This window comes from Scardinius erythrophthalmus (assembly GCF_964197995.2).
Source record: "Scardinius erythrophthalmus genome assembly, chromosome: 25".
NCBI lineage: Eukaryota > Metazoa > Chordata > Actinopteri > Cypriniformes > Leuciscidae > Scardinius > Scardinius erythrophthalmus.
In genome coordinates this window covers 18,798,167-18,910,086 of record NC_138245.1, presented here as the reverse complement: position 1 = coordinate 18,910,086, position 111,920 = coordinate 18,798,167, and the positions used below count along the sequence as shown (strand labels likewise).

The window sequence follows — 111,920 nt, the reverse complement described above, 5'->3', positions numbered from 1 at the left end:
GTCACCAGCATAAGGTGTGTTTTGCATTGGTTGCTGGTTCCTGGTTTGCTGGTCACCAGCCTTGAGAACAGCACCAGCACTATACCAGCTCTAACCAGCCTGGACTAACCTGGAATTCATGCTGGATTTTTCAGCAGGCTATGGAGACCCTCATAAAAAAACTCCAAGCATCTGCTCTTACTTTTCTCTCTTCCTGGCTCCCAGAAGTAATTTCCTCCCTCCTTTTCTGTTCTTTTTTGTTCTCTGATGGTGTTGCCTGGCACAATCCTTAAAGAGGTCACGAAAGCAACATCACTATGTGATGCAACTCTCTCAAGCAGCCCTCTTTATCCAGCCATCATAACGTTGATCTTTAAATAGCCAGGCAAGACACATCAACACCGACTGACTCCATACTCATAGGGCAAGGTATCTTTGTCATCATGGCAACAGTCTGACCCCAGATATTCCTATGTGAAGTGTTTTTAATAATGTTATCATTATTAAATGTTGTCTATGTTATATGGAGCTTACAACAAACCAAATAAGAAGAAAGAGAAAAAAATGGTGATGGACACCAGACCTCCAGTATATGGAAAAGGGAGTATAGACACCAGCACTGGGAATGAGTTAAGTCTGACTTTTTAATGCACTTAGTGACTGCAATATACTGCTGTTTACAAAAGAGAAGGAGCTTTTGGATTACAGCCCCTGTTTTCCCAGGAAAGGTTTTGTTCTAAAGCAATTGCTGTGAGCATCACGTGAGTGGCCTACTTTCCCCCTGGGCTCTTCAGAGTGTGCTCTATAAAGTTGTAATTGGCGTACGAGTCTTGTGCGATTTATGCTGGGCCTTCACGCAAACATGATTCAATAAAACTTTCCTTTTGTTGCAAAGTACATTTAATGGAGTGCACAATGTTGGATATTGTCGGTGATATTCATGAGTCTAAAGTTGTCTGTTTGCTTGCAGATTTTGTGACGGTGTTTTCCTGAAAACAAACTAAATGACCTTTACGGCTTATTTCAAAACAGTCCAGTAATATGCAGAAACTGAGTCTATGTAGGTTTAGGATTCAACTGTGCCAAACAGACCTCAACACACAAAACACGGTAACACTTTCTTTTTTTTACCATGTCCTTGTTTCATGATATGTTACATGCAGTTACTATAAATTATGCATAATTACATGATGCAACTAACCCTAAACCAAAACCTGATCCTAATCCTACACATTAAAGATGCAGTTTGTAACTTTTGGCGCTCTAGCAGTTAATAAACAGAGCTGCATGTGTCTTGCGGAAGAACATTGTAGCCGGAGCTACTTCTCTCAGTTTATGTCTATGACGAGTCACGCAGGTACTGGGATACTTCACAGTGGTACGACCTGAACCAGTCTAAAATAGTCTGAATATAAACACTTATTATAGGTGTTTTATCATGGATGGATGCACTTTGATAGACTTAAAAACATACCCATTCACTCCCATTACAAAGCTTGGAAGAGCCAGGACATTTTTAATATAACTCAGATTGTATTTGTCTGAAAGAAGAATGTCATATACACCTATGCCTTCAGGGTGAGTAAATCATGGGCTAATTTTCATTTTTGGGTGAACTATCCCTTTAAATGTACCTATTACACAACAAAGATGCCTTAAAATAAAGTGTAACCCAAATCACAATAAGGGCAATAATCAACATCTGAATTTGAGCACTTGGTTTTTAGTAGAAAATGAATCCCAGATGTCACAAAACAAATAAATGTGGTAAATGTCAACATTTAAAACTTTGTAGTTTTAAATAAAACAAAGATGAATGCAGTATGTTTTACTTACTTTCAGTCTTTCTACTTAAAAATGTTGCTCAATTCAATGTTACTTGCAGTTTTTTTTTGTAATTATTCATGAAAGTGAATTTCTGAGTTAAAATTGTTTTTAAAGTCTACTTTTTTTCTTCTGTTGAGTCAAGCCAGAGTTTTATAGACTTATTAACCGTAGATAGATTATTATTGTAGAATAATTGTTAAATTATGCTGTATTTCACCACAACATATTTAGTGCAAGGATCTGACTGCAACAATTTATGTAAGGCAACATTGATCCATTTTATTTCATTTTATTTTTTATTCTATCCTATTTTATTATTATTTTTAGATTAGTATTGCGCATCTTTAAATTGATTTTATATGCAGTTCGGATCAAACTGACCCTAGAGCAGAACATATTGTGCATGGACATTGTCTCATTTCGCAGGAAGCTTGTTGCTTAGCATCACTGTTGCTAGGTAAACAAGTTATTTGTAGCCAGTGTCAGGTTTCAGTTGGGAGGCTGCAATGCATAAAAACCATCCTGGACAAGATTACAGGTGACTTTCAGTCCTGTCATTCCCTTCAGGGAAGAGTTATCCTCCATATGGTTCACAAATACTATGGTTCACTGAATAATAATAATACAGATCTTAGCTACTTTACCATTGTCTGTACAGGGATCAGCAGGTTTGAACTTTTAAAAAGATGCTTGGTATCACTTTATTTTTACAATCCTGTTCCTCATGTACACTGTTTACTTATTATAGTAATCACAATAAGTGGGTAATAACTATACTAACCCTGAACCTAACCTTAACCTATGTACCTATTTCCCAGTAATTTCTTAGGTAGTACACTGCAAGTACACGTACTGTAAAATAAAGTGCAACCGGATGCTTTTAAAGAGGTCAGGGCTGTTGAGGACAAAAACAGAAATGTTTGTCTGGGCCCTGTGATCATGGGGCCCCTTAAAAAGTATCAACAACAGATAATTGTTAATATATATATTAAAGATTATTTGTAGGTCTTTGCAATGCTCAGCGGCTTCACCTTTTATCAGATTCAGTATCGGGTCAGGTGTGCTATCAAAAGGGATCTTCAGTCCTCCATAACATGACCTTTGTGGTTATAAAAAGCATTTCATGACTCAAGTCATTAACTCCGCACCTATTTATAGTCTTGTTTATAAACTACAGTTCAAAAGTTTGGCGATGGTAAGAATTTTGTATGTTTTTGAATAAAAAAAAATATTTTATGCTCACCAAGGCTGCATTTATGTGAACAGTAATATTGTGAAATATTATTACAATTTAAAATAACTATTTTTTTATGTATTTTTAAATGTAATTTATTCCAGTGAAGGCAAAGCAACCATTACTCCAGTCTTCAGTGTCACATGATAAAATGATTTGATGCTCAAGAAACATTTCTTATTATCAATTTTGAAAACATTTGGGCTGCTTATTATTTTTGTGTAAACCATGACTTTTTTCAGGATTCTTTGATGAATCGAAAGTAATAATAATTTGAAATAAAAATCTTTTGTAACATTTTACAGATTCGCTGATAGACGCCTGCTTTCAAACACTCCCATGTGTATCTGTGTAAGCGTTCGGTGAAGAGCGTCAAAGATGTCTATTTACAACATGTTTTTGAAGCGTTGATCATTGTAGCCAATCACAGACATATATGTTGAGTGCGTGAACACAATAGCCAAGAGGTGTTTAAGAAACCCGTTCAACAGCGCTCAAAATGCTAGAGGATAATGCTGGTATCGTCACATTTTTAAATTTCAGTTTCTTTTGACAACACTACACCGCAATAACGAGTGTACAACTGATGTACGCTCAATGGCTAGAGAATACCCATAATGCACAGTGAGAGTCACGTGCCGAATGAATTCCCGCGTATTCCCGCTGAATTCATCCATCCATTTTCGCTGGTTCAATAAAGCTACAGCGTAATATAGGCTAATGCAGGAATACATTCCTTTTTAATTGTTTATTAAATTGTTTAATTAAGATTAATACATGCTAATTTCCATGATAGAGTTCAGAATAAATCTTTTCATTAGGCCTACTACAGGAGCTGCCAGTTCACTAAGTTTCAAATGATTGTTAAACAGCAAGCACAAACTGCAATAAGCGGCAGCCCTTCTAGTGCTCTCAGGGTCAGAATTCTCTCGCTAGTTTTCATTCACTCCTTCAAGTGGACTATATTAGTGGAGTAATGTAGGGAATAGTGATTGAGGGTACAGTTGGCGATTTCGAACACAGCCCTAGTTTCCTAGTGTGTTCCAGTTTGTTCCCTTGGTTACTGATTACGTTCACCTGTTGTTTATTTCGTTTTCTTATTAGCTCTCTTTGTGTATTGAAGCCTTTAGTTCTCCTCAGTGTTTTGTCTTGTGTTAATGTGGTATGTTTGGTTAGTGTTTCTCTTTCCTGTTCCTGTATTCTCCTGAGTGTCAGTTTATGACTATTGTATTCTCCATCGTCGTGTTTACTGACCAGCAAATTGTGACAATTTGACTCCAAAGAATGAATCATTTACAAATGCATGGCTTCATCCCTCATTAATGTCATGAATGTGTCAAGGATATGTCGGATGTCAAGAGTTTCTAAAAATCATTAGAAACACTTGTCAGGTTGGAAAAATGTAGAGCCATGTATGTGTGTATTTGTCTGAGGGAGAAATTGTCTGTGTGTGTTCAGATGTCTGTGTTTGTTTTCTTTGTTTGTTGCATGTGAGCAAGTGGTGAAAAAAAATCCCATGCTGTCTATGGCCAGGCCTCCTGCCGAGCAGCTGTTGGCATGCTGAAGGAGCAGCTCAGCTTTGTTCTCCTTCCACACTGACCGCTGAGAGCTTTCCCATGTCAGCAGGACTGGGCTCAAAGCAAGGCCTTGAAGGACCCTATATCCGTCTGCTCATGACAGGATGCTGTTCGCAAGTCTCCTTTTCCACTGGTCCAAGGTCAGTTTTGCGGCATATATTAGACTGATAATGATAATTAATTGGGTCAGCACAGCTGGTCATGGATCAGTTGGTAAAAGGAAACAAGGCAGTTGGCAGATCACGGTAAGCGAGGGAGTCCGGCTCATCCGCTCTGTTAGAGTCACAGCAATTACAGACACTTGATCAGGGATTAAACACCCGTCACAAGCAGATTGAAGGCCAAATTTACACCAAACTGCCATAGTATACTCTGTGACGTGTGATTTAAGATCAAATAAAAAAATTAACAAAAGGTTTTCGGGTAATCATTTTTGTTTTTTGGTGAGACAAAGTATCTAAACTCATATTTTGCTAAGTTACAATAAACACCAAATGTGACCCTGGAGCACAAAACAAGTCTTATGGGAATTTTGTTTAAAATTGAGATTTAGATATAATCTGAAAGCTGAATAAATAAGCTTTCCATTGATGTATGGTTTGTTAGGATAGGACAATATTTGGCTGAGATCAAGCGGCAACCTCCCTGTCTCTCTCTTGAAACCAACACGGAAGTGAATTCAACGGCAATTTATCGACTGGCCGCTTGAGGCTGGGTGCAGAAGTGAGTCAAATCTGCATCTCCCCCGTGTTAAAATACCCAACTTTACAGCAGAAAAAAACATGTTTACAGCCTGGTGCAAAAAGTGGCTTTGGTCTATACAGCTAAATTTTCCCTTCATGACAATTGTGAGGGGGGTGATTTTTTTTTTATAACTCATCCGTTTACATTATATTAAGCCTTAAAGTTCTGCATAATTAAGGGTGTCCACTTTTGAGTGACAGGTGGATTCCCGCTGCTGTGATCATTAGTCATCATTATGATGACTAATGACCACAGCAGCGGGAATCCACCTGTCACTCAAAAGTGGACACCCTTAAATTAGCCGTTTGTCTGCTGTTTGTTAGCGTCACGTTACCTCAGTTAATTGTCTGACTGTAAAAATAAATAAATTCGGGAGTGATGCGCTACCAAGATGGCGATGGTCGGCCACGCCCACTTTAGGCTTCAAAAACGGTCTTCAGAAACCTACGGGTGACGTCACGGACACTACGTCCATATTTTTTTACAGTCTATGGCCGAGATACAGCTATTTGAAAATCTGGAATCTGAGGATGCAAAAAAAATTAAATATTGAGAAAATCGCCTTTAAAGTTGTCATATCTGTTGCCGATTTTGCTGCATCCACTCACAAAAATACATTTTTGATATATTTAAGGTAGGAAATTTACAAAATATTTTCATGGATCATGATCTTTGTTTAAAGGTTGTATCAGTGATTTCAGGCCCCCCCAAAAAATTATCACCCTCATCTAATCTTTCCTAACGATCTGCTAGCTGCCCGCCCCATAAGCATGGCGTCAAAAAAACGCGTCTCTGTAGGCAGCCTAGGCTCTGAGATCTGCACACAAAAACGTACTCGGTTACTAACGTAACCTCGGTTCTCTCTAGAAGAGGGAACGAGTACTGCGTTTGAATAAACGCTGCGGGAAAAGTCTCTTTTCACGAAATACTGAAGCAAAATTATCCTTAATTTTCATATTTGTAAAACGCATTGCAGCAGTGCACAGCCATGGCGAGACGGCTCGCTCACTCATTGGCTGTTCTGCGGCAACTGCATGAGCCTATCGAGCGAGGGCTGATGCAACATCAGACCAATGAGAGCGCTTCGCGCGCTCCTCGTCACATCCCGCCGAAACGGGTGTGGCCATCCCCTATAAAAGGAGCTCGAGTAGGCTGATTCAACTGGTTTTCATCGCCGAAGCGAACCAGAGCGAACCGCGCGCACGGCAGGGAACGCAGTACTCGTTCCCTCTTCTAGAGAGAACCGAGGTTACGTTAGTAACCGAGTACGTTCTCTTACGAGAGTTCTCTCGTACTGCGTTTGAATAAACGCTGCGGGAACCACTTGTAAGACGCCGTGCGTGCTGGGATGAGAAAACACCGACCACTGGAAGCTAGTCCAGGTATACAGTGCATAATCACCCGGTAGACTCGGAGAGTCTGGAGGGGGGGGGGGGGGGGGACAACCACCCTCAGATAGCTGCGTCCTAAGACGCGATATAACATCACATAGGCAGGGGAAGGCCTGGCTAATGTGGGAAATGTGGGTCTTACGCAAATTTGCCCAGATATATGCGCCCTTAGGCGCGAAACAGCGCCACATAGGCAGGGGAAAAACCTGGCTGATGTGGGAGATGTGGGTCTTACGTAATTTCGCCCAATGGATGCGCCCTTAAGCGCGATACAACGTCACATAGGCAGGGAGAGCCTGGCTGATGTGGGAAATGTGGGACTTACACACTTTCGCCCAAATAGGTGCGTTCTAGACGCGATATAACATCACATAGGCAGGAGGGAGCCTGGCTAATGTGGGAAAAACATGGGTCTTACACAATTCTGCCCAGAGAACTTCGGCGGCGCTGTGCGTCTGCGATATCAGTGCCGTGTTTAGACAGCTGACTCGAATACACCGAAAATACTTGGCTTGCAAGTGCGGTGAAGTCTTCGGTGGCGTTGTGCGCCTGCGAAATCAGTGTCGTGGTAGACAGCTGATACGGCTAAACCGAAAACAACCTGGCCTGCAAGGCGGGAACTTCTAGGTTGTAGAACCTTATGAATGTAGACGGCGAGGCCCAGCCCGCCGCCGTACATATTTCCTGTAAGGAAATCCCGCTAGACCAGGCCCACGATGAGGCAACGCCTCTCGTGGAATGCGCTCTAATGCCCAACGGGCACTGAAGGCCCTTGGTAGTATAAGCCATTGTTATGGCGTCAACCACCCATCTGGACAGGCTCTGTTTCGAAACAGCCATTCCCTTGGAACGTCCACTGAACGAGACAAAGAGCTGCTCCGTCTGTCTGAAGGCAGCGGAGCGGGACACATAAGCTCTTAAAGCCCTAACGGGGCAAAGACAGCTCGAGTCCCCTTCCTCGTTTGACCCCGGCAGGGCAGACAGGGAAATAACCTGAGCCCTAAACGGAGTGTTGAGGGATTTCGGCACGTAGCCGTGCTTAGGTTTGAGTATGACTTTGGAGTCATTGGGCCCAAACTCCAAGCACGTTGGACTCACAGAGAGCGCGTGCAGATCGCCTATGCGCTTCACCGAAGCGAGGGCCATCAAAAACACCGTTTTGAAAGACAGATGTTTGAGGCTAACAGATTGGATAGGCTCAAAGGGGGGACCTTTCATGGCTGCCAAGACCGTAGAAAGGTCCCACACCGGGACTGAGGGAGGTCTGGGGGGATTCAGCCTCCTAGCTCCCCTGAGGAAGCGGATGACTAAATCGTTCCTTCCTAGTGACTGGCCTGGCGTTGCTGTCGAGCACGCTGCGATAGCCGCCACATAGACTTTGAGCGTGGAAGGGGATCTGCCCTTGTCCAACAGCTCTTGTAGGAAGGAGAGAACCTCCGTCACCTCACAATCGAGGGGTGACAGGCCCCGAGCTGTACACCAGCTGGAGAAAACCGACCACTTCGAGGCATAAAGCCGCCTGGTGGAAGGCGCTCTAGCTTGAGTGATGGTGTTCAGCACTCCATCCGTGAGGCTAACGGGTAACCGTTGAGCGTCCACGCATGAAGAGACCACAGCTCTGGGTGTGGGTGCCAAATCGAGCCCCTGGCCTGCGAGAGGAGATCTCTCCTCAATGGCACTGGCCATGGAGCGGAGTCTGCTAGCTGCATCAGGACTGGAAACCAGGCTTGGTTGTCCCAGAACGGTGCTATAAGCAGTACTGGGCATTTCACTTCCCTGACTCGCTCCAGCACCTGAGGTAGGAGGGAGACTGGGGGAAACGCGTATAGCGGGCAGTGCGGCCACTTGTGGGACAGCGCGCTGTCGTTCTTTGAAAAGAACACGGGGCAATGAGCGTTTTCTGGGGACGCGAATAGGTCCACCTCCGCCCTGCCGAATCTCTGCCACAACAGCCGGACTGTTTGTGGGTGTAGAGACCATTCGCCCGTGGGAACATTGTTCCTGGACAGCCTGTCTGGACCCAGGTTGAGTGTCCCGGGCACATGCACCGCTCTCAGCGAGCTCAGGTTGCGCTGAGCCCATATTAGGAGGCGCTCGGCCAGCCTGTAAAGGGAACTGGATCCGAGACCGCCCTGGCGATTTATGTAGGACACCACGGCCGTGTTGTCCGAGCGGACTACGACGTGTTGGTCTTTGATGTGGGGACAAAAGCGCGTCAGCGCGTTGTGAACTGCCAGCATTTCCAGGCAGTTGATATGATGGAGCTTTTCTCGTTCTGACCAAAGGCCAAAGAACGGCCTGCCCTCGAGCAGCGCTCCCCATCCCGAGGTGGATGCGTCCGTAGACACCACTTTCACTCTCGAGGAAGTCCCCAGGCTTACACCTGAACGGTACCAATCGCCCGCCGCCCATGGTCTCAGGGCTGCTGCGCAGTCTTGATCGACTTTGAGGCGCAATCGGCTGAGTGCCCACGCTCCGCGTGGCACTCGCGCTTTCAACCAGAACTGCAGAGGGCGCATGCGAAGCAGGCCCAGCTGGAGAACTGATGATGCTGAGGCCATGAGGCCCAGCATCCTCTGAAACCGTTTGAGCGGGATAATGGCGCCGCAGCGGAAGGACCTCGCTGCGTGCTGTATGCGCAGCGCGCGCTGTTGCGACAGCCGCGCCGTCATAGAGCAAGAGTCCAGAACGATGCCCAGAAACGATATAGTTTGGCTGGGGTTCAGGGAGCTCTTCGTCCAATTGATCGTGATACCAAGATTCTCGAGGTGATCGAGTAACATGGTTCTGTGCTCCACGAGCTGAGATCGTGATTGAGCTATGATCAGCCAGTCGTCCAAATAGTTCAGCACTCGCATGCCCCTGAGTCTGAGGGGAGCGAGCGCTGCGTCCATGCACTTCGTAAATGTACGGGGTGCCAGGGACAAGCCGAATGGCAGGACTGTATACTGGTATGCCCGACCCTCGAAGGCGAATCTCAAGAATCGCCTGTGGCGTGACGCTATCTGTATTTGGAAATACGCGTCCTTTAGATCTATCGACATAAACCAGTCTTCTCGGCGAATGTGCGCGAGGATTTTGCTGGTCGTGAGCATTTTGAAACTGCGTTTCACTAGAGCTCTGTTTAGTCGTCTTAGATCTAGTATGGGTCTGATACCACCGTCCTTTTTGGGGACTAGGAAGTATCTGCTGTATAGCCCCCCTTCGCTTTGAGCTTGGGATACATGTTGTATCGCCCCTTTGCTCAACAGTTTTGATATTTCGGCGCGAAGTAGGTGTGCTACTTCTGAATTCACCGTAGTTTCGACGCGCGCTGTGAAGCGTGGAGGGCGTCGACAAAACTGTAGCGAGAAGCCTCTCTTTATAATGTCTAGCACCCAGTCCGAAACCCCTGGAAGCGCGGCCCATGCGTCTGCATGGCCGGCTAGGGGTTGGATGCGAAGCGCGCTCTGATCGCTGTGCGACGGCGGCGCTTCGGGGCGCGCTAGCATAGGCGTTACGCCTGTGACATTTGAGGCGGGGAGCGCGCGTAATACAGCGGGCAAAACGCTCATCCTCGACCCCGCTACAGTGTTTATCTGAACGAGGGAGGTCTGAGAAGGTCTCATGGGACTCATGCAGCCTACAAGTGAACGTGGGCGGGGACCGGGCACGTTTACTGCTTTGGCCGCGCTGTCTGCTTGAACAGAGCGGGCGCGCACAGGTCCCGTTTTTACAGGGAGCCTGTGGCCTGCCAGACATAGCGTTTGTGGGCACTGGGAAGTGGGCACTTTGACTATGTTTGGGGGGCGATCGAACTGCGTCGATCTTATGAGTACGGGCCCTGTGTGCAGGGCTGTGCTTGTGTGTAGGGATGGGCACAGAGAAGTGGGCATCAACACTACATTTATAGCACCATCGGCCTTGGCCGGGACACCAGAAAATACACTCTTTTCGGGATTTATCTGGGTAGCCGTAAAAACGGCTTTTGTGTGCAGGCAAGCGGGCAGCTGTGCGGGCTTGTGCTCTGCTGAGAACGCTGAAGCAGTCGCAATTCCTGGGACTGAGACAGCGGTGCGCTTTGGTGAGGGCCCGGTCGCAACGGGGCTTACACACCTGCGCTTTCCTAGGCGTGCTAGGATTTCTTTGGGGCTTCCGGCTTCAACACAACCCTTGGTCGCGGCCCGCGGTGAGTGGGGCGGCGGCTGGTAGAGCGAGAGCGAGGGCGTGAGCTGCGCTGCTGTCGCTGTGAGGGGGCGGCCGGGGGCTGAGGCTGTGAGCTCCGAGGGGCCTGTTTCTCACGGCCCGCTGCAGAACTGGAGCGCTTCGGCAGGAAGTGCTTGAACGCCTGTGACGCTTTCTGGGCTTCGGAAAATCTCTCCACGAACTCGGAGAGAGAAGAACCAAAGAGGCCAGCGGAGGATAGCGGGGCGTCGAGGAACGCGTTGCGCTCTGCATCAGCCATCTCCGTGAGCGTCAGCCACAAATGCCTCTCGGCTACGGTAGCGGAAGCCATACAGCGTCCCATGGCTTGTGCTGCAGCCTTGGTAACGCGGAGGGAAAGATCCGACGCGCTTCTCAGGTCCGTGATGCAGATAGCTTCAGGTCCTATCTCGTCCAGTTTGCGGAGGAGATCGCCTTGGAAAACCTGAAGCGTGGCCATGGTGTGCAGCGCCGATGCCGCCTGCCCAGCGGCGGAGAAGATCCGCGCGAGCAGCGACGACGTCATGCGGCAGGCTTTTGACGGCAGCGCTGGCTTAGTCCGCCGTCCAGCAGAGGGCGGGCAAAGGTGGGCTGCTATCGCCTGTTCCACCGGCGGCAGAGTGAGGTAGCCTCGGTCCTGAGCATTATCCAGGGAGGAAAATGCTGGGGATACAGACGAACGTGTTCGTGCAGAAAAGGGAGCGTTCCAGGCCTTCGCCACTTCTTCATGAAGCTCAGGAAGAAACGGAGCGGGCTTAGACACAGGAGAAGTGCGCTCACCAGGGAGGAAGCTACCATCAAGCCGGGTGCGCGAGGGGAGTTCCGGTGCAGACCACTCGAGGCCGAGGCTCGCCGCGGCCAACGCGAGTACTCGCATGAGCTCCCCCTCGATGCTAGCTCTAGCCGACGGCTTTCGGGCAGGAGGCGTGAGATCCGCAGAGCTCGCCCAGTCCTCACTGCCTGAAGCTAGCAGAGAGCAGGAATCCTTATCGACCGACTCGACTTCAGAAACAACTTCCTCAGATGAAGCGGCGGCAGACTGCGGGCGCTGAGCATCGGGAAGTGCTTCGGGGGAAGCCGGCGAAGCTGGCGGGCGAGCCGGCGAGCTTTGTCGGGAAGAGGTGGGTTCCGGGGCCCGCTGCGAGCGGCGCTTCTTACGGCGCGGCACCGCGGCGGGGGGCGCAGGCTCGGAGAAGTGTGCCAGGCGAGTCCGCAGAGTCACCATCGGCAAAAGCTCGCAGTGAGGGCAGCCGCCGTCAGCGAGCGCGAGCGCTGCGTGATCTTCGCCCAGACAGGAGACGCAAATAACGTGGCGGTCTCCCTCGGTGAGCGGGGCTCGGCACGAGCCACAGGATGGCATCTTGAAAAAGACGCGGCTCTTTTAGGGGTGAGTGTTCGGGGAACACTGCACACACACACACAAAACAGAGCAGGTAAAGGATATGAAGCGCCGGAAAGCGCAGCAGGTACGGCAGTAGAGGCGGCGAAGGCCAGCGGCTTCAAGGGCTCGTCCCGCTGAAAAGCTTGCCTCGACGACGCTTGCTTCTTCGTGATCCAGCGATGCGTGAGCTTCGCTGAAGAGATGAAAATCAGTTGAATCAGCCTACTCGAGCTCCTTTTATAGGGGATGGCCACACCCGTTTCGGCGGGATGTGACGAGGAGCGCGCGAAGCGCTCTCATTGGTCTGATGTTGCATCAGCCCTCGCTCGATAGGCTCATGCAGTTGCCGCAGAACAGCCAATGAGTGAGCGAGCCGTCTCGCCATGGCTGTGCACTGCTGCAATGCGTTTTACAAATATGAAAATTAAGGATAATTTTGCTTCAGTATTTCGTGAAAAGAGACTTTTCCCGCAGCGTTTATTCAAACGCAGTACGAGAGAACTCTCGTAAGAGAACAAATGGTTTCACCAACCACTCAGAACCAAAACAAATAGTGTTCCAACCAATCACTGACAGGGGGAGGGTGTTGTGAAGTTTTGTGCTTGTGTACGGCTGCACGCGAAGTTGGAGCTGAAGAAGGGGCGTTTTGACGGCATGCTTATGGGGCGGGCAGCTAGCGGATCGTTAGGAAAGATTAGATGAATGTGATAATTTTTTTTTGGGCCTGAAATCACTGATACAACCTTTAATATCCTAATGGTTTTTGGCATAAAAGAAAAATTGATAATTTTGACATATACAATGGGTATGCCACAAACATACCCATGCGACTTATGACTGGTTTTGTGGTCCAGGGTCACAAATTATGTGTGAGTTGAGAATAGATGTAATCCAGTTTAGACCAAACCTAAAAGCCTAGAATGTCCGTTATGTTATATTAGTTACATTTCTCCTACATAAGTCATGACAAAAACACTGCTACAAAATAAACAACAACAAAAATTGTAGTAGCATATAACTACAACTAAAATTAAATGTAATATTACTCATAATATTCATAATATGTATGTAAAAATGATGAATTCTGTGTATGAGCAGAGAAATGAGAAAAGCCTGTAAATGTCAGAGACATTTAAATCTGTGACTTCCAAGTCTGGAAAATTCACAGTCCTGGAAATAAAATTAATTACTCTTATAACAGTTACTCTTACTCTGCACATAAACATCTAAGTAGTCTGCATTATTTTGTGCTGCATTAAAATGTTATCAGACAATGAGGACATGAGAGTGAAATCACATACTTGGTTCCACAATTCTATTCGTCTTTTGCAATAAAACAAACAATACTACAAACAACTGTGCAAGCCTCTGTAAAAGAGATTAGAGTAAACACTGAGCCATCAGTATGAGATATCTCTAAATAATTCAGCTCTTTAGTTATTTCAAGTAAATGCCATTCGGTTTTGCTATTAAGCATGGTTTATGTAAGAGCTAATAATGTTGTAGAACAAATCTGGTAAGTGTGCTTTTAGCCATCTTGTGAATAATGCAGCTTGCACTTACAGCACATCTCTATCTTTGCCATCCTGATACACTGAATTATAAGTTATCTTTGATAAAGAGTTCAGAACATTTTAAAAGTATGTATCTAGTCAAGCTACATTGTCATGTAATTCAAATGAAGCAATTCAACTGGTCTAAAGCAAATGGTTGTGTTTATTCTCATGTGAGATTAAGGAAGTTAATTTGCGGCTTTCCCTTGTGACTTCTACTGAAACAGGCTACAGTATTGCTCAGTACGCATTAGCGTTTTGCATTGTTGACCACAAAAAACAAGGTGTAAATATTTGAATTGAGGTGTAATCCAGTGCATTTCTATAGTTCAAGGTTAGACTGCATTGCATTTTGTATACTTTCCAGTCTGCCGTGGAAAACTCTGCACAGGAGACATCTGTTTGAGTTGAAGTCTTAATTGGCCAAGAGACCTTGGAAGCGGTAATTCATTTAATCCTATTAGCCAGTGAAATCTACACTGAAACGTGAGGCTTGTATTTGCAGCAATATTAGAATGTGATACGCATGCAGATGTCTGAGGCATGGCAGTTTATATATAACTATCTCCTCTGCATGACACGGAGAGGGATTAGTTTAGAGAGAGGTTACCATTCATGCAAGAATGATAAGGAAACACCTCAGATGGCCTTAGGCAAATACCCCAAGATGGCCATATTGTGTATGCATGAGCGGAGTCTCTGGGATCGCCCATTCCAGGTCTGCACAGTATACTGATGGGCCAAAACCATGCCAGATAGGAGGAATAAATGTAGCCCAGGTGGTCAGCATTCAAAATGCATGCACCGAAAAATAATAAATCTATTTTAAATCCATTTTAATGATGTAACAGTAAATTTGCAGGTTCACCTTCAGGTATCATTTCAAGAGTTAATTTAATTAATTATTTAAATTATTATTTTATTTACTATAATATGTATAATTTTAGTTTTTATTACTATTGTTCTTTTTAAGTTCCTTTTTTTGTTTATTTATTTATTTTTAATATGACTCCAGAGTTGATTATATGGAAAAAGCAGCCTTATATTTTATCTAGGGCAGTAGGCTGTGGTTTTGCAGGCCGGCGTGTCAAATGTTGAAACGTGACTCAGGACAGGTCAAGAATTAGTGAGCTACTGCACTGACATTGTCCCAGTCAATGTAAAGAAATACGGATAAGTGCCTAGACTTTGAGGCCTCTACTGGAGAAAAATGGGCAAATAATAGGAAAACTTAAATTTGGATGTGGGACAGTTAAAGGCTCTGGGTTTCAAAATCTGTGAACTACCTTGCCTGAAGTTAGATAGATTATCCACAAACATTGTAGCATATAGGGGTGGCTTATGTTTCAGGATAATCTTGCTCACAAGTGACTCTTGTAATCTAAATGCAGGATCAGAAGGATTTGGCGTCTGTGCCCAGAAGCACAGGGACCTAATGCATGAACCGATAGATCTGTAAGATGAAGCAAGTGACTCACATTTCCTCATTGCTTCAGACCAGAACTGATTAGAGATCAGCTGGAAAGAGAGAGTCGACAGCAGGTGTGTGGATCTGTTGTACGTCAGCGTTCGTTCCTCGTTAATTGGATAGACAATCTATGCTGATAGGCTGGAAAGCCTAAACGTAAGCTACTCAAACACTGCAGCAAAAATAGTGGTATGACAGATGATACTGTAATAAGATAATATGTTTTCTAATTTTACAAAGACGATATATGAAGCTATTATTTTTATAAATGTATTTTATTTTAATAATAGGTTTTATATTAATAATATATGTAGTTATGTCTGTTTTGCTCTGCCAAAAGAAAATAGTTCCAAACAAAACCACAGCAGAACCCTCAACAAATCGAGTAAATAATTCAATGACTCCTGCCAGTCACACACACACACACACACACACACACACACACACACACACACACACACACACACACACACACACACACACACACACACACACACACAAAAATAAAAAACATTTTTGAATGAGTCGGTTGAGTGAATGATTCAAATGATTCACTCTTGAAGACAGTCACTTGTCGCCACCTACTGGTGTAATAATCATTTGTACCATTATGGGCCAGATTTACTAAAAAGCCAAATTAGCATGACAGCGCTCCAAAAAAGCTCAGATGGGAGTGGAAAGTTCCAGTGATCTACTGACGACGTGCAAATTAAAGAATACAGAAGCAGCCGGATTATTTCCATAATGACCAACGCAATAAGAGCAGTGCAAATTAGCGTGTGGCTTAAGACATTTTTGGGGCGGTAAACAATGGCGCAAACACCAGTACATTGACGAGCGTAAACCTTAGTAAATCACCTTGTGTGATTCATTGAAATACTCTCCTTCCATATATTTTGTGTCTGAAAGGGAAACTCCTACAAATGCATATGCAATAAGGTCAGCAGCAAAAATAACCCTGTCCACGCCTTTTCAGCACTGATTTCTCCACTGCATCTCTTCAGTAAATCCTGACAGTATATTTTTTTAATGCCAAAAGAGGGTTTGCGCTGGTACAAGCTGTTAGTAATTATTAATAAATAATAATAATGCTGTTACACGTTTAAATAAATAATAATATTTTCATATTTCATAATACATATTATTAAATATATTGGACATCTTAAAGTTTATTTTGCAATAACATTGCATCCAACATTTTTAGCGCAATTTTCCACCGGACAAAATTGCGATTGTTAAGTTAACTCATGATTTCCGTTCTGTGTGTCTGTGAGCACCAATCTTGCACTTCTATCTACTCCTCAACCAGACCACCTAGACACTTCGGGTTTTCGGCATTATGTTAAGGAAGGTCTAATCTCGGGAACGCACAAAAAAAAATCCAGGAAAATATTTACTATCTCTTAGTGTTGTGATCCCATGAGGTGAGAAAATTGCGCTAAAACACTCACCGAGTTTTTATTACTTGTTCACTGTTACGTTTGGATTTCTGATGGGGGATTTCTGCAACAATATTTATTGTGAACAGCACTATAGAAATAAATTTGAGGGAAATGTTGGATGATTAAATAGGTCATTGTTAAATGTCACTGAAGAGATGACAAGTTTAAATCTGTTTGCTATTTTGTAGCCCATGCCAACCTGGGTTACTGGGTCTGGAGCTACAAAGATGAAGACTTGCTTGAAAGTTTATCTGAGGCCCTTTCGGGAAAAACAATCCCAAATCAGTTGTACATGACAACTGGAGCATTTTAGCCATGTCATCAGTTTGCTCCTGTGACTGACAAGTGAAGTGTAAAGTGGGGCAGTTTTTCTAGCTGAGTGAGATACAAGGAAACCTGGCACCCAGAAGTAGGCTAACAAATTTCCACCATCAGGCTCTTTGTTGTTTATGGAAATGACACAAGGGGGAGACGACAGGCATTTTCATGTGACTCAAACGTGCAAGCGCTGCAACCATCCACAAAGACCCTGTGGTGCCCTACTAACCTGCCCTTCATTGCATTTTGTAAGCACCCTTAATTGTGCACCAATAAAATCATTGTGGGACTGTTTCAAACACTCAAACACAAAGGATCTGATTGTTTAGCATTCAGTTTAGTCTTCAGATTGGAATAGCTTTCAATGAACAACCTGTGTCCACAACCCACAGAGGATAAGCAGTTTTTAAGAATGGATGGATGGATGGATGAACAACTTACGAGATCAATAAACTGTCTTTACTGGTTTTCTGTGTGAAAAACTATGGAAGTCTCTTTCTGAGTAAAATGTTATTTTATTTTCATTTTTATAGACTATATCTCTCCTATCCCACAAATGCAACTCATTTCACAATGCAACTTTTAATCTGGCAATTGCAACTGTATATTTCACAGTATCTCATAATGTGATATTACTTATTTTAAACTTTATATCAGAATTAGAATATATATATGTATATATATATATATATATATATATATATATATATATATATATATATATATATTAGTATATATATTAGTATATATATATATATATATATATATATATATTTTTTTTTTTTTTTTTTTTTTTTTTTTTGAGGTGGAGATGGGCTTCCAGAAGTGACCGTTTTAGTACATGAAGTACAATTAAATTTGTTCTGTAACTGGAGTCAATCAAAATACAAACTGTGTGCATCTCAAAAAGAGATCTTTTTAAACACTTTCGGTATGAATTTCTTTGTTGAAATAGCAAAAAATTTGAACATATGTATCTTTAGACCTTTTCTTTCCTAGTAAGCAAAAATGTCTATTAGTAGACATTAGGCCACAATAATGCAATTTGCTTTTATTTAAGCTGATAATTGTATCTAAAATTATTTCGAAGGATTATTAGAATGCATTGACATGGAAACAAAAAAAAAAAAAGAACAACTGCTGTTCAGACACATTTGCACAATGACTGAGCTCATTTGTTATTGTATTTTTATATTATATATTTATTTTGGTGAGGACATCCTTTCCTCTGACCCTTGTTCCTTTTATCTTTCTTATCAATAATCTCTTGCTCTGGCCTGAAGCCATGACGAAATGACTGTGCAAAGCGCTTCCCTTCTCAACAATGCTTTTCCTTAAGAGTATGTGGCTTTCTGAGGGGAAATTCCACAGAATCATGTGACTTACCAGATACATAGCAATTTTATGGGCAGAAAACTCTGTAGAAGTTCCTTATTAGTGTGTTTACTCTTATGCATGTTGTATTTTTCTCAGATAGTGATGCTTTTAATAGTATTTCACCTCACTTACTGTATATTAAATGCAGCATAATAAAAGCTTTTAATGGCGTACTTTGTCACATAATAAATAAATATTCACTATGGTTCTGGACTTAATAAAATAAAATAAACATGAAATACTCATGATAATGCATGAATAAAATAAATAAAATATGATGGCAAACTCCCCTTTCGTACTTTCCGTGAGATGGTGCATCACCATATAACATTCCACTTTAGCAATGACACGGTCACATGCAGACTGGAAAGTGACCAAGAAAGAGATCATGAACATTTTGCATAGCTAATAATGTTTTTTTTTTTAAATACAGTTTATTGCTGGCTAATGGTATAAAGTTTTATGACAGTAGCATTTCTAACATTCATATGAGTCTATCAACTTAATATGTTTGGCCTTAATGTTAATATAGCACCGTCTCTTAAGCTACAGCGCCTAAATTACACAGTCTCTGGATAAATTGGAACATGTCGAGCTGACTTCTGGGTTGGCGAGAGGGGGAAGACATGCTATCTACCTGGGATCTGATTGGTGTAAGCAAAAGACACTTTCAATGCACAGGCATTTTCTTGTTTCAGAACAAATCTAAAATGTCTGGGGTGAAAAATACAGTAACATGGCAGCTTTATCTGTCATATTGTGCCTGCCATTAGCAGGAGGTGGATGACATATTAAACACTGGTTGAATTGGTTGGGTGCAGAGGGTTCACACACACACATCTGTCCACACAAACAAGCCAAGTTCGTTTTCAACAGACTATGAGTGAAATCAAATCCTTCTCTCAATATAAAGTTCTCCACTGGGCTCGGTTGTTTTTAGCCTTTGGGAAGCAAGCGCGACTGGAAGCAGGTTGCCGTAAATAGACTCTGTAAATGTGCCTTGGCTCGTATATGCTCTGGACTGCAAACTTCCCTGCACATGTGAAAGGACCAGACATGAGAGTAGAAATCTGATTTTATTTCTTTCCTTTGTAAGTCGCTTTGGATAAAAGCATTTGCTAAATCATTAAATGCAATATAGATTGTAGGGAATCCTCTGTAGAATTTAGAAAGCTGTGAAATGGGAGTAATAGGCTAGACTGCAGGAGAAATAAAAGGGCCTTTGGTGAATTTAGTTATGGACACCATAAAAAATATAAATAAATAAATAAAATAAAATAATAGTTCCTCAACATTTATAATTTTCACAACCGACTAGCAATACGGTATACAACAAATAAACACTGTCTCTAACCGTAAAAAAAACCCCGGAATAACGGTTTGACCAGAGGGATTTCTGTCTCTTTCTATTTTTTGAAAAATTTGTTATCTGCTTGGTACCATGCTTGGTCCCAACCTCTATCAGAAAAAGGACTGCAAGTGTGAAATATTGCTGACTGACACACTGATAAGAGCCACAGGGCCCCTTAAAAGTGTTAAGGCGTGAGTATGTGAAAAGGAGAGCTGTATGCTCAATGAACCATGTGAAGTTTGATTAAATATTTGCCAAAATAACACCCATCTCGACCTGAACACAAAAAGTGTGTTTTACAACATGTCTACTTGTTAACGAAGGTCGCTTATGTGGATCATTTGTGTGCATATTTTAATAATCTCTTTATTGCTGTTTGACTTTTGATCATACTCAAGTGAAATAATGGTTTATTCACGTCAACAACAGACACGTGATTAAAAAAACATGTCCCAAAAGCAATCACATGAAAGCAGAATGTTTTTTTTTTTACAATTTACATGTCTGAGTTGTTTTGTTTGCTAAAAGAGCACATGCATAGCCAGAAATGAACTAAGGAGGATTTCATTCATTTCTCAATAATACCAGCTGATTTGTTAATGATTCAGATCCTTTTGCAAAATACAATTTATAAATCTGTTCTGTGCCTATTTCATAATACAAAAACAAGAGTGTTGAAATAATTTCAAATCTTCTGTGGTCAAAGGGTGAATTAATCTAAAGCGCCCTCTTGCGTCTTTTCTGATTATCTGGTTTACATTTAGTGCTAATCTTTCTTGGAAAGTAATGGAAAGATTATTACTATTATTAGATTTGTGTTCTAAGAAATTGTTATTTTAAATTAATTATGTTAATTGAATTTTAATTTTAAATAACTACCTTTGAAACGCTTGCAGACTCCGCCCTCTTGCGCCTATACCTATTCACTTCACCCTTTCCTTTCATTTTACCCAACAGCGACACCTATTGATATTTGGCGAAATTAAAAATAATAACCAACTCCACAAATGTAAAGAGATAATGAGATCAAGTGGAAAATAAAATAAATATATACAAATATTACATAAAAATAAGAAATATAATAATATACAATAATAATAATAATATACAAATATATATATATATAAAAAAAAAAAAGATAAAAAAAAAAAACGACCAGTGAATGTATTTAAAGGCGTTGGGATGGGATAGATTGGGCTTCTTGTAGGGCTACATTATTTTATGCCCTTATACATAATCTTTTAACATTTATTCATAACAAACTTCATTCGAATGCTGTCAACAAAGGCAAAGCCTACTATGGCAACAGTTGTTTTGCATCAGTACAGGACAGAGCATATATTTATAGTCGATCGTTAATATTTAATATTCACAATTTCACATATCGTCACCTTCCTAAAATAATTGCCTAAATCATTTTTTGACAAAAATGATTTTTTTTGCACAAGTCATTCTCATGATGCTGGCCACCTCTGGTAAAATCGCCCACATCCTCAGTTGAACAGATCATGCATTTCTACCCCTGTAGTATAATGGCCTATGTCAAGAGTGTGACTTAGGCTGTTTTATTTTGCCTAAGTCAAAAGACAATGAGACTTAGACAATTTTACAAGCTTTTCAAGATGGCAGTTGCATCAAGAAGAACGAAAATCTACTCGGCCTCTGAAGTTAGGTTCAGTTTTTTGTGTTTTCTGAGAAACCTGAAAAAATGACTTGGGCAATTATTTTAGGAAGGTGATTTCATATTTAAAATGACGGTGGCGGCTCCTTTAAGAAATCAGGCATTCCGAACTCCGCCATGACGTCAGAGCAGTAAGACGCTGGCTGGCCGAAAGTCGCGAAAGGCCAGTGCGCTTCTCGCTGAAGACTAGTGTTGGAGCGCATGTTATTACCGACTTTTTAACTCTACATTTGTGTTTTTAATTCGTTCGGCGGCTCTTTCAAATAGCCGGTGACATTTCGAAGTCTTTTAACCTTGAAGTGAGTTTATGTAAGTCGCCTTTTAACTATCTGAGCCCAGAATTGGTGGGTTGACCAACGACATGGATATTAGCTAGCTTAGCTAACGTTAGTCACCAAGAAACCGAAATAACGACCGCGTCAGAGGGTTTGTGTCAGTTTTATTGCTTTTAAACATAGTTTATGTTCCTGGAGTCGAGCTCTCTGAGGCAAATCTTCGCCTTGGGTGTTGCCAAAGAAGGACTGAAGTTCTGGGAGAAGTAGCTAACGTTAGTTGTTTAAGTAAAGGAAGAAAAGAGGTGGGAAATGTTGACTAACGCCAACAGTCCGCCGAAGTTTCCAAACCAGCAACAGCAGCAACAACAGAATCCAGCCCAATTCATGTTGGGTAAAGCCTCACTTCAGATCAAGAAAAATGCCATAATCGACGACTACAAGGTCACAAGTCAGGTCCTGGGACTGGGCATCAATGGCAGGGTTCTGGAGATCTTTCACAAGAGGAGTGGGGAAAAGTATGCTTTAAAGGTAAGATTGGGACATTTATAAATCTGCTGTTTAACCTTATGAACGTGTTTAGGGGTTTGTAGTTGCTTTTTAATCAATAAAACACACGTCAGAATTATTCTTTAGCTATTTAAAAGACCATCTGTCCACTCTCATAATTCATTAAACCTAAAACCAGTGTTTTGTTCTTCATTTGGAGTGTTTGTCTTTGTGTGTTATGTTTAAGGGATTTAAAAGTAATCAGGTAAGCTTTCTACAGGTGTTCTTCCAGGGTACACAGTGATTTGGGATTGAGTTAATCATTCATTTTAAGAGCACAATGGAAATTAGAAAGCCATCTGTTTTATTAAGAACCAGGTGGCAGGTTCCTGTTCCAGCTGGCCTTTGATATTAACGACAGTATTGGGCAGAATGGCTTGGAGGAGAGGGCAGAGAATGACATAAGACGTTCCACCTCCATCAGGAGTATTTATTTCATTTAGATTGACGCAAATCCACTCCTAGTTACGCAAAAACAGGAAGGTGGATCTGGTTTTGGTCTGTTGATAGAGGAATGGGTGTGTCAGTTCACTCAGTAGCATGTTGATGAAGTTGGCTGGTGACATTTTCTTTTGTGTTTATTTTTTTGGTTGTTTGTAGTGGTGGCCTGTGTTTGGTTGAATTAGATTGAGTTATTTAGTCCCACATGTTCTCCTAGTAGTACTAAAACTTATCAGGTATCATTTAGGGTACATGTGTTTGGGCATGTGGTTAAAATTGTCAGGTTGGAGCCATAGACTTGTGGTCAGTGCTCTGAAATATGGTCCTGAAATGCTTTGGGCAACCCGAGAGGTCCTTTCCACTTTTTCATCCCATTGCCGCTTCCTCCCATTTATGTAGGCAAAATTACACACACACACACACACACACACACACACACACACACACACACACACACACACACACACACACACACACACATATATATAATTTACATGCATATCAAAATGAAAAAATATTTGAGCAGACATTTTTATTTATTTATTAAGGGTCAATATTTCCCACCTTGGAATAGATTTTCAGGGATAGCCTATATTTTACCTTTTTGTGTGCATTTTTTTGTAATAATTCAAAAACACAGCGTGTTATCTCATTAATGTCATTTAAATTCAATTAATTCATTAACATAAATTATGTTTATGGCTGGTAAATTATGGTAATTATGTATAAAACTGGTTTATAACATAATACAGTTATGGCTGTTAATTATAAAATCAACATCAAATTCAAAAGTACAATGCACAGTAGCCTTAGCCTATATCATTACACAAAAAGTATTTTGCTTTAATACATGGCCCATCTCTAATTGTAGCTAGCTCTGTATTGTCGTTGCCTTTCTGCTCACCACAACCTCACATCATGATAAAATATACTTCCATATTTCCATTATATTACTCTTATGTGAAGTCTTATCAGTAGAACTGTGATGGCTGCTGCTTCTTTCAAAGTGATTGCATTTGGTATTTTATTTGTACTTAGACCTAGGGCTGCTCGATTATAGCAAAAGTCATAATCATGATTATTTTTGGTCAATATTGAAATAATGATTATTTAACATGATTATTGGTGGGTGATCACAAAATTTGTCATTTTAAATATCAGTGAAATTTCACAATATTCAATATTTCAGCAAAAACTAATAGGATAACTGATATAAGAAAAAGGCCCTTATAATAATTACGAAAGACAAGTAAACAACAGTCATTAATACAATAAGAACAAAGAAACTAATTACAAATAAAATGGACAAATAAATATAATAGAACAAAAATACAAATTAAATAAAGTTTTTCAGGAAGATGTAGGCTACTTATAGTGGCATAATATATTGAAGATCAATAATCATAATCAAATATAAAATAACACTACATTTTTACTGTACACTTTAAATATAGGCCTAGATTAATCCTTATTAAAGCTAAGTGTTATTCTGTCATGATCAGTGAGTGATTTTCCTTTGTCATTTGTTGTTTGTCGTTAATGACTGACTGCAGCAGGTTTATTAGGCATCTGTCACTTTAAGAGCTAGGCTAATGCACGGATCCAATGTACTGGTACACGTGTTTACGGTGTATGTTAACTTAAGACATAGGACCCACTGTGTTTACATGAATACTCTCCAAAAAGGCATTTTGACATTTTTTGTGTGTACTGGTTTAGGTGTGTAGCCTATACAAAGCCCATTTGCTTATCCACGTTTGGCTCTGGGCACAGAAAGAAGGGTGAACAGTCTCTTTTGCGGCTTAATGCGCTAATAACAGTGCTTAATATCAAACACGTCCCGCAGTTTAGCAACAGTAGGCGTTTTACAACACTCGTTAATTTGGCTGATTTGGGTGTTGAGTTTGGGCTTTTAGGGAGGAATGCAAGCATGCCGCTGTGAATAAAAGGAAGGTACGCTAGATGTGGCAGTGGCACAATAATCGTTTTACCTCGATTATCTTCTTTTCAAATCGAAAATTAATTACGATTAATCACAACAGCCCTACCTAGACCCATCAGTTTTTGAGTTAAAAGGCAGTCAACAAGACTTTGGGCAAAGATGTATGTCTCAAAGGTTAAAACAATCCACTTCTGTGGTTGGCCTCTTCCCACTCACTGTCTGTGCTGCTATAGCAGAAGAGTAGAAATGTGGAGGTGTTCATTCACCCCTTTGTAACATTTATTTGGCTGAGGTTTATTTTTTTTATGCCTCCCCACAATGTTGCTGTGATCATAATCACAAAGATAGATGAAGGGCACTACTGTAAGATCCAGCATTTGCTTTTTGCTTCAGCTTGGTGGGATAGGGTGATTATATGTTGAAGGAAAGCCCTGTTGATCTTCCAGGGCCACTGATGATGTCAGCACCCTGGCTGGCTTTCTGTCATCGTGCTGAATGATCTCTGTGCTCTCCGGTGACAGATCTGGCTCAGCCCCACATTCATCACCACACACGGCCTGGCTATTTGTAGCTGCAAAGGACCATTGCATACTTGTGGGAGGCAGGAAAAGAGTGGGGGACTGTGAAGCATGAGATTGCTGCTGATGGCAGTTTGGAGCGTGGAGTTTGGAGTTTATGATCTGAGTTATGGACACAGATATTCACCTAGAGCTAAAAAACTCGATTTACGATTCGATTCGATCCCCCCCCCCATTTAAAACAAAATAACTGCGAACTGTAAATATATTTTAAAAATATATTTATTGTATTTAATAAAAGTGCATCAACATAAACAATTTTGTTTGTCTGTTACGATAGTCACTACACGATTTTGACTCCTAAAAATCTTGTCATGTCGTGGACAAGAAACATGTCAGACTACACGTTGTTTTACGACCAGTCATCGCGAGCCGTCTCACACACTCATTCACTCGCACATATAGGCTACACAAGCTCACTCACATAGCCCACACACAAGCTCACTCACATAACCCACACACACACACACCCACACACTCACTCACTCGCACATACACACTCACTCACATACACGCACTCTCTCTCTCTCTCTCTCTCTCTCTCTCTCTCTCTCTATCTCTCTCTCTCTCTCTATCTCTCTCACTCACTCACTCACTCTCTCACACACACACACACACACACACACACACACTCACTCACTCACTCTCGCGCACACACACAGTCTCACTCACTCACTCGCGAACACACACTCTCTCTCACTCTCCCTCACTCACTCACTCACTCGCGCGCTGTCGTCGTGGAGGACCGTTAAAAAATTAAACATGCTAGTCTTTTTGTCGTGATGTCGTGAAGCATCGAAGGGCTGCGCCGCAGGGAGCGTTCTACGAAAACCCTGAAGGAAGATTTGGCGAATGCAAAATGTATGTATTGTACGCTATATAGAAGAGGGGGAGAAAACAAATCTAAAAAATCGATTTTTTGAAAATATGAATCGATTTGACCTACCAACTCGATTTTTAAATCAAATCGATTTTTTCCCCAGCCCTATACCCTTTGTTGTGAATTTAGTGTTTTTGTGTCAGGTTGCTTTTGATCTGTATGTTTGGGGAAAATTGAGTCATAGCTGACTTGCCTATTAGTAAAATAAGTTTGACCTGAGGAGCTGTCCAGTCCACTATTTTGTTAAGTGCATTTCTTTGTGTTTGAGAAATTGGCTTTTTTTTTTTTTTTTTTTTCTGCACTCGTGCTTGTGACCCAGTTTACCTGGAAATGAAAGCAATTCCTGATTTCAAATACCTAAATGTTCAGTTTGATCCACAGGTATCATCATTTTGTGTAATTTGATACATGAGGAAGAAACGACCGGTCTTGTTTTCAAGCCAAGGAATAATTCGCTTTGAGGACTCACTGTGATGTTTAATTCATGAATGTGCAGGTTTAAACTTGTGAAGTATCTATAAAGTCTGCGTTCAAAGCCAGTTGCACTTCTGTTCTAAAGGCAAAATTCTTTCGATGTTCTGTCAGGAGACATGTTTGCAACAAAAGCCTTTAAACATGCTTCTTTTTTAATGCTAAACCCATTCTATGTGTTTATTAGCATGTTGTGTGCAAATACACATGTTCTTAAATAAACTGACTTGCATGGAGTTCCAAGATTTTTCAGAGATAAACAGAACAAATCACTTCTGATGTTTTTCTTCAACACATTTGATTCCTCTTTGATCCCTGCATCAGACATACAAGCCTAGGTGCAACCTCTGATATATTATGCTGATTAAGTTGAGGATTAAAAGCCACATGGTGCCTGTTCTCAGGTGCTTTATTTTTCCTGTCCGTGGGATCAGTAACAGGTTCATTTGAGGATCTCCTATCTAACTGTCTCTCTTAATCAGATTGATATAATATCACTGCCGAATATCGATAGCTCAGATTCAGAAAGTAACTTTCATTGTGTTATGCTGCCTGTTTCAGTATAATAAAATTATGATTTGCAGTTTGTTTGTGGTTTTGATGAGATATAAATTATTTCAGGGATAGTATGCATGCCGTTTAAACACAATTGTTAGTAATATCAAAGCAGCCTTTGGTTTAAGTGAGCGGTATTTGTAAAGAACACCCAAACACTAAAGACAACAGGTGCAGTGTGCCCTGAGATCCTACCAGATTTGTTTTATTATTAGTGTAAAAAAAAAAAGTCAAACATTTATATGAGTTAACCCAAAGTCCATCCTGTGTCTGATTTGGGATGTGTGCCTGATTTTGAAGGAAATTCTGCATGGATGTTAGACCTAGTCTGTAGAATAGATTACAGCTAGCTTAGACAAAATTTGTTCTCTGCATTTAACCCATCCAAGTTAGTACACACACATTAGGAGCTGTGAGTAGACTTCAAACCGTGCAACCTTTGGGGTACAAGTCTGACTCTCTAACCATTAGGCCACAAATTGTTAATCTCAAGTAAAAAATATAAAGCATTTCATTATGGCTGCCCCCTAATAGTTGACTAAACAATTAAATCCAAAATGTGGGAACATTTCTAGAGATTAAAGTATGTCTGTGAAAAGGTGACGTGCAACCTCAAACTTGACTTATCATGCCTAACGTTACCCACTTTATATGGCCACTCTCTTTAACGTTAACATTAACCTAAATGTGTGCTAAAAGAAGGCGCATATCCAAGAGTTTGTGCGTAGTGTGGAAGCTAAATTAGTACCGTGCTTACTGTACAACATGTTTAACTTAATTTCCATGTCCATGCCATCTCAAAGGCCAGCTTAAAAAGCAAGACACTGAGCTCACTTCTCCCTGACAATGTGGACAAACTGCTGAGATCAGAGGGTAAAAAAATAGTGCCAGTGAGCCAGGTAAAGCCTAATTTTAGGGGTGTAACGGATCGTAGTTTATCTGTGATCCATAAAGATCAGGCTGCTGGTTATGCACATGTGATTCACTGATTGTAAAGTTTAACCATCGTATAGTGAACGTTTATCATTTGCATGTGAGTAAGTGGAATTTGCAAGTTTGTCTTGCCAATTTACACATTCAAGCGATTTTAAACAATTCCAGCTCGATAACAGGTGAAAGAGAACTCAATTCGGTACTCCATTCTGTTATGTTTTTGCACAGCCGCACACACAGAGAGATGTGTTTTAGACTGCATTCGAACACAGAATTGATTTCTCTTTTCTGTCGTCTTTCACATGAATGGACACGTACACACAAAATTGTCAAAATACCCATCTCTGCAAGTATTCTCGTAAACAGTCGATTATGTCTTAAATCAGGGCTTGACATTAACTTTTTGAGGCACTTGTCCTTCGGACAAGTAAATTTATGTTTTACTTGTCCATGCACAATAGTCATATGTCTGGGTAAAGATTTATAATTTTATCTTTTTTTTTTTTTTTTTTTGTGTTTTGCTAATGCAGAATTCGAACAAACCATTGAAAGCATCCAAACACTATCAATATTAATAAAATTCAGTTGAAACAGTAGAAAGGAACGTGTCCCAAGAACATAGTTCCCCTTCAACAAGAAATAAGGATCTCCAGACTCCATAATACAAAGTAATACTTTGCACGCTGGTGTGCAGTGTATCACCAGAGGAAGTGGTGACTCTTGTAGGTATCCTCAGTATTTGCAAGCTAGCTTGACAAGCTAGCTAGACTTACTGTATACTATATCTAAAATAATTTTGTAGACATAGAGATGCACCGATTACAATTTTCTAGGTTTTTCATTGAGTTTGACCTGCCGATTCCCATTTTTTTTTCTTACCACTTTACAGCACACACAAATATTTATTTTTGATCTTTTCTTTAACCCTTTCACGCACAAGTTTAAAATATTCTGACTGACACCCCCACCCCCAGAGTGAGTTTTTTCAAGGCGAACGTTCCCTTTAATGTTTCCATGGCGACGCGTCACGCGATACACCGCAGCCACAATAATACTGTATGACAGATGTGTCGCTTTTATTTCGCTTTTCCTTTTTTATTCAAAATATTCACAAACTTGCTTACCATGTCATCAACTAGCCTATCTGATATTCCGATTCTCAAATACGTGTAAGTGAGTGTGTTTGGTCGTTTAAAAACCTTTATAAATAATCTTGATCTATAACATGAGATGGGCGCCGCAATGTTGTCCTGTCAGTCGGATTTACAGCACGTGAATTCATAATTTTCTCCCGAAATAAATGCAAGAAAGCGGCCGGTGAACTGAGAAGAATAGAGTAAACTTTATAGTTACTTCCCACTATGTCTGATATGAATAACTCTAAGCAAATTATGTTTGAATAGATTGTTATTGCTGCTTCCACAGACATCAGTGTGTATTTTACAAACTCCAAATGTATTGTTTTCCTCGTGCTTATGTGTATTTAAATATCTGAAACCTAAAATAAACATTATGAGGTTGAAAACACTGCTTAGTTGTGATATATGACAGCGCTGAACGCGTCTGACTCTGGCTCAGCGCCAGCCAACGCGCGAAAGCACAGTTTGAATCTGGTAGTTATGCGACGTCTCAAATCGGTAAAATTAAATCTGTAAAATTATTGACGTAATGAGTGGCACATAACGTGAAGTAACAGCATTTTATTTTGTTTGAAATTTAACTTGTCCAGTGGGACAACTAATTTTCTCTTCCACTTGTCCTACAAAAAAATACACTTGTCCCGGACAAGCGGACAAGCCTTAATGTCGAGCCCTGTCTTAAATGAATGTAAACAGTTGAGAAACAAAATTGGATGTGTATCATTGGATTCGTGCATTAGGTCTTAATGTGACAGCAGCCTATAAATACCTGCTGCTGTTTGTCATTAATGTTGTCAAACAACTAAAGACAACGATAGATCTATAACAAAGATGAATCTATATTACATTTATACAGTGAACACTATACAGTGTTACTTAACATTTAATTATTACTTTTCTGTACCTGAATGCTATTGTTAGACCTTTAATTGTAACTTTGTTATATTGTATTTATTTATGATTGCAATTAGTTTTTTTATTTTTATTTTTTTTCCCTGACTGTTCACTTTATGGGTGTAACAATGTTGTTATATTAAAATCGCAATATATAAATGAGATTATATGTGTATCGGTGATGTGTGAACGATATGCATCAAGTTAGTCATATATAGTCTCTATAGCCATATAGACCTTATGTAGCCTCGCCCCTTTTCAGCGCTGCGCTCATTGGCCCTCATTTATCAAAAGTGCGTACACCAAATTTCCAGCGTACACCTGGCGTACACCCAAAACCACGGTGACTTTGAGATTTATCAATATGGACGTTGGCGTACGGCACGCTCAAATCCTACACCTGCTCAGGAGGTGGTGTACGCACGTTTTGAGTGCGGGAATGCGCAGAAAAACAATTCCTAACACCACAAAACGCATTGACATACTAAAAGATATAATATATTATGACCCACTGTAAAAAAAACAACAACATAGTAATTATAAACTTCAGTGTTTATTTTTGTGCAACATGGACTAAAATGTTTAATTTGTGTGAATTTACCAAAGCATTTGAATTGTAGGCATATGTATTCCTTCAGTTGCGAGCCTGTGCGCTTTACCTGACGATTCAAGCCTTGTTTATACTTTCGCCTGGCTCCGCAGCGCGAGTCTCCGCAGAAGGCGCGCGCACCTCCCCAAACGGACGAGGCGTTTATACTCGACGCGCTCGCTGTTGTACTATTCTTTGAAACGATGGTTAGGCCAGGGTTAGGCCCGGCAGGTGTGCACGGACTGGGTTTAGTAATGAAAGGCCCAAAAAAATAATTCAGACTGACAAAATAATAAAAATGCCATTCTTCTTATTTTAAACAATAATAATAATAATAATACAAATAATAATAATAACGACATTCTTCTTCTAAATAACAATAAGCGTCATTAATAATAAATATTATAATAAAAAATAATAATAAAAATCTAGAAATCTATTTTGTTTCTTTCCACTTCCCTGGTTTCGCTTTCTCTTTCTCAAAGAAGTTTCTCTTTAATTTGCCGTCTTCCGTGTGTCCATGGCGTAAAATGAGGGCGTGGGGGGAGCGGAGACTTGAATATATAGGGGCGTGTTATTCTAATGACGATCGATTTCAGCCGCGGCATTTATCAAGGGCAGGTATTGCGTACACCAGAATTTCAAAGGTACGCACAGCTTCATAAATCAGGCGATGAGAGGAGTGTAAGCATAATCTTACGCCAATATATACGCCTATTTCTACGCAAGATTGATAAATGAGGGCCATTGTGTTCTGTCTTTCAAGTAAGATCTTGTGGATTTCTTCAATCTCGTTCATTCATCTTTTTTGATTTGTTGAACTGCCCGTTTAAAAAGTTTCCCAGTCTAAACGTTTATGACATCTGCTTCAAACATTACAATGCTCATGATAACTTTCGTTAACTCTACAATAAGTACTCTACAATTCACCAGCTAATTACTCTCTGACAGCGATGCCATAGAAAAAACAGTGCTACCGCAAAACGGAAGTTCAAACTCAAAATTCTAAAGATGGCTTGATGCTTGTTTCTCCGCCGCAAAAGGTTTATAGAGTTTTTTTTATCCAAGACTTACTGTAGCTTACTGTATTTATAAGGTATAGTTCACGCTAAAATTATGTGCTCACCCTCACGTCGCTTTAAACCTATAAGGTTTTCGTTCCTCTTCTAAACACAAATGAATATCCCTCTATTTAAAGTCTCTTCCCCCAAAACTTAAAAGATCCAGAAAAAAGTTCATAAATCCATCATAAAAATAATAAATCAAGCAGTTAATCCAAGTCTTCTGAAGAGAAATGAGCTCTTAATATGATGAACATATTTGCAACGCTCATAGTAAACGGACGTTCATATGTATGTGTGTGATGCATGAGAACAAGATGAGAGTAAGTAAATGAAAACCAAATAAAAAAAATTGGTATTTGCGAAACCTTTAAAGTGTTGGAATAGTCATTCTGACACGCAAACATGCTGGAGCGGCACTCCTCAAAGTGAAAACAAACAAACATTTAAATCATTTTTTTAGTTTTAGCACTATAATGATTCAAAGCATTTTAGATGGTTTATTCTTATCATGTAAGTGCATTAAAGGTCCCGTTCTATGCCCCTTTTCACAAGATGTAAAATAAGTCTCTGATGTCCCCAGAGTGTGTATGTGAAGTTTGAGCTCAAAATACCCAACAGATCATTTTTTACAGCATGTTTAAATTGACATTTTTTGGGGCTCAGAAAAACGAGCCGTTTCAGTGTGTCCCCTTTAAATGCAAATGAGGTGCTGCTGGACGACACAGGGGGCGGAGCTTCATGAGCTCGTGCTCAGTCTGTCAGGAAAAATTCATCTCACGGAATGATGATAATATCAGAAACTCTCAGTAACGGCGTTCATTTCGAGTCGGACAATAATGCCTACAGAGTCAGAGTGCTGTATAGAGATGAAACAGGTATAGTTTAGTAGTTTAATTACGGTTATTATAACGTATTTGTCATCTGCTTGTAGGCTATGTATCCATTATTTATTAATAACCTACAAGTCTGCTGTCTGAATGATGATCAAACATGTACTGATGAGTTTAATAAAGTTTATTGTACATCACACAAAAGATGAAGCGTCAGTTTTACTTCAGAAAATCACCGTAAGAGCTGAGTAAACACAGTAGGCTAAGTTATAAGAAGTGTGCAAGTAGCCAGTAGAGTTGAGGGAGCATTCCTGTGGGCGGAGGTTAGTCAAGAAACGGTTCTGGTGATGTCACTAATGCAGGATGTAGAGGGGTGTAGTCCAATCGAGCCGTTTTTTGTAGTCAACTTCTGTTAAATAAAATATCTCGCTTGGCATTGAACTTTGAGCTTTATCATTTTACAGATATTATTTATGCTCTAACAGCAACATTACAAGACATGGAGAGCGCGAGTGTACTGTGTGTGAGAAAGAAAAAGAAATGTTAGAATTTCAGTGACATTACTACATTGCACAGCCTAACTACTATAATGTTGAATATGTATAATAATGCATGTGGGGGAATATTTGCGGGTCCTGATAATGCCAAATGTCTGATTTTACCAGTAAAAAAGGGCCTACATTATTTGAAATATGTAGTCAGTGACAGAGCACGCAAGCATGTGTCTAACATTATTCTGACAGCTTCAGAATCATGAATATTTCTATTCTGATGTCACCTTTGCCCTGTGCATTGTAGTGTAAACCCATTTCTCAGATCGGGTTGTTTTATTTAGTAGTATTGTAGGTCTGTTAACCGTTAGGCATTTTTTTTTTTTTTTTTTTATGTCTACTGCCGCAGTCTGCTGTACTTTCTGCATGTCTTTATTGACAGATTTTTCCTTAATCAGTGGTAAGTATTTAATTCTTAAAATATACCTACGTTTTTCCGTTTTGTCTGACTTGCGATTTTGTTTTCGGAATTGTAGTTGTGTTTTCTGAGTTGTTGTTTTGGTTTTAGCCATTGTGTTTATAATCTGTTTTGTTTTTTGGATTTGTTAATTTGTTTTCTTATTTGTTATTTGTTTTGCGCTTCTCGGCCGCTGTGCATTATCCTAGCTGGGTTCTATCTTTTGTCTAGGCCATGCCCTCTGAGCGATAGGACAGAGTCTTCTCTTTTGCATCAACATGCCCTGAATCTTATTTCTAAAATTGAACAAGAAAGATCAGTTTATGGTTCAAAAAGAAATGCTAGTTACCTTAAAGTTATCATATCTTGCGATTATGTAACTGTTTGAATTAATCTTGAATCTTAATCTTGAGTGGCTTTTTTTTGTACTTTGTTTCATAATTTCCCACAGTGTCACTATTAAAGTGTTGAACATTCACTGGTTTCCAATTGATTCCATCTAGCTTCTCACTTGCTTTTTGTATAGGCCTATAAACACAATCAGGTCAGATTTAGGCCAATGAAATCTGCTTCAACTTGCTCTTCAACAATGTCACCAAAGGGATTAGGGTATGTACATGTCAAGAGACCATGTTAGCTTGTTTACACAAGCACTTTGGAATGATCAGAAAACACAATCTGTCAGAATGGCTGAAGGCAATGACATTTTTCTGCAAAACGAAGCTTGTGATGCATTGCTTCGTGTCCTTTACAACCTCTTAAACAAGGAAGTCATGTGATTCACTCTCATTGAAGGCTGTCTGAAATTGGTTCCCCTTATGCGATCTGTTAATTGCTTGTATTGACATTCATCTGCAAAAAAAAAAAAAACGACTGTCCATTATAGTTTATTATAATTGAGTCCTTTGACTGCTGAGCAGCTATTAGTAAAATATCAATCTTTTTTTCAGATCTTCTGTTAACTCCTGTGTGTGCCATTAAAGAGCTTTCTGCTCATTCATGATTTGTGGTTATAAACCGGCAGTCTTTTTTGCATGTTGGCAGGAAGAGGAAAGATGCATGATTGCGTTACTTATAAAGAAATGTGTGTGGCCAGGATTTGTAAATCACTGAAATAGACTTGGAAGTTGTGATTTTAACTGCTGTTAATCACAAATATTTGTATCGCAATTAATCGTCAACCAAAATTTCATAATCATGAGAGGCATTTTAATCATTCCTCAGCTGTTCTGGACATGTTAAAAAAAGGCTTGTCGCATCAGCCCACCTAGGCAGAGTGTTCACACATCCGTATTGTGGCTTTGGTGAGGGTTGCTATGACATTCTGTAGCTTAAAGTAGGTTGTGGAAGAGACACCTGGTATTTTTGCGTTTGGTCTTCATGTATGAAAGTGGCTGTGGCTGACATGGTTACAAATGGCTGAATTTTTTTTTTTTTTTTTTTTTTTCCCCAGTAGTAAACCAACGCTTGAACCTCACCTGTGGGTAAACTGGCAAATACATATACAGTCAAGCTTTAATATACAAATAAATTAAATTTGAAATGTTTTTTTTTTTGGTATTGTGCTTGCTGCTGACAGACTTGTAAAATTGTATGATTATGTTATAAATTTTAGGTTGGAACATGACATGAATTAGAAACTGTTGTGGTATGACCAAATGTCATGGCCGTGGTCATTTTTTTTAACATTTTGACCTTGTTTTGTGGTAAAGGAAACCGTTACTCACGCTCTGTGTATGCTACTTCTTTTCCTTCCATATTATACTAGTCACTGATTAAAGTGACAGTTTGTGTTTTGCAGGCTTTCTATTTAGATCAGAAAGATCTCACCTCTCCACCCACAAGATCTCACATGTCCCACAGACACCAGACCAGCTTGAATACACAAAAGCGTTCTCTCTTTATTTTAGTAAAGATGGAAGGTTTTTACTCTGGAAATCCAGCTTAAAGAATATGAAATCAGCTTATTAGACTTTGACAGGAGCAATCCCATTTGTGGATCTCCCTCCATTTTCATTGAAGTTAATTGACCACATCCACTAAGGAGTTTCCCATCTCTCAACATGTGAGACAGGTGGAAAACCCCTAAGGGAAAACGGATGACTTAGCCAAGCAAACTGAGAGTCATGACTGCTGATAGGATCATTATCATTAACTCAGTGAAGGTGATTTACACTGAAATGTCATCTGATAACACAGGGAAATTACATCAGTGGAGTGTCAGATTTGGTGGCAGTTTTTCAGATCGCATTTATGAGAAGTGGGAATCAGATGGGTCTGTGTAGCGAGCTATAATGCGCTGTCAACTGGAGGAAGTGGGGGAAGGATGTTTGGCGGACTTGAAGAAGTGAAACTTCTAACCGTTGAATGCATTCTTTTACATGTATGGACACCTGGTGGAGAAATTTTGTAGTGTGAAGACAATGGCACTTCAAAGTGATATTTGTCTTTCTTTTTGTGCAAATTATTGCATTTCATTAAAACTTGACTGTAAACTACAGGTCTCTGAGTTTCTGAAATTGCTCCCTGTTCCCTTCCTAGGTCACGATTTAGGATATGAGCCATTTCATGCTGTAAAACCTGGTTAAAGTCGGCATGAAATGAAAAACAATATTTTTTCTAAATGCAACATGCATTGATCTTATTGTAATTTTTTAATTCAGTCGAAAGGTCACTGCGATGCTTGAACTCTCCTTTGGTCAAACTTTTAAGGTCAGAGTTCACTAAACTAAATGCACAGCGGAAGACAAAACTTCCTCTCATGTGCTTTTGTTTCCGGTCTCCAGTGTTTGTATGTTTGTAAATGGAAGTCAGTGGAGAGCTCTTTAACTTTTTGTTAATGTACAACTTTTAGATGACATATTACAGAGTGTTGTCTGATTTTAATATTCCCTAATTACTTTTTTTATTTTTTATGTAATGCAAAGGCCTACTTGATAAGTAGAAAAGTTTGAATTTAAACCACTGTTTGTTATTTATCCACATTAAGGCAAACAACAAATTATATTAGTTTTAGCAGTCTAGGCACAATGTTTCTCCTGGTTTCCACGTAAACGCTGCTTGATCCGTTAATAACGGATAAATTTGAATGTTTCTCACTAGATCTCGCAGCAATGTTATTACTTCTGTGGCAAATTCAAATGCTTTCTTTACTGGATCTTAGCGCTGTGTAACAGTGTCGCTTGATCAAGGTCGGCTCGCGCTGCACTGACATTGGTCCAAACTGAGCTTGAAGCACAAAATAACGAGTAGTGCAGTTTTCGTTCTGCTTTCATTACGTTTGCCATTTGATGTTGGGCAACGTTGTGCTGGTCATGCCATCTTCAACTTCGCAGTCCACTTAAGAATCACGTTCAAATGGAACGCACCTTCAGTCAACATGATGTGGAGTGCGCAGTTCATGGTTGCATAGCAACGACAGACACCATGGGAGCTTTGGAAAGGAGACAGCGGCATAGCAGCACTTTCCACGTGTTTTTAGACACGACACGTGAATGGCCCCTAAGATTTACGAGTGATGCAAATCGATTTTAATGAAAACCGAGCGCTATATCGAACATTTTTATATCGTTACCGACAATGGTGTACTGTCAATAAATACTGATACCGTTTTATCGCCCAGCCCTATTTTAGGGTTCATGTAAAAAAATAAAATAAAAAAAGTCTGAAATTAGTTTGATCCAATTAATGAATGTTAAAGTACTGAATTTAATGTTTCCTTTTATTTTACCCCAGTTTTGAATATTATGGCTGTATAAAGTTGATTCTGGACTTAACAGGCACCAGGGGGCGCATTACAGAAAGATCCTAACTTTAGAATTCTATCTAAAGTGCATAGTCTTATCTTAACTACAGATAGGAAAATGGTATTACAGAAGCATCTTAAAGGGATACTTCACCGTTTTTTCATATTAAACTATGTTATTCCCTTAACTAAGATGAGTTGATACATACCTCTCTCGTCTCAGTGCGTGCAGTCAATCGCTCTGACGTGCGGCGTCACTTTGATAGCACTTAGCTTAGCCCAGTTCATTCATTAGGGACCAAACAGAGATGAAGCTAGAACCGACCAAACACCTCAGTAAAAAGTCACGTTTGATCTAATGACAGAAAGTGAGAGGGAGAGAGGATTTTTCAAGCGTGACTTTACTGCGCCGCGTCGAAGTGCTTCCAACTTCAAGTGCTATTCCGCTATACATTATAGTTATCCTTTTTACCTGCTTAGAAAAGCGGCACGTTATATTTTGTGTCACCATACTTGGTCGTGTAACTACTCGTGTAACTGTATTTAAATGGGGAAAACGTGGAGGTGTTTGGTCGCTTCTAACTTCATCTTTGTTTGGTACCTAATGAATGAACTGAGCTGAAGCTATCAAAGTGACGCCGCGCGTCAGAGCGATTGACTGCACGCACTCAGACGAGAGAGGTATGTATCAACTCTTCTTAGTTAAGGGAATAACTTAGTTTTATATGAAAAAACGGTGAAGTATCCCTTTAACTCCACAAAAAAAAATCCTTAAAACGGTCTTAACTTTAGGACAACCCCACTGGTGTCCTAACGTCAAAAGTATTTGAAAGCCGACTATAAAAAATCACATAATAGCCTTGTCTGAGAATGACGTCACATTTTTTAATGATAGAAGATGAACAACGACGTTTGATGGTGGAAAGACCCAAATGATGTGCTGCACTTTGACAACAAAGCTCTGACAAATAATTACAGACTCCAATGAAACAAAAGAATTAGGCTTTACTTTTTCTACCAAGCTTATCAAAACTTTACTTAATGAAATGCACCACTTATTTTGTTTCTCCATTTTAATCTCAGTTATTTCTATTATCTGAGTCTTTCCGTTTTACTTCACAGCAGCTGGTTGTGCATAGTTGGTTGCTTGGTAACAGACCTGAGAGTTGATTACCAAACTCGATGGAGGGGTTTACAATTTCCTAACTACAGATAAGATGAGATTTTGTAAGGAAGGATAATAATCCTAAATCAACATAAGATTTGCTTCTTTAATACAAATTTGTGAAAAATCCTTAATTAACTTGTCAGATCTTAACTTAAGACAGAAAGTTTCTGTAATACGCCCCCAGAAGAGAATGTTTTGTGTATGCATAAAGTTATTGGCCCTCGTATAATGACATTTAGTTCAATCTTGCCCTTGACCTACAGTGGTCAATTAAATAAAAGTTTGGCACACCATATTTTAGCGGATTAGTGCAAGTAGATAAAGATGCCACTCTCAAAACATTGTGACAATCTTTTAAATAAGTAATTTCAGATAGGCTACAGTTCTTTTCTAGCAAGTACATTTGTTATCCATTTCCTGTGGTGAGTAAGTGCTGTTGTGGGTTTCCAGATGACATGTTGTTTGGCAGCAAGGGAGTAAACTCCAGACAAATTCACTTTCCACAGCTCTTCATGTGAGCTCAAGCCTGGGTGTCTGGCCCTAAACTCTTAAACAGGAAGACACAGGAAGGAGTAACGCATTAGAGCTGCAGTGACAGTAGGTATTACAAGCTGGTGGACGTGTTCTGGAATGGGATGAGACTTCATTTATGATAACAGGGAATCAGTTCTGAAAAATATGAGGATGTAATTTGTGATGTCTTTGTTATTATATGTCATAGACAAAGCTCATTTTGAGCTAAGTCAGAGGGGTCGCTGGCAGATGTCTTTAATCAGATCAAGATACTTTGACACAAACATGTTTACTCTGACACGTGGCTGGCCAGTCATCACAATGAGCAATAGTCTGTCAGCACACAAACACGCGCACACACACACACATTCTCCAAACACATCCTCAGGGACAAAGAGCATTTAATGCTAAAGTAGCTTACAGGCTGTTGTCTCCTCAGTTCCTAAACAGAAGCAGGTGGAAGATGCTGACCCTCCATCTCCAGCCCTCCCTTCCCATCCTCTAGAAACCCCTCACCCCACTCTTTTGTGTGATTGCGGTGGGGATCTTTTGTACTGGGCCTCGGGAAGGTGAATGGGCCACATCTGCTATGCTCACACTGAGCGGATGAAGGGAAAACACTGATAACAGATGGACATGATTTTCCTGCATATGTACTGGTATTAAATATAGTGGGACTTTGATGGTGCCATAGTTGTTTGATAGTGTAATTAGAGTACCGGTAGTACAAACACTATTTTGATTAACTTTTATAGGCCAACTCAGCATTTTAGCTCCATTTAAATTAACTTGTTTCTTTATAGTGTATATATACATACTTAACAGCACACAGATGTGAATGCTTGACCAGCGTATTAAAACAGAAGTTTGCTACTTTTTGATGTGCTTAACGGCGGCACAATAGCATTGCCTTACTGTAATGTTATGTTACTGTGCAGATAACAAACCTTGTTACTCAAGGGGCCAATATCACTGGTCTACTTTTTTTTTTTTTTTTTGAAGTCCTTTGCTTCAGAGATAAAATGTGTTTTTACATTTTGTGTCAGTGTATTTTGTGTAAATGGTACCGGTCACCTAAATATTAGTTTTTTAAGCAAGATCTCCATATCTCTGGGATTGAACCATATAGGGCCCTCAAAATTAAGATATCAAAATAAATGTTTGTTAAAAAACAAAATCTAAAAGAATATTAGGATATCTTACTTCTTGAGTTACAGGCATGCAAACTTGGGGCAGAAAACACAAGTGCTTTTTCCCATTTTTGAACTGTCACCATTGGCATATAATGCAACAAAGATTGCTAAAGTAAACCGATGTAACTAATATATATAACCAATCTCTGTGTAAAAATGTAACCAATCTCTGTGTAAAAATAAAATTGGATTACTCAGAAAATACATAGCCATTTAATGTTTTGGCTTTAATTCACTATTTTAGGGCTGCAACAACTAATCGATAAAATTGATAATAATCGATTATGAAAATCGTTGTCAACGAATGTCATTGTCGATTAGTTGGTCTGCTCACGTCACGGGGAGCGTTGCTGATGACGTAACTTTCATGACAACGCAGTCACGCGAAATGGCAGAGAGTAATCGGAGAGAAACATCAGCACGGCAAGCAAAAACTGTATATTCTCATTACATGAAGATGTGAAAATGGTATAGTCTAGTTGAATTCAATGCTACTGTGTAAACAGCTTTGTTTACTAACTTCGGGACAGTCACACTAGATCTATTTTGTATCGAGCATCAGGTTGCGCAATCAGTTCGCTCGCAACATAAGTGATGGATTAAAATAGCGCTACCGCAGAAATAGGTTAAATTTAATGGTGTTTACAAAGTGAAGCACTAAATATAAAGGCAGTTAAATAACAGCAGCAGTAAAATATTGTTTTTTAGTCACTGTAGTCAGTGGTTTTCAGCGAATGCTTGTGCAGTAATACATCATTTTTCCTGTACTTTTAACCAAGCCTGTTGTCAGCTGCGTACCTCCATTCCACTCTCTTTTTATAGCATTTGTCTACTATGTAAGGGATAATCCCGCTTATTACATGGCTACCCACCAAATAAATCAATTATTTTACACAAAATATTGATTTAAAAAGGAGTTTATTGATTTAAAAATGATTGTATTGCTTCCGCTAAAGAAAATAGTCCGTTCCGTCTCTACGGTTAGAATCCTGCGTCCATAGCAACGCTCTGTTTTTCTGGTGTGTTATACTTCGCAGCGGTCTGTTATCAAGAAATAACAGATCGCATTCTACATTGGAATTCAAAATCTGGGGTTTAAAATGTAAAAATTAAAGATTATATTAGTAAAACTCAATGTGTGGCTTTTGCACTTTTTAAAGTACACTTTTACACATAAATACCCTGATTTAGGGTTTTATTTAGTTATAAACAAAAATCAAATTGAATTTTTAAAAAAAAACCTATCCAATTAATCGATTAATCGAAAAAATAATCGTCCGATTAATCGATTATCAAAATAATCGTTAGTTGCAGCCCTACACTATTTATTTTTGTCTTTTTTCAGAAAAAATATTAACAAAATAAAACATTTGAGCTGGGGAAGTTGATTTGACATGGAATGACCCTACTGTTAAATAGATGTAATGTAGGCCTACCTAAAAAAACTTAAAGCACTGTTTATTTCCTTGTATCTTTTATTGTATTTGTCCTGTTGGTTGCGATTTGCCTAAAACACTGCTGTTCACTTTAAGAAGCTGTAGTGATGCTGTCTTTTCCCAGAGAGAATATGTATATATTGGTTATATAATTTTTAGTATTTAAATATAATTTAAATTTGATTTTACACACTAAATGTGATATTTGATATGCAATACGCTTATACTTTATTTAACAAGTTATCGCATATCACGTTTTTCTTCAATATCGTGCAGCCCTAGATGAGAATAAATAGAGTGGGACAAAAATTTATAATCACAATTTATCCAGAACAGGAACTCTGTGGTGTTTGTGCTGACTTCAGTGTTGCCAAATTGGGTGGTTTTGAATTTTATTGTGCGGGTACAAATTTGTTTGGGCGGGTAGACAAAATTTGGGCTGGTTTGAGGTCAGTTCGGCAGTTTTCAAACTTCTACATTTTATAGGCTAATTGGTTAATAAACAAAAACCAAGTGTGTCTGTACCCCAAGTGTGCCGCACAAGTCCACTGAAGCCAAAACATTTCGATCACCCCCAGGTGGCTGGATGCAGTATAGGTCATAAACCCCGCCCTCACCATGTAATCTAATGGGACGTGAGACAAACTAAATCAAATTACACTTCAAATATTTTTTTCCAAAGATGGTTTCTAAAGAGGATGGTTCCCGAAAGATGGTTTCAGGGGGAGATTTTTTGAGTTTTTTCTATTGTTCTATTGTTTGTTCTCCTGGCCGGAGAATTGATTCATTTTCATAATTGTATTTTGTCATTATTATTATTTAGTTTTTTGGAGGTAAATGGTACTTGTACACCTTTGTTTGTCATGACATTAGAATTCTATCACATTCTTTTGCAGGGTACCCGCGGGGTCTTAAAAGCATTGAAAAAGTCTTAAATTTGATAATCTCAAATTAAGGCCTTAAAAGCCTTGAATTTGGTATACACAGTCTTGGATTTCGTTACAAAGGTCTTAATTTTTTTTTGCCTTTTCTATGATTAAATTCATACCGTAACAAAATTAACTGTTGTAGACTAATTAAAAATTAGTCGCGTAACGTTGAGTGCACCTCGCGCTTCACGTCATAGAAGAACGCGCGAAAGCGTGCACACCCGTTACTATGGTTACTAATCAGAGCTTTTCTGTTAAAAGAACATGTTTTCTACCCGGTCTTTTCAGTAGTATCTGGCCACAGCCATCCACGCGTGCTCTCTCTACATTGTTGAAGAAGCGCGGATGATCTGAAAACACAGACAAGCTGGAGTTCAGCGATCTTCATTTGAGAAGATCTGTCATGAGCCGCTTGCGCTGATTGTGCGACTAAATCTGCGATCAAAATGCAGGCTGATATACAGCAGTGTTTTTAATGTTGATCATTATGCGAGCAAGAATGCAATGTTTCCCGACTATCCACACGATTTCAAATGTGACATTGATTTTATACAACAGTAAAAAAAAAAAAAGAAAAAAAAAAGGGGTAACATTAAGTGATGTACTACATTTTAAACAGTATTGTCAGGCTTATTGCTCTATTTTGCAACAAAATCTGTGGCTTTGACAAAGACAATGAGTTACCGCCACCTACTGGCGATTTTAATATCATACTTTTATTAATATTAAACGTTTTTTAACATTGAATATTTATTGAACATTGTTTTATTTAAAGGATTATTTATTTTTTAAAGGTATAAAGGTGAAAAATGAAATGGAAAAATCGATTAAATGGGGCAAATATTGTCCCTTAATGGAAAGATGTGACTGCAGTCGTGGAAGAGAGGGGGTACGGCACTCTAAAAAAATTGGAGAACTAAGGAAAAGGGATATGTAGAATTGCACAAGTGCTACTGCTAAAGAGTGCAATGTCAATACAGCCTGTAAGCTTAATTTTAATTTCTCATAAGCTTAATCGAATTGGCCTAGAGAGAATAATTATGACATTTTCTGTCTAAAGACTACATATAAAATAGCTTCCAAAATTAAAGTAACTGCAGTTTGACTAAAAGTAATGACTAAAAGTTGACAAAAAATGCAAACACATTTCGTCAACTAAAACTATGAAAGGCAGAATGACTCAAATGTGACTAAGACCGATAAGCATTTTCGTCTGAAGATGAAGAGTAAGACTAAATCAAAAATGGCTGCCAAAATTAACATTGGCCTACACACGTGTGCGCTACAACGCTGTTGCGTATGTATTTTATATGACTGATAATTTACATAAAATGTATTATTTAATTCAAGTAGTCTACTTGGACATAATTATTTTTTAGGGTTTAAAATGTATACGGATTTGACATTTTCCCCTCATACTTCTGTTGGAATTGGTACGAAGTTGGCATTGAATTTCATTTGAAATGGTATTAAAAAGGTCTTAAAAAGCCTTGAATTTAAGTGGGAGGATCCTGGGGGTACCCTGTTTTGGCAGTGAATGCTTTGGGTGGGTTTTTTAGAGCTTTTGGGCTGGAAATTGTCTACCCGATATGGCAACACTGGCTTGGCTGGCACACTGCAAAAGTGCGCGCACAGAAAGCTGCCACTCTCAAAAGGCGATTGTGAATTTGGGACATGTTTGATGTTAAAAAGTGTTAAGCACAATAAGCTGTGAAAAAGAACTGACTGACACGCTGCATAAGCATGTGCACAGAAAGCTGTGGAGTCTCTCACCATGCGATTGCATATTCAATTCTCTATCACGTCTCATTGCGCTTGAATGGTTGAATATACACAATTGTCAAAATGCCTATTGTGTGCCAAATTTCGGTACTTGAGAACGTATCTGGGCGCGAGAGTGAGACTATTTAAATACGAATCCTGCATGTTCTGCGTGTCTCTCTGTGAATGAGTGGCACAGACGCACGGTTTCATTTAACACACACACATTCTTGTACATCTATCTTTATGAGGACATTAATTGACTCAATGCAATCTCTAGCCGCTTACCCTAATCTAACCCATCACAACTAAGTGCCTTATCCGAACCCTTACCCTAAACCTACTCTTAACCTAATTATAACCTTATCCCTCAAACAGGCCTTTAAAGGGGTCTCAGAAAGTGAGAACCGGCCAAAATGTCCTCACTTTACTCTCTTTGTCCTCACTCCAATGGTCTGGTCCTCACAAAGATAGTTGTACAAGTGTACACAAAAACACACACACACACACACACACACACACACACACACACACACACACACACACACACACACACATTTTAACAGTATAAAGCTCAGTTGTGCTGCAAGTTTAATTTCATATAAAAGATCAATTATATTAATGTTTTATGTCTTCATTTCACTACCAGAAAATTCACAACACAGAATGTGTGGAAAACAGAACATTTCATCACTTGCCTAATGCTTATGCTACCGCTAACCCAGACGTCGAGGTCACTTCCGTGATTTGGGAAAAGCCCGTAAAAGTCCTGGCAGAAAGTGATGCATAAGGAAGTTTGGCTCGAGGTCATGGTGCAAAGGACCCTAGGTTGATTTTACTCCGAACCATCCCTTTACCAGAAATGTGTCCCTTTGCAAAATCAAACACTGACAAGTGACAACTAAAAGAGCACAACACTGTATAATAGCGGTGAAAAACTCAGTTCCTGGAGGGCCACTGCCCTGCAGAGTTTAGCTTCAACCCTTATTAAACACGCCTGATTCTGCTCAAGTCCTTCAGCCTTATTTGAAAACTACAGGTATGTGTTGGAGGGTTGGAACTAATGCAACACTTGTGCCATGTTATATCAATGTTTTGTAATTTGGTCGCCCTAATGTTCCTTTAAACCTGTATGAATTTTTCTTCTACAGAATACAAAATGAGTGACATGAGGGTGAGTAAATAGCCGCTTTCCGACCAAGAAGTTAGAGGAACTTAGTTCTAGGAACTGTCCACTTCTAAACAGTTCTATGAACTACTCTCCCCCAAACTCTGTTTTGCTGATTGCGTTTGCACTGGCCAAGTGGCCATAGGAACTGGTAGGAGGGGTAAGGGAGTGACGCAAGCACGGCGACTTTTATTTTGACGGAGCGACGGACCTTTATTTTGACGGCGCTGAGAACGCCAAAGCAAACAACGCTCGCATTCTCTGTGTGCATTAGTTAGCGATCTGTCTAACATGTTATTAGATAGAATTGTTATAGAAAGTACACAGTATATGAAAAAAAAAAGTTATTAGCCTATGCTGTGTGGTTGATGTCCAGTGTTGCTAGCTGAGCAGAAATACATAATCATGTTTGACTTGTTCCCCTCAAAGTTGCGTTGGATTTTCTCTTCAGCATAAAGGTTTAGAGGCCCACCTATCACTGTTTTCCATGTTTGTATCTAGTTTCTGGAGTAAATATATAGGCTATAATCTGTGTGTTTACATATAGCTGTTTTAAAAATGGCAGGTACTGGTGTTTTGCGTGTGTTAGGTCATCAGCGTACACTAACGTCACAGGTAGTTCCTATAGTGCTGGTTTAGACCCTACTCTGAAGTAGGAGCTGAAGTAGGAGCTAAATTAGTTCCTCCAAATGGAGTTCCTAGAACTAAAGTCGTTTCTAGTCGGCGTGTTCACACCACAGGAACATACGAGTACTTTAGCCAATAGTTCTAGGAACTGTGAAAAGGTTCCTCTGGTCGGAAAGCAGCAAATGATGACTAAGTTATAATTTTTAAGTGAACTATCAGTCTATATTTACATGCACTTTAAAATTTGATTTTAGTTGGTATAAAGCAGTGGTTCTCAGCCAGGTTGCTGGGGCCTCAACAAATTTCCAAGGGGTCTCAAGATGAAGAAAACAAGCATGAAAATAAGATAACTGAAAATCAAGATATTTTATTGGGTAGAAATTGTGAGTGAGAGGAGGGCCTTTAAATATTTTCATGAACAATGGACGTCTCTTTAAGATGCCATGTAAAAATCTATAATCTGGTTTTAGCATAGTCAGACTAACAGACCTAGATAATGCAGCTTTTATTGCTGTTATTGTAAAAATACTTTGACTTTGTATTAGTGTTGTCACGGTACCAAAATTTCAGTATTCGGTACCAATACCAGTGAAAATCCACGGTTCTCGGTACCAATTTCGGTACCAAAGCTTAATTTAGATAAAATTTACATAATTATATTAAAGTGTATATCACAGTTCAGGGCTCCAGACTAACTTTTTTTATTAGGAGCGCTGTAGCCCCTGACTTAAAATTTTAGGAGCGCAAGCAGAAAATTTAGGGGCACACCTTCACATTTTCCCCCTAAATAACTATTACAGACAAATGCTTTGATAATAAATAGATTAAGCGTACAGAAATTATGGTGCAGTTTTATTTTAAGATCACAGGGCTCCAGACTAACATCTGAGGGCCGCGGCTCTAAGTTCTACAGAAAGTATTTGGTAGCACTGTGGGATGATAAAGCACTGAGCTAAATTTGAGGTGTATAGATAAAGTTAAATTTAATTATTATCCTTCATAATGTCTTAATATTATTTCAAAAGCAAAATGAGTGACAGAATAGATATTAGGGAGTGAAAATAGCCAATAAGCACCCTCAGCAGCTGTTTACAATGGTAATTTAGTCTTCTTTTTAAAAAAAATAAGTGTGAGTTTTCCTACTTCTTGAAACTTTCAGTTTTATAAATAGAGACAATCTTTAAAGGATGAACAAAAATGTTTTGGTCGACACATAAAAAAAAAATATTTTAATAGGATATAGTTTTGAAGTGCTGTAAAAAGATGTGTAGGCTACTTTCATAACCACAGTATACCATAGTTATAGTTATGTCTGGTTCAGAATACGCAATTTTTTTGTCTGTTAATATAGTCAATGTATCAGATTACACGATTTCGAGTCTCGACTCCTAAAAATCTTGTCATGTCCTGGACAAGAAACATTGTCAGACTACACATTGCTTTACGACCAGTCATGTCGAGCCGTCTCACACACATATTCACTCGCACATGTACACACGCACGCACACACTCTCACTCTCTCTCGCTCGCTCGCTCACTCACTCACTCACTCGCGCGCGGGCGCACACACACACACACACACACACACACACACTCATTCACTCGCGCGCGCGCGCACACACACACACACACACACACACACTCATTCACTCGGAACCCTTCATGGAGGACCGTTAAAAAATTAATTGTCGTGATGTCGTAAACAAAGCATCGCAGACGCGACGTCGGTTGTCGCCCACTATGAACGAGATGAAATTTACTGGTCGCACATGTGCGACTGGATGTAAAATTTAGTCGCACACTCTCAAATTTTGGTCGCAAAATGCGACCATTTGGTCGCAGTCTGGAGCCCTGCAGTTACAAAGATGTAAACTTAAAAACACTTTACAATAAGATTCCAGAGATAACATTAGATAAAATGACCTAACAATAAACAATAGTTATATAGGCTACTGTCGCAATTATTCTGCTTTAGGGGTTAATTTAAAAAATACATTTTTAAAATCAAAAGATCAAAAAATCATTATTTCTGTTAACATTATTTAATGCACAATGAATGAAGTGAACAAACATGACCAATCAAGTGTTTGTATTAAATAACATTCACAAACATTAATTAATGTTGTAAAAATATATTGTTCACTCAATTTGTTATGTTAGGTAATGCATTAAGTAATGTTAATGAATGGTATCTTATTGTAGTGTTACCAAACTATACAGGAGATAAAACGTGTTTTATTTGACTTGACTGTACTTTTATTTAATCCAAAACTGCATTCATATTTAATTTTAAAAGGGCTTTTTAAACCTGCTAGGAGTTATCCAGCCAAGAATAAGACTAGAACTGCTTTTCTGACGGACTGATATTAATGACGGCTTTTTATTTCTCATCTCCATAAATACATCTAGTAGTAAAGCTAATGCAAGGGCTAGAAATCAATTAATTCTTTGCTAATACTTCCTCGTCATCATGAAGAGCGCAGTTCGCACAGCTTTCTCCTTTCCACAAGCGCTTGTTCTCCCGTGGCGTCTGTCGTTGCTATTCATCCATGAACATAGGCGCGCATGGAAAAACGAGCGCGCCACTTCTTTTATGAGAGCGCTTGCCGCGCGCCATTTGAAATAACGTATCTGCACGCGCAAAAACATCAGCACCACATCAGCAGCACCACCGGTCGCCATGTCTCAGCGCTTTTATGAAGAGGACGCAATGCACGCGCTTCGGACATGCACGCGCATCAACTACCAGGTTTGAGAAAACCTGGTACCGTGACGTTTAAAAAAAATTTGTACTGACTTGTGTTTGTTTATCCTGAACGTTGTACTAGTATGCCACTGTCAGTGTCTCCTTTGTTTGTGTCTGTTGAAGTCGTAGATTGTTGTTGTTGTTGTTGCGTGTTGTCAGGACATTAGCTGGATATCAAGGCTGCTTTGGGGTTTAGCAGTGAAATCGGAGCACACTCAGCCCCACCACATGTTTCATTGGAGAAAACCAAAACCTCCCAATCCTCCCAAACCCCCAACACCCCCCCCCCCCACACACACACACACACACACACACACACACACAAGACACAACACGTGACACCACACCTTCTTTCATATCCCCCTTCACATGCAAAACAAAGCTCGTACCATCTGCCATATGGTCTTTCCTCCCTGTCACTCACACTGATCCATGGAGATTTGTTAATGACATCTAATATCTTAGTCACTACAGTCTAATATAGATGTTTTAGTTGCATTCAGGTTGGACAGGTGGCTGCCCTTCAAATCTCTGTTCCTGTGACGCAAGCTACTTGCACCCAGTGCACCTTCAGACCCTTTATGACGCAGTTTTCCCTTATTTACACAGTCACAGCATGAATACTCTTTAACCTTACTCAGAATGACAGTGCTATCCAAAGTTATGGTGTAACAAATGATATAGCATTCAGATGACAAATAAAAGTCTTGATTTCACTCACTTTTTTTGCTAGCAAAGAGGTGCTTTAAAGGGCACCTATTATGCAAAATTCTTTTACACGGTGTTTGAACATAAATGTGTGTTGGCAGTGTGTGTACACAACCACCCTATAAATGATAGAAATCCACCCAGTGCTTTTTTTTAAATCCCCATTAATCATAAGCAGTGTCTCAGAACAAGCCGTTTTCAGATTCTGGGCAATGTGACATACTTTTGCACAAGCCCTGCCCACGACTGTTGACTGACATTGCCGTATTAGCATAGACCCGCCCTGAGTGAGCTGTACACAGTCCGCCATTGCTTCGACGCCGGAGCAGCTGTAGACAAGAATGTCTTCTAAGCGATTTAGGGGTTTTGTTGTTGGATGTAAGAATGAACATAGTTGTTCTCACTCACTCACTCACTCACTCACACGACCACTAAACCTACCCATCACACACAACTTTCTGCATTTTTACATTTTCAAAAAAAAAAAAAAACTCATTCTGTATGATTTATAAGCTTGTTTCCTCACTTTAGGTCCCCACAGTGACACGAGTCCCCATGAGTCTGTGTGCATTCAGGTTTAAGTCCCCACCAGAATAGAAAAACATGTACACACTGCATACTTCATTATTTAGCCTAATCACACTTGCTTCACAGCAGGTTGTGTTGGCTGTAGCCAGATGAATTGAGTTTTTTTTTTTTTTTTTTTTATAAATGTACCAGTGGTCACTCTGCTACATTGTAAAGCTGAAAAAAGTAAACTAGGCATGTTTAACAAGATTTTATCTTTAATATTAATTAGTTTGTCTGTCTTTTTCATAGTTTTTTCTTGTATACTTTTAAGTTCCATTTATTTGGTGCTTTGTTCAATCTCAAACCATTATTTTATTTTTATTATTAAGATGTCTGCACAAGAGTTAACTGTAATCTGTGCAAACATTAAACTTTGCTGAAATTAAACGTCTCGCTTTGGTCTGGAAGTGTTCTGTTTGCTCTGCTAAACTATAATTACTAATACTGAAACTGAATAAAATAAAAACTAAATAGAAATGTGTTTGTAAAATAAAAACTAAACTAAAACTAACAAAACCATTAATGAAACCAACTAAAACTAAACTGAAATTTAAAGCAAAATTGAAAACGATATTTAAATAAAAACTAATTTAAAAAAGCAAAACTATAATAACCTTGCTGGGAACATCAGAGACTTATTTTACATCTTGTAACAAAATAGGTGCCCTTTAATTTAAGTATAACATATTTCTTTATAAGCCATTTATGTTGCGAACATTATTAGGGCTTGAATTTCGGTGCGGGAGTGTGGGTGTTGCGCTTAATTTTATTAATTCCCACAGGTTTCACATTTATAAGGCTGTAAATTCCCACAAACATTTATACAATTAGCTTCTTGGTTGAATGAGCAGATTAATCCACACAGATTACCAGATCAAATTAGTAATTTGAAAACTTTCTGTGAGACATAATTTCACAAACAGCGAGAGGGATTCAGTGCTATCACGTCTCCTCTCTGCGCACATGCCTTCACATCACCACATCTTCTGTACAAGCACGTTGCGTCGTTATTTAAGTTTATCATATGCATGTGTCAAATTTCGATTTGTTTTTAAAGCATTCTGTTGTCTGAAAGATGTTTTTTTTTGTGCGCTCATGCCCAGAGCACACACATATGCAAATTGCAAATTGCTTTGCAAATTGCCATTCAGTTGGCTTGGCGTTTGAGAGATCAAACCTTGTTGTTGGTTTCTGAGGGATGTGTTTCAAGCTTTTCTTCCTGGTCTTCACAAAAAAGCAGGAATTAGACCAGTGACGGCAATAATTGGTCTATGTTGGCTTGGCAACACTTTGTTCGTCAGCTCAGCATATGATTACATGTCGCTTGAACAATAAGGTGTCTCAAGTTACCAGACTGTGCTTTATTTCAGATCTAGATACAATACCCTGAGTGTTTTCTCAGACCTGACGCAGTTCTTGTTTGTATGGATTGTGTATGGCACTCTAAAATGTTACAAGGTCTGTAGTTACTTAAAAAACAGCCACAGTGATTTCTGGTAGCTCCAAGAACTGGATCTTAACTGTCTCTGTCAGAGGACTCAGGCTTAGTCTTTTCAGACAGTAGATCTGTATAAGTGCATCTCCCCGATCACCCCTTCCTCCTTTCAAGTTTTATCAAGTAAAAAAGGTAATTTTTACATCAGTACATAACATTACATGAGGAAAAAATATCCAGTGTCCATCACGAATTAGTTGGCTACAGATTCAGAATGTAGAATCTTTTTTTTTTTTTTTTTTTTTACAGTTTATTAATGTCTTAATGTATGCTACCTGTTTTGCTCACCAAGGTTTTTGCTTTTTTTAATGGTTTCAATTGTATTATAGTAAGTCGCACTGCTTCCATTTTCATTTCGTGAATGAAATGAACACATCAGATCAGCTCTACAACAGTGTGGAATTGGACCTTGATATATTTACCGGTAGGTTATCTCATCTGTGATTTAAAATGCTATCAGATGTCAAAAACATTTAACAAACCCTATTTAGGTATTTGAAATGACAGTAAGCAAATAGGAGTGGAGTAATTCAGGTCCATCTCACTCTATAGGCTAATGAATATTCTACCAAGATGAACAAAAAACTTGTGATCTGCTGAGCATTGGTGAAATGCCACCTTGAAATTGAATATTGCAGCTATCTGTCTGTGCTTGAGAAGAGATGGCTTTGGTGAGGGAGAGGCTTTGTGACTGCTGTCATTTGTTTGTGCAGTGTCTGGGTAGCATCAGATGTGTCTGCATGTTACATATCTTTAATATTTTTCCATCTTTGTTTACGTTTGTGATACCCATCTTCTCTCATTAGTCAAGTAGGTCTGAATCACTATACTTGGTTGGCATGAAACAAATGAAAGTTCCTGAAAGCTCTGCCAAATAGGCTGTTTAGCCCCCTGTAGGCTGATGTGAGAATTAAGCGGTTTGACAGGCGTGATTTGGTGGTGTGCAAAAAGAGGAATCCTGAGACCTCTAAGCCAGCTATCTGGACATGAAGCCCCGCCCCTCAACCCAGAAGGATTCTTTCCACTGCTTGTCATACATAGCTGGTGTAGTATAGTAGCCTATCCCATAGGTCCTTTTCTTTGTGCTTTTCATTTATACTCAATCAAGTGCTTTAGTGTGAATTAACATGAATATCATTCCAGAGTTTCCTTTATGATAGGAAGCATCCTGTGTTCCTCGTCTCATAGAGGCCTAATATTAATTTGGAATTTAAAACTATCTACCTGTCATCCTAACCTATCATCCTAAAAGCAAAAATCTCAGAAACAAGAGTCTGTAAGTCTCTTTTAGTGAGTTAAACCTAGCTTTACGACTGGACCACATTCTGCTGTCAGTGACGTTTCAGTCAGGTCTTGGGATTGAGAGTCTATATTTGACATTTTCAATGCTGTCATTGCTCTTAGCATTCATAAAATACTGCTTCATTTTCCAGGGCTCTGAAATGTGAGTTGGGAGTGAAAGTGGCTGTTAACTTTACGCAACCATATAAATGTTCTGTATATTTTAAAAGGTCATCCTTTAAAAAAATATGAAGGGCATTTGGGCTAGTTGCCTACAGTAAGTTACATGCTTTATTTTTGAAAAAAAGGATGTGTGAAATTTAAATCGTTACAAATGGATTTATGAGGTCATTCATGAAACTCATTTAAAAGAGTATCACTGCATCATTTTAGTGTGAAAACTGAATAACTGAATTGTTTGTATAGTTAAAAGGCATGAACATTAAAGGTTGATTTGAATTCCCGTCTGCTGGTCATGATAATCTGTGTATGAGAGAAAAAAAAAAATTATCGTCTGGCCGGGTTCGGGCAGATAATTCATGATGATGTGTCGGGTTACATCGTGTCCGGGCTTTAAAAGCCACGGGTGGGTCGGGTCGGGTTGTAATTTTCAGGCCCATTGAGAACTCTAGACTAGAATCTGATCAGTTTTGTCAGGATTGTCTGATCATCCAGTTCCTTGACTTGCATATTACTTTGTTACCACTAGAGGGAGGCAAAACTCCAGAAATCCTCTCAACGACACCTATTCATATGTGGTTGTTCTGCACTTTTAAACTGTACACACACACTCTCACTCACTCACTCACTCACTCACTCACTCACTCACTCACTCACTCACTCACTCACTCACTCACTCACTCACTCACACACACACACACACACACAGTGTATATATACAGTGAGGAAAATAAGTATTTGAACACCCTGCTATTTTGCAAGTTCTCCCACTTGGAAATCATGGAGGGGTCTTGTCATTGTAGGTGCATGTCCACTGTGAGAGATATAATCTAAAAAAAAAAAAAAAATCCTATTCTCATAGGAGAAAGTCATGTGGTCAGATGAGACCAAAATAGAACTTTTTGGTCTAATTCCACTAAACGTGTTTGGAGGAAGAAGAATGATGAGTACCATCCCAAGAACACCATCCCTACTGTGAAGCATGGGAGTGGTAGCATCATGCTTTGGGGGTGTTTTTCTGTACATGGGACAGGGCGACTGCACTGTATTAAGGAGGGGATGACCGGGGCCATGTATTGCGAGATTTTGGGGAACAACCTCCTTCCCTCAGTTAGAGCATTGAAGATGGGTCGAGGCTGGGTCTTCCAATATGACAATGACCCGAAAAGCACACAGCCAGGATAACCAAGGAGTGGCTCTGTAAGAAGCATATCAAGGTTCTGGCGTGGCCTAGCCAGTCTCCAGACCTAAACCCAATAGAGAATCTTTGGAGGGAGCTCAAACTCCGTGTTTCTCAGCGACAGCCCAGAAACCTGACTGATCTAGAGAAGATCTGTGTGGAGGAGTGGGCCAAAATCCCTCCTGCAGTGTGTGCAAACCTGGTGAAAAACTACAGGAAACGTTTGATCTCTGTAATTGCAAACAAAGGCTACTGTACCAAATATTAACATTGATTTTCTCAGGTGTTCAAATACTTATTTGCAGCTGTATCATACAAATAAATAGTAAAAAAATCATACATTGTGATTTCTGGATTTTTTTTTTTTAGATTATGTCTCTCACAGTGGACATGCACCTACGATGACAATTTCAGACCCCTCCATGATTTCCAAGTGGGAGAACTTGAAAAGTATCAGGGTGTTCAAATACTTATTTTCCTCACTGTAATTCCTGTTATTTTTTCCCCATATGTCATATTATTTTGTGCTTTTATTTTATTATTATTAATATTAATAATATTTTTCACAAACTTTAGTTTTTAATGCTCATTTTCGTTCTCTATTGTAGATGCTTCATGACTGTCCCAAAGCTAGACGAGAGGTGGAGATGCACTGGCGGGCTTCCTCCTGTACCCATATCGTCAGAATTGTTGACGTCTATGAGAATCTCTACCAAAACAGGAAGTGCCTTCTTATTGTAATGGAGTGGTGAGTCATCATCATCATCATCATCTGCTGTCTTCAGTATAGATAACAAAATGCCCTGTTTTTTTTTGTGGTCATTTCTACATTTCACTTCCTTTGATCAACTTTCCATTCATAAGCAATTTACAATTCTGTGAATATGAATGTTCCATCTTCTTTATTCAACAGTTTACATAGAGCAACCCTAGATTATGATATTTGCTCCATGGTAAATGCTGATCAGCACTATGATCAGGCACTGTCTTTATTTCCTGGATGCTACTTGGTATTAAACCTGCAACCTTTGCTGTTGTGGTCATCAGGCTGTAAAACATGTTAAAGGGTTAGTTCACCCAAAAATGAAAATTGTCATTTAATGACTCGCCCTCATGTCATTCCAAGCCCGTAAGACCTCCGTTCATCTTCGGAACACAGTTTAAGATATTTTAGATTTAGTCCGAGAGCTTTCTGTCCCTCCATTGAAAATGTATGTACGGTATACTGTCCATGTCCAGAAAGCTAATAAAGACGTCATCAAAGTAGTTAATGTGACATTAGTGGGTTAGTTAGAACTTTTTGAAGCATCGAAAATAAATTTTGATCCAAAAATAGCAAAAACTATGACTTTATTCAGCATTGTATTCTCTTCAGGGTCTGTTGTCAATCCGCGTTCACGACTCCGCAGTGACACTGCTGACGTAGGACGCTGCTGACATGTTATCTGGTGCGCCCGAGCTTCGTTTACAGTCTGAGGGAGACGCACGCTGTATTCAAGCTATTCTACATTGTTTGTGTTTTGGTATTGCTATATTTTTAAATAGATTTTTCTGCGGAGTCGTGAACGCGGTTTGACAACAGACCCTGAAGAGAATACAATGTTGAATGAAGTCGTAGTTTTTGTTATTTTTGGTCCAAAATGTATTTTCGATGCTTCAAAAAGTTCTAACTAACCCACTAATGTCACATGGACTACTTTGATGACGTCTTTATTAGCTTTCTGGACATGGACAGTATACCGTACATACATTTTCAATAGAGGGACAGAAAGCTCTCGGACTAAATCTAAAATATCTTAAACTGTGTTCCGAAGATGAACGGAGGTCTTACGGGCTTGGAACGACATGAGGGTGAGTCATTAATGACAATTTTTATTTTTGGGTGAACTAACCCTTTAAGAAAATCATCAGGCATTTGTTTCTGCCATAAATACAAGTTAAATTATGTTTGACATTAAGAGTTTTTATATACCAGTACAGTCATTATTATGGGAACAAAACATCAAGTCAATGGCTTTAGGCTAGTCACAGTTTGAGTAAATATTTCATGAGCAATATAATGACTTGACATTTGCAATGCACTGATTATTATGTCTGTATGTCCTGAATTGCATTGTCATGAAAACCTTGATTCATTTAGTTACTTTTTTACGCAGCCCCTTAACTCATTTGTAATGTTTTGTCAAGGTTTCGTTGCCTCATCCGTGTAAAAAGTTTACCAGCAGGTGTTTGGAGGTTACTTACGGTAAACACTCATTCACCTATTTGCCCCATCATGTTTGAGTGAATTGAAAATTCCCTTGTCTGATGACGTACCTCTTTAGTTGGTGACCTCTCCATCATATAGGCTTTAAGTTGCATAACCAGATGCTGTTGTTTCCTACACTTTGCAACATTTATGCTATTGCTAACTGGTACCAAACTTCTCTGCCAACCACCATTGTGTGCTCCTGTGCAAGGCAGTTGAACCCAGATTTCTTCATTGGGACGGTCCCTGCTGTAATCAAAATGCAAGTCGCATGGATGCAAGTTTTCATATGACGACACAAAATAATAGTGATTTGGTTAAGTCTGCAATAGATTACTTAATTTGCAAACTACTGATTTGATTATTTAGAAGAGTTACAGGAAGAAAGAATGTTGGAGGAAAGAAGTGTTTTAGTAAAAAAAAAAAAAAAAAAAAAAAAATGTATACGGAACTGTTTATTTATAGATCTCTCATTAGGTCAGAGATTTGAATCAATCAACTGACCATTTTTTTCCACAGTATTTTGTGAGTAGAAAATGTTGTACATTTTAAAGCCAAATGCATCAATCTGGTGCGCTTTGACAGTTCAAAATTAAGAGCTCCAAACCATTTTCATTGTCAAAATTGAACAGAATAATTCTGACCAATTAAGTCTTTGCATTGACTTGTGCCTGGACTTTAAATAAAACTCAAATTCTTTTTAGTTTTGATAGTGTCTCTCTCAGTCTACATTACATTCACACTGGTGTTTTAGGAAGCCAAACAAGTACAATACTAATATTAATAATTATTATTATATTATATTATTAGTAGTGGTAGTAGTAATAGTAGTAGTTGTATTCCTAAGACTGTAGTTTAATAAATTTAACTTAAAGGGTTAGATCACCCAAAAATGTAAATTCTGTCAGCAATTACTCATCCCCATGTTGTTCCAATCCCGTAAGACTTTCGTTCATCTTCGGAACACAGATTAAGATATTTTTAATGAAATCTGAGAGCTGTCTCACTCCTTCATAGGCTGCAAGGTAATTGATATCTGCCAGCCCAGAAAAGTTAGTAAAGACATTGTTAAAATAGTCCAAGTGACTACAGTGGCTCAACCTTAAGTTTATCAAGCGACGAGAATACTTTTTGTGCGCAAAAAAAACAAAAATAACAACTTTATTCAACTATTCATTTTCTTCTGTGTGGGCCTCTGAGTGAGTTCACGTAGAGTAGCGCAGCGCTTCTGGGTTGTACGTCAGAACGTAGGCTCACTATAGACGAATCCGGCGAAACTACCGGAAGTAAGCGGGCGCCATTACTGAGCTGTTGCTGGGTAGCGTTGCGCCATTGCCTCCTATTGGTTTGGTTGCGTCCACTGGAATAAACAGCCCGCAATTTACGACTGTCACTAACGTTACATCTACAACTTTACTATTCTTCCTCTGCAGAGTTATTTGAACAGTATAAGTGTTGTTAATGGTCTGTGAAGATCGGACAGGTCCTTTAAGAACTATGTGTTTATCATCTGGTAGAGTGTGCATTATTTGACCAACCCATACGGAGCTCAGATAATTTTTTTGACCCTCTATCAGTGACCTGTAGTTGGCATTTTGTTGATCATCGGATGCCAGGCGAAGGAGAAAATACTCTTGAATACCTTTAAAACAACCGAAGGGGCGCGTTGGGGCAGTAACTTAGTAGCATTAACGTTACTGTATTTGCTTGACTGACTCTCACTCTGAGAACCAACAACGCTAGCAGTTAGCTGTACCTTACCCTTTCCTTTTGAAATGTGAAAATGAGATAAATAATGGTCACAAAATAAAAACATGAATTCGTTTGATTTGATATCATTAATTTATTTATTGTTGCCAAATGGACAGATCTTTTAATAGTTTCCTCGTTAGCTTGCCTAGCTAGCATAGTTATTGCCAAGCTATTTTCATAAATAATCTGTAAGATCGTTTGTACCTTCATCTGTGACTGGAGGCCACTGTCTAACATCATCAACCTAACAAGTCATACTGCCTGCCTGTAGCTGTCATCGAGGGTGCGTTTGCGTTATCACGGAGGTTTGTTTACATACTAGTAACAGCTCAGTAATGGCGTCGCCACAAGATGGCAGCCTACACAGAACGCTCGTCGGATTCGTCTATTGGTCAGCATCACACACATGACCAGCATCGGCCAATAGTGAGCCTACGTTCTGACGTACAACCCAGAAGCGCTGCACTGTTGAAATAGCCAATAGCATATGGTTTGTCACAGCTCGGCCAGAGCGGTTGAGCTCGGTAAAGCCGAAGTTTCCTCCTAATCTTTAACCATATCTCCTCCATATCGCTTTAAAATATAGCATTCTGTGCAGAATTCAAATGGGTCCGATACGTTTTGTGGAATGTGCCGACTTGTGCAAATGATCCGCTCTCTGTTGTCGTGTCTCTGGATTGGAGCAAACTGTGTGTGCTGCAGCAGTTCGTGTGACACTAACATGGAATCAGACTTCATTCACCCCAATGGAAAGCATAATTACACTGTCTGAATAGTTCCCCATTCCCTATATAATGGCGCTTTTCCATTACCAGTACCAGCTCAACTCGACTCGACTCGACTCGACTCGCTTTTCGCTCCGTTTCCCATTGCAGATAGTACCTCCACAATAGTACCTGGTCGTCATAGAGACGCCGCAGGAAACTGCTGTGACTTAATCTTCTACGCGAGACACGCCCGCTACCCACACACACAGGACAATGGAGGAAATCGAGTGTATGCTGTTTTTGGATGTTTTTGTTTTTGCTGTTTTTAATTCAGGATACTCCGTCTGGCGCGTGCAATGACGCAGTGAATAGTGATGATTCTCTCTGACCAATCAGCAGTCTACCGTATTTTCACGTCACATTTTAGTATCGCCTCAGCTCGCTTAGAACCTCGCCGGAGGTGGTACGAAACAAAGTACCTGGAAGCAGGTACAGGTACAACTTTTACACAGTGGAAAACCAAACAAAGCCGAGTCGAGTTGAGCCGAGCCGAGCTGGTACTGTGTAGTGGAAAAGCGCCATATTAGTGCATTATGTGCCATTTCATCATATTGAAAATAATGTGTGAAAAAGTGACCGATTACAGCTTCAACATCTATTTATAGTGTAGGGGGAGGAATTCTTCAGGTTCTAGACTCGAGAGAGTGCTGGATTGGACAGAAAATCTGATGAGAAACTGAAGTGCAGAGTGATGTTATTAAAATCATTGGCAGAAATGAGAGACTAAGTTTTGAATGCTTATGTCTTCTAAATTCACATTTTTTTGTTGTTTTGAAACATACTAGCTTATAAATAATAGTAAGGCTAACATATTCATACTAAAATTTTATTTCATGGGGACTTTAACTTTATATTGCCTGCTACCTCATTGTGGATATATTGTAAATAGGTGTATACCTAAAATAAAAAAAGGTACAAAAACTTGAAATTTTTAATATACGGTTTGGACAAAGTTAATGTGATTGCCCTAAATGCAGTATAACATCAAAACATGCTAATTTTTAGCAAATAAAAAAAATGACCATATCGTTCAAAATTGGAATATACTGTATGTGCCCAAACGTTGCACTGAATGCATAATATTTGCCTGGTGGAGATCTTTAGTATTAGATTCTTTATTATTGCTTTTATGCTGATTATTATCTTCTTGTATGTAAATTCATGACACCATTTTGTCTGGTTTCAACATGATTTGGCTAGCAGAACTGCATGCTTTTATTGAAAAGATCAAAGTGATGTGCTTGTGCTCACCTTTATTGTATCAGATATGATGATGTGAGGATCAGAAATCACACCTCCCAGTTTCAATTTATTTGATTTGTGCATGCTGACTAGGACATTTTCTTTACTGCCTGTCTTGTTGTAGGAAGTCAGAAACTGCATCTGTCACCACTGTTCACCAGCAGATGTTAATTTTGTTAACAATAAACAGTTTGTTAATAAAACTTTAGGCTTTTTGGGAAAATTATTCGTAGAGGTTAGAAATATTTAAGTTAGTTATATTTTCTTTTAGTCATCAGAGATGATGGGGATGGGCCAGGATAATCTTCACTAGACTTTTAATGGGTGGTTGGTGTCTTGTTTTGTGAGTGCAATATTCTTAGCAGTCATTTTCTAACAAGAGGCAATGCAAAACAACTTCCAGAGGAGTGTTTTAAACTCGTAATGCACTTTTGACCCTCTGTCGATCCTATTGACCATGGCCGGGAATACAAAGCTGTCAAAATTCTGTCGGATGATGCTTGCATGTAAATTTACTGTTAATTCATAATATCAGAATTCAAATTGGCTACTGTAAGTAATATTCCTTGTATGATACTAATCTATAGGTTTATTTGTAAGGTCTTTTGGAGAGACAGTGTTTTCTGGTGTCTTTATGATGTGGATCACTGCATCCTGACAAATGGCTTCTGATGACCGACAACTGGAGCATCTCTTGACTAATATTGTGCAATAAATGTTACAGATATTTAGCGGAGAGTAATTTTAGCGGACCATTTTGTGGAAGGTCGACTATGTGCGTAGTCTGGAGGTTGGTCACTCCCTTGTGTTCTCCAGAAATGTTGAGTTTATAAAGTTTCTTCATCTAAATGCACTAAGGAACAGAGGAGGCAGTTCTGTTTTTTGTTGACCTCTGCCTGCTGTACATTTTTACACAATAAAATCTTATGTACATGTTTTTTTATATATATATTCCTTTTTTGACATAGTTTATTGGATATTTTTCCAATAACTTTTTTTTTTTTTTATGTTCTAAACCTGTGTGAGTTGGTTTCTTCTGTTGAACTAAAAAAAAGAAGATAATTAGAAGAATGTTGGTAACCAGACAGACCGGCTATCGTCAGCTGTTTGATTACTGACATTCTCCTAAATATCTTGTGTTTAGCAGAAGAAATAGATTCATACAGGTTTGGAACAACATAAGGGTGTGTAAATGATGACAGGATTTTTATTTTTGGGTGAACTATCCCTTTAAATTCCACAAATGCTAATTTAATAGGTACAATAATGAATCAATATGTTCCTTTGCTTCTGTTTACAGTCCATTTTATTTTTGCCAGTCTTATAAATAGTATTTTATTAATAGTAATATCGTTTAATGGATGATGCAAGATTTCATACATCATTTTAATGTGAGAGACTCATAGGGAAGTGTAGTATTTCTTTAGAAACCGTTGAATCTTTCCCTAATTGTATGACAGAAATGAGTGAGTGAGTAGCTTCCTGACATGAGTGATAGTGTGGTATTTGTGGCTCATAGGATATCATCTTATAGAATCATCAATATATCACTGCTGTTAGTCATAGCACGAATATTAAGATAAGCTGGTTGAAGGTAGACTATATCGTAGACTACAGAAGATCATGAATGGATTACAAGAAATCAAGCTATAGGCATCTCAGCTCGCAGGAAACTGAATCTACAGGTCATCAGAACTGAGTGTGCCGCAAGTGATGGAAATGGAAAATGCCAACACTGTTGTTCAGCTTCAAATATGGCTTTTCTAAGAAAAATTACACAGAAATTATTTTGCAACCCAACCCTATAGTGGGGCTTTAGTGGTTTGTAACATAAATCACATGCCTTTCAATATTCAGCGCTTAACACGTTTTTTTTTTTTTTTTTTATACTTTCAGCTATAGTGTAGTGTGTATATATATCGACTGTCTGAGATGCTCAACGTCTGGGGATTAGTAAGATTGAAAGTGGTGAAACGTGTTGTGGTTGTGTTCATAGCCCCTTCTCACAGTGAGCTTTCTCAGTCAAACTCATAGTGCGTTTTTCTATCTCTGTCAGGCGTTTGATGATTTCACGTGAAACTGACTGCAGTTCTAGGTGAGCTGTAGAAATGAAACTCGTCTTGCACGGCGTGACCCTTAGTTGGGATATGAGAACAGTATGATTCTTCGTATTTGCATAGATGTACAGTTATCAGCACAGTGTGTACTCCTTTCAATTGTATTATCATGCTTTATTGCAATAATGGATGTGCAAGAACCAAGTAGAATAAATATGGGTTTTTGAGTCATTGTCCCATTAACAAAATCATAGTCATGCAGTCTTATGCTGATCCCTCTCCTTTGTATCCCTTTTATCTCTCTTCCCCCATCTTCCTCTCTTTTCTGTTGAGAGAAAGTCTTTCTAAGCCCAGTGACCCAATTTCTCGCAACTGGCAAGTTTTCAAGAAATGGAGCTCACCTGACTTGCGCATCTAACAGCGGTTTGCGTGTAATCGGAAATGATAACCACAATGATTACATGGGGACAAAGGTGAAAAGATCCCCCCTTCATGTGGTTTTTATATGTGTTTGAACAAAGTAATTTGTATGTGAGTTTCAGAGGTAGGTCAGTACTTGTATCTGGCAGTTTAAAATAATAAATGGCTCTTTTGAAGAAACATTGCCCCAGCTACTATTTCTATTTCAAATCCACTTTGGCTGAATTTACTGCTACTTAATTTTCAAATGTTGTTAATAATAGTAATAGTATTAATAATAATAATAATAATTATAATAATAATAATAAAAAATATCTCCACCAATATAAAGTTACTTGTATTTTGTAATATGCCTGCTGATTTTTGCTTTTAATGTGTTTTGAAGCATGGATGGGGGTGAGCTGTTCAGTCGGATTCAGGACAGAGGGGACCAGGCATTCACTGAGAGAGGCAAGTTGTCTACTCTTACTTTGCTAAGTTTTTTTTCTTATTTTGCTCTTAAGTTTGTGCAAACAACTGTCTGATTTCTTATTCTGTTGTCTTTTCAGAGGCTTCTGATATCATGAAGAGTATAGGAGAGGCCATTCAGTATTTACATGCGATAAACATCGCACACCGAGATGTCAAGGTAAGAGTCTTATGATGACCACTATTGAAGTGATGGAAAATTGTTTGACTTCCTCATTTTCTTAACTGAATATGCCTGTAAATCCACTTTGCAGCCAGAGAACCTCTTATATACCTCTAAAAGGCCCAATGCCCTTCTCAAACTGACAGACTTTGGGTTTGCAAAGGAGACAACCACACACAACTCTCTGGCGACCCCTTGCTATACTCCTTATTATGTTGGTAAGAATATCATGATCATCAGTACTTGGATGTTGATAATAAGATATGTTCCCACTCGTGAAACCTTTCCATTTTTTCAACATTTTCATGTTATAGCCCCAGAGGTTCTTGGTCCAGAAAAGTATGACAAGTCCTGTGACATGTGGTCTTTGGGTGTCATCATGTATATTCTGTAAGTGAATCTGTCTTGTATGTTGTGCATACACCATTTTTCTCTGTCTAGGCCTCTATATAAATGGGTTTTGTGACTCCTGACCTTTTAAAGTGTGTCTGATATAGTGCAATTCTTACTTTATTCAACTTCCAGGCTCTGTGGTTACCCACCTTTCTATTCCAATCATGGATTGGCTATATCCCCTGGTATGAAGAAACGAATCCGTATGGGACAATATGAGTTTCCAAATCCTGAGTGGTCGGAAGTCTCAGAGGAAGGTATCTGTCAAGTTCCTGTTTTGTGAAAGCGACTTGAGAAACCGTTCCTAGAATACTGTTATCTTCAAGTCATTTGTTTTGCACATTTCTAAGAATGATTATAGATTTGAGTGACTCAGCCTTCCTATTTTAGCTAAACAGCTCATCAGAACATTACTGAAAACCGAGCCAACACAGAGGATGACCATCACCGAGTTCATGAACCACCCCTGGATCAATGTGAGTGAATATTAGCATTGTTATATGGATACTGTGTTGATTCAGACAAAAGGATTTCCTTTGTACATTATATTTGGCTTACTATGTTATTTGGTGCTTTGCGTGGCTATAGCAATCAATGGAGGTTCCACAGACGCCCCTGCACACCAGCCGTGTTCTGAAAGAAGAGAAAGACACATGGGAGGATGTCAAGGTGAGGCCTCCCTCAACAAAAAAGGCTTTTCAGAACATCTGAACATTTTTGCAATCACTGCACTTCAGATCCATATCTTCATTCTAATTCGTGTTAATATGTCTGTATACCACAGGAGGAAATGACTAGTGCCTTGGCAACAATGAGAGTCGACTATGAGCAAATTAAAATCAAGAGGATTGAAGACTCGTCCAATCCGCTGCTGATGAAGAGGAGAAAGAAAGCTAATAATATGGCTTCTGAAAATGAGACGCCTGCTTGCTAAGGACACGTTCACTCTGTCGCACATGCACACACACATTTTACACTCATATATTAGTTGAAATGTTTGATTTAAGGAAGCAATAACTGAGTTAAAACGAGTTTTTTTTATATATATATTTCTTTTTAATCACTCAACATTTGTAACTAATACACCACTTTGCTACCAAAAGAGAGGGGCTGTACAATTATGAAACAAGACTATACATATTGGAGTTGTGAAGCAGCAGACATCCACTAATTTGCTCCTTACAGTGTTCACGAGTTCTGTTTTTCACATGGTGTTTAGTGGGGTAATCAGAATGCTAACTTAGTTACCTTTCTTTTACATTTTATTTTTCCTTTTTCTCTCTTTATTATTTTTTTTTTTTTATCAAAAGCCATTGGTACATGAGTTCATGAGTTATACACGCATTTACCACTGTTTGTTTTAATGATGTTCCATTCTGAGTTACGGGACCGCTTGTAAATCAAGTTGCCCCTTAATAGCATGATTATTCAGTTTCCTTTGTACTGTTCATGTTCTGAGGAGCTTATGCATAAGTGCTAGCTTTCCTGTTCGTTCTTCATTACGTTTGTCATTCATGTCTGCACTTGAATGCTCTTTTACAGTAAGACTAGTTCCAAGAGACACTATCAGTGTCCGGATGAAAATGTATTTCTGAAATGACTCTTTGAATGTAAACACACTCTGTTCTTTACTGTGAAATTGTCTGTCAGTATTGTTCAGGGTCCTCTCTAGTAAAATACAAGATCTTTTTTGAGCTTTAGATCCAATTAGCCTTATGTTGGTTATTAGATTGAGAGGAAAAAAATCATATTGCTTGCTTCGCTTTCACATTGGTATTTGATCAAGCTTACCATGGAAAGCCAGTCTAGTACATTTTTTCAGCCCTTTCCTTAATTCATGCTCGGAAATACTTTTATTGCACACTGCTTTGATTTGCCTTGAATCAATCCTATGCATTTACCAGCTAGTTTTCCCTCAGAGATTTGCAAAGAATGTTAACCTATACTGGCATTTCATTTCACAAATACCTACTGGAATAATCAGTAGACATATATAGTCTACTGGTTTTTCATCCACCACCCTGAAACGCAAAGCCCGTTTGTATTTTTTTAAGTGTATAATGAATGAATTATGAAACGGGATCTTTGTGAGAGTGATCAAGATGGTTGTTCTTTTGGCTGGAGAATGAAAGTGTGATAACCGTTGACTGTATTCTTCGTTATGCCAGTGCATTTTTGTTTGTTTTGTGTGCTTTCTATGCCTACCATGCAGTAAGTGTTTGAATGTGAGCAGCTTTTAGGTACCAGATGTTTTATAAAGGAACAAAGAAATGCCCTCTATGCCCTCTAGGTCTCATGTTCTGGAAATGTTTAAGGGAATCTTACGCATCCAACGGATTGATTTTAGATGCACTGATTGATGTACTCTGAAAGGTTGTGTATTGTTTTATTTTTCCTATATAGTTTTTTTTTTTTTTAAAGAAAACAACAACTGTATACTTCATATTTGTCATGTGATTGATCCTCTTTTTTTTAAGGACATGATTTACTGCTCACAATGTTGAACATGCAGCGTATACTCTCAAACAGCAGATATCTCTCAAACGATTTCAGTGCCCCTCTTACAAATAATGCGTCTTTTTAGTCAGTCTGGGAATTTGATGTTTGCAGTTTCTTTGATTCCCTCATGCATTAATTTTTCAAAGCAAAGACTACAGTATCAGACAAGTTGAAAAACAGACTAGAATTCCCACAGAACTTTATACTAACAGGGAAAGGCAGATATATGTCTTGTTTTTAGTATCTGACTGCTGTACGTATGTCTTGGTCTGCTTCAACTTTGGATTAAAACGCCCAAAAACCCAACTGCCTGTGTCTTATTTAAACATGTAGATTTATGTAAATACCAATCCTAGTATGAACAGTTTCTGATCTGTATTTTCACAAGTCTTTTTATTTCTTTATATTCTCATAATAACTTGGTTCTTAAAACCTCTCATTCACTCTACGAAATTGACCATACAAATCTTGTAATCATTATCTCCCGCAAACCAATGAATAAATTGCTGATATCTTAATTCATAACTAATTTCACATTTTCTCATCCTCTGTTAACCTTTCCAGCCTTACTGTGATTTTTAAATGGCCTAAGATGGCCTTTTTTCTTTTTTACTACTTCTTTTTTTTTTTTTTTTTATAAATGCAGCATTTTCCTTAAAGGGATAGTTCCCCCCCCAAAATGAAAATTTGTTATCAATTATTCACCCTGAAGTTGTTTCAAACCTGTATGAATTTGGACAGTTGATGGGCCCCATTGACGTCTGTAGTATGGGGGGAAATGGGCCCCATCAAATGTTTGGTTACATATTCTTCAAAATATATTTTGTGTTCAGCAGAAAAAAATTATTAAATACAGGTTTGGAACAACTTAAGAGTAAATAATCTCAAAATTTTTATTTTGGGGTGAACTATCCTTTCAAGCTAAGGAGATTAACATTAAGTTAAGAATAGGCCTGCATTCTTGCTATGCTTCTGAATCCAGGTTGTGAAAGCTAAAGGCCAACATCTTGAGTGTTTTTTTTTCTGAAAACGGGTCTTGCTGTTTAGTGTTTACTATAGTCCAGTCATTTTATGAAAAAAGTTGAACAAAATGCAACAGAAGCAAACTCAACTGATTACTATTTCCATGTCCTGAGTAAGGAAAAAAAAGCCCCTAAGAATCCCATTAAGGGAAAGTTTTGAAAAAGACCCAAATATAGCCTATTCATACGCCTATTCTTTTTTTTTCTTACGTGAATAGGGTAAAAATAGGAGTTGATTACTTGCATCAATACAAACAAAAATTGTATTACAAGTTTTTTTTTCAATTGTTTGTTAACATGGAAAAAACGGTGCATAATCTAATTATGCATGTGCTAATTTGCATAAATACCACTACAGATCTAAACATTGGGTATAGCCAGGTGAAATGTCTTGTTGAATCTAGTTGACACATAACAGTAAAATACTTAATGTTAAGGTCTGAATGGAACCCATTTAGGCTACCCATGAGCATTAATACATAGAGGCAGGAAGAAGTACTATAGAAACCAGCCTTTATTCATTTTTAAGAGATTAGGTTTGGGGCTGGGTCCGTGGGACTGTTTCTGGGGGACGAGTCTGAGGGAAGAACAGGAGACAATGGTAAGGAGAATGTAGAAGACAAAAGGTAAGTAAAATAAAAAGTGAATCCCCAGAAATAGTCCTACATCCCAATGTTAACAAACAATTTAAAAAAAAACTTGTAATACATTTCTTTTGTTTGTCTTGATGTAAGTAATCAACTCAGTAATTTTCATGGTGATATCTAAAGGTAATTTTTTTTACCCTATTCACGTATAAGAAAAAGAAAGAATAGGCGCTTGAATAGGCTATATTTGGGTCTTTTTTAAAACTTTCCTCTAATGGGATTCTTCGGGACTTTTTTTTTTCCTTACTCAGGACATAATGAGGATACAAAATCAGTTGAGTTTGCTTCTGTTGCAATTTGTTCAAGGTTGACCCCCATTTTGGCTTAAAATGACTGGACTACTAGTCTAGTAATTTTAAAGGGATCCATCATAAAAGTGTTCCACACGGCTCTGGGGGGTTAATAAAGGCCTTCTGAAGTGAAGCGTTGTGTTGGTGTAAGAAAAATGTCCATATTTAAAGCATAATCGACTAAAATAACTAGCTTCCGGCAGACGGATACGCAAGTCGACTCACTCCAAAAGAGTAACATTTGCATAAGCTTTGACGTCTCTCGCGGTTCAAACAATAGGGCTGGGCAACAAACTCAAGCTCCTCTGACATTTCTCTTTAAAAATTCTTGTTTTAGACTTCTAATAGGGCTTGGGCGTCGTGACGTCATACTTGGCGTGGCGGCCATGTTGATGGCCTCGCGAATGTAAACATACAGCAAGTCAACGAGGAGAAGCAGAGTTGGGAGAAAGAAAAAAAGATGTTAAAATCCCGAAAAGGATGTGGAATTTACGGGGATACGTTAAATAGGGAAGCAAGGGACAAAATCGGCAAAAAAAGTGTAGTTAGTAGCTGTCAACCCTCCCGTTTTTTCCGGGTTTCTCGCGTATTTGAGCTCTTTTCCGCTGTCTTCCCGTTTTAGTATTTACCTATAAAATATCCCGAAAAATTACAATTTCAACATTCATCTTTCTGTTGCTATCCCTCTGCAAAACTGCAGCATTAACTAAGCGAGTTGTGAAGCTAGGTCTAACGTGACTTTGCTTACAGATTGGCGTGAAATCGTGCTCTCACAACAACCACGCTGTTATCTAAAAAAAGGCCAATATCACGCTAAGGTTGCCTTCAAGTAAGCATAACGATGCTTTGAAAACATCTGTTTTTCTGCAAGGGCAAGGGGGTAGCAACAGGACAACAGTACAGAGACTGACAGGTCCGATGGAAGGGCTAACATTAATGTTATGATAGTAAGTTATTAAAATACGGGATATTTTACAGGAAAATTTGTCCACATAACTTACTGGTCCCTGGTTTCCCTATTTAACGTATCCCCGTAAATTCCACATCCTTTTCGGGATTTTAACATCTTTTTTTCTTTCTCCCAACTCTGCTTCTCCTCGTTCGACTTGCTGTATGTTTACATTCGCGAGGCCATCAACATGGCCGCCACGCCAAGTATGACGTCACGACGCCCAAGCCCTATTCGTGACTGCTGTTTTGTTTCGCTCTATCCTCTGCGCTTCCGCGTTCGTCAATCCATCATGCATCAGGTCAAGGGTTACTTTTTTGCCATAAATCGATGCATATTTTAGTTGATAAAGTTTTAAAGATGGATATTTTTCTAACACAGACGCATCGCTTTGCTTCAAAAGGCCTTTATTTACCCCCGGAGGTGTGGAGCACTTTTATGATGGATAGATTAACTTTTATGGACTTCACTGCCATTATAAAGCTTCAAAGAGCCAGGACATTTTTTAATATAACTCCGATTGTATTCGTCTGAAAGAATAATGTCATATACACCTAGGATGGCTTGAGGGTGAGTAAATTATGTGGTAATTTTCATTTTTGGGTGAACTATCCCTTTAAGTGCACACTTCCACTATCCTTTCTGAGCTATAATTGTTTCTAATACTTAATATTCTATTAATTGTTATTCTCTCTGTGGCCTCTTCAATTTCACTCAGCTCTTTGAATTTTCGCTGGTTCTCCTTTTTCGCTTTTAAATTGATCCAGTGGCAGAGCTTGTTTGTACAGTTGGGCGGTTCCTTCAAACGGGCAGAGACATTTTCGCGCGCAATTAGCCAGTTGTAGCCTACGTTACTGTCTAGAAGCCTACTTCTCGCAGCCTAGTTCATCCTCACGCTTCACCACTTTCTCAGGAGTTGTTTGAGATTAACAGAAATAATTAAAAGTATTTATGTTTAGTGTGCAGTCCGAAGATAAAGCCAAATCTTAAATCCTTACCACGTCGAAGACTTTCAGGTGAGGTGTCAAGGGGTTAGGCTACTGCTAACTAGTAGATAAAGCATTCTATTGAGTTAATATGAATGCGCTGCACCTCAAAAAAATAAATAAAAAATTTGTGTAACGTTAGGCCTACTGTCCGTAGTTTGGAGATGGTAATTGGTCATGAATTCCTGGTAAGTTAGGTTTTTGTCTTAGTGCATGGTGATAATACTACAATATTACTTTCCTCTACAAACACGCACCGGCTATATAATGTTTTTTATGTTTTATAAAGATATCTTAAAATTTTTAAAAAGTTACAGCTTACTGTTTACGTTACACGTAATGTAAATTAAACTAGGCAATTTTTTACTGTAGTGTACTACTAGTTTCTTTAAATGTTAGCTTTTAGCTTATATGGGTCAAATTAAAGTAACTAATTTACTTGAAAGGTTTTTGGGCGGGACTTTAAATTTTCTCAATTTTCTAAAATCTCTACATTTTTCAACACCTCGTATGTGAGTTATTGTGAGTATAATTTATTGAATAGTCATGCCATTAATGCTTCCTATTCTGATTCTGATTCTGTGTGTTCTAAAACTTGTATTCTAGCTATCTGAGACTGAGTCATGCCAATGATAAGAAATTGTTCATCTTCATGTTCTTAGAATACCACAACTAAAGGGTAATCTCCCTTCCTGAATCTCACTCCCACGTTGCTCCCTGTTCACCCCCTAAACAGGAAATTAATGACAGAAAAAAAAAGAGAGAAAAAAAAAACCTTTGTTAAAAGGCACAGTTTACACAAAAATGAAACCATGTCCATCATTTACTCACCCTGTCATTACAAACCTATATGACTTACTTTCTTCTGTGGAACACAAAATAAGATATTTTGAAAAACATCTCCCCATGGACATTCATTGTATGAACATAACATTTTTAAAATTTTATACATAACATTAGTATAAAAAAATCATTAAACAACAATTAACAAATCAATCTGTTTACAGACTACGCAGATTTAACCCACCAATTCCATTTGGCAGTTTTGGGTGATTAAGGATGGCTATACGTATACGCTATACGCCTATACGCTATACGCCTATACGTATAGAAAATAGCTTTAATATATTAAAACTGATTTAACAAAGGTGAATTTTAAATCTTTGGCAAGTAGCGTGGGGAAAATAGAGGCTTTGCACATGGTTTTCTTTGGACTATCAATTCAATTTATGGAACAGTTTATAGTAGGGCTGTCACTAACGATTATTATAGTATTTTAGATTATTTTTTGGTCGATTGTTTTAACAATTATTTAAGTAATCTAATATTTCTTTCTGGTAATAATCAACAAAATAATCCCTCTGAGACGCACATTAACTACACACATGCAAATAATTAAAGTGCATGTATATTAACAGGGCATATATTTATTTAATTGAATCGCAGCCTTGGTGAATTCACAATAGCACCATGCTATTGTATGCTTTATAAATAGCATTTTTCCAGAGCTGATTTGATACAAAAAATTCTGAGTATCGACCTGTACCGATCCAATACCAGCGCAGTTTTTTTTTTTTAATCAATGTAATTTCTATACCTCTGTGTGTTGAACTGATAATTACTCTTTTGTGTGTTAAACACAATCTACAACCCCAAATCAGAAAAAGTTGGGACACTGTACAAATTGTGAGTAAAAAAGGAATGGAATAATTTACAAATCTCATAAACTTATATTTTATTCACAATAGAATATAGATAACATATCAAATGTTGAAAGTGAGACATGTCATGCCAAATATTGGCTCATTTTGGATTTCATGAGAGCTACACATTCCAAAAAAGTTGGGACAGGTAGCAATAAGAGGCCGGAAAAGTTAAATGTACATATAAGGAACAGCTGGAGGACCAATTTGCAACTTATTAGGTCAATTGGCAACATGATTGGGTATAAAAAGAGCCTCTCAGAGTAGCAGTGTTTCTCAGATGTCAAGATGGGCAGAGGATCACCAATTCCCCCAATGCTGCGGCGAAAAATAGTGGAGCAATATCAGAAAGGAGTTTCTCAGAGAAAAATTGCAAAGAGTTTGAAGTTATCATCATCTACAGTGCATAATATCATCCAAAGATTCAGAGAATCTGGAACAATCTCTGTGCGTAAGGGTCAAGGCCGGAAAACCATACTGGATGCCCGTGATCTTCGGGCCCTTAGACGGCACTGCATCGCTACTGTAATGGAAATCACAACATGGGCTCAGGAATACTTCCAGAAAACATTGTCGGTGAACACAATCCACCGTGCTATTCGCCGTTGCCAGCTAAAACTCTATAGGTCAAAAAATAAGCCATATCTAAACAGGATCTGGAAGCGCAGGCGTCTGGGCCAAAGCTCATTAAAAATGGACTGTGGCAAAGTGGAAAACTGTTCTTTGGTCAGACGAATCAAAATTTGAAGTTCTTTTTGGAAAGCTGGGACGCCATGTCATCCAGACTAAAGAGGACAAGGACAACCCAAGTTGTTATCAGCGCTCCGTTCAGAAGCCTGCATCTCTGATGGTATGGGGTTGCATGAGTGCGTGTGGCATGGGCAGCTTACACATCTGGAAAGGCACCATCAATGCTGAAAGGTATATCCAAGTTCTAGAACAACATATGCTCCCATCCAGACGTCGTCTCTTTCAGGGAAGACCTTGCATTTTCCAACATGACAATGCCAGACCATATACTGCATCAATTACAATATCATGGCTGCGTAGAAGAAGGATCTGGGCACTGAAATGGCCAGCCTGCAGTCCAGATCTTTCACCCATAGAAAACAGTTGGTGCATCATAAAGAGGAAGATGCAACAAAGAAGACCTAAGAAAGTTGAGCAACTAGAAGCCTGTATTAGACAAGAATGGGACAACATTCCTATTCCTAAACTTGAGCAACTTGTCTCCTCAGTCCCCAGACTGTTATAAAAATGAGAGGGGATGCCACACAGTGGTAAACATGGCCTTGTCCCAACTTTTTTGAGATGTGTTGATGCCATGAAATTTAAAATCAACTTATTTTTCCCTTAAAATGATACATTTTCTCAGTTTAAACATTTGATATGTCATCTATGTTGTATTTTGAATAAAATATTGAAATTTGAAACTTCCACATCATTGCATTCTGTTTTTATTCACAATTTGTACAGTGTCCCATCTTTCTCTGATTTGGGGTTGTACTAAATACAGAAAACGTCATTATAAAGAAAAACAATAAATGAAAAATATATAATCATAATCTATGACAAAAATACTATTATAAACTAGGTTAGTGCATAATTCAGCTGCCAAAGTTACTCTAGAAAACTCATGAGTGCACAATCATTTTATAAAATCTAAACATTTAGTAAAAAGTGTAGCACTAAATCTGGTAAAATGTTACACGTTGCTCTGTATTTTTAAAAAATACATTCATAAAAAAGTAAATATATTTATATATAAATATATACTATAAAATTAAAAGACATTTCTTTTAAATGTATAGCGCCGTTTTTCAATGAGGCAGCAACAAATGATAGATAGGACGGAACAAAAAAGGCTATGGCTATTAATAATCTTTCATTGCACAAAAGTATTATACAGTATATGAAAGGCTCCAATACAGAACAGCACAAAGTGCTTATGCGCAGGCGCTTGAAACAACATGGAGTCACAGCGCACAGTGCCCCGCTCTGAAAAGTTCAAAGCAAAAGGGAAGAGATATTGATGCGTTGTGTATTGTATCTTTGTTTTTTACAATTTTAAATTTTAGTTACTGTGCTCATGAAGAACAATTCATAGTACTCTCTACCCCAGTGTTGTGATCTACCAGACACCGGTAGAAAATAACATAGAAACAGCAATAAACTCCAGCAAGATAAAGTCCTTAAATGCAAAACCCATAAACCTTTATCTACAGATCAAGTATAACAATAGGAACATTGAATCATCTTAGAGAGAGTTCTATCGTGTTGACTGTCGTAACTGAACGCGACACACAGTTTGAATTCTGAATGGAGAATGACTGAAAATGGCATCAGAGGGAAGCATTTACATGAACTCAAATATTCATCTGTACCTCACATTAAACTCTGGAATGGCTTCAGAACACTTGGAATATAGTGCATCAAAGCTTTATGGTGCTTTATAATGTTTTAGTGCTTTTTGTGGGGCTTAACAGTAACACAGAATAGTATCGGATTTGGATCGGTCTCGTCTGACCGATACAGTATGGCAGTATCGGAGCCGATACCAAGGATCGGATCGTCGCATCCCTAGTTTTAATACATGACACAGCCTTAGAAAACAGTCTAAAATGCGGTTCATGGATTCTTATTCGTGGACTGAACCCTAGTTTATAGTAGTTAAACGTACAGTATGGCATTTTTCGCCACTAGGGGTCGCTAACCTATTTACAATAACAAAGGCCTAGATTGATGACGCAACATTTGCTAAGAATTATGGATCTTGTCGTCAACGTCAAGCCGACCGATCTAATAATGTTTATGGATGACTGAATACATCGATGTTTTTATCATGACTGTGATATGAAGCAGTTCGGGATTGCTAAGTGACAGCTATCAGCTCCAAACGCGACGTGAGTCCCACGGATATAAAAGGAATATGGACATTTCATTCTACCGAACTACACGCAAGTGCAGAATTACAACTCACAGGTCAGTTTATTAGACAAATTAAACTTGTGAGGTAACGCAGCGCTGTTTCACTTGGTCTAACATTACACTAGCACAATAAACTGCATTTGAATGTGTTGAAATGTATGTGTTAGTCTGTGTATGAGACTAGCAGTAAGCTAGATCAACATTAGAATAATATACAGATCATATTCTGACATTTTATCATTGTTGAACTATAAAACATTGATTAGTTTTATGTAAATGTGCTCACCTGTTTAATAAGTACATGTAGGAGCGGTCGAAGTCTCGGACGTGGAGCTCTCGTTTATATAGTTGTCTATGGGAGCTCTCGGCATCTCGAAAACACCGCGCGGCGCGCTGATATTGATTCTCGTTTTAGTTCTCCTTTTTTTATCCAAAGTCTGCTTGCCATGGTCCATAATGTTTGAACGAAATAACAACAGCGTGCAAATAGACATAGCGAACTACAAAGTTGTCCATATCTGTCGCTTTGGTTACTATCAGACGGCTCTGGTTCATAGCTCTGGTTGCCATGGCAGCACGAGCGGAAACCAGGGACAATGTGGATATGACGCCATTGGCGGCGACAAAAGGGAAATAAAGAAACGGGACGTTTCTCGAATTAAATTACAAATTTCTCCTGGTTTGAAAGTTGTTGGAAACAGTCGGGATAATGTAAGTACACAACTAAAAAAAATATATAACTTAGATATAGTGATTTTTGCTATTTTTAAAGCAAAAAAGTTACATATTGTGCCTTTAATGTTAAATCTGTGGTAAAATCTTAATTTGCATATTTGGCAGATGCCTTTCTCCCAATGAACGTGCAGTAAATTCAGGGTATTTACATATTGCCAGTATGTTCATTCTTTGGGAATTGAACCCACAACCTTTCGTGGCTCGATTAGTCGAGACTGTTTTCCAAGATGGATCCTGCATGTCAACGCGTAATGTACTGTCTTTATAAAGTATCTTCTTATTAAACTGTCTGTACACTTACAAAGTTCTCAATGCTTCGGTTTGTATGTAAGGACCCTCATTATGTTACCGTGTTAGTGTGAGGCTATTTTGAGCCTTGTTAGTGTTATTAACTAGCGATTTATTTTTACTTACTCTGTGCCCCATATACTACTGTTATGAGCTAATCTGTTTTTAAAGATAAAACTCTATACATTCGATTTTCATGAAAACGCATCGCAGGGAACGATCGACTCGGTAACCATGTGTTAATTAACCCCAGGTTAATTTTTCACTGGATTTGTCCTTTAAACGCGATAAAAAGTATTTATCTGTCAGTCAGCAACAGTATCTGTCAGAGCATCTGACAGGTCAAGCTGCTTTAAACTAGTTAACTATATCTTACCATTTATTTTGAAGCCCTTAAGACAAGCTTGTGTCATGTTTAGGACAAATTGTACTATGTACTTTCACTGCAGCAGCTCACACTGCGTCCTTCGCTATTTTTCAGAAGTGCTCGTATCAAACTTACTGTATCGATATAAATGGTATCGCCTCATTAAAAAATATATCAATATATTGTACAAACTCGATATACCCCTTGATGATGAAGATGCTTTTCAGAGTATCTTACTTCCCAATACAGATAGTGCACCTGCTTTCAGTAGAACGGTTTAAGATGTGGGTGATGGTGTCGATTGTTATCAGCCTGGGCAAACTGCATTTGAAACCATTGCGTCTTAAATGTAGTTTCATTGTTGGTAAACTAACTCAAAATGTTTTTTTCATGTGCGTCAAACATTCTTACAGAGAGCACTGAGCAGGCATATGGCCAATTGAGAGGAAATGACTGCCAGCCTACCAAACAGAAACTTGAACAAGATTAAGCTGTCTTTCAGAATATTATTCAAGTCTCAGACGTTTGTGATTTCCATCATGATCTCTCTGTGTTCGGTACTTGCGCTAAATTGTCCAGATCAATATAGTTACACATTTTCTTAAACATTTTACTTTCTTCTGTTTAGTGTAAAGCATTCAATTTCTCTGAATGTACAATGTGGACAATGATTTGACACTTTTAAGCGCTCTATCCTCAAGTAGCATTTCTAAGAAGTTGAAGTGTGTAATGCTGCTTCAAGACTGTTTCCGAATGTTTTAAATGTCAAACAGAAAAATTGGGTGTACTGCACAAAAGGAACCAGGACATTCTCTCCTTAATGAATCAATGGTAACATGACCATCCCTATCCTCAACAACTTGGTAAGATCACACTGTGGTTTGGTGGCTGATTGTTGCGGAAACAGCAGTTTTGGTTCTCCCATGTTACGGATAGAAACAATGTGGTGCAGAATGAAAAGCAAAATCTCTCAGTACAGCATTCGCCCATTTCATCATGAGTTTCTGGGAAAATTTCAGAGGCATCAGTTTGAAGATAGCAAGACTTAGTCACACAGATTTTTTTTTGTTGCGCTTCCTGCTACCTGTGTTTCCGAGACAATGATAGTATAGTGTAAGATGTTGCAAGAACTGACCCGTTAAGATTATTCCTTTGGTTGTTAATATCCTGTTTCCATTTGCATCCTAATTTGAGTATGCTTTACTGTGCATATATTGGCTGTCTAGTGTCAGTGGAGAGTTTTTGCCATATCGTCTTTTTCTTGGGCTGAAAATGAATTCAGTTGTTAAAATTCCAATGGTCAACTAACTTTAATTGTGTTTTTTTAATGTTGGCAATCAATACAGTGTTGTTATTTTCTGCACAGTGGCTCCTGGACAAACTGCATTTAATCACCTAACATGTAGCAATGTTGTGCATGTTATTGGGAGAGCATGACTGCATCTAAACCTGAAAAATTCTTGACTTTGCAGGCAGTAAACAGAAGTAAAAAGGGATCAAGGCATGTCGAAGTAAGCTAAATGCCTATGACATCCCACTATCCTGTGTGTGCACTGTGCATTTAAAAAACAAGACTTATTCAGTTTGCAATTCCAGAATTGAGAAATAAGCATTGCATTTGCAGTCACTACATATTTGCTTTGTTATCACTAAATCTCACTGAATATGTTTTAGATTCAAAGACCTGATGTTTTGGGTTTTTTGAAGATTTTGCAACCAGTTTCCTTAGGAGGTACCTTCATACAAAAACCCTGCAAGGTTTCATACACAGACTATGATAGTTTGGTGTTGGTAAATGCACAAGTGTATCAATGTACTCTGTTGTTTCAATTTCAAATGCAACACCACCCAGGCTAACCACCCCAAGCGTTGCTTAGCGCTCTGTCACAACCGAAACTCTCGTCTTGTTCCCATACTGTTTTGCTTACTCAGTAGCTCACAGCACGACTAGTTTAAAGCTTCATGTTAGCTGTTACATAGTTAATCTCATTAGGGTGAGACATGCATCACTGCAATTACAGTAAAGGCTGATGCTGTGCTGCTGGTAACTGCCCTATTTAGGTCAGTTCTGAGGTTAGCACAGTCATGTTTTAAGCCTTACTCGCTCATTTTGACACACCCTGTAAATGATAGTGTTAAATGGTAAGTCACAAGGAGCACTTTTTTAATGCTTTGTCATTTTGGAACGTAGATACTGCTTGTCCCCCTCCCCAAAAAATTACATATAGTCTTGGAAGTAAACAGATCAGTATGAACTCATTTCAATGTGAGGAAGACAACTAAACCACATTAACCACAAAAGGAAATGTTTGCATTATTCAGTTGCAATAATTTATTGATAACACATTTTTTTAACAAATTAAATATAAGCATTAGAAATGTGAACAATACAGTTAACTTATAAGCTCATAAATTATAAAAAAATAAATAAACCTCACAAAAATACATAAATATCAGTATATACACACAATACTTTCAGGATACTTAAGCAAGTTGGCAAAATTCAACTAAATAAAAATGTGACTTAAACGTCAGAACTTAAGAACTTCAGAAACTGAAGGTAAAGAGGCTGGTTTTGCAGTGCATCAGAAAGTAGTGTGATGGAATGGTGATGTGCAAGTGATAAGTTAAAGTCCATTTGTGCCATATCCTACAGTATGTGGTTGATCTGTCCATTGTCCTTTCTTTGGTTTCAGAGAATTCAGACTTGACTCAGTTCATCATGGCCACCATCCAATCCACAGCGACATCCTATGAGTGCTTGCCTTTCTTTGATGCCAGATACTGTTCTATGTACTTAAAGAGAATATCAAGCTCTCCCATTGCTTTATAAACGCCTTTTTCCTTCATCTAAAGTGAAAAAGATGTTGTCATTTAAAAACATAATTTGATCATTTCGAGCAATTTTAGAGTAGAAGTTAGTTTTGATAATTTAACATGTTACTCTTATTCGCATTAAATTGCAGTATAAGACTTACCTTTTCATATGAGTTCTTTATGCTGGCAAACTCAAAGGGATTTTGGCAAGATAAGTAGTTCCTCTGTAAAAGAGACGTGTGTTATTTTATGTAGTTTGCAATGTTAAAGACACCTCGTTTGCCTCACCATAACATTTCACAACAAGCTTTAAAAACGCCAATAAAAATCCACACATGCTTTCTTCATATGTGCACTATTACGACATCCTGAATATGCCCAAACTGCGTTGTTCAAAAAACAATGGTCACCATCCTAATATTCACCTCAGCTCACATCCTAACTTTAGCAACATAATTTTAATGAGGTATTGACCATCATTAGCAGAGTTCCATGCTTAAAAACAACTTCAAATCAGCCTAATATGATTTGCTTGTCTACCAGAAGGTTTTAGGGGTTGTGGTTGGTTTTAGCTGTGTTTGTCACCAGGATGGACAGATTTACTCTGAATGTACAAGTAATTACATCAATAAGATCAAATCTATCATCCTTTAAACTAATTTAATATGTTAATGACGAAAAGATGGGCTTACACATTTCACCATATCCCGCTGGAGATTTTGAAATATGCTTCCAATGGAGTCTATGGGCGTTTTGGAGTGCAAGTGGTTCTTCTGGACAGCTGTTGGCAGAATGGTGTCCAAGTAGAAGCGCAGGATCTCGTTCATGACGTGACATCCATAAGGACTCTATGAAGAAAATATATGAGGTTTATCCTTTATGAGCTGTTTCAGACACCCACAGTTATCACACTTTGGTACTGCCGTAGCAAAGTGCAGATGCAAGATTTTACTTTGGCTTGCACACATCTTGCACATAACCTTCAGTTTCAGTATGAATCTGCTGTTGCTAATTCTAAGTTTGAATATTTGCTAGTATGGTGCTGTGGGAGTAAATGTATGGAGATTGGTTGGCACTTACATTGATGTTCTGTTGCACGTTCTCGGTTAAGAATGGTTCTAAGTCGTCATTGGACTCCTAAGCAGAACAAATGTAAACAAATGAATTAGAGAGAACCTCAAATCTCAGTATAGCACAAAGCAGAAATGCCTTGCAGATTGGTATTTGTAAAGCTCAGACTTAATGCAATGAGTTTAAATATACTTACATAAAACCTCTGTATTTCTCTGTATGCAGAACGGAGCTCCTTTAGCCTCACAGGAAAGCCCTCCACGAATGAGCAACACTCAGACTTGCAGTCGACTCTTCTGCACTGAGCACTTTCAGAAAGCAGAAGCATGACCAGAGCAGAAAAGATGACTCCAGAGAAAATCATTCTTCAGTTCTCTTTCTTTGTTTTTGGCACTTTCTTGATATTCAGCCAACAAAAGAGGAGATGTACAGATGTGCTTTGGGGTGCCGTTATTTTATACCAGAAAATTCCTACCTAGCTTCCTGTGGTGGTGAGATGGGGGGGTGGGGGTGGGGGGGGGAGTTGACTTACTGGCAATCATATTTCTCTTTGTCATCACCTTGTACACAGCAGCTTTTTCTGTTTTTGGATTGCAGAAGTTATGTAGGAAATTGAACTTTGATGGAAGTCATAAAATGTTTGTTTTCTAGAAACTTGTTTTCTCATTATCATGAGTTTTCTATCCACAAATTAGATCTATCTATCTATCTATCTATCTATCTATCTATCTATCTATCTATCTATCTATCTATCTATCTATCTATCTATCTATCTATCTATCTATCTATCTATCGTTCTATCGTTCTATCGTTCTATCGTTCTATCTATCGTTCTATCGTTCTATCGTTCTATCTATCTATCGTTCTATCGTTCTATCTATCATTCTATTGTTCTATCGTTCTATCTGTCTATTGTTCTATCGTTCTGTCTATTGATCTGTCATTCTATCATTTTCTAACCACAATTTGGATCTATCTATCTATCGTTCATTTGTTCTCCCTGTCTTATCGTTAAATCTGTCTATTGTTTGATCTATCATTCTATCTACCTAAATATATAAAACAATGGATACATTTCTAGTTAATCTGTGTAAATGAATTCTGAAAAAAAATAATAATAATAATTTTAAAGTAATTACATTTTTTATTGGCCTTATATGTTTTTACCTTATACTTTTTTTCCCCAGCAGTTGCGGGAATCTTCTGTAAGCTTCTCAGATAAAAGCAGTGAACTGAATAGACATCTCATCTCTGACATTTCTTTTTACGCAGATGGTGGAATCGCTATATGTGCATTGAGCCAACTCTCACAGGTGAGCGTAAACTCACACATACAGAGATGACTGTAAGGGGTCCTGTGTGGTTTTTAGGTTGCAATTAACTACTATATGTTCTAAACCGCAGACGTCTTTCACATTTACCAATGGCTCCATTAATTCTAAAATAATGCATGCAAGCCTTTCTCCTGAAATAATAATATAATAATAATAATTTTTACTTTTATATAGCGCTTTTCAGGGTCCTCAAAAGCGCTTCACATATGGAAGGGGGGAATCTCCTCAACCACCACTAATGTGCAGCATCCACCTGGATGATGCGACAGCAGCCATATTGCACCAGAACGCCCAGCACACACCAGCTTACTGGTGGAGAGAAGACAGTGATGAAGTCAGTCAGTATATATGAGGATGATTAGGAGACCATGATGGACAGGGGCCAATGGGCAAATTTAGTTTAATGTCTCATCCGAAGGACGGTGCTTTTTGAAAGTATAGTGTCCCTGTCACTACACTGCGGCGTTAGGACCCACACAGACCACAGGGTGAGCACCCCCTACTGGCCTCATTAACACCTCTTCCAGTAGCAACCTGTTTTTTTTTCTCAGGAGGTCTCCCATCCAGGTACTAACCAGTCTCAGCCCTGCTTAGCTTCAGTGGGAAACCAGTCTTGGGCTACAGGATGATATGGCTGCTGGCTTCTAAACTCAAGTTGTTTGCCTCTTACAACTACTATGAAAACAGACACCTATTTTGGGGACAGTATTGGTCCTGCTACATAGCCCCTTAACCCTCTCTATTTGACTCTTTTTCTTAGAATGGTTTAACTTGAAGTCCTGTAAAAAAAAAAAAAAAAAAAAAATTCGACAAAATATTATTTTAAGGTACTTTATGATATGTTGCCATCCGGCAACAACGTAAAATAATGGACATTTAAAAGAAAAAAAAAAGCCATTTAAATTAGATTTTATTGCATAATACAAATGCCTTGGCACTCCTTAACATATGACTCATCAACATTATATCACTAGCATTAATGTTGTTATTGTTACAGCCTAACAGGTTGCTGCTGACCTTTCTAGCTAGCTGAAGTATTGCAATAATGTCATTCCAAAATTGCACAGACATTTGATCGATTTACCAAAAACTAATTTCATAAAAACTTTTTTGAGTGGTCGTGAATATGTCATCTTAACTTACCTGAGGTAATGTTTCCGATTTTTTTGTGTATGTGATATGGGCTGGTCTTTGTTTGTTCCTGATGTTTTAGTTTGCTTTCATTAACTACCGACAAAAGATGACAATCTGTCAGAAATAATGTCATGTGACTTAACCAAAGCACATCATTGGCTAAACTAAGGTCTTCTCATTCCAACAAAAAACACGAGAATGTTTTCTTCAGAGACAGTGGCAAGGAAATGAACACAAAGAGTATGTTGCCATATGGCCACACCATGCGGTAGAGGGTTAAATTTGAATAATAAATATGAACTATTGTTGCAATTATTATCTTACCTGTATATTATCTTAAACTTTCACTAAGAAATTGGCCTATCAACAAGACAAACACTGCAGCAGTGTAAAGAATCCTTTTAGAATGCGATTTTAACCGAAGGGGACCCCCCAAAACATAGGATGTAGCCATGTAACACATTCCAGCACTCTTTAAATATGATGATATGATGTGCACAATTTGTAAAAGCCAAGTGTGAAAGTCAATACTTGCTGCAATATTATATATTTACAATCAAAATCAAGCTGACTAAGCAAGTACTTGACCATTAAACTGGGCACACGGGGCCCATTTTCTATATGCTATATTTTTGGCGTATAAATGCTATATTAGGTCAAGCTGCTTCCTCTCTGAAATAGATCTCGCGAAATTAAGTTCCACTTAAAAGTTATTTCACCAAAATCCTTTCACACCTGACCACAGGCTGGCCACATTAAGATGAAAATGTCGCAAACACCCACAATCAGTGAAACTACATTTTGAGCTTGTTGTTTCATAGACATTGCACAATCAATTCTTTCCATTGAGATATACAATATGAGGTAAAGAATGGCTACTTCTTATTTTGCTAATGCAATACAACAGTAATTGTAATGATGAAAAATGCTTCTTTACATTGACTTCCTTTGTTGAATTTTACCTCAGTGCTGGTTATTACAAGAAACAAGTGAGCACTATGGAATTTCATTAGTTAGGTCATTAAGTGAGTAATGTAAGCATGATTAAGCTAACCTGTTCCATGACTTTCTGTTCTATTATACCGTCTGTGCAAGCATTTCTGGATGTACCTCACACTTCATACTTTAGAGTGAAGACTAGTGGGGTAAACCAAACCCGTGATGCAAAACTGGTGGTTTTTTCTCTCTGCGTGTAACAGATAGGCACAGATTACTGAACGTTAGTGAACGTAATGGAGGGCCTTTGCCTAAAAATACAAAGGAACTTATAATATGCTGCTTGTACACATTTGAGCAGTGAAACTTGTGGAAATCTTGTGGAAAGCCTGAAACTCTGAGATATTTGACCATCATGACCTCAGATCACATATCCTCATAGATTTTATGTGTGTTTGTGTACTGGTTTTGACCTACATTATGAGGAATCAAGAACTGACTTTTTAATTAGGCTAAATTCAGCTATATTGCATGAAGAAAAAAAGAAAACATTATTAAAGGGATAGTTCAATGAAAATGTTGTCATTTACTTTCTTTTTTTTTCTGTGGAACAAAAATATTTTTTCAATGTTTTTTGTCAATGGTCACCAAAAATGTTAGGTTACCAACATTCTTCTTTTGTGTTCACATGTTCTTCAAAATATAATCTTTTGTGTTCTGCAGAAAAGAAAGATAATTACAGTTATGGAATTTTCAAGAATTAACAGCTAAATGAAACCTGTTTTAGTAGACTGATAACAGTCACAGCTTATGATGTTTGTTATGGATGTTTCAAGGTAGATATTTTTCAAATATTTCCCAATTTTTTTTATATTTATTGATGGGCTTTTTTAAAAACATTTTTACAGGAAAGTCAAGAGAAACATGGAGTTGAAGATCTGGCTGCAGTCATTATTACTTTCCCATGAGCACGACTGCGCTTACGTGTTGTGAGTACACATACTACCCATTTTTATTTATTTTTTTTTAATCTGAAGGTTATTAAGACATGCATCGCCTAACATATTATTGAAACTTTTCTTTCAGTTATGTATATATTTTACATTAGTTACATAAGTTTTAGGTAAATGTAGCATGTCCTTTTGATTTCCTTTTGAAGTCCCAAATTGCAAAGAGAGTTTCTGTCAGTTTCTGTTAAGCAATTGGCAGTTTCGGTGGTCATCGCTGTCTGAGCCCAATTCAGCAAAAATAACGCACCACATATCGACTCATTGACCATTTCATGGACTTGTAATATTGGGAAGTTATGAAGACTGTTCATTTAAGGGATGTAACATATTTATTCACATGATTTTATTGATCATACGATTGTGTTGATGTACTGATGCCATACTTCCTTATTAATCAGCCATCTTGCATCATGAAAACATGAATAATTTCTGTTTCTGGCCATTTCGTTACTACAAATATCTGTTTTAGACCAAGTTTTAATCTGTTTTTGAACAGATCAGAATGGTTGCAAATATAACTTGTGTGAAGTAGCCTAGTTCTTTGTTTGCAGGGGGTCACTGCCAAACACTTGCCCCACTAAGACCGAACACAGCGTCTTGTCTTTAGAGGAAATCCTTTTCTCAAACAGTAAGGGCTCACCACATAATCCTGCAGCGGTTTCAGTTTCACAATTTTTTCTTTAGCTTAACTGTTTAAGTTAAGGTGTCAAAGCCGCTGTTCTCATGGGTGTTCTGAAGTGACGCATATGAGAGCTCGGCGGCAGCGTGCTCGTGCCTTGCGGGCTTTGGTACCCACATGACAGGCTTGGTTTCAAAACAAAACAGTATGCATCTGCTGAAGCGTACCTATGGATGTTTTGCTGCATAATAGCTCCTCCCTTCCTGTCGCTGGAACACTGCGAGCATAAGTTGTTTCATCTATTACACAACATCTATTATCTTGTATGAAATCTTAGTATGCTTGGTCGCATGTTTGTTCTGATTGGTACAAAATGGAAAAGGGTGTTAAATGCAAATAACCACATACATCACCATTTAAGTTTGGTTTTGGTAAGATCTTTTCAAATGTTTTTGAAAGAAGTCTCTTATAATCAATATGGCTTTATTGGATCAAAAATGACATAAAAAACAAACGCTGAGAAATAAGTATTAATTTCTTTCCAAAGAAAGAAAAAGCGTACTGACCCCAAACTTTTCAAAAGTAGTGTAATTTAGTTATGTGGTGGCTTCACATAACTTTGTTGTTGAAGTCAAATATGTTGTCAAACTGATATTTTGGCCCAAATTCATCTGTTGGGATAAAAAGGCAATTGTGATGTGTAGGGAAAAAATTATAACCCAGAATACATTAAATACACTCCCAATGAGGATAAATATTTGTGGATGGGTTTGTCCATTCACAAAGAGCTTTGTGAGGCCAATTGTTGGCTGCGGAACACAGGAAACCATTAAAATAGAGGCCTTTAGAAACTAAACTCTCAATAATTTTACACATTGTGGGGTTCATCATAGGTGTAGCTTGACATTTGAGCAAGGGGGGGCATATAACTCATATAATCTATACCAGAAGACAGTAACAGAGGCATAATTTTTTTTTAAGAAATATAAAGTATGTAACGTGGGAATACATAATTTCTCCAAATCTCACAAATAACCATCAGGCGACGTGACTGAATATGTGCGTGTCATTATTTAATTATAAAACATTTTGTTTTATTCATTTGTGGGTGGGATGGCACTTTTTGAAAGCCACTGAAAATTAGCTTGTGCTATGCTTATAATGCAAAGAAAAGCATGCAGCGCCAACACACTCTGGACCTCTTATACTGTGTGATCGAAGAGATGAAGAAAACGGATAAAAACACAGCATCAAGCTGTGTATATGTATGTATAAATATGTATGCATCACATAGTAAATATACATATACAAATATACAGTAACAAAACAGCAGAACACTACATTTACATTTAGTCATTTAGCAGACGCTTTTATCCAAAGCGACTTACAAATTAGGACTAAATTAAGCGAGTCATCATGAGGAGGAAAAACAACGCAAGAAGTGCTCGAGATACAAAGTTCAGGCATTATTCAGAGTAGCATGAGCCAGATAAGTGAGGTTTTAAAGGGAAAGGGAAAGTTCTCACGGAAGAGATGGGTTTTCAGCTGTCTTTTGAATGTTGTCAGGGATTCTGCATTCCGGATGAGGGTGGGGAGCGCGTTCCACCAGCATGGAACTGTGAATGAGAATGTTCTGGAAAGTGATTTTGTGGCTCTCTGTGATGGTACCACGAGACGTCGCTCTTTGACTGATCGTAGGCTTCTGGTAGGGATGTAGACTCGTAGGAGTGAGTGAAAGTAGGAGGGAGCTGAGCCTGTGATAGATCTGTAAGCAAGCGTCAGTGCCTTGAACTTGATGCGAGCAGCGAGAGGTAGCCAGTGCAGAGAGATGAACAGAGGAGTGACGTGGGCCCTTTTGAGAATTACAGACCTATCTCGTTGAAGACGAGACGAGCTGAAGCATTCTGAATCATTTGTAGAGGTTTATTTGCACATGATGGAAGTCCAGCCAGAAGAGCATTGCAGTAGTCAAGCCTAGAAATGACCAGGGCCTGGACGAGAAGTTGTGTTGCATGCTCAGTTAGCAAAAGCCTGATCTTCCTGATGTTGTGCAGTGCAAACCTGCATGATCGAGCTGTCTTTGATATGTGATCTGTGAAGGTCAGCTGGTCATCAAACGTTACTCCAAGATTTCTGACCAACCTTGATGGGGTGATTGATGATGATTCTAGCTGGATAGTGAAGTCGTGCTGTAGAGATGGATTGGCAGGGAGGACGAGAAGCTCAGTCTTTGCCAGGTTGAGCTGCAGGTGATGTTCCTTCATCCATGTCGAGATGTCCGCCAGACAGCTTGAGATCCGTGCAGCTACTGTGGGACCATCTGGTTGAAATGAGAGGAAGAGCTGTGTGTCATCAGCATAGCAGTGGTAGGAGAAACCATGTGTCTGTATGATGTGTCCCAGTGATGTGGTTTAGATGGAGAAGAGCAAGGGTCCAAGAACTGAACCCTGAGGGACCCCTGTGGTCAGTTGATGTGCTCTGGATACTTCTCCTCTCCCTGCGACCCTGAAGGACCTACCTGTGAGATAGGACTCAAACCAGTGGAGAGGAGTTCCTGCGATGCCCAGTGATGAGAGGCTGGACATAAGGATCTGATGATTCACAGTGTCGAAGGCAGCAGACAGATCCAGGAGAATGAGGACTGAAGATTTGGAAGCAGCTTTTTGCGATCCGTAGGGCTTCTGTGACCGACAGTAATGCAGTCTCAGTAGAATCCCCTTTCTTGAAGCCAGATTGGTTGACATCCAGCTGGTTGTTCAGAGACAAGAAGGATGTTACTTGGTTGAAAACAGCTCTTTCAAGTGTTTTCACAATGAATGGTAGGAGAGAGATAGGTCTGTAATTCTCTACAGATGATGTGTTTAGTGTTGCTTTTTTAAGCAGTGGAGTAACCCGAGCCTGCTTGAATGCAGTAGGGAAAGTGCCAGTATGGAGGGATGAGTTGATGATGTGTGTGAGTGCTGGTAGAAGTGTGGGAGAGATGGCTTGTAGAAGGTGTGAGGGGATGGGGTCTAGAGGGCAGGTGGTAGGATGACTGGAGAGGAGAAGTGTAGATACTTCTTCCTCGGTTAGCGGAGAGAAGGAGGAGAGAGGGTGATTGGCTGTGGAAGGGGTCGGTGGAAGTTAGCCTACACTAAACAGAGTAGGGTTATAAATGCTGTAAGAAAAGATGGGTTTTTAGTTGAGATTTGTGTCACAAAGAGTTAAAGGAAGATAATTCCAGAGTTTCGGAGCCACGGCACTGAATGAATTACTCAAATACAGTGACAAGACTGTCAACCACTGCTGTGTGAACGTGGCCTGTTTGCAATCTGTTCAGAATGCTTTGCAGTCAGTTGACTTTTTAAAAATACTGAATATCCATTTTGACGAGTCAGGTAGCATAGGCTACAGTAAATTCCAATTGCTATGTAAAAAAGTTTGATTGGATTTATTCATTCATTTATTTACAAAGTAATATTTTAAAATATACAATAACCTGAATTAATATATTTAGCCGAGAATATGATTTATTAAAAAAATAAATGTTTAGTAAAAATTTTTAGGCAAAAAGGAAGGGGCTGGGGCAAGATCCGCCAATGGGGTTGATGGTATTGTTTAATTTTATGTTTTATTTCAAGGATATTTTTGTTCAATAAACAATTTTGGTGCTGTTGGGTTGCAGTTTGAAGTCTTATGTAAAATATGGGTCCTGAAGAACCGCTGCTATAACAGAACATGTAGGTTTATTAAAATAATCACACAGTTGTGCACCCTGTGCATTTCATTATGTAAATATGTATAAATTAATATGTAAAACAGTGAATGGCTCAACAGCTGCTCTGCTAGTTTCATGAGCTTGATTTTAAGGAAGTGGTATAATCAAGCATCAGAGACGTGTACCATATAATGTGTACAGTTGCTGGTATAATAGAATGACACAAATCTCATTGACAAATAGTATAGCAGAGTTACTATTCTGGGTTTGAAAGGTCATTCGATTTAGTGCTGCAGTGCAATCGTGAGCTACCACAAGTGCTTAGCTTTGCTCATAGTCCTGGGAAGTTTTAGAGGAAGTGTACTGTGTATGTTCTTTCCCATTTGGTTAAGACCTTTCTGTATTGAACATTTAGTTTTGACCATGCAAATCAGATGTTTTGAAACTGTAGAAATTTTAAAACATGTTGAGTATTTTTAAATTTTGTGTTTTGGATGACCCTGGCTGTGTTTTTAAGACATGCTGGTCATACTGTCTGCAGTGCTTTGCCTAGCGTGCTTTGCATGCCTTCTTTCTTTTTTTTTTCTTTTTTTGTATAATTTTAAGTGTTAATTGATCAGCAAGAACTAAAACGCAAGAAATTTCCTGTTATGCTGAGCTGGTTTCAGTAAATTCACTAATTCATTTTTTTTAGCGGTTATGAAAGTGAATCACGAAATTCAAGCCAAGTCAGCGATGTATCGCACGTTTCTAGTACCGTCATCAGAATGGAATCATTTATCTGTTTCACTGTCACTGGAAGACTTTGAAATATTTGAATGTTGTGCATGTATTAATGTTTCTCCATGACGTTAAGATGCCTCCTCTACTACAAAGCACATCTCTTAATTTGACAAGACTTTGTATCATTTACTCTAACATTGTATCATTTATTTACCTTAGCATAGGAGATTACAGTATCAACATTAACAGGTTATGAATGAGGTATTTATTTTTTAATGTTGCTCTATGAATAGTAAATCTACCAAATCATAGTACAGTGCAAAGTTGTTGACTTTATAGCAACTAAACTACTTTTGGTTTGTTGTTTTGTTTTAGTGTTTGTTACACAGATATACTATTCTGACAATTACATTTCATATCTGAAGGTCACAAAGAAGTCTACAGACCTTATTGGCACTTCCTGTTATATTAATCTAACATTTATTTAGATATTTAATTTATTCAGTATTGTTGTATTTAAGTTGTACTGCCCTTTTTAAAGCAGAATTTTGAATTGTGATTGATCGCTTCACATTTTGGTGGAATATTGTATTATTATCATTAGTACGCAGTTTGCACAAGTAAATATAGAAGTGCTATATTAAATTGGCTTTTCTCCATCCTCATCCTCTCATGTAAAGATATTCATTAATCTAATATCTCATATCCTATGCCTGCAAAACTCCTCCAGTTTTTTAAACTTTAACACCATCATTGGCCATTAGAGGTCACTAATGAGGCTTGTTGAAAGTATTTAAAATGCTAGACTGAATAAGGAATTACATAGTAAGGGGTGTGCAGCAGAGTAAATATCTGTAACAATCTCAAATTTATTCATATCTGTATTTGTATTCGGATAAAAATGGAAGTGCGCCCTGCAAGTTTAATACAATTAATTGGAAGTTCATAAAATTACATCAGATTTTTTTCACCTTCATAGTTCAACATGCCTTGTATAACTCAAAATAATTCTTTATTATAATTGTAACATTTCTTTAAATATTTATTTATTTTAATTTTATTCATTTAATCAGGGACAATACACATTAATAATACATAATATGTCAAATGCGCCAGATTTAGTCAACACTGTCTAATTTTCATCCGTAGTCACTTACCTTCTAATTGTCGGAACCAATAGCCTCCTATGCAGTGCTCCAACATAGCGTGCTTTGAGGATGTTAAAGTTTGCAATGTGTGCCCTCATGCTGCTCATGTCACGTGTATGTGACCTGCTATCCATAAATGGAGATATGCTAATAAGAGGTTCCTGTCCAGTGATGTCTGTGTTTTTTCTCCGTATAGTTTATTAAAATAACCGGTTATAATTCACGAAACAGAGGACCTTTCCCGATCCTGATCAATAAATATTTAAATTTCGAATTAATACAATAATATAAAATGTTAATAAAAAGGGGGGAATGTTTTCTTAGAGAAACAGTTATACCTGGACAATCATCCACAACCTCAAATAAGAGGGGACAGAGAAACACATAGGCCTATCGCGTAGCCTATCACATCATACAAGTTTTAAAACATTTAAATTTAAATATCAGGTAGTAGAAAATGTGTATGATTTTGTATCTTATTAGTTGATTTTAGCACTCAGGAAATTTCTGGGATTCGGTAATATTTCAGTCCCTAGATTTTCTGAAGTGATGGTTCACTAAAATGAAATGTTAAAAGCTATGCTTTGGTATGTGTCAGGAAACAGACTGGAGAGATCAGTAAGTGTAAACAATCTTCCATCCTCTTTACCTGGCTGCAGGTGGGGTTTGTCACCATCACCAGGCTCTGTGAAAGAAAGTGACACAGGTGAGTGATAGGGCCTGAGTTGATACTCATGGAAAACTGAGTGAATGCTGTAGTGCTATGGTTGAAAGGAAACAGGAATAATCTCCTTAATGATCTCAAAGGGGCCAATGTACCTGTGACTTTTTGCATGGTAGGCATAACCTGATGTCCTGAAAGCCATACCTTTTGTTCTGGTTGGTAAGTGGGGACCGCAGATCGGCGGACATCTGCTTGGTTCTTCTGCCTCCGGATGGCTCCTTGCAAATGGTGATGAGCTGAGTCCCAGACCCTCTCACTCTCCTGGAACCAGTGATCAACTGATAGAAAATCCAAGAGTGCTCCAGACCAGGGAAACAACAGTGGTTGATAGCGGAGTACGCACTGGAAAGGGGTAAGGCCAGTGCTTCTTTGGCGCAAAGAGTTTTGCGTGTACTCGGCCCAGTTGAGATACTGGCTCCAAGAGTTCTGGTGGTTATGGCAGAAGGTTCGGAGGAAGCGTCCAATTTCCTGAATCTTCCGTTCCAACTGCCCGTTGGATTGAGAATGGAACCCCGAAGACAGACTAACGGTCACATTCATAAAGGCCTTCCTGACTCTGGAGATGTATTGGGGAACTCTGTCTGACACAATGTCCTCAGGAATACCAAAGTAGCTAAACACTTTGTTGAAAAGAAGCTCCACAGTCTCCATGGACGTTGGTAGTCCCTTGAGAGGAAGCAGTTGGCAGGACTTGTAACTGGTCAACAATTACAAGGATAAAGGTATCCGTAATAAAATCCACCCCTAGATGTGACCAGGGGCGATTGGAAACGGGCAAAGGAAGGAGCTTGCATGATAGAGATTTGGAAATGTGCAGTCAGTACATCCACTCACAAACCTTCTTACATCTCTTTCCATGCTGGGCCACCAGTTACAATTAAGTGAATTTAGAAGGTTTGATTGGCCCCTGGGTGACCAGTACCCACAGAGAAGTGAACGGTATGGATGAGTTTATTACTGTCGATCTGAAGGGCAACCCGGCTGAGGATTTTCAGGAGCATTGGCTTGGTTCTCCATAGGGGTCGACTGAATGGGGTTGACAAAGATCTTGGAATCAACAATGCAACAACCGGGGCAATAAGCAATCTAGTAGTTGAATCGTGTAAAGAATAATGCCCAGAGTGCTTTACGGTATTGAGAGGTACTGAAAGTTTTTGTGATTTGGTTTTTGAGGAGTGCCTCCACTCTTTCAATGCCAGCTTGATGGCTAGGAATTCCCAGTTACCAATGTCATAATTTTTCTTTGCCGTGTTGAACTTACAAGAGAAGAAAGCACATGGAGTCTGGGAGGCATCCCCTGCTGCTGGGAAAACTGCTCCGACACCGGTGGTGAAGGCATCTACTTCTACAATAAAGGGCTTGTTCCATATACATATAAACTGGACACAGCGACCCCATAGACTTCAACGGAGAAAAGTGAAGCAAATTAAAAGCCCTCATTTCCTGCGCAGACTCAAACTGAGCTTGACGAAGTGGATGTGACGTGAGACCCTGCCTGACAGTTGTAAGTTTTCTAGTAGCTGTGCCGAGCGAAATCTGACCCATTCCCTTCCGAATCTTGCAGAGACGGAGAGCGTGAGTAGGAGCTGTCCATGAGCTAGGATCAGGAGCAACGTCATGACTCTCTATGGGCTTCTCCCTAGACTTTATCGGACATTATGCCTCCACGTCCCCCCGATTGACTGCGAGCTTCTCTTCCTGTCTCTACGGTAATTTCCAGAGAGTCGCGTGGTTATGACGCAATCGTTAGCCTACTTTTACAAAAACAGCTTCTACGGGGCCATAACGTAAGATACAAGGTAATGGAGCCTTTTATACATTGTCATGTTTCTTGAGAAATAAACAATGGACAAATTGAGTCTTTAAACGCCTCAGCTGTAAAGTTATTTGCTGTCAAAGTGACGCCAAAATGAATAGGAGTCAATGGGATGCTAACAGCAGGTGAAGGCTTGTTAGCCAATGGCAGCTCCCGGGGGTGGTACGGAAATAGAGCGCTCAATTACCCCCCTGGCTTGTTCGGGTCAGGACAAATTAGGATCAATGACTCATGGCTGAAAACAACAGGCAGCAATAGCGGTGAATGATGACGAGAGATATGCAGGTGAGGAACCACACACACACACACACACACACACACATGCACACACACACTCTTTAACAGTCACTGATAAGCAAAGTTAACTTCCTTTTGTTTTTGCAGGTTTGGAAACTTGGGAATGAGGATACGTGATTAGGGAACAGGAGCAAGGAGCAGGACACAAAGGAGAGTACACTTCAGGCAAGTAGTAATCCAACAGATAGCAGTCTTAGCCATAGACAAGACCAGACATTGTGTGTGTGTGTGTGTGTGTGTGTGTGTGTGTGTGTGTGGAGTGTCCTTTTATCTGGTGCTGGGGAGATGAGGTGATTGGAGACAGCTGGTGATGATTAGTATTCTGGAGATGGTGATTGGCGGGACTGAGTGAGGGTGGAGGCTGGGGTGGCACTTCACTCAATTTATACTTTATATTTAACAAAATGTGCACATTGTCTATAATTTTCTAGCAATATTGAAATTATTTATTTGTACTACTTTCTTGTGAAAAATATATTAAAAAAAAAGCAAGATATTTAAAAAAACAGACTATAAAGTAACAGCCTGAGCTCGACCCATTCTCTGCCTAATAGTTTAGGCTCCCCCCATATGTGACATAATTTACCAGAAATGACATCATTCAGGTCTCTTTAACAGTGATGCAGAAGATGGTAAGTAGTATCCTACTTTTCATTAATATTTTCAAGGTAATTATTAACAACTCAAATCCATCACATAAAATTAAGATGGAAAATTTTTCAAATTTTTATTTTAATCCTAATGTATTTACAGTTTACTCAGTTCAGTGCTGCCATATATGGTCTACTCTCTACACAAGGAGCAATGGCCATTTTGAGCAAAAAACCTCAACCCCATCACACTCAACTCTGTCACATATCTGTATATTTCTCATTGTTTCGGGGTTGTAAACATGTGACAGGTTGAATTTTTCACTTAATTTATGAATAATTTTATTTAAAAAATATAAGATAGTAATGATTTCAGTAAAGATGTACTTACTTAAATCAAGACAACTCATAATTTTGTTTTAAATAGAAGATTTGATGTAATGTGTCCACTTAAACATTGCAAGCATCCTTTGTTAGAAATGGCAGCCACGTCAGCAGCAGAAAGACAGTGTTGTGCAAGCAGATATGTTGACCCAGAAAGAAGGGCTCAATATGAGAAAGAGACCAAGTTGAAAATAAAACATTGAAGGCAATGTCTCTCTTCAAACCTGTTACAGTCTTCAACCAAGTGACACTATTCTCAACTATTCTTTTGTAAAAAATAGAGAAGACGATAAAAAATTAAGTCATTTCTAGCTGATTACCACCTGACATGTTAAGGACTAACACAATAAAATTGGGGTTTTAGTTAAACATCTAAATTGAATTATTTTTTTTACAAAAAGAGACCACAGACACACAATTTGTCTTTTTAACTTCAGTCCCATAAAAATGTGACAATGATCATAAATGTTACATTTTAATGTAATTATTAAATTCTTATGAGGGACACATGAGCAGCAACATGAGATGTTGGTTTTATAAAAAGTTTTGTGTAAAATCCTTTTTAAACCAATTCCATTTTGTCCGTTAATGGTTAAAAAATAAAAGGTGTTTTAATCTGAAAATAATAAAAGGTCTTTAATGCCTGAAGTGGGAAAATACAATTTGTTGGACGTTTTATATGTGCCTAATGATGTGGGGTATTCAGAAAATGAATTATATGTAGTTTAAAAAAAGTTGAAATATTACTGAATCTCAGGATTGACCAACTCTTGACGAAGCTCTGCTTACTGAGAGATGCACAGTGACGGCAATGTGGCAAATTGCGATCACCCTGCGCTTTAATTCATAAAGTTTACACTCATTTGTGTATCATATCGTAGAATTTTTAAAACATTTAAATAGATGTATCTATTTGTAAAAAATGTGTATGTTGATATTTCTCTTGGCAAGAACTGATTTCTGAGAGACGTGCAGAGACAGCACGCTATTTGCGATTTCACTGCTCTCATTTTATTCATAGTTTACACTCATTTATGGCTGTCACTACGATTATTTTGGTAATCAAGTAATCGGTTGATTATTTTGATGTTTAATCGAGTAATCTGATATTTTTGGGGGGTGATAAAATAAACCTAAGCAAAGACCTAAGCCTTAAAAATGACTTAAAATACATATAGCATATAATAACAATGAGGCAATAATATTTGGTTCAAATCAAAAGCAAATAATATGGTTTTATAGAACAACACTATTAAAATACATAATATCAACAATTATCATATGTATATTATGTACTAAATGCCAGCAAAGGGTGCCAATGGCCTGGTCTTGTTACACTTTAAAGCAGATCAAATCCTTGTTTAATATTGGCCAAATTACATTTAATTCCAATGTTTACTTAATCTTTTATATTTGGCCACTTCTTTGCGACAGAAATACTATAGCCACTGTAATTTCTGAAACAACATGTGGACATCAAAACGTGTAACCACAGAGCTAGGGTTTAAACTTTTATTTTGAAATTGCGATGAACAGTTTGCATATTTAGAAACATGTTGATGTATTCTGTGTTGGTGTAGCACTATGTCATAGTGTGTTTTTATACATCGTTATAAATGGTTTTAATACATCGTTCAGCCTTAGAAAATTGTCTAATAAAGCGATTCACGGATTTAATTTCGTCCATGGAATGTCCCACTTCCGGTATTTTGCCGGTAGTTTGAGACGGGTCAATCGCAAAGAATCATGACAGCCCTAGACTCATTCCCTTCACACACTCATTATAGCGTTATTGATTTTAGAGGTTTATGTAGGTTATAATATTGTTCTATGCTATCCCCTGGCTCACCTGTTATCCAGCAAACATGAGGAGTGACTGTGTCTGCCGAATATTTTTCCTATTATTTGTTAGAATTCATTATTTGTTTATTCACGCTTTTTTATTATTCAGCCATATCCCTAATAGTAAGCACATAGCATAATAGCCGTACCCTACTATTTTCTTCTGCTATTTCTAATTATGGTCGAATGTTATTCTGAATTCAGCTATACAGCAACATTTAACAGAAGTGTTGTGTGATTCACTTTTTTCCCCCTTTCTTGCACTGGTTGTGCTGTGAGGACTCTCTATTAAGAATTAAGTCAGAATTTGACGTGGTATGACCTTAATATCTTCTTGTCTGATATGAGTAGTTGTGAACCTGGTAGCTAAATTGAAAGTCAGTGATAAATGCTGTTTGTGTTTTGTAGACAGCTGCTAAAGCGTTCTGTCTGAAAACACTGAGTGATGACGTGCTAAAACTTTAGACTGCAGCGTTTTAGCATAAACATGACAAGATTATGGTTACTTATGTTTTCTCTGACGTGTGGAAACTGCAGATATGAAACAAGTTTTAGAGCGATTTCTTATAATGTGTCTCAATTAATCTGAATAGATTTTGTGGTATAACAGGAGATGCACAATCTTTATTTTATACATTATTTTTATAAGACATAAATACAACAAAAACAAATATATTCAAAATGCAGATCACAAACTGACCTTACAGGTCTACTTTGCAGCATGACACTTATACATCATGCAAATATGCTTAGAAATATGGCCCATAAACAAATACTGAAAAGGCATATATTTTCCAGAATGGAATTCCATGTTTTTAAAATCAAGTACAGTAGTAAATATTCTTTATTCTTGAATCTATGCTGTTTATGCTTTAGAAATATAATAAATATTGAGCTTCACTTAAGTTTGGTCTTGGTCTATCATCATTGGTGTTGGAAACTTTCTAGCCATTCAAGCAGCGAATCCAGCTCTCCGATAGCCTTCGTGGCTCCTGCTGCCTGATCAAGCTGAGATACAAAAAGAAAGTTTCATTTTCTGTGCTGATTGTGGGGGAAAAGTTAGTAGACTTATTGTCAGATTAAAAAAATATATTTTATAATCATAATTAAAGAGTGTTAAATGTCTGAAGAAATCTGTGAAGCTTTTTATTGTCTGTGTTTGCAGGCCTAGTTATTATGTCTCCTGTTGGTGAATAATGTCTCTTACCTTGTCATATGTGGTTTGAATGCCTGTGAATTTTAGTGTTGCATCTACACTGCACTCACAGTGTGCATTAGCATGCTTTGGATAGACAGAAAAAAATGGTTAAGTTAATCTGCTAAAAGCTTTCTAAGAACATCTCTATTTGTATTCTTGTGCTCTGTAAAACCCAACAAGTTACGGCAAACTATGTAAAACCCAACAAGTTGCGGCAAACCATGTAAGTTTAAAAATAAATACATATGAGTATTGTGAACTTATATATATTGAGTCATCACAATACTCATTATGTATTTATCTTTAAACTTACATGGTTTGCTGCAATCAGTTTCCTCAATCGGTTTGAGTTGAGTTAACTTGTTGGGTTTTACAGTGTGCTTACAGTTGCCCCACCAATATTCTACAGTACACTTGTATTCATTTAAAATTGCCTATTTATTTATTTATTTATTTGTAACCAACCCCTGCATTTTCGATTTTCGCAGACAGGTATGTAGGTCACAGTCGGTACAAGGGAAAAATAGGAAAAGTCTCACAAAATGTTTTTACTACAAAGTTTTTACTACAAAACAATGTTTTAGTCAAAGACCTTATTTTGGGATTTCCGATGCCATTCAAATGCCAAAAGAAGGTCTTTGGCCTTGACCTTTGTAAAAATATTTGCGAGTTACGACAGTATGCGGGACTTTTCCCATTTTTTTCCAGTCTTACAATTTGCTTCAGTTTGAAAAACATCTTTTAACTTTAAGTAGTGTCTCTGTCTAGTATCTTGTACTTACACACACTCGTAGGTCCTTGGTGATACTGAGGAAGGAGTTGGCCAGGACGCTGGTGGTTCTGCGATGTAGGGAATGACTGCTAGTGTAGCTGATAAAGACCTTATCCATGTAAAAGTCTAAGAGCTGCCTGAGGAAACAGCAGCTTTCTGTAGCCTTATAACGGGGAAGACACATAAATCACAGATTTTTTGACAGTCTTAATAATATATGGCACATTTTAATTGATCAGTTGATTCTACAAAGGTTATGATGCTACAGGCGCTGCAAATAAACTTCAAAATGTTACCTGTACACTGTTCATCACGTCTTTTCTAAGTAATCTGATTCCCTTGTGATCATCTCCAGAAATCTGTCAAAACAAAAGATATTATCAGATTGCATTACCATTGTAATCACTACATAACCTCTAACCACAGACGCAATAAAAATGAGGCCACTTTAAAAACAGCTTTGTTTGATGTTGCTTGCATGTACATTTTTTTGCTCTGTTTGTGCCAGGGATATGATTCGTCACCCTGACAAAGTGCTGAACACATTGCCAGGAGTTTCCACTGAGGTATTCCTTTTGTTAATTTTTCCATTATCATGCTTAAGTCATTGGCATGTTCAACTCAGAACCGAAACAAAAAAGCATGTCTTGCCACATGCTATTCTTTTGATGTAGACATGCAGAGTCATGAAGAATGAAATAGCTCAAATAAATCAATAACCTGTTGGTTGACATACCAAACCTGTCGAGAAAGCCCATTGACATCACCAGTGACGTCATTGTTATGGTGGGAAATTGACATGGCGCTATTTATACATGTTTAGAATGCATCAAACCGCTACCAGCTATTTTAACTCAAGAAAATGCTGAAACTAACACATGACTAAGCTTAAGACTGTAAGTGTGCTTACCATGCCTTGACGGATGTGCTGGAAGTGGTGCCTAAGTTCGTGGGTGTGAATGTTCACTTTACAACTGCCCAAGTGAAGCCTCCGACCCTGGGCCGAGTCCCATAGACCACACAGCATGATGCATGCAAACATACTATATATGATAAACAAGTCCTTCATTATGCTTCTGACAATTCAGCCTGGGAAATAAAGAAAAGACAGTCAAACACAACCTTGTATGTGTTACATGAAATTATACTTGTATTAGCTTTATCAGTCTGTTCTAGGATAAAATATATGCTATATGTTATGTTTTGTTACCTAGTGATGTCCGAGGAGTGTTTTCTTCATAGAATGATGTGCACCTCTTCATGGTGATGGCAAGTGCTCTTATAGTGTGGGACAAGAGGGGAATTTCGACAGGTGTTCCTTAATTATCTTCTACCTCCCATTACAGTAAGAGGAAGTGAATGTCTTTGCAATATTTTTTATTTCATCACTGGGCATTGACATGAAAGGATGAAGGACTTCCGTTCAAATAATTACTGACATACACAATTTTACAATACCTGTAGTAGCATGTCATACTATGTAGTTTAGCAATTATGTATCTTAGTAATATTGGGGTTGGTAATTTTTTTTAATGTTTTTGAAAGAAGTTTACTAATGCTCACCAAGGCTGTATTTATTTTTGATCAAAAATACAGTAATGTGATGGCAAAGCTCACAGTTTGTGATGGCAAAGCTGAATTTTTAGCCAGTCTTCAGCGTCACATGATCCTCCATTTATATTCATTTATGAATTATGAACTATTTGATTACTAATGAGGAAGAAAGACCAAACTACTTTTATCCCATTATTTGGTTATTCTTTTTTAGCAGATCTTTCAAGGCAGCTGAGCTTACTGTACACTTGCCACTGCGACAGTCCCTCTGCGGCCGCCTTAGGGGTTAACATAATTGTCACTTTACCATTATCTCTACATCCTTGCATGGGTTCATTTCATCTGATAAAAGCTGACAGAAACGTCAGAGTTTCCTTTTCAATCAACTGTCATATTTTTTTTTACACCTTCAAGCGCAGCTTACTTTAAACCAAATTTTCTCTTGTGACCAAAAATGAATTACGGTAGTATTCTTTTTTTTTTCGGAACGGGACAGCAAATTTCTTCCCAACATTGTTGTGTTATATAACAATGTTTTTTTCTGATACTTTCATAATCAAGTGACCAGCATTGCTTGCCTTTTGAAAGTATGCACCCCATGGCCCAGAAGAAAACTTTTCTTTAGTCATTTCTGGCACTGTTAGACGGCATTGGTAGGAAATAAATTCAGATCTTCCTTGCTCTGTTTCCTGATGCTGCAAGCAGTTTGTTTTATTTTTGTCCTTTTCTTTAAGGGTTTGTTTGCTTATCAAACCTGTCTGCGAAATACGGGTAACTGTCAGTCGTATGAGTTCTTTGCACAGCAAGGAAATGAATACGTGAAATACTTGTTTAATTCATTGTTTAAAATATGAAGATGTTGAAACACTAAATTATTTGCAACCACTGAGCAGGAAGAGAACTTAAACATTTGTAATAATTTATTGTTACTGGATAAAACAATACAACCAAGAACTTTTTTTTATATGTCACTCATCACTAACATGTGGGGACCTGAAACATGATTTCAGTGGTTCACTTTGTGATATATCTCCCTGGGGTAGGCAAAGTCGTGGCGCCTTCGCTTTAAATATGAATCCTGTATGTTTTGCGTGTATTTGTGTGAATGAATTGCGCAGACGCACGGTTTCCTTTAGTCCTACCTCACATATTGGCTTTTTTATCATGCTTATCATGCTAAATACAGTTTGGACACATTACTGTTTAAATGAATGTTTTTGAAAGAAGTCTCTTATGCTCATCAAGCCTGCATTTATTTGATCAAAAATACAGAACAAATGGAGCAATATTGTGAAATATTATTAAAATGTAAAATATTGATTTTTTTAACCTGTTACCGTAAAATAAAAAAAATTGTGATATATGTATAATTGTGTGGCAGAACTGAATTTTTTTATCAGCCATTACTTATTCATCAAAGATTCCTGAAAACAACATATTAAACATATTAGAATGATTTTAGAAGGATCATGTGGCACTGAAGTCTGGAGTAATGCTGATGAAAATTCAGCTTTGCATCAGAGAAATAAATTATATTTTGAGGCATATTAAAACAGAAAATCGTTATTTTGGCAGGTGTGTGATGTTACATCACATCACTTACATATTTGAACAGGATTTGTTTCCAGGTATAACTGTGTAAATGTGCCTTTGACTCTCACTTATATTGTTAAGTATATTCTAAGTAAACTATAAATATATTTATTTTGTCCTCACATTCTTTCTTGTAGTTCCCTCTCACATACCTGACTGAAAGGCTCATTATGCGGGTCATTGTCTACACAGGTGCGAATTACAGCATTATTCATGATCATTCACGCCTCTTCGCATATTGTTTTATGTTTGATTGAGTGGGCAGGATGATTTTCACATAGCTTTGAAGCAAAAACATAGGCTACAACATCCAATACTCAAAAGTCTTGTGGACACATATTTAGTATGTGTTTTGTGGTCTTATTTCAGTGACTTTTTTTTCAATAACCACGCGTAAATGTTATTATCTCAAAAATAAATATGTACATACAGTGCTGGTCAGAATTATTTGCCCCCTTGGTAAATATGATCAAAGATGGCTGTAAAAAATAAATCTACATTGTTAATCCTTTTGATATTTGATAAATTTTTTTTTGCAAAAATCTAACCTTTATTTGAAATAAAAGAATTGAAAGTGGGGGGAAAATCACTTGCCCCCATTTATTAAATATCTTTTGCAACCTCCTTTTTCCAAGATAAACAGCTCTGAGTCTTCTCCTATAATGCCTGATGAGTTTGGAGAACAACTGACAAGAGATCAGAGATCATTCCTCCATACAGAATCTCTCCAGATCCATGTTGGCGCTTCTTCTCTTCAGTTCAGTCCACTCATTTTCTATAGGGTTCAGGTCTGGGGACTGGGATGGCCATTGCAGATGCTTGGTTTTGTGATCAGTGACCCATTTTTGTTTTGATTTTGATGTTTGTTTTTGGATCACTGTCCTGTTGGAAGATCCAAACATGGCCCGTTATAAGATTTCTAGCAGAGGCTGTCAGATTTAGATTTTTTATCTGTTGTTATTTGATCAAATCCATTATGCCATGTATCTGAACAAGATGTCCAGGACCATATTAAGTGTTCGCTGCCAAAAAGCTCTGTCCATCAAACGTTTGAAAAGTAACTGAGACTTCTGGAACTTCAAACAGGACAGGTTCTATGGTCAGATGAAACAATAAAATTATCTTTTTTGGCAGCAAACACTTAAGATGGGTGTGGTTCATACAGGGATAAAAAAGTACCAAGTGTAAAATGAAATACTCTGCTGTATCTTTAATGCTGTGGGCCTAATTTTCTGCCAGAGGTCCTGGACATCTTGTTCAGATACATGGCATCATGGATTCGATCAAATACCAACAGATAAAAAATCTAAACCTGACAGCCTATGCTAGAAATCTTATAACGGGCCATGTTTGGACTTCCCACAGGACTGTGATCAAAAAATAAACATCAAAACAAAAATGGGTCACTGAGCACAAAACCAAGCATCTGGAATGGCCATCCCAGTCCCCAGACCTGAACCCTATAGAAAATGAGAGGGCTGAACTGACGAGAAGAAGCGCCAACATGGATCTGGAGAGATTCCAGCCCGATCTCACGGGAAAACGTACAAATTCTACGAGGTGGCTTATTCGTACGAATTCATACGACCTGACTCGTACGAATTAGTACGATTTTTGCAAAATCGTACATATTTTACGAATTGGCCAATTCGTATGAATTCATACGAATGACCTACCCATGACCCCGCCCCTAAACCTACCCATCACGTGGGTTTAGACAAATCGTACAAATTCGTACGAGTGAGGTCGTACGAATTAGCCAACTTTTTATCATTCGTACGAATTTGTACGAATTGGTCGTGAGATAGCGTTGTATGGAGGAATGGTCTCTGATCTCTTATCAGGTGTTCTCCAAACTCATCAGGCATTATAGGAGAAGACTCAGAGCTGTTTACTTGGAAAAAGGAGGTTACAAAAATTATTTAATAAAAGGGGGTAAATAATTGTTTGCAATGTGTTTTGGAGAAAAACATTTATTTCATAATGTGATTTCCCCCCACTTTCAATTATTTTACTTCAATGAAAGGTTAGATTTTTGCGGGTTTTTTTTTAAATAAAATATCAAAAGGATAAACAATGCATATTTATTTTTTACAGCCATCATTGATCATATTTACAAAGGGGCAAATAATTCTGACAAGCACTGTACATGTTGCTCACATATTATGGTAGTCCAGTTCGTGCTGAATACAGTGCAATGACACTTTTGCCATTAATATGTTTATAAGCAACTGAAAAAACCACAAATGTCAGGGCATGTCAAAACCTCTCCAGGGCCTCAAAAACACCTCAGACCCCAGAGGGATATTTTGAGTTCCACATGTTTCCACTTTGTTGCTGTTCTTAAATACATTTTTCAAGTAATCTGTACTTTATATGAGTGTTTTTATTTTGGGATACTTTTACTTTTCACTTCATTATATTCCAAAGCATAATATCATTCAGTTTACTCCACTACATTTCATAAAAAAAACATGCCATTCCTTGTTATTTTGAACTGAAAAAAATCGTCACCCACTCCGAGACATGATAGCGGTGTCCGATTCGTGAACAAGCTGATTCTTTTTAATGAACCTGCTACATTAGTTCGCAAATCACACTGAACAATTAATTCGTGAATTGGATCTATCCAATTGCATCTCGAGTCAACATTTCACTTATTCAATCTTTGATCCGGTCAGAGCGAGTCTCCAGTTATCAATTCACAAGTTTGATTAAAAATGAGCAAAGAACGGGATCCTCGTAGTTTGAGTGTGCGTGTGACTGGTAAGTTACTAATGCCGAATTTTAGGATTCATTATTGTAAATGAAAATCATATTCAGGTCGCAACTAGTTGTAGATATGCTGTAAAAGGGCAATTGACAATTCATAATAATGCTTTTTCCTGTGAGTTTTTTGATTTTCTATGGATTTTCTTTGCAAAGTAAAATAAATCCCGTAGCCGTAGCTGCCAAATATTTTTAGTCCCCCTGTAGTCAATAACTGTATCCCTTAAAACTCATCTTTGATCACAAAAATTAAATATTTAAAAGTGTTTTTCCTGTGACAAATATTTCTTCATGCCTTAAAATAACTTGAATGTAACTCTGTCTGCACCCTTGCTTCTTTTATACGTGGATAATGAAAATGCAAATTAGCCCCGCCTCCACTCACTCACACCTTGAGAGTCCCCTACTTCGCAACATTTAAGGACACGCTAAAGCCCACCCGCTCTTTGATGTGATTGGTTACACCACATAGACCAATAAACAACAGTAAAGACTTCATTTTTACCATTGGGAGTCTTTAACCAAGTTTAGTGTTTTTTTCTTAAAGATATTTGGAAAAATTAAATATTTTCCCTATATTTTGATGGTTTAAACAAACTTCTCAAACAAAAATCTCCTTCAGACATCACTTTTGTCCAATATTGTGTAACATGATTAAACAATAAAACATTAGTACAGTCTGAAAACATTCCATATCATATTTGAAAACAGTTAGCAAGTATTCTTAATGTTATGAAAAGGAAAAAGTTCATTTCTAGAGATGCAATATGATTTATGCAATATGTGTTTTCTTGATCTAAATGAAAGTGTTTGAATCTTGAATCTTATCACAAAAGCATTTAGAGATTAATTTACTCAATATAATATACTGTACATGATAATAGATCCCACAAGATGTCGCTATAGACACAATTTTCTTTTGTGCTTGGTACATTTGGCTTTGGAAAAGTTTGTGAATGTGTACTAAATTATTCACTAAATCTGTCTTCTTCTCTGGTTTTATTAGGGCCCAAGCACAGATGGTGCATTCCTATTGGAATTGCTCCATTTATTATTGTTATATTGTATTTTTATGTTATGTGAAGTGTGGAATATAGCAGGTGCATTATACCCTTGCAGTGACAGAGTCTACTTTCAGATCGCATATGTCAAACTACAATGTGCATATGACCGATTTAAAAACCATATAAATGGAATGATTAAATGAACCTATTATTATTGAAAAACCCTTTGAGAAATCCTTTTGGGTCTACAATATTATGTTGTTGTTTCTTTTCTTTATTTTAAATCAAGTTTTTAAACAAAAATGTATACATATTTATTTATACAGAGATACTGACAAGATGAAGGCAAGACTACACACAGTACTTTAAAAACACAGGCACATTAAGGACATTTTCAACTACACAGTAGTTACATTATTCCCCTGTTTATCATTCTTTTCATCGTATCTCTAGTCTACCTCTATAGACAGTACTTCTTCCAGTTTATTCATTGTAACTACACTTGTTGTCTGTAGCACAGTACGTCAGTTAATGTACCTTTATTTTTAGGGTTTAATTAATTCCACTGCGGCTGCTTCTGCTCTGTATAATCACATAGAAACGTTTAATGTAGAATACTCATGCTTGGTTGTATTCAAGACAGAAAGTTCAATAAATATGATGCATTGAAGTTTTTTAGGTTACACACTGAAACATTCCTGAACATTAAAAAAATGCATTGCCATTTGTTCTTAATTACTTACTTGTTTTCTCTGGTACTGTTTGATTCAATCAGTACTGTCAAGTAGACAGGAAGGCCTGTTTGTGCGCAGGCATGCATAAATCGGTTCATCACTCATGACATCTTATATTACTATAGCATGGAGGTGTGTGAAGCACATTATGACATCAAAGGGCACAGGGGGACTCAAGTGATTGCCATCCAGACGCAGGTATCTCAGTTTGGGTGCTCCGTTTTCATCGTGCATGTTGTGAGCATTAGTGGGGCAGATCTCGGTGCCATTTATACCTGCAAAGACAAGTAAATGTGTTATTTTGTTGAAAATTTTCTGTGGCACAATACAAACATTTTAATTAAGTACATACTCTCAATAACATTGTTGTTGAGGTGAAGTTGCTCCAGTTCGGAGTTGAACAGGGGAACAGTGCTCAGCTTGTTATGGGCCAAATGCAAATCCAACAGTGAGCTCACGTTGAACACCATCTTTGGAAGACCTTTGTCACTAAGCTGGTTGTAGTTAAGTCTCACAAAGGCCAGGTGTGCAAAATCCTTGAAGTAGTCCTGTGGAATCTCCTCGATGTTATTTCTGTCCAAGAACAGTTGGAGGAGGCTGTTGGGTATATTCGCAGGCATCTTCCGTAGGATGTTGTGGGCCAAATTGAGCTGAATCAAGTTCTTCAGATCTTTGAAGATGTTCTTACCCAAGCTGCTGTCACTGATCCTATTGTGATGCAGATCTAGAAGCGCAAGATGTTTCATCTTGCTGAACGCTCCAGGAGGGATCTTTGAGATCTGGTTGCGGCTGAGTCGAAGCTGCTCCAAGCCGGCCGGCAGGTCCTCAGGCACCTCCTTTAGCTCGTTCCTCTGCATATAAAGGTAAAGGAGGTTTGGCAGCTTCTCAAACACTTGTTTCTCCACCGAACGGATGCGGTTGTTTCCCAGATTGATCCACTTAAGCTCAGTGCAGTTGTTAAAGGAGTCCGCGTTTACTTGATTAATGTAGTTGTTCTGTAGGTAAAGGTAGTGGGTTCGGAATGGGATGATCGGGACCTTTCGGAGATTGCGGTTTTCACAGTACAGGGCATTTGGGTATGATGGTGGGCAAAAACACTCTCTGGGGCAGTCTGAGAATTCAGAGGGAGGGCCTAGGATCGGAGGGGGAAAATCTGTGGGTTCCTGGGGTTCGGGCTCTGATTTTGGGGCAGGAGAGGATGGTTTCTTGGGGGCAGGAGGTTTCTTGGTGGTAGGTGGGCGGACAGGCTTTGGTTTTGGTTTTCGTTGCCCACAGACATCCGTGATTAGAAGAAGGACAAGAAGAGAGCAGTATGCAAGCCCAGCTTTCATGGTCCTGAACAGAGAAGCAGCAAGTTATTTACATTTTTTTGTCATATTGACATCACTTGATTGCATACTTTGCTAACGCTGAGATTAAAAGAGACTTGTGTGAGGTTTCTGGAATCTTTTTGGGGTAAAGAAACATAAGAAGATGAAGAAACCACTGATATATATAAGAGATATCTTTTGTGTTTTTTTCTTGATACCTTGATCAGGGTCTGGCATGACTCAGCCACAGGCTGTAAAGTGTTTTTTTTTTTTTTTTTTTGCTGTCGTCTTTGACAAAGCATCCAGTCATGTAACCTTCCAGTTTGGCTGGATTATTATGACTTCTACAGACTCTGGAGAAAAAAAAATGCTCTGGATTTACAGGTTTTCTGCACAGGGCTGCGATAAAGACTCTATTGTGCAATGCGGGGCCTAGGAAAGAGTGAGTCTTAATGAGGGAAACAGGCTAAACACCCCGGGGAGCTTGGAGGAAACCAATGCTAGAGCAGTCATAGTGTTGCTATGCTATCTTTACCACTTAGAGTTGAATTGTTGATTGGTGGAACACCAAAAAACATGACATCATTTCTTGGAGGATTAAATAAATCTAGATCTAACAGAGTAGCTAACCCGCTCTACTCTGCCAAAAGGGTTTTTCAAGATGTTTGTCTTTAGTTTATAATTCACTTGGAGTTCACAAACAAGAGTATAGAGATGATGAGCAATGTTACAAAAATGTTTTTCACATAATATGAAAGATATTTTTTAATGGAAGATAATAAAACAGTAAAAAATATTGAATAATTATTATTGTGTATTTTAATAATTGCATAACATTTTAAGTTTATGATAAATATTATTATATTTCTAAAATTAGGTCAAGAGAACCAACATTTTATGCTTATTTAATTTAATATAAATAATACATTAAATCAATATTACATTTTAAAATATTTAGCAAAATTATATATTATGTTATATAATTTATTAATAAAGCACTTTCATCAGGCCAAACTCTCTCATCGAGGATTCTTCATCTGCTTCTTAACTCCTATAACAATGACTGCTTCCAAAGCTTCAATAATTCAATATCAGTCTTTGCTGGACTTTGCAGGACCTTTAACCCTATCCCCTTTGAAACATGTTTTAAAGCAAGAAGAAGCTGCTCATTTTAGGCCACATCTCTTTTGGGGTTATGTCTGAACTTTGACAACATCAAAATATGTTAATTTAGCTTTTTTGGCCTTTCTACTGTGAAGTGCCGTGTCTTTTAGATCACTATCTTGCTGTATTACCTAACTGTGCTTCAGCTTCCATTTTTAGAGAAGTGTCCAGATGTTCTCTTTAGGAATGTTCTGATACAAAGAAGAATGTTCAAGTTTTAGTTGCAGTTCAGCCATTTGGATGTTTTTCAGGGTCCTTGTGATTTCATAAATGATTTGAAACCACTCATAGAAATATTTTGGCGGGTTGGCTGCTGGGAAGTGATCTCAAGTTGAAGATTATTGTTCCTACTACGGTTCAGTGGAAAAAAAATTGCTTTACAAAATAAACAGACTGATAAATTTCAACATCTTATTCCTACTTTGAGCTCCCTTCAGGGATTTTCTTTGATTAGCTTTGATTATTTTCTTTATACTGCTCTTGGGAAAAACTTTGTGCTGGGAACTTAATGGTAAAAATGTGTGAAATTATATTGAGCAGTGTTGATAATTGGGTTAAAATAGGTAAACATTATAATATTTGTTTAGACTTGGTTACTATTATCTAATATTACTTTTGAGTTGATCAGATCGGTCAAGCCCTAAAAACATGTCAGTTCAACTCCATTTTTTAGCCTAGAGGAATCGTTTCACTAGAGAGATGAATGTTTTATGAATCCTATGCAGAGACTCACACCCATACAGGCACAAAACAAGGAGCAGTGCAGAGGGTCTGATGGATGATCGCAATCAGATGTTTGGCTTAAAGTGTCTGGCTGGGTGTCAGCTGCATGGTCATGGAGGCCAGGCAGCAGGACTCGGGCCTTGGTAGAAAGGAAACCTGGGAAAATGTTGATTTGTTTAGTTCTCTTCTGTATGCCTGCTTTAGGTGGGGTGCAAATGAGATTGTCCTTCTATCTGGCCTTTGAGGGAAACTTAGATTTTAATCAGAAATGTCGAAAAGCAAAAAAATATTTGTGACCATATAAGGAGATTTGGGTCATTACTAGGCTTAACACAAACTCATAATAACAAAAACATGTTATGAGTCAGTGCTGGCTGCACTCAAAATGGGAGGGAACTGATGTGTTTTAAATTTGGTTAGAAGTCAAAAGACAAAAGAGGTCTCTAGGATATATAATTTCTGAATCAAGAGAATAATAGTTTTGCCTAGAAATGGATTAAACTAAAAGCATTACAGGGTCTGCATCCCAAGCAGTTAATATGATTGATGAAAATGTAGGAATAAATCAATGAAAAAGCTTCCCCAGACATATCATGTGTAGGATGGCTCAGTTTGATGGATGTAACATATGCTAATGGGATCACTAGCCAGAATCTGCTTTGAGTATTTTTATCATTTTGACTTGTTTCTGACATCTTAAAAAAAAAAACACAGTAACAAGACTTTGATAGATCAGGTGAAGGATAGACCTGGATAGGTCAAAAGACAGCTGAACCATGTATATTTGGTAGAATGATTTATTATTTTATTTTTTTTAAAGGTAAATATTTTCTTAATTATATTTCTATGTTTTATTACCTTGTTTTATATGTAATATCTTGTCTTATATTTTACTATTTTTATTATATTATTTATATACTATCCATTTTACAGTCAAGGAAACTTTAACATTTAAAGAAGTATTAACATTGAGAATAAAAAGCTTGCAAGGAAACATCTACCTGTTTTAGCATTGTACTCAGAGGTGTTAATGTGAAAAATCTGGGCATTAAATAAGCCCTAAGAAATATTTGCAAGAGTACTGATAGGTAATGAATGAACAGCCCTAAAGTAATCATGCCATTATTTCATAAACCTTAAAGAAAAAAATTATATTTGGCTAAATAGACTTTAGGACTAATTTAATGGCTACATTAATGTTCCATTTCTTGCCAGTATTCACAGATTTTCTGATCAGTATATATGTTGCTTGTCTCCTTTGAGACTGATTTATGGCTATTTTGAAGAAACAAAGCATTTCTTACCTGTTGCTGGTTCCTGCCCTCGTTTGATGAATCCTCGAGCTGTCACTTCACTCTCACAGAGTTTTGCTCTCCCACCTAGCTTTCTCCCCCTCTCTCACTTAGTTTCTTCCTCCCTCTTTCCTCCGTACTTCCCCTGTTCTCCTCTGCTAAGCAGGCTGCCTATTGGGTCGTTCCCTCTTTTCCTTCTGAAGGTCAACAATTCTGTCTCCCTGCCCCGCCTTCTGGGAAAGTGCCTCAAATTAAATCAAAACGTCCATCCCTTAACACCAGGATATGTTCTACCCTGCTGTACACACTTGATGCATGCGAATGAGTGTTTATCAAGGACTACAGGGCTGGTGGGACAGGGTGGAGATTGATGCAGAGAGCGTGTGGTCAACATTCTTTCCCATGCTTGGGATACTCCATCAAAATCATGGTCTTTTTATTTAGTTTAGAACTACAGAGTACTTGACAGCTTATTAATCTTTTCTTTTTTTTTTTAAGTTAAAAAAATGATTGTGTGAGTTCACTTATTTGGGATTGTCTGACTTTAAGTGCTTTAGGTTTTTAGGCAATTTCTCTCACACTTTCTTTTTCTCTCTTTCCTGTGCTTTTAGGCCCATGAGTGTTTGTGCCTTATGCAGTGAGCTGCAGCTGCAAAGCAGTGGTGACGAGATGTGCGATACATAGTTCTTAATCCCAGAGAAACCTGTTTCTTCCTCTATCCTCACACACATTTGCTCATTCATACCATAAAGTCAGACCCACCCTTATATTATAAACCCAGAGAGAACTTCAACATCTGCAGTAACAACATCTGTGATACAGTATATGGTGTTTCAGAATTGTAAGTCTGAAGAGATCCAACATTTAGCCAAGGGTCTGTTCAGTGTTGTCTTCCTCTGAGATCTCTGGAGATGTCCTAGATTTGCACATTTGTGCTAAATGAGAATCATGCAATTGTGGGATGTAATTGTGGTCAGCCCAGGGATATATTGGAGTTCTAAATCAACCTAGGACATATACTGGCTCATCACAACCCACCAGAAATACCTTGCTTAATTTATCCATGAATATGCAAATTAGCCCCACCTCTACTCACACCAGCTCAGAACTTTACTGTAGTAAATGCTGCACAATGGCAAGTGGAAATACTGGTTTAATTCAGCCATACATGTTTGAACCAGAAGCTGATTAAGAAAAATAGCAGAGGCTCGTCTACAAGTCGATGTATCAGAATGGTAATGCATTTTATGTATCGCTCTTTACAACGTCGGACACATAACGGTAATTAATATGATTAGCCTTTTGCGTGTCTCCGTTATCCAACCGCTACAAATGTGTTGCTAATCTTACACAAACCATGTTTCTGTTCGCCACCCTTTCCCAGTCAGACAGCTGCCTTCTAAAAATACGTATCCTTAGAAACACTTTGAACCATCTAGAATGTCAATGGA

General features: G+C 38.4%; 4 protein-coding genes across 4 annotated transcripts; 1 reads left to right on the top strand and 3 right to left on the bottom strand.

Annotated features, from left to right (window-relative positions):
* The first annotated feature begins 21,622 nt into the window (after window positions 1–21,622).
* On the top strand, window positions 21,623–66,605 carry mapkapk2a (MAPK activated protein kinase 2a). The gene is made up of 10 exons (XM_081357837.1): window positions 21,623–22,308; window positions 54,899–55,038; window positions 63,162–63,226; window positions 63,325–63,404; window positions 63,499–63,625; window positions 63,722–63,797; window positions 63,933–64,057; window positions 64,191–64,276; window positions 64,389–64,469; window positions 64,585–66,605. The coding sequence occupies exons 1-10, from the start codon at window positions 22,090–22,092 to the stop codon at window positions 64,732–64,734; spliced, it is 1,149 nt and encodes a 382-aa protein (XP_081213963.1). The 5' UTR covers window positions 21,623–22,089; the 3' UTR covers window positions 64,735–66,605.
* An 11,920-nt stretch (window positions 66,606–78,525) lies between these two features.
* Window positions 78,526–80,532, bottom strand: il10 (interleukin 10). Its single transcript, XM_081358289.1, has 5 exons — window positions 80,299–80,532; window positions 80,112–80,168; window positions 79,724–79,879; window positions 79,193–79,255; window positions 78,526–79,064 (listed from the first exon to the last, which is right to left on the bottom strand). The coding sequence occupies exons 1-5, from the start codon at window positions 80,464–80,466 to the stop codon at window positions 78,966–78,968; spliced, it is 543 nt and encodes a 180-aa protein (XP_081214415.1). The 5' UTR covers window positions 80,467–80,532; the 3' UTR covers window positions 78,526–78,965.
* A 16,628-nt stretch (window positions 80,533–97,160) lies between these two features.
* Window positions 97,161–99,684, bottom strand: il19l (interleukin 19 like). Its single transcript, XM_081358302.1, has 5 exons — window positions 99,237–99,684; window positions 98,623–98,685; window positions 98,337–98,489; window positions 97,564–97,638; window positions 97,161–97,364 (listed from the first exon to the last, which is right to left on the bottom strand). Exons 1-5 carry the CDS (start codon window positions 99,393–99,395, stop codon window positions 97,281–97,283), a joined length of 534 nt encoding a protein of 177 aa, XP_081214428.1. The 5' UTR covers window positions 99,396–99,684; the 3' UTR covers window positions 97,161–97,280.
* A 5,815-nt stretch (window positions 99,685–105,499) lies between these two features.
* On the bottom strand, window positions 105,500–110,775 carry prelp (proline/arginine-rich end leucine-rich repeat protein). The gene is made up of 3 exons (XM_081358524.1): window positions 110,482–110,775; window positions 106,333–107,315; window positions 105,500–106,255 (listed from the first exon to the last, which is right to left on the bottom strand). Exons 2-3 carry the CDS (start codon window positions 107,309–107,311, stop codon window positions 106,092–106,094), a joined length of 1,143 nt encoding a protein of 380 aa, XP_081214650.1. The 5' UTR covers window positions 107,312–107,315; window positions 110,482–110,775; the 3' UTR covers window positions 105,500–106,091.
* Between the last annotated feature and the right edge of the window lie 1,145 nt (window positions 110,776–111,920).

Coding starts and splice junctions, on each gene's coding strand:
- prelp (XM_081358524.1), bottom strand. CDS start 107,311: ATGAAAGCTGGGCTTGCATACTGCTCTCTTCTTGTCCTTCTTCTAATC. Junction 106,256..106,332: donor CAACAACAATGTTATTGAGA/GTATGTACTTAA, acceptor TTGTCTTTGCAG/GTATAAATGGCACCGAGATC.
- il19l (XM_081358302.1), bottom strand. CDS start 99,395: ATGAAGGACTTGTTTATCATATATAGTATGTTTGCATGCATCATGCTG. Junction 97,639..98,336: donor CCAAGGACCTACGAGTGTGT/GTAAGTACAAGA, acceptor GTCTATCCAAAG/CATGCTAATGCACACTGTGA. Junction 97,365..97,563: donor TTCAAACCACATATGACAAG/GTAAGAGACATT, acceptor TTTGTATCTCAG/CTTGATCAGGCAGCAGGAGC.
- mapkapk2a (XM_081357837.1), top strand. CDS start 22,090: ATGTTGACTAACGCCAACAGTCCGCCGAAGTTTCCAAACCAGCAACAG. Junction 64,058..64,190: donor GTCGGAAGTCTCAGAGGAAG/GTATCTGTCAAG, acceptor TTCCTATTTTAG/CTAAACAGCTCATCAGAACA. Junction 64,277..64,388: donor TGAACCACCCCTGGATCAAT/GTGAGTGAATAT, acceptor GCGTGGCTATAG/CAATCAATGGAGGTTCCACA.
- il10 (XM_081358289.1), bottom strand. CDS start 80,466: ATGATTTTCTCTGGAGTCATCTTTTCTGCTCTGGTCATGCTTCTGCTT. Junction 80,169..80,298: donor GAGAAATACAGAGGTTTTAT/GTAAGTATATTT, acceptor TGTTCTGCTTAG/GAGTCCAATGACGACTTAGA. Junction 79,880..80,111: donor ACGTGCAACAGAACATCAAT/GTAAGTGCCAAC, acceptor TTTTCTTCATAG/AGTCCTTATGGATGTCACGT.